Source organism: Oncorhynchus masou, chromosome 13 (assembly GCF_036934945.1).
Source record: "Oncorhynchus masou masou isolate Uvic2021 chromosome 13, UVic_Omas_1.1, whole genome shotgun sequence".
Lineage (NCBI taxonomy): Eukaryota > Metazoa > Chordata > Actinopteri > Salmoniformes > Salmonidae > Oncorhynchus > Oncorhynchus masou.
The window spans coordinates 89,068,154-89,212,332 of NC_088224.1; the positions used below are offsets into that span (position 1 = coordinate 89,068,154).

Consider the following 144,179-nt stretch of genomic DNA (forward strand, 5'->3'; position numbering starts at 1 on the left):
AGACAGGCTTAGCTATCAGCCGACAAGCCCCCTCTCCACCTCCATCCAGACCCCAGACACACCCAGGGACATGGAGACAGTAGAGCAGCCACAGCCAACCACACAGGCTCATCACCTGGAGAGAGACAAGGTTGAAGACTGGGTGAGTTCCGTCACCTGTTGGAGAGAGACCAAACCAAGACCTTGCGGACAGAACACTCTGTAGACAGAAAGACATGATCAAAAAGTGCTTTCAATGAAGAGATACATCATACAACACAGACACCTGTTGTTTCAAAGGAACCATACATCTGAAACACAACACCTTGTTCTACCTCTGCCCTACCTGGCAACAGAAAACCTTATCCTGGTGAGACAGACAAATAGACAGACAAACAGACAGACAGAAAGAGAGAGAGAGAGGGGGGGGATGAGTGTCTGTCAGTCTGGTATCTGCTGCAGAGAGTGTGCGAGTGAAAGAGGGAGAGGAAGAGGAGAGAAGGGGAGCTGCTGATATAGGGAGAAATGAGCCCCCGGCTAAAAAACAAGCACACGGCCACCAGGGGGTGCTTGTAGGGAGGACGGGGCAGGAGGGGGTTAATTGGGACTTGTTATTGGAGGATAACTTGGGGAGCAGGTAATTGGGGGTAATTGGAGTAAGCATTTGAGTGCTATGTTATTGAAGGTAATGTGTAGTACAGGAGATACAGTATCTGTTCTTCAACATCATCAGGTGGATCCATTCAGACAGATATTACATCATACTGTACAATAAATTATTTTATTAAGTAAAAAGTGAAATTCTGACTAAATGGATTAGAGATGCATGGAGAGAGAGAGAGAGATAGAGAGAGAGAGAGAGACCAGTTCTGTGAAAATTGGAACACACTAAACGAACAACAACACAGAGTTATCCATCCAAAATGGAGATGTAAGATTAAACCAGCTCAGGTGCATCCTGTTTCCATTGATCATCTTTGAGATGTTCCTACATTTTGATTGCAGTCCACTTGTGGTAAAATCAATTAATTTAATGTGAATTGGAAAAGCACACAACTATCTATATAAGGTCTGACAGTTGACAGTGTATGTCAGAGCAAAAACCAAACCATGAGGTCAAGGGAATTGTCTGTAGAGCTCCGAGACAGGATTGTGTCGAGGCACATATCTGGGAAAGGGAACCAAAACATTTCTGCAGCATTGAAGTTCCCCAGGAACACAGTGGCCTCCATCATCCATAAATGAAAGGAGTTTGGAACCGTCACGACTCTTGCTAGAGCTGGCCGCCTAGCCAAACTGAGAAATCGGGGGAGAAGGGCCTTGGTCAGGGAGGTGATCAAGAACCCAATGGTCACTCTGACAGAATTCTGGAGTTCCTCTGTGGAGATGGGAGAACCTTCAAAAAGGACAACCATCTCTGCAGCACCACCAAGCAGGCCTTTATGGTAGAGTGGCCAGATGGAAGCCACTCCTAAGTAAAAGGCTACACAACCGCACCGCATGGAGTTTGCCAAAAGGCATCTAAAGGACTCTCAGACCATGAGAAGCAAGATTATCTGGTCTGATGAAATCAAGATTGAACTATTTAGGGTGAATGCCAAGTGTCACGTCTGGAGGAAACCTGGCACCATCCGTAGGGTGAAGAATGGTGTTGGCAGCATCGTGCTGTGGAGTTGTTTTTCAGCGGCAGGGACTGGGAGACTAGTCAGAATCGAGTGAAAGATGAACGGCACAAAGTACAGAGAGATCCTTAATGAAAACTTGCTCCAGACCGCTCAGGACCTCAGACTGGGGCAAAGGTTCACCATCCAACAGGACAACAACCCTAAGAACACAGCCTATACCACGCAGGAGTGGTTTGGGCCCAAGTGTCTAACAACAACAACCCTTAGCACACGGCCAAGACAACGCAAGAGTTGCTTCAGGACAAGTCTCTGAATGTCCTTGAGTGTCCTAGCCAGACCCTGGACTTGAACATCTCTTGAGAGACCTGAAAAAAGCTGTGCAGCGACCTTCCCCATCCAGCCTTTCTGAGCTTGAGGGGATCTGCAGAGAAGAATGGGAGAAACTCCCCAAATACAGGTGTGACACGCTTGTTGCGTCATACCCAAGAAGACTCCTGGCTGTAATCGCTGACAAAGGTGCTTCAACAGAGTGATATTTCCAGGGATGTTTTAAAAATGAATTTGCAAAAATTTCGAAGAACCTGTTTTGCTTTGTCATTATGGGTATTTTGTGAAGACTGATTGGGGGGGGACTATTTTAGAATAAGGTTGTATTGTAACAAAATTCAAAGGGTCTGAATAATTTTCCTATGCACTGTATATCAACGAATTGGCAAGGGCACTAGAACAGTCTGCAGCATCTGGACTCACCCTACTAGAATCTGATGTCAAATGTTTACTGTTTGCTGATGATCTGGTGCTTCTGTCCCCAACCGAGAAGGGCCTACAGCTGCACCTAAATCTTCTGCAAATATTCTATGGGACCTGGGCCCTGACTGTAAATCTCAGTAAGACAAAAATAATGGTGTTCCAAAAAAGGTTAACTTTCCAGGACCACCAATACGAATTCCATCTAGACACCGTTGCCACAGAGCACACACAAAACTATACCTACCTTGGCCTAAACATCACTGTCACAGGTAACTTCCGCAAAGCTGTGAAGGCAAGAAGGGCCTTCTAAACCATTAAAAGGAACATCAAATTCAACATACTTAGGATCTGGCAAAATAGACATGAATCAGTAATAGAATCCGCTGCCCTTTATGCAGAGCAGACTTAGGGTGGCCACAGGAATATAGGCGGGAGAGGAGGTCTGTTCCCGGTCCCACTCGCTCATCCACGATTCCCACCTCGCCTCCGAGGAATACCGGAAGTTCCCAAAGTCTACATTGCCGGGAGGATCCAAAGTCACCTGAGTTCCCTCGGGAATCACAGAGGGCAGTCAACTCATCTCCTCTGGAGCCCATGCAACTTGGAAGGGCTAGATTGTCTCCTGTTGAACACTTGCGCAGACTGAGCACCAAGAGCTGTCTGTATTGTGGTACTACAGAACACTACATATCTATCTGTCTATTAAAAGACCAGGCTCATCAGTAGGTACGAGTACGCTGGTGAGCTGTACGGGAAGTATCCAATGTCCCCTTATTCGTACCCCTCTTCATGCCATCCTGGTGTTGGAGGACCGCTCCAAATCTCTCCGTGTGCTCATTGACTCTGGGGCCGACGATAGTTTTATGGACTCTACCCTGGTGTCAGAGCTGGGTATCTCCACACAACCCCTTTTCATTCCCATGGACATCACTGAAGCTGGATGGGTGCTCTATTGCCAGAGTTAACAGCAATATGGTTCCTATAAACCTGCGAGTGGCAGATAATTGGCAATGAGTCTTTGCACTTCCTGCTCATTGAAATTCCTTATGTACCTATGGTTTTGGGGTTTGTTTTCATGTCTCCAGAGGTACAATCTCCTGATCGGCCTGCCCCTGAAAATCTTTCTGCTGGCTATGGAAAAGCCTCGGGTCTTTCTGCCGGTCCCGCGGAATTCCAGGACCTCCAGGAGGTTTTCAACAATGCTCTCGCTACATCTCTTCCTCCGCATCAACCCTACGACTGCGCAATTGAGCTTTTCCCGGGCACAACACCACCTTGGGGGCAAATTTGTTCCCTGTCAGGTCCGTAGACCAAGGTTATGGAAAGGTACATTTGGGACTCTCTTGCGGCAAGGAGTTTTCATCCATCTGCCTCCCCCACCGGCTCAGTGTTCTTCTTTTTTATAGAAAAAGGACAAAACCCTGCTTCTGTGTATCAACTCTCGGGGCATTAATAACATCACGGTTAAAAATACGTTACCCGCTACCACCAATCTCCTCGGCTTTCGAGCATCTGCAGGGGACTACCGTTTTCTCGAAGTTGGAACTTCAGAAAGCCTACCATTTGGTTCGGGTACGGGACGGAGAGCGCACGGCGAGCGTGCGCTGCGAGTAACTGGTGATGTCATTCCGACTGACCAACGCTCTCACAGTGTTCCAGGCCCTGGTTAAGGATGTGCTTCATTACAAGTTGAACCGATTCGTGTTTGTCTACATCGACAACATCCTCATTTTTTCCTGGTCAGCACAAGAGCAAGTCCTCCACATCCGACAGGTCCTCCAGTGAATTACATCACTCCACCATCTCCTTCCTAGGATACATCATCACTGCAGGAACTATTCAGATGAATTCTAACAAGGTGAGAGCGGTGGTGGATTGGCCTCTACTCAAATTTAGTGCTGCTGCAACGTTTTCTGGGATTTGCTAATTTCTTCCGGGGCTTCGTCCGGGGTTACAGCACCCTGGCTTCCCCCCTCTCAGCACTCACCTCTCACAAGGTTCCTTTCACGTGGTCTCCAGCAGCTGTCTGGCGTTCTCTGACCTCAAGCATCGATTCTCTACAGCTCCCATCATAATACATTTGTACCCGTCCCATCAGTTTGTGTTGGAGGTCGATGCCTCAGACGTCGGAGTGGGGGAGATCCTGTCCCAGTGTTCTGCCCAAGACCAAAAACGGTATCCCCTCGCCTTCCTTTCCCATTGTCAAAACCCAGCTGAGAGGAAGTATGAGGTGGGAAATCAACAGCTACTTGTGGTTAAGATGTTGTTGGAGAAGTGGAGGCACTGGTTAGAGGAGGCGGAACATCCATTCTTAGTGTGGACTGACCATAAAAATCCTGCAATATCCCCGCACCGCCAAGCGCCTCTTCTTAACTTCTTCGATATAGGGGGTACTCTTTTAATTTTTAGATAAAAAACGTTCCCATTTTAAACAAGATATTTTGTCACGAAAAGATGCTTGACTATGCATATAATTGACAGCTTTGAAAGAAAACACTCTGACGTTTCCAAAACTGCAAAGATATTATCTGTGAGTGCCACAGAACTGATGCTACAGGCGAAACCAAGATGAAATTTCAAACAGGAAATGGCCCAGATTCTGAATGTGCTGTGTTCCAATGTCTCCTTATATGGCTGTGAATGCTCCAGGAACGAGCCTACACTTTCTGTCATTTCCCCAAGGTGTCTGCAGCATTGTGACGTATTTGTAGGCACATCATTGGAAGATTGACCATAAGAGACTACATTTACCAGGTGCCCGCTTGGTGTCCTCCGTCAAAATTATTGCGTAATGTCCAGCTGCGTGCATTTTTCCATTTTCTTCAGAGAAGAAACACAACTGCCAGGAATGATTTATCATCGAATAGATATGTGAAAACCACCTTGAGGATTGATTCTAAACAACGTTTGCCATGTTTCTGTCGATATTATGGAGTTAATTTGGAAAAAAGTTTGGCCTCTCCGCTTTCGCCGCCTCCGGCTCTTCTTTGGGGCGGCAATATTCTCCTGGCTGTGCACATGGTCTTTTTCCGTCCAAGATTTCCTCCCAAGTCCAGAAATCTTGATTTTGCTGCTCCTGCTGCCGCTGCCTGTCACCATGCCGCTTGGTCCTGTGGTGGGTGATTCTGTTACGATTTTCATATGGTGAAAGAGACCAAAACGCAGCGTGGTTATCTTTATACATCTTGAAAGAGGAAAATACAAACAATTTACAAAAAAAAACAATAAACGTAACGTGAAAACCGACAACATATAATTGTATATGTGTATATAGCCTAGTTATTGTTATTCATTATTTATTTATTACTTGTGTTATTACGTATTTCACTTTTCCATTATTTCTCTATTTTATTTCTCTGCATTGTTGGGAAGGGCCCATAAGTAAGCATTTCACCGTTAGACAAAAGTTTATGAGGCAGAGGTTTAATTCTAGACACGTGAACTGTGGGATGTATACGGTGGATTCGGGGCAATAGAAGATAAACAGCAGAGGGGCTAAGGACTTTAGGATTTTCGAGATGGGGAAAGGGCCGACAAAACGGGGGGAAAGTCTACGGGACTCCACCCGGAGGGGCAGAGGAGAGGAAAGCCATACCCTCTGCCCTAGATTATAGCGGGGAGCCGGGGTCCGTTGGCGCTTCTCCTTTTGCAAACATCTGGAGGTGCGCTTGAGAAGAGGGATCCGGGCTCCCTTTCAAGTACGGCGACAGCAGTGGACAAACATATGGGCAGAGGGTCTGCTGAATTCTTCCTCTTGCTCAGGAAGAGCGTGGTCTGATAGCCCATGGAACACTCAAAGGGCGAGAGACCAGTGAAGGGTGTTGCGGGCATATTCCACTAACACAAGTTTCTGGCTCCAGGTGGTAGGGTTGGCGGTGACGAGGCAATGAAGAGCCGTCTCCAGGTCCTGATTGGCTCAGGTCTGACTGGCCGTTAGACTGAGGATGAAAGTCAGAGGACAGGCTGGCCGACGACCCAATGAGCGTGCAGAACGCCTTCCAGAACCGGGACGAGAACTGAGGACCATGATCGGAGACCATATTGACCCCGGGAGACGTGCTGCACCATGAGCTGGGCCGTCTCCTTGGTTGGGGGTAACTTGGAAAGGGGAATGAAATGGTTGGCTTTTGGAAAACCTATCCACCATTGTTAGGATTGCTGTGTTGCCATCTGATGGAGGGAGACCATTTAAGTCCAAGGATATATGAGACCGGGTCAGTAAGGAACAGGAAGTGATTGAAGGAGGCCCGAGGGAGCTTGCCGCGGAGTATTATTCTGTGGACACAGTGCAGGCGGCGACAAACTCGGAGACATCAGGTACCATGGTGAGCCACCAAAAATAAATGTTGTCATCCAACGGGAGCCAGGATGGCAGGTGAGTCTTGAAGAATGTGCCCATTCCTGGAATGAGGAATGGGCAGAGTCCGGGACAACCACAGCAGGGATATACAGGCGTGAGAGCACATCAGGTTTGACATTCTTGGGGCGGTAAGATATAGTGAAAATAAAATAAGTGAATAACAGGGCCCATCAAGCCTTCCTTAACCTCTAGCGTCAAGCAATCCCGTATCCGGGAGCGTAATCATAGCCTCAAGCTCATTAGCATAACGCAACGTTAACTATTCATGAAAATCGCAAATGAAATGAAATAAATATATTGGCTCACAAGCTTAGCCTTTTGTTAACAACACTGTCATCTCAGATTTTCAAAATATGCTTTTCAACCATAGCTACACAAGCATTTGTGTAAGAGTATTGATAGCTAGCATAGCATTAAGCCTAGCATTCAGCAGGCAACATTTTCACAAAAACTGAAAATGAAAATGATTACTGTGTTATGGGCTACCTTCACCTGTGTGACTGTGTTAGTTTTGTGCGGATGTGATTGGATTGCATGTATGAAAGCTCATCATTTCCAGGACCAATCCTAAGCTCTGACCAGTGGAATACAAAATACATGGCTCCGGACCTAATAGAAGAATCAGGATCCTTTCACTTGCGAGGAGACCATATCTGATATTTCGGGAATTTAGATGTTTTCTTGTTTCAATGTTTAGACTTCTTCTTCATGAAGATTGTAACCAAAGATCCTGATAAGTAGAGTTAAGATTCTGATGTAGGTTAGAACAGTCATTGAAGTTGATTGCGTGTACAGTGCCTTGCGAAAGTATTCGGCCCCCTTGAACTTTGCGACCAATTTTTCAGTTTTTGATTTGTTAAAAACGTTTGAAATATCCAATAAATGTCGTTCCACTTCATGATTGTGTCCCACTTGTTGTTGATTCTTCACAAAAAAAATACAGTTTTATATCTTTATGTTTGAAGCCTGAAATGTGGCAAAAGGTCGCAAAGTTCAAGGGGGCCGAATACTTTTCGCAAGGCACTGTACATACATGTATTGGGTTGTCTTATTCTTAGTATATAATTGAAGTTTCCTTTTAGTGTTTAATGATGGTATGAATTGTTTAGTCATTTTTAGGGTGGATTGTTAGAATTATTATGAATAAATGAATAAACAATATCCCCATTTCAAATAGAACTGTAACTAAGTAAACTTATACTCTGTTTTATTATATCTGATTAACAATATGAGGTCATAAGAAGGGATTGTGTGACACGGACAAGGAGTAATTAAAGTTAATGAACACCATTCCAACTAGGAAGAAAGAAATGGTTTGTGGATTAAGTAAACAGATAAGGTAGTTAACCTATGGTTGAACCAACTAAACTGAGCTCTGGGGTGTTTTAGATAAGGAAGTGAGTGCATTCCTAGGTTTTCTGTTAATTAGAACTGTCAGCTAAGTGGTGATCGATAATGTTGAGGGGTCAAAAGTTAATTCAATTATGTTGTGTGACCTGGGAGTGTGTTAGTAAGTTAGAATTAACTTTTAACCTCATTTTGTCCCGGTCGAGAGGAGGGGATTCTGTAAAGCAATGAAATGACGTCATGTTATTGTATATAAACTGTTGCTCGTGGTAATGTGGTAGCGCGCTCCGAGAATAAATTCTGTTACCTATTATTGAAATGGCTGGTCTCCGTCTATTTTATGCAAACAGGAATCTTACAAATTCTCATAAAATAGATTAAGGGTTTTCAATTAATGAAAACACATTGGCATAATTAAATTACAGTAACAGATGAGGTCAATATCCTTCCAGGATACCTGGGCCAGGTCAATTAGAAAGGCCTGCTCGCAGAAGTGTTTCAGGGAGTGTTTGACAGTGATGAGGGGTGGTCATTTGACCGGGGACCCATAGCGGATGCAGGCAATGAGGCAGTGATCACTGAGATCCTGATTGAAAACAGCAGAGGTGTATTTGGAGGGCAAGTTGGTCAGGATAATATCTATGAGGGTGCCCATGTTTACAGATTTAAGGTTGTACCTGGTGGTTTCCTTGATAATTTGTGTGAGATTGAGGGCACCTAGCTTAGATTGTAGGATTGCTGGGGTGTTAAGCATATCCCTGTTTACGTCACCTAATAGAATGAACTCTGAAGATAGATGGGGAGCAATCAATTCACATATGGTGTCCAGGGCACAGCTGGGAGCTGGGAGCTGGGAGCTGGGGGGAGGGGGGGGGGGTCTATAACAGGCGGCAACGGTGAGAGACTTATTTCTGGAGAGATTAGTTTTTTTAATTAGACGCTCGAACTGTTTGGGCATAGACTTGGAAAGTATGACAGAACTTTGCAAGCTATCTCTGCAGTAGATTGCAACTCCTCCCCATTTGGCAGTTCTGTGTTGACGGAAAATGTTGTAGTTGGTTATGGAAATCTCTGAAATTTTGATGGCCTTCCTAAGCCAGGATTCAGACAAGGCAAGGACATCAGGGTGGCAGAGTGTGCTAAAGCAGTGAGTAAAACAAACTTAGGGAGGAGGCTTCTGATGTTAACATGCATGAAACCAAGGCTTTTTCAGTTATGGAAGTCAACAAATGAAAGTGCCTGGGGACACACAGGGCCTGGGTTAGCCTCCACATCACCCGAGGAACAGAGGAGGAGTAGGATGAGGGTATGGCTAAAGGCTAGCAAATCTGGTCTGTAAAAATAAAAGAGAGCCGCACACTCTTGGAGCTCAGATGCAAAAATTTAATACCAACGTTTCGACAGCCAAGCTGTCTTCATCAGGGTATAATCACAAACACTGCGGGATGACTCGTTTATATAGTGTCAAAGGACACAGGTGTCTGTAATCATGGCCAGGAGTGGCCTAATATCATTGGTTAATAATCAAATATTAAAATTTCATACAAAGAACAGCATATAAACAAATGGATAGCATACGATCATAGATTAATTTGACTATACAAGTTTACACACAATTACAATGGCAAAGTCACAATAATCACAAGAATGGCTTCAGATCAAAGTCTACGTTGAGACCGAAGGGCGCAAGGGTCTTTAAATTAAAGATCCAGGCAGCCTCTCGTTTTAACAATAAATTATCAAGGTCACCCCCTCTCCTAGGGAGGGTGACATGTTCGATGCCAATATAACGCAGAGACAAAATCGAGTGGCCTGCCTCCAAGAAGTGGGCCGCAACTGGATAAGTCAAGTTTTTACACCTAATGGTGCTACGGTGCTCTGAGATACGTACTTTTAATTCGCGCTTTGTTTTACCTACATAATTTTTACCACAAGGACAAGTTATAAGATAAATAACTGCCTTAGTGGAGCACGTAATAACACCTTTTATTGGGATCGATTTCCCTGTTTGTGGGTGTTTGAAGGATCTACATATATAAGTGCCATTGCATTGAGCACAGCCATTACATTTGTAATTTCCATCCAGTAGGGGCGCAAATAGACGTTGCTCAGGAATATCTTGGGGTGGTAAATCAGAGTTTACCAATTGGTCTCTGAGATTTCTGCCCCGCGAGAATATGACCAAGGGAAGGTCCGAAAACACATTACCAAGACTATCATCGGATTTTAGGATGTGCCAATGTTTGTGAACAATTCCCTTAATTTGTTCAGAGCACTTTGAATAACGGGTAGTTAGAATGCAAGAATGCGTCTTTTTGCGAGATTTACCTTGAAAAAGGTCATGTCTCGTTTTGTTTTGAATTTTCTCAATGGCAATATTAATCTGATCATTCTTGTAGCCCCTCTCCTTGAACTTTCTTTGCGTCTCAGCCATATTTCTGTCGAAATCGGACTGTTTTTGCAAATTCTTTTGATTCGACAGAATTGGCTGTAGGGCAAACTGTTTTTCAAGGGAAGTGGGTGACAACTATCAGCCCTCAGCAAACTATTACGATCAGTAGGTTTCCTGTAAAGATCAGTGTATAAAACATTATCTTCACACAAGATCAGAAGATCAAGAAAACTGATTTGACGTGTATCAGATTGCATAGTAAATCTCAGATGCTCAGAACAGGAGTTAAGAAAAGCATGGAACGCCTGGAGCTGTTTAGCATCACCCCTCCAAAGAACAAAAATATCATCAATATACCGTTTCCAAATAATGATGTGAGGCAAGAAAACATTTTTGAGAGGATTGAAAATAGACTGTTTCTCCATGTAACCCACATACAAATTAGCATAGTTAGGAGCCATGGGGGATCCCATAGCAGTCCCTTTAATCTGAATAAAGAAGTCATTTAGAAACATGAAATAGTTATGCGTGAGTACTATTTCAGCCAATGTTACAATGCAGGGACTGGAAGGTAGTTCATTAGGGTCACGTTGTAAAAGAAAATGTTCCATAGCTTCAATACCGCCCTCGTGTGGAATATTAGTGTATAATGACTCAACATCAAAAGTAACTAACAAGGTATTCTCAGGGAGAGGATCAAGAGATGCAATGATAGAGATCATACTGCTGGTGTCCTTTACAAAGGAGGGTAGCTGTTCTGCGAGTGGTCTAATAAAAAAGTCAACAAAAGTAGATAGAGGGGCCGTTACTGCATCAATGCCCTCTACAATAGGGCGCCCTGGAGGTTGTGTAACATTCTTGTGTAATTTCGGCAAAGTATAGAAAGTGGCAATTTTAGGGTGTTGAATAGCCAAAAATGCATGTTCTTTTTTGGTTATCTGACCAGAACTTAAATACCCGTCTAGGACAGACAAGATAGTATTCTGAAATTGGGAAGTGGGATCACTTCTGAGTTTCTTGTAAAAGGTGTTGTCAAGCAGCTGTCTATGACACTCATGTACATAAGCTGTCCTATCCATGAGTACAACCGACCCACCCTTATCAGCAGGACGAATAAGGACTGACGTATCAGATTGTAAATCAAGCAAAGCTTGTTTTTCATTCTTAGGTAAATTAGGGAAAGATTTGGATCCCTGTTTATTCTTAAGGAGAAGTCCAACATCATGTTCCACAAGTCTGCAATATGTCTCGATAGAGTGATTGCAATTGGTTGGAGGTATAAAATAACTCTTGCTTCTAAAAGGAGTCGGAGTATGTGCAGGAGAGCAACCTACTGGTTCAATAGAAGTGTCAGAATTAGGGGAGCTAAAGTATTCCCTTAAACGGATGTTTCTGAAAAACTTAAACATGTCTACCTTAACATCAAAATCGTTGCACTGAGTTGTAGGCACAAAAGATAACCCTTTATTAAGCAAAGAGACATGGGCAGGGCTCAATATCTTGCTTGATAAATTAAAGACACTCAATCCCGTGGGTTCTGGGACCGTGTGAACGGTCTCCTCTGCCTCTGATATTCGTTTCTTCTTACCCCGTCGGGTGCGACATCTCGTCGATGCGCGTGCCTGCGGCCTCCTCCGCCCTTCCGTCCGTCCAGTCTCTCGTTGGATAAAAAACTACCGCTGGAAGCCGAGGAGGCGCTGGTTGTTGAGCGTTGATCAGACAAGGGTGGATAGAAGTAAGCGGCATCCCTCCTGCGTCTGTCATGGAGAGGGGGAGCAGGACCTCTTGTCAGGGTTTCTCCAGAAGTAGACTTTACCATCGGCCTTGTCTTTTTTGTCTTGGTTGAATTTCTTGATTTTAAGTTCTTTTAGTTCTGTCGACAACTTGTCCTGGAGCGCTTGGTTAGTTTTCATCAGTTCATTGAATATGCCATCATCATTAACAGCTGTTTGTAGAGCTGTGCGTTTGTCTTTAATCGTGTTATCCATTTCAATAAAATCCTTTTTCAACTGGTCAACAATTAATGTCATTAAATCAATAGAGCATTTATTCAGGATGGCACACCAGCGTTCACAGTAATCATCTGTGCGCTGTCCCAATGATGGTTCTTTTTGCCACCTGAGTCCCCGTGGAATAATGCCTTGACGCACATAATCACTAAGAGTGACTATATGTAGATGCGTTCTCGTCTGGCGCTTAGATAAATGTAATTGTTCTTTCGAGAGGTCAGAATTACCTCCCGGCATGTCAAAAAGGGACTCCGAAATAATGATATTATCACGCTCCCTTTGGCTATATTCAAAGTAATCTTGTATGGGTCTATGACCAGTGTCAGGAAAGGAATTATCATTCGGCATCGTTTAAGAGCAAATCTGGTCATCTAGTGCATTGGGAACAGAGAATAAAAGGTGTGGTAGAATAGATTCAGGGCATAATGTACAGGGGTATGGTGGGGTGTGGGTACAGTGGAGGTAAGCCCAGGCACTGAGTGATGATAAGAGAGGTTGCATCTCTGGACACGCTGATTATACTGGGGAGGTCACCGCATGTGTGGGAGGTGGGCCAAAGGAGGTATCTAAGGCATGTACAGTGGGACTAGGGGCTCCGCGGTAAACTAAAACAATGATAATTATCCTAAACAACAGTGTTCAAGGCATATTGACATTTGAGAGAGACATAAAGCGAGGTATAAAGCAATCACAGGTGTTGATTGGGAGGGCTAGCTAAGTCAACAAGCCTTGATGACAGCTTTGCACACTCTTGGGATTCTCTCAAGTGGCTTCATGAGGTATTCACCTGGAACGCATTTCAATTAAAAGGTGTGCCTTGTTAAAAGTATTTTTTTTAATGTCTTTCCTTCTTAAAGCGCTTGAGCCAATCAGTTGTGTTGTGACAAGGGAGTGGTTTTCACACCCTGACCATAGTTTGCTTTGTATGTTTCTATGTTTTGTTTGGTCAGGGTGTGATATGAGTGGGCATTCTATGTTTCATGTCTAGTTTGTCTAGTTCTATGTTTGGCCTGATATGGTTCTCAATCAGAGGCAGGTGTGAGTCATTGTCTCTGATTGGGAACCATATTTAGGTAGCCTGTTTGGTGTTGGGTTTTGTGGGTGATTTTTCCTGTTCCTGTGTTAGTTTGCACCAGTTTAGGCTGTTTCGGTTTTCACGTTACGTTTATTGTTTTTGTATTGATTCGTGTTTCCTTTGTTTCATTAAACATGAATCTAAATAGCCACGCCGCATTTTGGTCCGACTCTCTTTCACATAAAGAAAGCCGTTACAAGGGTGGCATACAGAAGATAGCCCTATTTGGTAAAATAATAAGTCCATATAATGGCAAGAACAGCTCAAATAAGCAAAGAGAAACGACAGTCCATCACGCTACCATCCCATTTCGACAATTTTGGGTGAAATTGCAGAGCACCAAATTCAAATTAAATTACTTGTCATTTCATGACATCACAAGTGCAAGACATCAAAATAAAGCTTAACTTGTTGTTAATCCGCCGCCGTGTCAGATTTCAAAAAGTCTTTAAGGTGGAAGTAAACCATGTGATTATCTGAGGACAACGCCCTGCACACAAATGCATAACAAATCATTTTAAACCAGGGAGTTGCGACACGAAAGTCAGAAATAGCGATATAATATATGCCTTACCTTCTTCTGTTGGCACTCCAAAAGGTCCCAGTTACATTACAAATGGTCCTTGTTCAATAATGTCCTTCTTTATATCCATAAAAACTCAGTTTAGCTAGCGCGCTTCAGTCAATAATCATCGCAGTTTCCCTCCTTCAAAATGCATACAAAATGAATCCCAAATGTTACCAATAAACTTATCCAAACAAGTCAATCAACATTTATAATCAAAGAATAGGTACCCTAATATGTAAATAAATGCTAAAATTTAAGACGGAGAATCGTTATTGTCTTTACCGGAGAAAAATACCAAAGAACACGCTCTCATTCACGCGCTTGGAAACACTACAGCCAAAATGGGAGCCACCTAGAAAAACTTCAATTTCTGGAAAATTTGTTCAAAAACCAGCCTGAAACTCTTTCTAAAGACTGTTGACATCTAGTGGAAGCCCTAGGAACTGCAATCGGGCACGATTTCGCCCTATTATAAAAGTGCCAGCCATTGAAATCAGTGGTAGGATGAAAAAAACTTTTTGGGGTGGTTTGTCCTCGGGGTTTCGCTTGCCATTTCAGTTCTGTTATACTCACAGACATTATTTTAACAGTTTTAGGAACATTAGAGGGTTTTACATCCAAATCTTGCAATTATATGCATAGCCTAGCTTCTGGGCCTGAGTAGCAGGCAGTTTACGTTGGGCATGCTTTTCATCCGGACGTCAAAATACCGCCTCCCAAAGAATTTAAAACATGAAGGTCTTCAAGTGCAGTCGCAAAAACCATCAAGCACTATGATGAAACTGGATCTCATGAGAACTGCCACAGGACAGGAAGACTCAGAGCTACCTCTGTGGCAGATATAAGTTCATTAGAGTTACCAGCCTCAGAAATTGCAGCCCAATAAATGCTTCACAGAGTTTGTTACAGACGAATCTCAACATCAAGTGTTTAGAGGAGAATCAGGCAAATCACTGTCGAATTACGAAGAAACCACTACTAATGGACACCAATAATGAGAAGAGACTTGCTTAGGCAAAGGAACACAAGCAATGGACATTAGACCAGTGGAAATGTGTCCTTTTGTCTGATGAGACCAAATTTGAGATATTTGGTTCCAACCGCGGCGTCTTTGTGAGACGCAGCGTAGGTGAACGGATGATCTCCGCATGTGTGGTTCCCACGGTGAAGTATGGAGGAGGAGGTGGATGGTGTGGGGTGCTTTGCTGGTGACACTGTCTGTAATTTATTTACAATTCAAGGCACACTTAACCAGCATGGCTACCAGAGCAAATTAAATCAAATTTTATTTGTCACATACACATGGTTAGCAGATGTTAATGCCAGTGTAGCGAAATGCTTGTATTTGCAACAATATGACATCCTATCTGGTTTGCGCTTAGTGGGACTATCACTTGTTTTTCAACAGGACAATGACCCAACACACCTTCAGGCTGTGTAAGGGCTATTTAACCAAGAAGGAGAGTGATGGAATGCTGCATCAGATGACCTGGCCTCCACAATCACCTGACCCCAACCCAATTGAGCTGCTTTGGGATGAGTTGGACTGCAAAGTGAAGGAAAATCAGCCAACAAGTGCTCAGCATATGTGGGAACTCCTTCAAGACTGTTGGAAAGCATTCCAGGTGAAGCTGGTTGAGAGAATGTCAAGAGTGTGCAAAGGCAAAGGGTGGCTACTTTGAAGAATCTAAAATATAAAATGTTTTGATGTGTTTTACACGTTTTTGGTTACTGCATGATTCCGCATGTGTTATTTCATGGTTTTATTTATTCACTATTATTCTACAATGTAGAAAATAGTCAAAAAAATAAAATAACAACATCTTGATTTCTTGAATGAGTAGGTGTCCAAACGTTTTACTGTTAACTGTATACTGTATATTTAGTTAAATATTTAGCTTGCGTGTGTGTGTGTGTGTGTGTGTGTGTGTGTGTGTGTGTGTGTGTGTGTGTGTGTGTGTGTGTGTGTGTGTGTGTGTGTGTGTGTGTGTGTGTGTGTGTGTGTGTGTGTGTGTGTGTGTGTGTGTGTGTGTGTAAGTCTTGTACTGCAACAACAGGAATGGGGTCGTTGGAAAGGTGAATTGTGAAAGGCAGGAGTCATTCCCCCATGCCCTCCTCCTCTCATCCCCCTCCACACCCCATCTCCCCTATGTCCTCCTCTTCTCACCCCCTCTCCCCTATGTCCTCCTCTTCTCACCCCCTCTCCCCTATGTCCTCCTCTTCTCCTCTTCACACCCCCTCTCCCCTATGTCCTCCTCTTCTCCTCTTCTCACCCCCTCTCCCCTATACCCTCATCTTCTACAGACTGTGTGTGACTGGCTTTACTGCCTCTGTGCTCCCCCAGTCTGGCGAGTGGTAGACTGGAGGGATGGATAGAGAAATAAAGTGTGATGGTATTCAACCTAATATAACCTGTCAATAGTCACAAAGTTGTAAAGTCATTTGAGGGGCTTGTATTGCACATCTTGTAAAGTTCATTTCCATGATAGTTAATGATCTCCATGTTCCTCTTCACCTGCCTTACTGCTTGTCTGTGGCCTCACTGGGGCTAGGGTTGGAGCTCCACGCCTCTCTGGGGACAGAGAGGGGGAGTGCACCCCAGCTGGAGGTGCTGCTCCTGGGAGAGATCTGAAGAGGAGACCTGGGTCTTTCACAGCTGGGACCAGGCCCACAGAGAAATGGTTGTTATGGAAACAGCTATCCTCCCTTTAGATTTCCCAAAACGTGGGGTCTCTATGTTTTGATGTGACCCCTGATACACTCAGACACACACTCTAAGTTCTGGCTTTCTGCCATGCATTTTCTTGCCTTTTCACATGGTCTCCCACTGTAGGCCTTCATGTGTGTTGGTGTGTGATGTAATCGTTTGTGTGTTTTTCTGGAGATAGTATTCTCTAGAGGCGTAACGGCCTTTTGAGTTTAGAAAATGAGGCCAATGGGGACGTGTGTGTACTCTCCATGTGTCAATCTGTGTGTGTTTTCTGTCTGAGTGTGTGAATGAGTTTCATTTTAGAAGCTGTTTCCGGGGGGGACTGAGTGTGTGTTCACCCCCCTGTTCAGTCCATAGCTGCCTAGGCAGATGTAAACATCAAGTCACCACTGCTCTTATACAGTCAGATGCAATGTGACCAGAAGGTCAGTGAAGAGGAACCATGGAGCCAAGAGGTAAGAAACTTCTTCAATACTCTCTCTTCAAAACTGTGTAGTGAGTGAGTGAGCGAGTAAATGAGTGATTTCTTTGGCTCTGATAAATACTTGTATGCTTTACCAAGCATCTGTATGCAAGAGGCTCCCGAGTGGCGCAGCAGTCTAAGATGCTGCATCTCAGTGCTAGAGGCGTCACTACAGACACTGGTTCGTTTCCAGGCTGTATTATAATCAGCTGTGATTGGGAGTCCCATAGGGCAGCAGACAATTGTCCCAGCGTCGCCTGGGTTAGAGTTTGGCCAGGGTAGGTCATCATTGTAAATAAGATTTTGTTCTTGACTAGTTAACTAGCATAATAAAAATATATTTACTAATGGGTCTTTATGAGAAATATGATTATAGTTCGGCCATTCCAAACACTTCCACAAATCAGAAGAAGACATTCATCCATGTTTACCGAACGTCAAATTTCAAAGCTTTTTTAAAACGTCACATTTTTAAGAGTTTCAGTTTAAGTTTAGGCATTCACTCCAAAATCTAGAATGAACTCTGAATGGTTAAAGGTAAAAGGTTAAAGGTTTGGGATAGGCTTAAAACCATTCAAACAAAACAAATGCTTACACCCATCCACCATCCCCATCCACAACACTTTAGCTAATCTGAAAACGATTTGAAAGTCACAGCGCTCACTGTTGCCCCCTAGTGGCCGGTTTCCACCTCATCTCCCAACGTCCTCAGACATGGATGGACGTCGTTCACTGACTTGTATCACGGGTGACTTGGCTGCATATTCCACAGGCATTTAGCAACCGTGAGGATTTGTGGGATGTGTTTTAGCATGGTTTAACCCTCTAGGGTCGATCTAAGTAACATCATTTTTCTTTATCTGTCAGTTTAATATAGAGATCGGATTAATCTTAATCCACCGCATCTGGCGATGTAGAACTTCCACATCTGCGGTGAGAGGTTGCAGAGCTAGAGCAGTGAGACATGAGACATCTGCGGTGAAAGGTGGCAGAGCTAGAGTAGTGAGACATGAGACATCTGCGGTGAAACGTTGCAGAGCTAGAGCAGTGAGACATGAGATATCTGCGGTGAAAGGTGGCAGAGCTAGAGCAGTGAGACATGAGACATCTGCGGTGAGAGGTTGCAGAGCTAGAGCAGTGAGACATGAGACATCTGCGGTGAGAGGTTGCAGAGCTAGAGCAGTGAGACATGAGACATCTGCGGTGAGAGGTTGCAGAGCTAGAGCAGTGAGACATGAGACATCTGCGGTGAAAGGTGGCAGAGCTAGAGCAGTGAGACATGAGACATCTGCGGTGAAAGGTTGCAGAGCTAGAGCAGTCAGACATGAGACATCTGCGGTGAGAGGTTGCAGAGCTAGAGCAGTGAGACATGAGACATCTGCGGTGAAAGGTGGCAGAGCTAGAGCAGTGAGACATGAGACATCTGCGGTGAAAGGTTGCAGAGCTAGAGCAGTGAGACATGAGACATCTGTGGTGAAAGGTTGCAGAGCTAGAGCAGTGAGACATGAGACATCTGCGGTGAAAGGTTGCAGAGCTAGAGCAGTGAGACATGAGACATCTGCGGTGAAAGGTGGCAGAGCTAGAGCAGTGAGACATGAGACATCTGCGGTGAAAGGTTGCAGAGCTAGAGCAGTGAGACATGAGACATCTGCGGTGAAAGGTTGCAGAGCTAGAGCAGTGAGACATGAGACATCTGCGGTGAAAGGTGGCAGAGCTAGAGCAGTGAGACATGAGACATCTGTGGTGAAAGGTGGCAGAGCTAGAGCAGTGAGACATGAGACATCTGCGGTGAAAGGTTGCAGAGCTAGAGCAGTGAGACATGAGACATCTGCGGTGAAAGGTGGCAGAGCTAGAGCAGTGAGACATGAGACATCTGCGGTGAAAGGTGGCAGAGCTAGAGCAGTGAGACATGAGACATCTGCGGTGAAAGGTGGCAGAGCTAGAGCAGTGAGACATGAGACATCTGCGGTGAAAGGTGGCAGAGCTAGAGCAGTGAGACATGAGACATCTGCGGTGAAAGGTTGCAGAGCTAGAGCAGTGAGACATGAGACATCTGCGGTGAAAGGTGGCAGAGCTAGAGCAGTGAGACATGAGACATCTGCGGTGAAAGGTGGCAGAGCTAGAGCAGTGAGACATGAGACATCTGCGGTGAAAGGTGGCAGAGCTAGAGCAGTGAGACATGAGACATCTGCGGTGAAAGGTGGCAGAGCTAGAGCAGTGAGACATGAGACATCTGCGGTGAAAGGTAGCAGAGCTAGAGCAGTGAGACTTGAGACATCTGCGGTGAAAGGTGGCAGAGCTAGAGCAGTGAGACATCTGAGGTGAAAGTGGCAGAGCCAGAGCAGTGAGACATCTGCGGTAAAAGGTTGTTTTCTCCAATGTATTTATCCCTGTGTTTCCTGTCTCTCTGCACCAGTGTATTTATCTTGGTGTTTCCTGTCTCTCTGCACCAGTGTATTTATCTCGGTGTTTCATGTCTCTCTGGGCCAGTGTATTTATCCCTGCGTTTCCTGTCTCTCTGCACCAGTGTATTTATCCCTGTGTTTCCTGTCTCTCTGCACCAGTGTATTTATCCCTGTGTTTCCTGTCTCTCTGGGCCAGTGTATTTATCCCTGTGTTTCCTGTCTCTCTGCACCAGTGTATTTATCCCTGTGTTTCCTGTATCTCTGCACTAGTGTATTAATCCCTGTGTTTCCTGTCTCTCTGTACCAGTGTATTTATCCCTGTGTTTCCTGTCTCTCTGTACCAGTGTATGTATCCCTGTGTTTCCCGTCTCTCTGCACTAGTGTATTTATCCCTGTGTTTCCCGTCTCTCTGCACCACTGTATTTATCGCTGTGTTTCCTGTCTCTCTATACCAGTGTATTTATCCATGTGTTTCCTGTCTCTCTGTACCAGTGTATTTATCCCTGTGTTTCCTGTCTTTCTGTACCAGTGTATTTATCTCTGTTTCCTGTCTCTCTGTACCAGTGTATTTATCTCTGTTTCCTGTCTCTCTGTACCAGTGTATTTATCCCTGTGTTTCCTGTCTCTCTGTGCCAGTGTATTTATCACTGTGTTTCCTGTCTCTCTGTAACAGTGTATTTATCCCTGTGTTTCCTGTCTCTCTCTACCAGTGTATTTATCCCTGTGTTTCCTGTCTCTCTGTACCAGTGTATTTATCTATGTGTTTCCTGTCTCTCTGGGCCAGTGTATTTTCCCCTGTGTTTCCTGTCTCTCTGTACCAGTGTATGTATCTCTGTGTTTCCTGTCTCTCTCTACCAGTGTATTTTCCCCTGTGTTTCCTGTCTCTCTCTACCAGTGTATTTATCCCTGTGTTTCCTCTCTCTCTGTACCAGTGTATTTATCCCTGTGTTTCCCGTCTCTCTCTACCAGTGTATTTATCCCTGTGTTTCCTGTCTCTCTGTGCCAGTGTATTTATCCCTGTGTTTCCCGTCTCTCTCTACCAGTGTATTTATCCCTGTGTTTCCTGTCTCTCTGTGCCAGTGTATTTATCCCTGTGTTTCCTGTCTCTCTGTACCAGTGTATTTAACCTAGTGTTTCCTGTGTTTCCTGTCTCTCTGTACCAGTGTATTTATCCCTGTGTTTCCTGTCTCTCTGTACCAGTGTATTTATCTCTGTTTCCTCTCTCTCTGTGCCAGTGTATTTATCCCTGTGTTTCCTGTCTCTTTGTGCCAGTGTATTTATCCCTGTGTTTCCTGTCTCTCTGTACCAGTGTATTTACCCCTGTGTTTCCCGTCTCTCTGTAACAGTGTATTTATCCCTGTGTTTCCCGTCTCTCTGTACCAGTGTATTTATCCCTGTGTTTCCTGTCTCTCTGTACCAGTGTATTTATCCGTCTGTTTCCTGTCTCTCTGTACCAGTGTATTTATCTCTGTGTTTCCTGTCTCTCTGTACCAGTGTATTTATCCCTGTGTTTCCTGTCTCTCTGTACCAGTGTATTTATCCCTGTGTTTCCTGTCTCTCTGTACCAGTGTATTTATCCCTGTGTTTCCTGTCTCTCTGTACCAGTGTATTTATCCCTGTGTTTCCTGTCTCTCTGTACCAGTGTATTTATCCCTGTGTTTCCTGTCTCTCTGTGTCAGTGTATTTATCCCTGTGTTTCCTGTCTCTCTGTGTCAGTTCATCTTGTATGTTTCCATGTCAACCAGCGGTTCTCCCGTTCTCCTGCTTTTTGCATTCTCCCTTTTCTAGTCCTCCCAGTTTTGACCCTTGCCTGGTTCTGAACCTTATACCCGCCTGCCTGACCATTCTGTCTTCCTTGACCACTAGCCTGTCTGCCACTCTGTACCTCCTGGACTCTGATCTGGTTTTGACCTTTCTGCCTGTCCGCGACCATTCTCTTGTCTACCCCTTTGGATTAATAAACATTGCAAGACTCCAACCATCTGCCTCCTGTGTCTGCATCTGGGTCTTGCCTTGTGTCTTGATACTTAAATCTTCTAGATATAGAACAAACACTTCAAAACCTTGTTTGTAATATTTTTTTGCCATTTATGGATGTGTTATTCAATGCGATTCTCTGGACTATAGTGGTGAAGGCCAAAATAAATACTTTTTTATATACTTTTTTTTACACCGAAAGGGGTCCTCAAATTCCAAATCAAACAGCTAAATGATCCGCACTATGACTGTCTGAAAACGATTCAATATGTTAGCTTACAACCCCCTCACAAAGGCTAAGACATTTAACAATGAATTGTGTTAAGAGGGGACCATGACCCAGAGCTACTGTCTCCAGTTGTGTTGAGGTGTTCTGATGTGTTATACCAGGTCAGGTGGCGTCGTCCTGCAGGCTGTTTCCTGCTCTACTGATGGCGGCATGGATCGTCGGCTGCATGGTGGTAGTCTATTTTGTCTTCGCCTAGGTACGGTGTGTGTGTGTGTGTGAGAAAACACATTTTACAGTATGGATATAATGAAGTTGAGTATGAACACCTGCCCTCTCTCCCAACAGAAGAGACGTCTAATCCTTGTGCTTCCTGTTGGAACTCACCTCCTGACGACAGGAAGCTGAATAGAAGACAAAGCAAAGCACCAAGAAAACTGTGTTTTTCTGTCTTATGTACGTTGTGTATGTCTGTAAATAATAGGCAGAATCTACCCTGAGGCCTAGATTCAATCAGATCACGCGTTTCATCATGTTTTGTGCATTGGAGTTGTCAAATCGGTGAGCAGCTGCTCTTGTGATCATTGTCGTGAAGCCACAGCCGCCCCACTCACGGTAGAAGTTCAGAACAAGACTGTGTAGGTTATACAGAACTAATGAAGCTCAAATAGAAAACCATGATTTCTATCAGCATAATGGAGGTGTAGATTACATCACACATTCCAGTGTTCCAACTTGTTCATTTGGCTTATCAACGCAACTCCTTGCAGCCAATGGCATTGTCCCTCTTTAGGTACAATGATGGGAGTCGCTTGCGGATTTGACAGCTCTAACACAGTTCCACATCAGACACCGCCGGCTAGGGTGGATCTGATATAATCTAGTATTTATGTCAGTGTCAATGTGTGATCTTATACTGCTTTCCTATCTGTGACTCATACATGACATTTCATAAAGGATTTGTCTGTACTCAATCTGTACATAGAGATGGATGTTTATCTACTATAACAAACTGACCAAACCACAAAAAAAATGTGCATATACATGTTATTCAATCATTGCATCCACACTGCTCTCGCACGTCAACGAGCATCTGCGTAGCCAGGCACTAAAATGGAACTTGGTTCTATTTGTGATGCTTGGCGCGCTGCAAGTCCTGCCTCTCCCATCTCCTCATTGGTTTTTAGGAGCATATACAGTTGAAGTCAGAAGTTTACATACACTGAGGTTGGAGTCATTAAAACTCGTTTTTCAACCACTCCACAAATTTCTTGTTAACAAACTATAGTTTTGGCTAGTTGGTTAGGACATCTACTTTGTGCATTACACAAGTAATTTTTCCAACAATTGTTTACACACAGATTATTTAACTTATAATTCACTGTATCACAATTCCAGTGGGTCAGACATTTACACTAAGTTGACTGTGGCTTGGAAACAGCTTTGAAAATTCCAGAAAACGATGTCATGGCTTTAGAAGCTTCTGATAGGCTAATTGACATAATTTGAGTCAATTGGAGGTGTATCTGTGGATGTAGTTCAAGGCCCACCTTCAAACTCAGTGCTTCTTTGCTTGACATCAGAGGAAAATCAAAAGAAATCAGCCAAGACCTCAGAAAAAACATTGTAGACCTCCACAAGTCTGGTTCATCCTTGGGAACAATTTCCAAACATCTGAAGATACCACGTTCATCAGTACAAACAATAGTATGCAAGAATAAACACCATGGGAACACGCAGCCGTCCTACCGCTCAGGAAGGAGATGCATTCTGTCTCCTAGAGATGAACGTACTTTGGTGTGAAAAGTGCAAATCAATCCCAGAACAACAGCAAAGGACCTTGTGAAGATGCTGGAGGAAACCGATACAAAGTATCGATATCCACAGTAAAACAAGTCATATATCAACATAACCTGAAAGGCTGCTCAGCAAGGAAGAAGCCACTGCTCCAAAACTGCCATAAAAAAGCCAGACTACGGTTTGCAACTTCACATGGGGACAAATATCAACCTTTTTGGACAAATGTCCTCTGGTCTGATCAAACAAAAATATAACTATTTGGCCATAATGACCATCATTATGGTTGGAGGAAAAAGGACAATGACCCCAAGCATACTTCCACATTTGTGTCAAAATGGCTTAAGGACAACAAAATCAAGGTATTGGAGTGGCCATCACAAAGCCCTGACCTCAATCCCATAGAACATTTGTGGGCAGAACTGAAAAAGCATGTGCGAGCAAGGAGGCCTACAAACCTGATTCAGTTACACCAGCTCTGTCAGGAGGAATGGGCCAGAATTCACCCAACTTATTGTGGGAAGCTTGTGGAAGGCTACCCAAAATGTTTGACCCAAGTTAAACAATTTAAAGGCAATGCTGCCAAATACTAATTGAGTGTATGTAAACTTCTGACCCACTGGGGATGTGATGAAAGAAATAAAAGCTGAAATAAATAATTATCTCTACTATTATTCTGACATTTCACATTCTTAAAATAAAGTGGTGATCCTAATTGACCTAAAACAGGGAATTTTTACTAGGATTAAATGTCAGGAATTGTGAATCTGAGTTTAAATGTATTTGGATAAGGTACAGTGGGGGGAACAAGTATTTGATACACAAGTGCAGTTAATACAGGTAATGAGTGGAGAACAGGAGGGCTTCTTAGAAAAACTAACAGGTCTGTGAGAGCCGGAATTCTTACTGGTTGGTAGGTGATCAAATACTTATGTCATTCAATAAATTGCAAATTAATTACTTAAAAATCATACAGTGTGATTTTATGAATTTTTAGATTCCGTCTCTCACAGTTGAAGTGTACCTATGATAAAAATTACAGACCTCTACATGCTTTGTAAGTAGGAAAACCTGCAAAATCGGCAGTGTATCAAATACTTGTTCTCCCCACTGTATATGTACTGTAAACTTCGAACTTCAACTGTACCCACGTGGGTGATTGAAAGATTGACTGAGGTTCACACTCCAGTCCAGTTGATGGCAGTAATGCACCTTAAAGTTAGTTGCCAACTGACATATAAAGTCGAAAGAAGAAGATGCCTGAAGGAGGAGAGATTAATAGAAATGAACTCGGTTTACGCTTTTATCAGTGGATTCATTGTCGGATTAGAGGACCTTGTGCATTTAAGGTAAAATAACAACCCAATGTTTATATCCCAGGACAAATTAGCTAGCAACAGCAAGCTAACTAGCTTCATTGACATAAATGTTTCATGCTTTTTGACCTGTCCCCAATTTAGTATAGTTGGTTCCGAGTTTGTTTTGATATTTCAATTGCGTCTGGTGTGGGAGGACAAAATCAACATGCGAGCCATGACACACGGGGACGCATGAACACACCCGGTCTAGTCTGCATGTACGGCTGTGATGCCATACAGTAAAACAACTCTTCTGGACCAGATGCCTGTGACCCTAAATGACCCACTGTCTTGTGAATTTCTCAGTGTGAGCAGCTGTGGTGATGTAATGTTCTTGAGTGTTGATGAGCCCACCCTGGTTCAGCTGTGGTGATGTAATGTCCTTGAGTGTTGAAGAGCCCACCCTGGTTCAGCTGTGGTGATGTAATGTTCTTGAGTGTTGATGAGCCCACCCTGGTTCAGCTGTGGTGATGTAATGTCCTTGAGTGTTGATGAGCCCACCCTGGTTCAGCTGTGGTGATGTAATGTTCTTGAGTGTTGAAGAGCCCACCCTGGTTCAGCTGTGGTGATGTAATGTCCTTGAGTGTTGATGAGCCCACCCTGGTTCAGCTGTGGTGATGTAATGTCCTTGAGTGTTGAAGAGCCCACCCTGGTTCAGCTGTGGTGATGTAATGTCCTTGAGTGTTGATGAGCCCACCCTGGTTCAGCTGTGGTGATGTAATGTCCTTGAGTGGAGATGAGCCCACCCTGGTTCAGCTGTGGTGATGTAATGTCCTTGAGTGGAGATGAGCCCACCCTGGTTCAGCTGTGGTGATGTAATGTCCTTGAGTGTTGATGAGCCCACCCTGGTTCAGCTGTGGTGATGTAATGTCCTTGAGTGTTGATGAGCCCACCCTGGTTCAGCTGTGGTGATGTAATGTCCTTGAGTGTTGATGAGCCCACCCTGGTTCAGCTGTGGTGATGTAATGTCCTTGAGTGGAGATGAACCTTCAGCTATCCATTATCAGTTTCTCTTGTTACATGATGTGCTAAAAGTATCGGTTCTGTAACTGTGTGTGTGTGTGTGTGTGTGTTTGTGTGTGTCACACTTTTGGTAATACCTATCAAAAACATCAGATGTGATGATGTGGTTGCCGTGGTTACACCCCCCCCCCCCCCCGCCCGCCGCCATAAGTGAGAGTGTGAACACTTCTCGTGAAGGAGGTTGAGGAGGAAGAGGGAAGAGAAGAATGAACGTTAATGTCTGGCCTTTAAAAGCACCAGCAAAAAATATTTTAATCAGATTACAGATACTTTGGAAAAAACTAGATTACTTCTTGGATTACTTTTAAATTCAGAAAGGATGTTTGTGAGAAAAGACTAATGTGACACCTTTCTGTTATCCCATTAATTAATCATAACCAATGGGTCAGGTCAGGGCCCATGGACACGTGCCCTTCGTGCCTGGTCGGTAATTTGGCCATGATTACTACAAGTTTAGATAGCTGGCCATTAGACTATTTTACCAACAAACCAAAAAACGTTTGCTGACATGGGCTAATTGAGTGTCTGTGAGTGACTGACATAACAAGAGGACAAATACTGATGGACAACCAAATTGACAACCACCTGTGAAACTAAACCTTGTGAATTATGTTATTCTAACTCTCAACAGTAAGTTCCTAAATTTGAATACATTTGGCCGTGGTTCTGAGTGACCGCTTATGTCACTTATGCCTCGGGTCGGCCCTGAGTACACCAAATGTTATCGTGTAATAAAATGACTTCCAGTTGCAGGGCATTAGCGCAACACCCACATTGAATTGAATGTGTTTATTCATGTATTTTTACACACAGGAATACACACGTCGTTGGGAAAAATAGGTGTGTAAAATGCATTAGGCCAAAGCTGTTCCTTCCAAACACAATGTACAGTATGTGGTCATAAACACCATGTTGGTGTTAGGCACCTCAACCGAGGTTAAGTGTACTGTTCCTCCCTGTAACCAGGGTGGAAAGTACCCCGGAGTGCTGATCAAGAATCAGATGAGATCATCACTTAAAGTAATGTAAACTACACTGACTCAAGAACATAAACTGATGTCAGGTCTGCCGGGTGTTCTATGGTCTGTTTCCATAAAGAATCTTGGCTGGATCTTTAGTCCCCCATTAAAAGGTATTACCAACTCACTTCTCAAACAGTCGTGAGATAACACTGGGTTTGAATCATCATAGATTTTAAACCCCCGGGGGAAGTTAGGAAGTGGCAACAACCTTCAGATGTGTTAGAATAAGCGGGAGTATGAAATGTACGGTATTTGGTGAAGTGTTGCTTACAGTGATATTCTGCAAACACAATCTGCAGAGGCAAAATGAGGGATAAACAAGAAAAAAGCTTTAACAAGTTCATTCCTGATCCAATGGTTAGAAGGCATTGTGGATCTTGGATAGGATTACTAGTTGCACTAAAACTCAATTCTCTCACATACTGTTCATTTAAACTTAACTCTGCATGCAGTTCTTATAACTAGCCACATGGTGTCGCTGTTTTGCCTAGTTAGACCAAGAGGAAAGCTTTTTGTTCTGTGTTAGGCAACAGGCCAGGATTCAATCAAAGGCTCGTTATAGAGCAGGCTACTATGTCAGGCTTTTAAAATGAATTTATACTTTAGCTGGCGGTAGTGTTTACCGTGGATGCGATCTCTGCAAACATCAGAGAAAATGTCTTTTAAAGGCGCATTGTAGGCTGTCTAGTGCACTGCTCTACAATGTGTCTTGGACTGAATCCATGTCAGTCATTTAACATGAGGTTTGTAATAATTACCGGGGGGGGGGGGGTGTATGTCACCACGTGGAGTGTCTGTGACCTGCAGTATTCTACCGTCCGTTGTCATGGTTACCGTAGCGTCAACGACACAGATGTCCGTATTCAGTCACATACATTGTCAATGATCTGTGTCTACAGTAAGAAACATGACATCGTTTACGTGACGAATGACACAAATATTGCAGAGAGATTGTCCCCCGTTTCATTTCTTACTTTGATCAATGCTGGAAATCATATCATAACAGTCATACTGATGGCTCCTCCTGGCTACAATCCCTCCTCGTCTGTTCCTACAGCCTGTCTGTCAGTGTGATCACAGTGTTTACCTCACAGTAATGGTTGAGATCATGGCCCTCTCCACAGTCTCTCTCTCTCTTCTGACATCTGTTCCTACAGCCTGTCTGTCTGTCAGTGTGATCACAGTGTTTACCTCACAGTAATGGTTGAGATCATGGCCCTCTCCACAGTCTCTCTCTCTCTTCTGACATCTGTTCCTACAGCCTGTCTGTCTGTCAGTGTGATCACAGTGTTTACCTCACAGTAATGGTTGAGATCATGGCCCTCTCCACAGTCTCTCTCTCTCTTCTGACATCTGTTCCTACAGCCTGTCTGTCTGTCAGTGTGATCACAGTGTTTACCTCACAGTAATGGTTGAGATCATGGCCCTCTCCACAGTCTCTCTCTCTCTTCTGACATCTGTTCCTACAGCCTGTCTGTCTGTCAGTGTGATCACAGTGTTTACCTCACAGTAATGGTTGAGATCATGGCCCTCTCCACAGTCTCTCTCTCTCTTCTGACATCTGTTCCTACAGCCTGTCTGTCTGTGCTGCAAATGACACCTTTCTCTCATTAGTCATTTGAACCCTTCTGGTCCACTATAAATGAGAGGACGTTTCCCCCCACATCCCCAGCTGAAAGACAGACTGCCCAGTGAGAGGCCCAGTGTCCTGCTGCGAGACCTTAATTTAGACCAAGGTTACGCTAGGTGATTATGCTTGGCCTTACATAATACTTAGTGCACTTCAACGTAGGTATGCACACTTCAACGTAAGTAGGTTCTCCACAACAAGTGTAGAGTAAAGTGTCTCTTTCCAAGCAAATTGGTACTCCAAAATAAGTGTACACTTCACTGTGGGCTCTACTCCAAAGAGTAAATATTCCTGCTGAAGTTAACACGAACTTCACACCCAACAGTAAATGTTCACCACCTCCCACACAGTAAAAACATGTCAGTGTGTGGCTGGGCCAGTATGTTTGTGCTTGTGTGTGTGTACCAGTATGTGTGTGTGTCTGCGTCAGTTCCCTCTCACATCCCAGTGTGATGTCGAAAACACCAGGAGCTGTCACATGACGTCTGCCAGGGCATTCCAAACATTCTGTGAGCAAACACCAACACACAGACCACAGCACCCACTGAGGGCCATCTAGAGGCTACAGCGTCAACACAGACCACAGCACCCACTCTGAGGGCCATCTAGAGGCTACTGGACCAACACACAGACCACAGTACCCACTGAGGGCCACCTAGAAGCTACAGGACCAACACACAGACCACAGCACCCACTCTGAGGGCCATCTAGAGGCTACAGGACCAACACACAGACCACAGCACCCACTGAGGGCCATCTAGAGGCTACAGGACCAACACACAGACCACAGCACCCACTGAGGGCCATCTAGAGGCTACAGTGTCAACACACAGACCACAGCACCCACTGAGGGCCATCGAGAGGCTACAGCGTCAACACAGACCACAGCACCCACTCTGAGGGCCATCTAGAGGCTACTGGACCAACACACAGACCACAGTACCCACTGAGGGCCACCTAGAAGCTACAGGACCAACACACAGACCACAGCACCCACTCTGAGGGCCATCTAGAGGCTACAGGACCAACACACAGACCACAGCACCCACTGAGGGCCATCTAGAGGCTACAGGACCAACACACAGACCACAGCACCCACTGAGGGCCATCTAGAGGCTACAGTGTCAACACACAGACCACAGCACCCACTGAGGGCCATCGAGAGGCTACAGCGTCAACACACAGACCACAGCACCCACTGAGGGCCATCTAGAAGCTACAGGACCAACACACAGACCACAGCACCCACTGAGGGCCATCTAGAGGCTACAGCGTCAACACACAGACCACAGCACCCACTGAGGGCCATCTAGAGACTACAGGACCAACACACAGACCACAGCACCCACTCTGAGGGCCATCTAGAGGCTACAGGGGAAAGACATTAAAACAATCACCACTGGTGAGGAACACACATCGGCTGGAATGATGAAGAGAAGAGGGAGGGTATGGCCAAGGGGGCATAAACATGAGGTAGGTCACCTCCCAACTCTGCCCTTTAGAAGAATTTGGAAGAAGGTGGAGGCAGGGGAGATATGGACATTGTATCAGTGACTGGAAAGTTACCAACCGTCATGGTTGAACCTGCTGCTTGACCACCTGTCTTCCTCTCGTCCCCTAAACTGGACATTACATTGGTCATCTATTTCATTGACTGCAGTGCTGACCACAGGGCTGACCACAGGGCTGACTACAGTGCTGACCACAGGGCTGACTACAGTGCTGACCACAGGGCTGACCACAGTGCTGACCACAGGGCTGAACACAGGGCTGACAACAGGGCTGACCACAGGGCTGACCACAGTGCTGACCACAGGGCTGACTACAGTGCTGACCACAGTGCTGACCACAGGGCTGAACACAGGGCTGAACACAGGGCTGACCACAGGGCTGACTACAGTGCTGACCACAGGGCTGACTACAGTGCTGACCACAGGGCTGACCGCAGGGCTGACTGCAGTGCTGACCACAGGGCTGACTACAGTGCTGACCACAGGGCTGACCACAGGGCTGAACACAGGGCTGACTACAGTGCTGACCACAGGGCTGACTACAGTGCTGACCACAGGGCTGACTACAGGGCTGACTACAGTGCTGACCACAGGGCTGAACACAGGGCTGACTACAGTGCTGACCACAGGGCTGACTACAGTGCTGACCACAGTGCTGACCACAGGGCTGACCACAGGGCTGAACACAGGGCTGACTACAGTGCTGACCACAGGGCTGACAACAGGGCTGACTACAGTGCTGACTACAGTGCTGACCACAGGGCTGACCACAGGGCTGAACACAGGGCTGACCACAGGGCTGACCACAGGGCTGAACACAGGGCTGACCACAGGGCTGACTACAGTGCTGACCACAGGGCTGACTACAGTGCTGACCACAGGGCTGACCACAGTGCTGACCACAGGGCTGAACACAGTGCTGACCACAGGGCTGACTACAGGGCTGACCACAGGGCTGACTACAGGGCTGACCACAGGGCTGACTACAGGGCTGACCACAGGGCTGACCACAGGGCTGACCACAGGGCTGACCACAGTGCTGACCACAGGGCTGACCACAGGGCTGACTACAGTGCTGACCACAGGGCTGAACACAGGGCTGAACACAGTGCTGACCACAGGGCTGACTACAGTGCTGACCACAGGGCTGACTACAGTGCTGACCACAGGGCTGACTACAGTGCTGACCGCAGGGCTGACCGCAGGGCTGACCGCAGGGCTGACCGCAGTGCTGACCACAGGGCTGACTACAGTGCTGACCACAGGGCTGACCACAGGGCTGACCACAGGGCTGAACACAGGGCTGACTACAGTGCTGACCACAGGGCTGACTACAGTGCTGACCACAGGGCTGACTACAGGGCTGACTACAGGGCTGACCACAGGGCTGACCACAGGGCTGAACACAGGGCTGACTACAGTGCTGACCACAGGGCTGACTACAGTGCTGACCACAGTGCTGACCACAGGGCTGACCACAGGGCTGAACACAGGGCTGACTACAGTGCTGACCACAGGGCTGACAACAGGGCTGACTACAGTGCTGACCACAGGGCTGACTACAGTGCTGACCACAGGGCTGACCACAGGGCTGAACACAGGGCTGACTACAGTGCTGACCACAGTGCTGACCACAGGGCTGAACACAGGGCTGACCACAGGGCTGACTACAGTGCTGACCACAGGGCTGACTACAGTGCTGACCACAGGGCTGACCACAGTGCTGACCACAGGGCTGAACACAGTGCTGACCACAGGGCTGACTACAGGGCTGACCACAGGGCTGACTACAGGGCTGACCACAGGGCTGACTACAGGGCTGACCACAGGGCTGACTACAGGGCTGACCACAGGGCTGACCACAGTGCTGACCACAGTGCTGACCACAGTGCTGACCACAGGGCTGAACACAGGGCTGACTACAGTGCTGACTACAGTGCTGACCACAGGGCTGACTACAGTGCTGACCACAGTGCTGTCCACAAGGCTGACCACAGGGCTGACTACAGGGCTGACCACATGGCTGACCACAGGGCTGACCACAGGGCTGACCACAGGGCTGACCACAGGGCTGACCACAGGGCTGACTACAGGGCTGACCACAGGGCTGAGTACAGGGCTGAGTACAGTGCAGTAAATGTCACCTCTCACTCCCTCATCTTCCTCTGTTCAGTCCAGTGTAAAGTCCCTTGAATACAACCTCTGAATACTACCACTGAATGGGCCTATTATTATCAAGTTGTACAGGTCTTGGTGACTTGAAATTGTCAAACTCAACACTGAGTTGCAAACATGAAAAGGGACTGGGACTATGTCTACCAGCCCCCACCAAACTACTCTGACTTGGTCACAGTGACCCAGCAAGCCAAATGGCAGGCAGGTTGCCGGGAACATGCTGAGGTGTTGTAATGCTAGCTGTGACGCTAGGTAGCGTAGCCACTAATAGCACTGAAGGTGTGAGTGGGAATGGTGTGGAAACACTGCTGCTTCTACCATAGGGTGGTGGGTGGTGCTAACCTACAGCAAGCTGTCAAGCAGTGAGTGAGTGTGAGAGAGTGAGTGTGAGAGAGAGAGAGTGAGTGTGAGAGAGTGTGTGTGAGAGAGTGAGTGTGAGAGAGTGAGTGAGAGAGTGTGAGTGAGAGAGTGTGAGTGAGCTACACACACACACACACACACACACACACACACACACACACACACACAAAAAAGAGAGAGACAGAAATAAAGAGTGAGAGATACAGAAAGGGACATGGAGATCGCAGGCATAACAAGGCATTTATTGGCACAGTTTTGACAGCCAGCAGAAAGAGAATGAAATTTGAACCTCCAGCCTTCCTTCACAACCAGGTCAGCAATCAGTAAACTTCAGCATATCTCTACATGTCTCGACCTCAGTCCCTCCATCTCTCCTTCCCTCTCTTTACGCTACTATATTTTTCTCTTTGCATTTCTCCCTTTGTCTACCTCTTTTCATGCATCTCTCTCTCTCCCTCCTCTCGGTAAGCCTCTCTCTCCCTTCTTTCAGTAAGCCTCTCCCTCCCTCCCTCCCTCTCAGTAAGCCTCTCCCTCCCTCTCAGTAAGCCTCTCCCTCCCTCTCAGTAAGCCTCTCCCTCCCTCTCAGTAAGCCTCTCCCTCCCTCCCTCTCAGTAAGCCTCTCTCTCCCTCCCTCTCAGTAAGCCTCTCTCTCCCTCCCTCTCAGTAAGCCCCTCCCTCTCAGTAAGCCTCTCCCCCTCCCTCTCAGTAAGCCTCTCCCTCCCTCTCAGTATGCCTCTCCCTCCCTCTCAGTAAGCCTCTCCCTCCCTCTCAGTAAGCCCCTCCCTCCCTCTCAGTAAGCCCCTCCCTCCCTCTCAGTAAGCCTCTCCCTCCCTCTCAGTAAGCCTCTCCCTCCCTCTCAGTAAGCCTCTCCCTCCCTCTCAGTAAGCCTCTCCCTCCCTCTCAGTAAGCCTCTCCCTCCCTCTCAGTAAGCCTCTCCCTCCCTCTCAGTAAGCCTCTCTCTCCCTCCCTTCTTTCAGTAAGCCTCTCCCTCCCTCTCAGTAAGCCTCTCCCTCCCTCTCAGTAAGCCTCTCCCTCCCTCTCAGTAAGCCTCTCCCTCCCTCTAAGTAAGCCTCTCCCTCCCTCTCCTTAAGCCTCTCCCTCCCTCTCAGTAAGCCTCTCCCTCCCTCTCAGTAAGCCTCTCTCCCTCCCTCTCAGTAAGCCTCTCCCTCCCTCTCAGTAAGCCTCTCCCTCCATCTCAGTAAGCCTCTCCCTCCCTCTCAGTAAGCCTCTCCCTCCCTCTCAGTAAGCCCCTCCCTCCCTCTCAGTAAGCCCCTCCCTCCCTCTCAGTAAGCCTCTCCCTCCCTCTCAGTAAGCCTCTCCCTCCCTCTCAGTAAGCCCCTCCCCCCCTCTCAGTAAGCCCCTCTCTCCCTCCCTCTCAGTAAGCCTCTCCCTCCCTCCCTCTCAGTAAGCCTCTCCCTCCCTCTCAGTAAGCCTCTCCCTCCCTCTCAGTAAGCCTCTCCCTCCCTCTCAGTAAGCCTCTCCCTCCCTCTCAGTAAGCCTCTCCCTCTCAGTAAGCCTCTCCCTCCCTCCCTCTCAGTAAGCCTCTCCCTCCCTCCCTCTCAGTAAGCCTCTCCCTCCCTCCCTCTCAGTAAGCCTCTCCCTCCCTCTCAGTAAGCCTCTCCCTCCCTCTCAGTAAGCCTCTCTCCCTCCCTCTCAGTAAGCCTCTCTCCCTCCCTCTCAGTAAGCCTCTCCCTCCCTCCCTCTCAGTAAGCCTCTCCCTCCCTCCCTCTCAGTAAGCCTCTCCCTCCCTCTCAGTAAGCCTCTCCCTCCCTCTCAGTAAGCCTCTCTCCCTCCCTCTCAGTAAGCCTCTCCCTCCCTCCCTCTCAGTAAGCCTCTCCCTCCCTCCCTCCCTCTCAGTAAGCCTCTCCCTCCCTCTCAGTAAGCCTCTCCCTCCCTCTCAGTAAGCCCCTCCCTCCCTCTCAGTAAGCCTCTCCCTCCCTCCCTCTCAGTAAGCCTCTCCCTCCCTCCCTCTCAGTAAGCCTCTCCCTCCCTCTCAGTAAGACTCTCCCTCCCTCTCAGTAAGCCCCTCCCTCCCTCTCAGTAAGCCCCTCCCTCCCTCTCAGTAAGCCCCTCCCTCCCTCTCAGTAAGCCCCTCCCCCCCTCTCAGTAAGCCTCTCCCTCCCTCTCAGTAAGCCTCTCCCTCCCTCCCTCCCTCTCTCTCAGTAAGCCCTCCCTCCCTCCTCCCTCCCTCCCTCTCAGTAAGCCTCTCCCTCACTCCCTCCCTCTCAGTAAGCCTCTCCCTCCCTCCCTCCCTCTCAGTAAGCCTCTCCCTCCCTCCCTCTCAGTAAGCCCTCTCCCTCCCTCCCTCCCTCTCAGTAAGCCTCTCCCTCCCCCTCCTCCCTCCCTCCCTCTCAGTAAGCCCTCCCTCCCTCCCTCCCTCCCTCTCAGTAAGCCTCTCCCTCCCTCCCTCCCTCTCAGTAAGCCTCTCCCTCCCTCCCTCCCTCTCAGTAAGCCTCTCCCTCCCTCTCAGTAAGCCTCTCCCTCCCTCTCAGTAAGCCTCTCCCTCCCTCTCAGTAAGCCTCTCCCTCCCTCTCAGTAAGCCTCTCCCTCCCTCTCAGTAAGCCTCTCCCTCCCTCCCTCCCTCTCAGTAAGCCTCTCCCTCCCTCTCAGTAAGCCTCTCCCTCCCTCCCTCCTCTCAGTAAGCCTCTCCCTCCCTCCCTCCCTTCCTCTCAGTAAGCCTCTCCCTCCCTCCCTCCCTCCCTCTCAGTAAGCCTCCCTCCCTCTCAGTAAGCCTCTCCCTCCCTCCCTCTCAGTAAGCCTCTCCCTCCCTCCCTCCCTCTCAGTAAGCCTCTCTCCCCCTCTCAGTAAGCCTCTCCCTCCCTCCCTCCCTCTCAGTAAGCCTCCCTCTCAGTAAGCCTCTCTCTCCCCCTCTCAGTAAGCCTCTCTCTCCCCCTCTCAGTAAGCCTCTCTCTCCCCCTCTCAGTAAGCCCTCCCTCTCTCCCCCTCTCAGTAAGCCTCTCTCCCCCCTCTCAGTAAGCCTCTCCCTCTCTCCCCCTCTCAGTAAGCCTCTCTCTCCCCCTCTCAGTAAGCCTCTCCCTCTCTCCCCTCTCAGTAAGCCTCTCCCCCTCTCTCCCCTCTCAGTAAGCCTCTCCCTCCCTCCCTCCCTCTCAGTAAGCCTCTCTCTCCCCCTCTCAGTAAGCCTCTCTCTCCCCCTCTCAGTAAGCCTCTCTCTCCCCCTCTCAGTAAGCCTCTCTCTCCCCTCTCAGTAAGCCTCTCTCCCCCTCTCAGTAAGCCTCTCCCTCTCTCCCCCTCTCAGTAAGCCTCTCCCTCCCTCCCTCTCAGTAAGCCTCTCCCTCCCTCTCAGTAAGCCTCTCTCCCCCTCTCAGTAAGCCTCTCCCTCTCTCCCCCTCTCAGTAAGCCTCTCTCTCCCCCTCTCAGTAAGCCTCTCCCTCCCTCCCTCCCTCCCTCTCAGTAAGCCCTCCCTCCCTCCCTCCCTCCCTCCCCTCTCAGTAAGCCTCTCCCTCCCTCCCTCTCAGTAAGCCTCTCCCTCCCTCCCTCCCTCTCAGTAAGCCTCTCTCTCCTCTAGGTAAGCCTCTCTCTCTCCCTCATGTGTCAGGAGACAGCCTGCAGAGAGAGCTACTGAGTGCCAACAAATGTGCTTCTAATCAGGTGCAGGACAGTGTGGGGTATATTTAACATGTCCCTGGGGCGGCCATTAAGATACTGCAGATACTCTCTCCACCAACCAGGCTCAGGGGAGGGAGGGCGCGTTCCTCTACCCAGGTGTTGCAGACGCATGCCAGATCTTACCACGCCTGGATAGGTATTGTAACTGCAGCTAACCACATCAGAAAGTCACAGCAATCTGTCAGTCGATGACATGTCAAGCAACCATTGGTTGATGTGTGCCATGTCTGAGCAGGGGACATGACCCAGGTCCATCAACGCAGCCAAAACACCCTGAAAACACTCACCTAGTATCAATGGGGAACAACTTGAGTTGTGGAGAGACACCCTCCTGGAGTCATTACTCTCCCTGGGACTTAAATGATCAACTTATGTCACAATCAAGCCAAAACCAATGACTTAGGTCAAAGGTATATCACATCACTCTTATTGTGACTGTTGGCAAAATGGGATGGTATAACAGTTTGTGTTCAGTTGAGGAATGACTTCTTGACAGTCACAGTTCTGCTGGATTCTGTTTGTCCCTTCCTGACATGTTTGGTTTCTGAACTAATGTCACTGATTGGCTAAGGGCTCTGTACACACACCTGGTTTGCCGGCTCAAAACGAACCCGAAGAGGTGGAAGAGAGCCAGCCCGCCCCAGCGAAGGAAGAAGTAGCTCTGCTTTAAATCATATAGGACCTCCTCAACCAAACACATGAGGTAGTAGCACAATGACATGTTGAAAAGAGCAGTGTTGGATCTCACAGAGCTGGGTTGTCTCAGCAATTAGGAAAAAACTGTTGTCTGGCTGCACACATCCATCCACGGGTTGTCATCTCAGACCCTGGAGGCACAATGACACACCCTCTCCCTCCATATCTCTAGCATGTACTCGACCCACACAGAATATGTCTAAAACATACCACACTCTCTTTAAGGATGTATTATTTAAACCCCCCCCCCCCCCCAAAAACAAAGTGCTCATTATTGTCATTGATTTTTTTTATTTATTACAAAGTATGTAAATACAGGCAACTGAGGTATATCCGCCTGTCCTTCTACAGGTGAGATGGTTGTGTGTGTGTGTGTGTAGGAGGGAAAACAGAAAACATGGCAACATAAACAGGTGGAATTTGAGAAATGGTATGTTTTGAGTCCCATGACACATTGTGGACTGAACCTCATTCCCCCTTACATAGGAGGATCTAAAAGGATAGTGTGTTTCAAACCAGGACTTAAACACCTTAACAGGCGCAAATATTAAATCTGCTTCTCCCAGAAAGGAATAAAGAGACAAAAACTTAACACTTAGTTACTTCTGTACCTTAAAGACACTGTGATAATGCTGAAATTCAACAAGGACAACATGTTTTGTTTCCCGTGTCTGTGTGTGAAAACAATTATAAAGAGAGGGAGAAAGAAGAGGTTATTTGTGGCACATTTTTAAGTCAGGAAAATATTTCAGACTTAAAAATCTTTGGCGTAAACAGTGTGTGGGGGAGGGGGGTCCAGCTACAAACCTGACTTCCTCAGCCCCCCCACACACACATACAACAGCAGTAGCACCATGGTTCATGCAAGGCTTCATCAGTTTGTTGAAAAATGTAGTGGTTACATCCGGATAAAAAAAAACACACATCAAAAAGACAAAAACACACCCATACTGAACACCAGAGGAGGCTGGTGGAAGTACCTATAAGAGGACGGGCTCATTGTAACGGTTGGAATGGAATTAAAAGAAACTGAGTGAAACGCATTGGTTCCATTTGTTTGGTACCATTCCATTGGTTCCATTCCAGCCACTGTAATGAGACCGTCCTTCTATAGCTCCTCCCACCAGCCTCCTCTGCTGGACAGAGCAGTTTGAATCAAGGTCACATTGTTGCTGTAAAATAAAAATAGCAATATGTTTTTGATGTCAATTCCTGACCAGCGAAGTCACCCAACTGATTCCAAGGCAACAACGTAAGTGTTTGGTTCAATGCTTATAGACAAATAGTTGGCATCCATTTAGAAACATTTAACATAGACAGAAAAAACATTAATGAATTTCTTGTTATACTCATTGGTGTATATTCAGTAAAATAAAATGTGATTTTCTTAAATATACAATCAAATAGAATCCCCCCCAAGTGTGACTATTGATTACTGTCAATGTATATTCATCTATAATGTATTGATTATACACAGTATATTTTTGGTTTATATTGAGGCCCACCTCATAGTGTAAAACAAATAGCATTTTTGGACAAACAGAGCTGCAGTTTAGAATAAGTGGATATTTGTCTGTTCAAGATGCTCAAATTAGTCTCACATTTTGTATACAAAAAAAATAATTTGTCATGATTGAAATGCAGCGGGGGGGGGGGGGGGGGGAAAGAGGAGTAGAACACAAAAAAAAGATCGAATTGATGTGACTGTATCCCGTGGAAAGCAGTGACCCTGCTGATCTGGTGAAGAGTCTGGGAGCTGGCTATGAACAGCACAAACAGATTCAATGGACTACAGTCAGTGTAGCAGTCCTGGTCCACCCTGCAGGGAACATAGAGCACTAGTCTGGAACAGGGGTATGTTCTAACAGTCAGGGGGAAAGGTGAGGTGGTTAGGAAGGGAGAGGACACAAGCCCACCTCTCACCCCCTACCAGCCTCAGGGTAGGCTAGTGTCAAGACTACCGTATCACCAGACTCGGCAGATACTGTCAGGCACCATGTAGCTGTTCTTGGGACAGTTGAATGTCTTGGCAAACTCAGGGAAGTTCTGGAGGGACCCCAGGACCCTGAACATGAAACAGGAAATGGTAATCAGTGGCCAGAATGACAAGGCAGCCCCCACACCTGGTGTCCCAGGTCTAAATCACACTAAGGTAAACCAGAGACACAGAGGGCCACAAAGAGTAAATATGAGGAGAGATGGGGTTAGTGGAAGAGGAAGTGGCAGTGATACAGGAGAGGAATGAGAGTTCGTACCTGAACTTCCCTGGACTGTGTACATCTACTTTGATGGAGTTGACAGCATGTTGTGGCCGATGAGTTCCACACCACACCTGGAGGAAGAGACAGGAGTGTGATAGGGAGTGACATCCATTATTCCCCTTATACATCCATCCCCTTAACCATCCATCCATGCACTTATCCATCCATCCAGTCTGACCTGAGCGAAGTTGAGAAAGAAGAGTTGTTGATGGTTGAGGTTTATTCCAGGCAGGAGAGGCTCATTCCCATTCTTCTCCACATAGTTCAGGTAGGCCTGAAAGCATAACACCACCACTTACATCATTCCATCCTCTCTCTGGCCTGAAATCATTCCATCCTCTCTCTGGCCTGAAATCATTACAACCCCACTTCCATCTGTGTATATAACAGAGACTTGTTTTACACTCATCCTCTGAGCTGCCGCACTTACAGTATTACTGGGTACAATAGGCCTGAAATCAACAACGCCACTTTGCCTTCAGGAAAGACAGGTACTTTATTAGCCTTTAATACTTTACAAATACATTGCCTTCAGAAAGCATTCACACTCAACTTGTTCCAAAGTTTGTTGTGTTGCAAAGTGGGATTAAAATAGTATTTTTTTGTCAACGATCTACACAAAATACCCTGTGAAGTCAAAGTGGAAGACAAATTCTAACAAAAAAATTTATGAAAAATAAAACGAATATATCTGGATTAAATAAATGATTCAAACCAGTGTCAATTCTTGATAGAATCATCTTTGGCAGCGATTACAGCTGGGTGCCTTTCTGGGTAAATCTCAAAGCTTTGAACACCTGGATTGTACAATATTTGCACATTTATTCTTCAAGCTCTCAAGTTGGTTGTTGATCATTGCTAGACAGGCATTTTCAAGTCTTGCCATAGATTTAAGCTTATTTAATTCAAAACTAACTCAGGAATCTTGGTTAGCAACTCCAGTGTATATTTGGGCTTGTGTTTTAGGTAGGGTTGGGTGCTATGTAGATGTTAAAATCTTCACACCGTCCTGCTCTTATCCTGGGATTTACGGTATTGCCAGCGTAGTCCACAAGGGGACGTAAAAGAAACACACAAAAAAGTCCACTGGGCGTCTATTATCAGAATGTTAACAAAAATCAGCACAAGTAATAGCTAAATATGCTAACAAGTGCAAACAAAAATAAACAAATTGCCAAGACAGGCAATCCAGCTCATAAAGTTATACATGTATAGGTAGGAGCTACCGAATATCATTTTTGGTGAGTTAGGACATTTATAAGTGAATGTGAACGGTAGACATTCACTTATAAATGTTTTGCTTTTCTGAAGGAAGAACAGTACTGGCTCTGGAGCAGCATATGTACATGCTGTACCTGTGTGGAGTCTGGAGTCACTGGGACAACGGGTCTGCCTGCTCTGCTCAAAGAAGAGGGGGGAAGAGCAGTCCAGCCGAGAACAGATAGGAGAAATCAAAAGATAGCAGTGGCAACTGTACAGATAACTCATCCAAAGGGCTTTACCTTCTCAAACACGGCAGAAAGCCAACACAATATGATGTCCTGTCACCTTATTAATTCAGCCACTAGATAACTAGTAAGATAAACTTAGGGGTCACATTAAATGCAGAATTGTGCGTTTTTCACACAGGAGAAATATTTCTTATGCATTTTCAATTTCTTGCTACGTTTTATAAACGCAGATCAAAAATACTTATTGTAATTTCTGCTCAACATCAGACACATTTAGTTCTTCAGTTGCACTTCTCCACTTGGATGAGAATTCACAAATGGGCATTCTATCAGCAGACAGCACTGACTGACGTGGAGCTACTGGTCTCCATCATTCTATCAGCAGACAGCACTGACTGACGTGGAGCTACTGGTCTCCATCATTCTATCAGCAGACAGCACTGACTGACGTGGAGCTACTGGTCTCCATCATTCTATCAGCAGACAGCACTGACTGACGTGGAGCTACTGTTCTCCATCATTCTATCAGTAGACAGCACTCTGACGTGGAGCTACTGGTCTCCATCATTCTATCAGCAGACAGCACTGACTGACGTGGAGCTACTGGTCTCCATCATATCAGTAGACAGCATCGTGGAGCTACTGGATCAGCAGACAGTACTGACTGACGTGGAGCTACTGGTCTCCATCATTCTATCTGTAGACAGCACTGACTGACGTGGAGCTACTGTTCTCCATCATTCTATCAGCAGACAGTACTGACTGACGTGGAGCTACTGGTCTCCATCATTCTATCTGTAGACAGCACTGACTGACGTGGAGCTACTGTTCTCCATCATTCTATCAGCAGACAGCACTGACTGACGTGGAGCTACTGGTCTCCATCATTCTATCAGCAGACAGCACTCTGACTGATGTGGAGCTACTGTTTCTGTTTACTTTTCTCACTGTAGCCAGCCTACCTTTCTCCAGTAAAATGCAAGATTACCAATAAGCAAAACATTAGGAAATGAAGCTGGCTACATTCTTTCTATTAGAAATATGATGGCCATGCATCGCTGAATTTAAAATTGTTTTATTTAACTAGGCAAATCAGTTAAGAACAAATTCTTTGACGGCCTACCTCGGGCCAAACCCGGACAAAGCTGGGCCAATTGTGCGCCGCCCTATGTGATTCCCAAACACGGCTGGATACACTTGGTTACTCATTCATTCATTCATCGATCGATACACTTGGTTACTCATTCATTCATCGATACACTTGGTTACTCATTCATTCATCGATACACTTGGTTACTCATTCATTCATCGATACACTTGGTTACTCATTCATTCATCGATACACTTGGTTACTCATTCATTCATCGATACACTTGGTTATTCATTCATTCATTCATTCATCGATACACTTGGTTATTCATTCATTCATTCATTCATCGATACACTTGGTTACTCATTCATTCATTCATCGATACACTTGGTTACTCATTCATTCATTCATCGATACACTTGGTTACTCATTCATTCATCGATACACTTGGTTACTCATTCATTCATCGATACACTTGGTTATTCATTCATTCATTCATTCATCGATACACTTGGTTATTCATTCATTCATTCATTCATTCATCGATACACTTGGTTATTCATTCATTCATTCATTCATTCATCGATACACCTGGTTATTCATTCATCGATACACTTGGTTACTCATTCATTCATTCATCGATACACTTGGTTACTCATTCATCCATTCATTCATTCATTCATCGATACACTTGGTTACTCATTCATTCATTCATCGATACACTTGGTTACTCATTCATTCATTCATTCATCGATACACTTGGTTACTCATTCATTCATTCATTCATTCATACACTTGGTTACTCATTCATTCATTCATTCATACACTTGGTTACTCATTCATTCATTCATTCATTCATCGATACACTTGGTTACTCATTCATTCATTCATTGATACACTTGGTTACTCATTCATTCATTCATCGATACACTTGGTTACTCATTCATTCATTCATTCATTCATTCGATACACTTGGTTACTCATTCATTCATCGATACACTTGGTTACTCATTCATTCATTCATCGATACACTTGGTTACTCATTCATTCATTGATACACTTGGTTACTCATTCATTCATTCATTCATTCATACACTTGGTTATTCATTCATTCATTCATTCATACACTTGGTTATTCATTCATTCATTCATTCATTCATTCATTCATTCATACACTTGGTTACTCATTCATTCATTCATTCATTGATACACTTGGTTACTCATTCATTCATTCATCGATACACTTGGTTACTCATTCATTCATTCATCGATACACTTGGTTACTCATTCATTCATTCATTCATTCATCGATACACTTGGTTACTCATTCATTCATCGATACACTTGGTTACTCATTCATTCATTCATTCATTGATACACTTGGTTACTCATTCATTCATTGATACACTTGGTTACTCATTCATTCATTCATTCATCGATACACTTGGTTACTCATTCATTCATTCATTCATTCATTCATCGATACACTTGGTTACTCATTCATCGATACACTTGGTTACTCATTCATCGATACACTTGGTTACTCATTCATTCATTCATCGATACACTTGGTTACTCATTCATTCATTCATCGATACACTTGGTTACTCATTCATTCATTCATCGATACACTTGGTTACTCATTCATTCATTCATCGATACACTTGGTTACTCATTCATTCATTCATCGATACACTTGGTTACTCATTCATTCATTCATTCATTGATACACTTGGTTACTCATTCATTCATTCATTCATTGATACACTTGGTTACTCATTCATTCATTCATTCATCGATACACTTGGTTACTCATTCATTCATCGATACACTTGGTTACTCATTCATTCATTCATTCATTCATTCATTCATCGATACACTTGGTTACTCATTCATTCATCGATACACTTGGTTACTCATTCATTCATCGATACACTTGGTTACTCATTCATCGATACACTTGGTTACTCATTCATTCATTGCAGCTGCAGTGGAAGTAGGGAGAAGCACATTTGATGTTTTATAATAATGTTGAATAAAAACTGTTGACAGCGTCTATCTATCGTAAAGTAAAATCTAATGAACTATCTTAAAGTATTAAAGTCCAATAAAGTACCCGTCTATCTAATGTAAAGTATTAAAGGCTATTCAAGTACCCGTCTATCTAATGTAAAGTATTAAAGGCTATTCAAGTACCCGTCTATCTAATGTAAAGTATTAAAGGCTATTGAAGTACCCGTCTATCTAATGTAAAGTATTAAAGGCTATTGAAGTATTAAAGGCTATTGAAGTATTAAAGGCTATTGAAGTATTAAAGGCTATTGACGTACCTGTCTATCTAATGTAAAGTATTAAAGGCTATTGAAGTATTAAAGGCTATTGAAGTATTAAAGGCTATTGAAGTACCCGTCTATCTAATGTAAAGTATTAAAGGCTATTGAAGTACCCGTCTATCTAATGTAAAGTATTAAAGGCTATTGAAGTACCCGTGTATCTAATGTAAAGTATTAAAGGCTATTGAAGTATTAAAGGCTATTGAAGTATTAAAGGCTATCTAATGTAAAGTATTAAAGGCTATTCAAGTACCTATCTATGGTGCCTTCAGAAAGTATTTAAATTCCTTTATTTTTTCCCCACAGATTGTGTTTTTTCCCCTTCTGTAAAATCTTTGTCTTTCTGCATTCCTACCTGGTACGACTGGCGAATCCCGCCGTTGTCTGCAATATTCTCTCCCAGAGTGTTATTCCCATTGAGCTGCTTACAAAAAACATCAAGATCAATACAGTCTGAAACATTTGTTGTCGTTTTGGCTCTGTACTCCAGCACTTTGGATTTTAAATGATACAAAGACTAAATGCAGAGTGTCAACTTTAATTTGAGGCTATTTTCATCCATAATCGGCTAAACCGTTACAAAACGTGCTGTAATTTTTTACATAGTTCTCCCATTTTAGGGGAGCAGTACAAAAGTAGACACCCAAAACTCATACCTCAAAGACATGCATTTTTTTGGAGGGTATCAAATCAAACTTTGTCACATGCGCCGCATACAACAAGTGAAATGCTTTACTTACAAGCCCTTCACCAACAGTGAAGTTCAAGAGTTAAGAAAATATTTACCAAATAAACTAAAGTAAAAAAAAATAATACAATAAAATGAGGCTATATATATATATATATATACACACACACACACACACACACAGGGGGTAGCGGTACAGAGCCAATGTGGAGGCTATATATACAGGGGGTACCGGTACAGAGTCAATGTGGAGGATATATATATACAGGGGGTACCGGTACAGAGTCAATGTGGAGGATATATATATATACAGGGGGTACCGGTACAGAGTCAATGTGGAGGATATATATATACAGGGGGTACCGGTACAGAGTCAATGTGGAGGCTATATATACAGGGGGTACCGGTACAGAGTCAATGTGGAGGATATATATATACAGGGGGTACCGGTACTGAGTCAATGTGGAGGATATATATATACAGGGGGTACCGGTACAGAGTCAATGTGGAGGATATATATATACAGGGGGTACCGGTACTGAGTCAATGTGGAGGCTATATATACAGGGGGTACCGGTACTGAGTCAATGTGGAGGATATATATATACAGGGGGTACCGGTACTGAGTCAGTGTGCAGGGGTACAGGCTAGTTGAGGTCATTTGTACATGTAGGTAGGGGTGACGTGACTATGCATAGATAATGAACAAAAATTGGGGAGAGGGGGGGGGGGGGGTCAAATGACCACCCAGACTATGTACATTGACACACATGTGCCACCGCACATTGACTCAGTACCGGTACCCCCTGTATATATAGCCTCCACATTGACTCAGTACCGGTACCCCCTGTATATATAGCCTCACATTGACTCAGTACCGGTACCCCCTGTATATATAGCCTCACATTGTACCGGTACCCCCTGTATATATAGCCTCACATTGTACCGGTACCCCCTGTATATGTATATATAGCCTCCACATTGACTCAGTACCGGTACCCCCTGTATATATAGCCTCACATTGTACCGGTACCCATGATATATAGCCTCCGCATTGACTCTGTACCGGTACCCCCTGTGTATATATAGCCTCACATTATCTCTGTACCGGTACCCCCTGTATATGTATATATAGCCTCCACATTGACTCAGTACCGGTACCCCCTGTATATATATAGCCTCCACATTGACTCAGTACCGGTACCCCCTGTATATATATATCCTCCACATTGACTCAGTACCGGTACCCCCTGTATATATAGCCTCCACATTGACTCAGTACCGGTACCCCCTGTATATATAGCCTCACATTGTACCGGTACCCCCTGTATATATAGCCTCCGCATTGACTCTGTACCGGTACCCCCTGTGTATATATAGCCTCACATTATCTCTGTACCGGTACCCCCTGTATATGTATATATAGCCTCCGCATTGACTCAGTACCGGTACTCCCTGTATATATAGCCTCCGCATTGACTCAGTACCGGTACCCCCTGTATATATAGCCTCCGCATTGACTCTGTACCGGTACCCCCTGTATATATAGCCTCCGCATTGACTCTGTACCGGTACCCCCTGTGTATATATAGCCTCGCATCGACTCTGTACCGGTACCCCCTGTGTATATATAGCCACCTCATTATCTCTGTACCGGTACCCCCTGTATATATAGCCACCTCATTATCTCTGTACCGGTACCCCCTGTGTGTATATATATGTGTGTATATATATATATGTGTGTGTGTGTGTGTGTGTGTGTGTGTGTGTGTGTGTGTGTGTGTGTGTGTGTGTGTGTGTGTGTGTGTGTGTGTGTGTGTGTGTGTGTGTGTGTGTGTGTGTGTGTGTGTGTGTGTGTGTGTATATATATATATATATATATATCCTCCACATTGACTCGGTACCGGTACCCCCTGTGTATATAGCCGCCACATTATCTCTGTACCGGTACCCCCTATATGTGTATATATATATATCCTCCACATTGACTCGGTACCGGTACCCCCTGTGTATATAGCCGCCACATTGTCTCGGTACCGGTACCCTCTGTATATAACCTCCACACTGACTCTGTACCGGTACCCCCTGTATATAGCCTCCACATTGTCTCGGTACCGGTACCCTCTGTATATAACCTCCATACTGACTCTGTACCGGTACCCTCTGTATATAGCCTCGTTATTGTTATTTTATTGCGTGTAACTTTAACTTTAGATTATTTAGTAAAAATTGTCTTAACTCTACTTCATGAACTGCATTGTTGGTTAAGGGCTTGTAAGTAAACATTTCATGGTACGGTTGTATTCGGCGCATGTGGCAAATTTTCTGGAAAAGAGAGGAGAAAAGAAAAAACAGATGCAGAGAAAAGGGACAGGAGAGGACAACATACATTCAGTCCGTTGGCCAGGTCCCAGGAGAAGCTTCCATACTGGTCCACAATGCACTTGGACAGATTCACAAAGTTCTGGGTGGAGCTTGGCGTCCACCATTCCTTCAGGTCACCATCTTTATCGTAGTTACGACCTGGCAACCGGACAAACAAACTGTTACGGACAGCTGACCAGCTAGTCCACATGTCATGAAACGACACTTTCAAATAGGACTGTCAATTATTATGAAGCTAATTGTATGTGCACAGCCTCTTACCGTTGTCATCGAACCCGTGAGTGATCTCATGTCCGATCACCATGCCGATACCTCCAAAATTCAAAGACTTGGTCTGGCCTTTACCGAAGAACGGAGGCTGGAGGATGCCTGCTGGAAACACTGAGAGCATAGGAGGAGAGAGAGAGAAACTCGCATATTAGAAATGATGTGAGGAGACAGTAGAGGCGGCGGGAGGAGACAGTAGAGGCGACGGGAGGAGACAGTAGAGGCGGCGGGAGGAGACAGAGGCGGCAGTAGAGGCGACGGGAGGCGACAGTAGAGGCGACAGTAGAGGCGACGGGAGGCGACAGTAGAGAGGACTCTTACCTATTTGGTTTTTGCTTGAAGAGTAGAAAGCATTGACAATGGCTGCTCCCGTTACCCATCTGGTGATGAGACGGGAAGATGTTTCACATTAATTATGAACTCTTCCATGAATTTTCAAACAGAAGTTCATAACTACTCTAATCTTAGCGCCGTGGCTGCTGTTTTAGCCAGCGCTGACAATGAGTTTTGGAAAGGGAGGATCTTACTCTTCTTTGTTGACTTTGACCCGTAACTTCCTCAGACGTTTCTTCTGTACGTAGTTCAGGTTCTGGAGGATATTCTCAAAGTACTCCTCTGCACTGTAGCTCAACTAACACCAACACACAAACACATTGCTGTCAATGGCAAATATGATAGTTTGAACCCTGTGTCCACTATCACATCCACTGATGAAATGCATTATGATCTTTCAACACTCACATTTCTATACTCGTTATTCAGGTAGGTGTCATTCTTGATGTTGTTGGAGTAGCCAATCCGCTCTCGGATAGCTTGTGCCTATAGAGGTAGAACAGAGAGGCAGCCGGGTAATACAGAGCCAGGTAGAACAGAGAGGCAGCCGGGTAATACAGAGCCAGGTAGAACAGAGAGGCAGCCGGGTAATACAGAGCCAGGTAGAACAGAGAGGCAGCCGGGTAATACAGAGCCAGGTAGAACAGAGAGGCAGCCGGGTAATACAGAGCCAGGTAGAACAGAGAGGCAGCCGGGTAATACAGGTAAAACAGAGAGGCAGCCGGGTAATACAGAGAGAAAGCCGGGTAATACAGTGAGAAAGCCGGGTAATACAGAGACAGGTAGAAGAGAGAGGCAGCCGGGTAATACAGAGACAGGTAGAAGAGAGAGGCAGCCGGGTAATACAGAGACAGTTAGAAGAGAGAGGCAGCCGGGTAATACAGAGACAGGTAGAACAGAGAGGCAGCCGGGTAATACAGAGACAGGTAGAAGAGAGAGGCAGCCGGGTAATACAGAGACAGGTAGAACAGAGAGGCAGCCGGGTAATACAGAGCCAGGTAGAACAGAGAGGCAGCCGGGTAATACAGAGCCAGGTAGAACAGAGAGGCAGCCGGGTAATACAGAGCCAGGTAGAACAGAGAGGCAGCCGGGTAATACAGGTAAAACAGAGAGGCAGCCGGGTAATACAGAGAGAAAGCCGGGTAATACAGAGACAGGTAGAAGAGAGAGGCAGCCGGGTAATACAGAGACAGGTAGAACAGAGAGGCAGCCGGGTAATACAGAGACAGGTAGAACAGAGAGGCAGCCGGGTAATACAGAGCCAGGTAGAACAGAGAGGCAGCCGGGTAATACAGAGCCAGGTAGAAGAGAGAGGCAGCCGGGTAATACAGAGCCAGGTAGAAGAGAGAGGCAGCCGGGTAATACAGAGCCAGGTAGAAGAGAGAGGCAGCCGGGTAATACAGAGCCAGGTAGAAGAGAGAGGCAGCCGGGTAATACAGAGACAGGTAGAAGAGAGAGGCAGCCGGGTAATACAGAGACAGGTAGAAGAGAGAGGCAGCCGGGTAATACAGAGACAGGTAGAAGAGAGAGGCAGCCGGGTAATACAGAGACAGGTAGAAGAGAGAGGCAGCCGGGTAATACAGAGACAGGTAGAAGAGAGAGGCAGCCGGGTAATACAGAGACAGGTAGAAGAGAGAGGCAGCCGGGTAATACAGAGACAGGTAGAAGAGAGAGGCAGCCGGGTAATACAGAGACAGGTAGAAGAGAGAGGCAGCCGGGTAATACAGAGACAGGTAGAAGAGAGAGGCAGCCGGGTAATACAGAGACAGGTAGAAGAGAGAGGCAACCGGGTAATACAGAGACAGGTAGAAGAGAGAGGCAGCCGGGTAATACAGAGACAGGTAGAAGAGAGAGGCAGCCGGGTAATACAGAGACAGGTAGAAGAGAGAGGCAGCCGGGTAATACAGAGACAGGTAGAAGAGAGAGGCAGCCATAATACAGAGACAGGTAGAAGAGAGAGGCAGCCGGGTAATACAGAGACCGGTAGAAGAGAGAGGCAGCCGGGTAATACAGAGACAGGTAGAAGAGAGAGGCAGCCGGGTAATACAGAGACAGGTAGAACAGAGAGGCAGCCGGGTAATACAGAGACAGGTAGAAGAGAGAGGCAGCCGGGTAATACAGAGACAGGTAGAAGAGAGAGGCAGCCGGGTAATACAGAGACAGGTAGAACAGAGAGGCAGCCGGGTAATACAGAGACAGGTAGAACAGAGAGGCAGCCGGGTAATACAGAGACAGGTAGAACAGAGAGGCAGCCGGGTAATACAGAGACAGGTAGAACAGAGAGGCAGCCGGGTAATACAGAGACAGGTAAAACGATCAGCCCGTGTTCAACAGGTGGAAATCGGCAGGTGAGTCTCACCTTCTCCTCAGCAGCTTTCTTGGTCTCGACATCCATCCATCTTAGGTGGTCTAAGTTACTGATGAACACCTCGCGGATCACAGAGATCATCTCTTCCATCTAACACACACACACACACACACACAGATCAGCATGTACTGATCATTTCACCAGTGGATCTCAGACCAGGTTCCTCTGAAACAGAACGTGATAGATGTCTCCTTACAGAATGTTAAGGAAAGAAATGCTTTAAAGTGAGCATTGAAATGTTATCGTTGTCATCGTGAGTTTAAAATAGCTGGGTATGTATGAGGGGGCTGACTGAACGTTTGATTGCTAATATGCGTGTTTGGATTATGATTTGTGTAAGAGTAAACTCAATGGTATGAGACCTTATTGTGTCAGCCAACAGGTGATCAGAACAGGCTTATACATGTAAACACACACTGCGAATCATTCGGACAGTTCACACACAGGTGGTATTTAAAAAGGGCAGCCATGCAATCAGATACCTCTACACACACAGGTGGTATTTAAAACACACTCAGGTGACATGCTCCAGGTGTTACAGGGGCTCCAGGCGTTACAGTGGACAGCGGCTCCAGGCGTTACAGTGGACAGCGGCTCCAGGCGTTACAGTGGACAGCGGCTCCAGGCGTTACAGTGGACAGCGGCTCCAGGCGTTACAGTGGACAGCGGCTCCAGGCGTTACAGTGGACAGCGGCTCCAGGCGTTACAGTGGACAGCGGCTCCAGGCGTTACAGTGGACAGCGGCTCCAGGCGTTACAGTGGACAGCGGCTCCAGGCGTTACAGTGGACAGCGGCTCCAGGCGTTACAGTGGACAGCGGCTCCAGGTGTTAGAGTGGACAGCGGCTCCAGGTGTTACAGCGGCTCCAGGCGTTACAGTGGATCCAGGCGTTACAGTGGATCCAGGTGTTACAGTGGATCCAGGTATTAGTGGGCAGTGTGTGAGGAGCTCAGCACCAGAACAGACTAGTAATATCCACTGCTCAGCACACACAAAGATTCACTACCCCACTGCTGCTGTATCGTAAAACATACAAGGCTGGGGAACACACACACACTCCCCCCACCCCCTCGTTAACCTCACCAGTTCTTTGCTCTCCCCAGAGAAGGCCTCCTCTACGTACAACCTTCCAACAGCGTTGTCCATATTGTTGTTGACGTAGATGGCACACTGCCGCCACACCGCCGCCTCCGACGTGGTACCGTACAACGCCTGCAGGGGGACAACGCAGCATGGCTCACACTGATGACATCACACACAGAGAGATAGTGAGATGTAGGAAGAGAAGAAGGCGTAGAGAGAAAGGCGGGAGGGGAGAGTAAAAGGAGGAGATGGCGTGTCTGTACCTTGCGGAAGGCTTTCCTGGTGTCTCTGTACTGTCTGCTCAAACCCACCACCATGTTCATGACAAAACGCCACACCATGTAGTTCTGCAGGTCTCTGGAAACAACAACAGCAACAATGCACTAGACTAGAATGTTTGAATAACTGATGCTTATCATCAATTTACAATTCTGTGTACTTGGCCAGGACAAGGCTGAGTCAATGTGCTCACCTCTTGGTGTACTTGGCCAGGACAGGGTTGAGTCAATGTGCTCACCTCTTGGTGTACTTGGCCAGGACAGGGTTGAGTCAATGTGCTCACCTCTTGGTGTACTTGGCCAGGACAGGGTTGAGTCAATGTGCTCACCTCTTGGTGTACTTGGCCAGGACAGGGTTGAGTCAATGTGCTCACCTCTTGGTGTACTTGGCCAGGACAGGGTTGAGTCAATGTGCTCACCTCTTGGTGTACTTGGCCAGGACAGGGTTGAGTCAATGTGCTCACCTCTTGGTGTACTTGGCCAGGACAGGGTTGAGTCAATGTGCTCACCTCTTGGTGTACTTGGCCAGGACAGGGTTGAGTCAATGTGCTCACCTCTTGGTGTACTTGGCCAGGACAGGGTTGAGTCAATGTGCTCACCTCTTGGTGTACTTGGCCAGGACAGGGTTGAGTCAATGTGCTCACCTCTTGGTGTACTTGGCCAGGACAGGGTTGAGTCAATGTGCTCACCTCTTGGTGTACTTGGCCAGGACAGGGTTGAGTCAATGTGCTCACCTCTTGGTGTACTTGGCCAGGACAGGTTTGAGCCGTCTGAAGTAGTTAGGTGCGTAGTTGATGACCCTCTCCGTGTCAGGCACAGTGATGCCGACCGTCCCCATGATCTTCCTGGTGAAGTAACTCCAGTCAAACACCTGAGAGGAGGGATTCATCATCAGACAGAGTTAACAGAGCAGAAAACTCACGCACAGCACGCACACATCCACACACAGTCTCTTACATGTGTGTCGACCTCCAGGCTGAAGTTAGCATTGAGAACACCCAGCTCCATGTTGTTGTAGAGGAGAACTGGGTTGTTACGGTCCTCTGGAGTATCAGTGGCCTGTTGAAAAACCTTTGGTTAATCAAAAACAGGCACTGTTGGACAAATGAAGGCCTGTCTGTCAATAAACACACAGCATGGATAGAAGGAAAAAATATTTTTTAAAGATGTGTATGCGTGCGTGTGTGTGTGTGCGTGTGTGTGTGTGTGTGTGTGTGTACATGTATATATGTACAGTTGAAGTCAGACATTAACATACACCTTATCCAAATACATTTAAACTCAGTTTCACAATTTCTGACATTTAATCCTAGTAAACATTCCCTGTCTTAGGTCAGTTTGGATCACCACTTTATTTTAAGAATGTGATATGTCAGAAAAATAGTAGAGTATGATTTCAGGTTTTATTTATTTATTTAATCACATTCCCAGTGGGTCAGAAGTTTACATACACTCTGTTAGTATTTAGTAGCATTGTCTTTAAATTGTTTTACTTGGGTCAAATGTTTTGGGTGGCCTTCCACAAGCTTCCCACAATAACTTGGGTGAATTTTGGCCCAATCCTCCTGACAGAGCTGGTGAACCGAGTCAGGTTTGTAGGCCTCCTTGCTCGCACACGCTTTTTCAGTTCTGCCCACAAATTTTCTATAGGATTGAGGTCAGGGCTTTGTGATGGCCACTCCAATACCTTGACTTTGTTGTCCTTAAGCCATTTTGACACAACTTTGGAAGTATGCTTGGGGTCATGTCCATTTGGAAGACCCATTTGCGACCAACCTTTAACTTAACTGAGGTCTTGAGATGATGCTTCAATATATCCACATAATTTTCTTTCCTCAAGATGCCATCTATTTTGTGAAGTGCACCAGCCACTCCTGCAGCCCCTCCTCCACCCCGTGCTTCATGGTTGGAATGGTGTTCTGCGGCTTGCAAAGAATCCCCCTTTCTCCTCCAAACATAACGATGGTCATTATGGCCAAACAGTTCTATTTAATCAGACCAGAGGACATTTCTCCAAAAAGTACGATCTTTGTCCCCATGTGCAGTTGCAAACCGTAGTCTGGCTTTTTTATGGCGGTTTTTGAGCAGTGGCTTCTTCCTTGCAGAGCGGCCTTTCAGGTTATGTCAATATAGGACTCGTTTTACTGTGGATATAGATACTTTTGTACCTGTTTCCTCCAGCATCTTCACAAGGTCTGGTTGTTCTGGGATTGATTTGCACTTTTCGCACCAAAGTACGTTCATCTCTAGGAGACAGAACGCGTCTCCTTCCTGAGCGGTATGATGGCTGCGTGGTCCCATGGTGTTTATACTTGCGTACTATTGTTTTTACAGATGAATGGGGTACCTACAGGCATTTGGAAATTGCTCCCAAGGATGAACCAGACTTGGAGGTCAACATTTTTTTTCTGAGGTCTGGTCTGATTTCTTTTGATTTTCCCATGTCAGGCAAAGCGGCACTGAGCTTGAAGGTAGGCCTTGAAATATATCCACAGCTACACCTCCAATTGACTCAAATGATGTAAATTAGCCTATCAGAAGCTTCTAAAGCCATGACATCGTTTTCTGGAATTTTCCAAGCTGTTTAAAGGCACAGTCAACTTAGTGTATGTAAACTTCTGACCAACTGGAATTGTGATACAGTGAATTATAAGTGAAATAATCTGTGTAAACATTTTTTGTAAAAATGACTTGTGTCATGCAAGTAGATGTCCTAACCGATTTGCCAAAAATATAGTTTGTTAACAAGAAATGTGTGGAGTGGTAGAAAAACTAGTTTTAATGACTCCAACCTCAGTGTATGTAAACTTCCAACTTCAACTGTAGACGTGTATACCACAGGTCAAAAGTTTTAGAACACCTACTCAATCAATGTTTTTTCTTTATTTTTGCTATTTTCTATATTGTAGAATAATAGTGAAGACATCAAAACTATGAAAAAACACAGGTAAACATGTAGTAACCAAAAAAAAGTGTTATTTAAATCAGTTTTCAGCTGTGCTAACATGATTGCAAAAGCGTTTTCAAATGATCAATTAGCTCGTTGCTTATAATGGGCCTCTGTAGATAGTCTTTATTTTTTTTAATCAGCCGTTTCCAGCTATAATAGTCATTCACAACATTAACAATGTCTACACTGTATTTCTGATCAATTTGATGTTATTTTAATTGACAAAGTGCTTTTCTTTCAAAAACAAGGAAAAGTCTAAGTGACACCAGACTTCTGAACGGTAGTGTATATAATATAAATCATCTGTGTTTGCTAGGGAGCAAGGGATTCCAGAGGGACAGAGACTAACGTTCTTTGCTTCACGGAAACATGGCTCACTGGAGAGACGCTATCGGAGTCGGTGCAGCCAGCTGGTTTCTCCACGCATCGCGTCGACAGAAACAAACATCTTTCTGGTAAGAAGAGGGGTGGGGGCGTATGCCTTATGGCTAACAAGACGTGGTGTGATCAAAAAAACATACAGGAACTCAAATCCTTCTGTTCACCTGATTTAGAATTCCTCACAATCAAGTGTCGACCGCATTATCTACCAAGGGAATTCTCTTCGATTATAATCACAGCCGTATATATTCCCCCCCAAGCAGACACATCAATGGCTCTGAACAAACTTTATTTGACTCTTTGCAAACTGGAATCCATACATCCTGAGGCTGCATTCATTGTAGCTGGGGATTTTAACAAGGCTAATCTGAAAACAAGACTCCCTAAATTGTATCAGCATATCGATTGCGCAACCAGGGCTGGCAAAACCTTGGATCATTGCCATTCTAACTTCCGCGACGTATATAAGGCCCTGCCCCGCCCTCCTTTCGGAAAAGCTGACCACGACCCCATTTTGTTGATCCCTGCCTACAGACAGAAACTAAAACAAGAAGCTCCCACGCTGAGGTCTGTTCAACGCTGGTACGACCAATCTGATTCCACGCTGCAAGACTGCTTCCATCACGTGGACTGGGATATGTTTCGTATTGCGTGTTACGTTCCCCAGTTTCTGTGTTGTAGTTTGTGTATTTGCATGTGTTTATTTCAGGAAATGGCTTCCTGAAATCCCTCAAGCAGCTGATTGGTCGACTCCATGGCTAATTGGAGAGCTGACCCCGCCCCCTCGTCAAGACGCAGCTGTCTCCAATTACCCATTCATTCTGAAGTTATATAAATGCCAGTGTTCTGTTCAGGATAGAGATTTGCTGGGAGGTCATTGCAGAGATTTTGCTAGAGAGATTTTGCTGGGCTGAGAGTTGGTATGTTTTGTGAGTTTGTTGCGCAGATAGAGCTTATTTGATGTCCTTTGTTTCTTAGTTTGTTTGTGAAATTGTTTAATATTCTGTTTCATTTGTTCCCAGGGGGGAAGGGGAAGGCACCTAGGGAGTGCTTAGGCAAGAGGCCCGCGGGCATACATATACCCGTAGCATATTCGCTGTCTAGGCACACTAGGTAAGACCTGGGCGGACCACCCCCTTGTATTTTGGTTAGGGCACCAGGTGGTGCTAAATTAGGTAAGTAGTGGGTAGGCAGGTAAGATAGGAGAGGGGGGGCTTTGAGATTTACTTTCTTTGCTTTGGTTCCGTCCAGCCCCTTTTCCCCATATTACCGTGTGAAGGAATAAAGTCCTGGTAAACGGTACCACATTCTGCCTGTTGTCATTCTTTCTTGCACCTACAGTCCAAACCTTTTTCACTTCACGAAGAGTTTAGTTGTAGCAGGGTGTTGCGTTCCCTCTTCAGAGGCGTGCGTAACATTGCGTCAGACAACAACATTGACGATTACGCTGATTTGGTGAGCGAGTTCATTAGAACGTGCGTTGAAGATGTCGTTCCCATAGCAACGATTAAAACATTCCCAAACCAGAAACCGTGGATTGATGGCAGCATTCGCGTGAAATTGAAATCGCGAACCACTGCTTTTAATCAGGACAAGGTGACCGGAAACATGACCGAACACAAACAGTGCAGCTATTCCCTCCGCAAGGCAATCAAACAAGCTAAGCGTCAGTATAGAGACAAAGTAGAATCTCAATTCAACGTCTCAGACACAAGAGGTATGTGGCAGCGTCTACAGTCAATCACGGATTACAAAAAGAAAACCGTCCCCGTCACGGACCAGGATGTCTTGCTCCCAGGCAGACTAAATAACTTTTTTTGCCCGCTTTGAGGACAATACAGTGCCACTGACACGGCCTCCAACGTAAACATGCGGACTCTCCTTCACTGCAGCCGAGGTGAGTAAAACATTTAAACGCGTTAACCCTCGCAAGGCTGCAAGCCCAGATGGCATCCCCAGCCGCGCCCTCAGAGCATGCGCAGACCAGCTGGCTGGTGTGTTTACGGACATATTCAATCAATCCCTATACCAGTCTGCTGTTCCCACATGCTTCAAGAGGGTCACCATTGTTCCTATTCCCAAGAAAGCTAAGGTAACTGACCTAAATGACTACCGCCCCGTAGCACTCACTTCCGTCATCATGAAGTGCTTTGAGTCAAGGACCATATCACCTCCACCCTACCTGACACCCTAGACCCACTCCAATTTGCTTACCGCCCAAATAAGTTCACAGACGATGCAATCTGAACCACACTGCCCTAACCCATCTGGACAAGAGGAATACCTTTGTGAGAATGCTGTTCATCGACTACAGCTCGGCATTTAACACCATAGTACCCTCCAAGCTCGTCATCAAGCTCGAGACCCCGGGTCTCGACCCCGCCCTGTGCAACTGGGTACTGGACTTCCTGACAGGCCGCCCCCAGGTGGTGAGGGTAGGCAACAACATCTCCACCCCGCTGATCCTCAACACTGGGGCCCCACAAGGGTGCGTTCTGAGCACTCTCCTGTACTCCCTGTTCACCCAAGACTGCGTGGCCACACGCGCCTCCAACTCAATCATCAAGTTTGCGGACGACACTCAACGTCAACAAAACTAAGGAGATGATTGTGGACTTCAGGAAACAGCAGAGGGAACACCCCCCTATCCACATCGATGGAACAGTAGTGGAGAGGGTAGTAAGTTTTAAGTTCCTCGGCATACACATCACAGGCAAACTGAATTGGTCCACCCACACAGACAGCATCGTGAAGAAGGCGCAGCAGCGCCTCTTCAACCTCAGGAGGCTGAAGAAATTCGGCTTGTCACCAAAAGCACTCAAACTTCTACAGATGCACAATCGAGAGCATCCTGGCGGGCTGTATCACCACCTGGTACGGCAACTGCTCCGCCCACAACTGTAAGGCTCTCCAGAGGGTAGTGAGGTCTGCACAATGCATCACCGGGGGCAAACTACCTGCCCTCCAGGACACCTACACCACCCGATGTTACAGGAAGGCCATAAAGATCATCAAGGACAACAACCACCTGAGCCACTGCCTGTTCACCCCGCTATCATCCAGAAGGTGAGGTCAGTACAGGTGCATCAAAGCTGGGACCGAGAGACAAACAGCTTCTATCTCAAGTCCATCAGACTGTTAAACAGCCACCACTAACATGGAGTGGCTGCTGCCAACACACTGACTCAACTCCAGCCACTTTAATAATGGGAATTGATGGGAAATGTAAAATATATCACTAGCCACTTTAAACAGTGCTACCTAATATAATGTTTACATACCCTACATTATTCATCTCATATGTATACGTATATACTGTGCTCTATATCATCTACCGCATCTTTATGTAATACATGTATCACTAGCCACTTTAACTATGCCACTTTGTTTACATACTCATCTCATATGTATATACTGTACTCGATACCATCTACTGTATCTTGCCTATGCTGCTCTGTACCATCACTCATTCATATATCTTTATGTACATATTCTCTATCACCTTACACTTGTGTGTAAGACAGTAGTTTTGGAATTGTTAGTTAGATTACTTGTTGGTTATTACTGCATTGTCGGAACTAGAAGCACAAGCATTTCGCTACACTCGCATTAACATCTGCTAACCATGTGTATGTGACAAATAAAATTTGACTTGATTTGATTGATTTTTGGAGAGTAAAAGGTAGCAGACTTCTGAACGGTAGTGTATATAATATAAATCAGACGTATTTGCTAGGGATAGTAAAAGGTAGCAGACTTCTGAACGGTAGTGTATATAATATAAAATCAGACGTATTTGCTAGGGATAGAAAACGGTGACACCAAATCAGGCCCTCGAGGACTGGAGTTTCCCGCCCCCTGATCTAGAGGACCACCATTATCTCTCACTCATCTTCACAGTCGTTTGTTACAACACAAAAGCCGCTCATAAGTAAAGCAGGTGTTTCCTAGAGCAGCGGTGTGGAACTTACATTGGCGATGTCCTTCTCCAGCTCAATGACCCTGGTGACCTCCTCTCTGATCTGGGTCTCGTTGACCACCAGGCTGCGGTCGCTGCGGATAAGTTTGGCTAAGTCTATCATGAACTGTTGGTATGCTCTACATGGCTGGGAGGACGCACACAGAAACACGCCTTAAAAACACGTATTGTAGTATCAACAGAAAGGAAAAGCAGTCAGTCATAAGTAGTTGGGTAGCTAAGGAAGAATGAGCGATACTGTAGTCACATCACTGTAACTACAGCGATACTGTATTCTCACATCACTGTAACTACAGCGATACTGTATTCTCACATCACTGTAACTACAGCGATACTGTATTCACACATCACTGTAACTACAGCGATACTGTATTCACACATCACTGTAACTACAGCGATACTGTATTCACATCACTGTAACTACAGCGATACTGTATTCACATCACTGTAACTACAGCGATACTGTATTCACATCACTGTAACTACAGCGATACTGTATTCACATCACTGTAACTATCAGCGATACTGTATTCACATCACTGTAACTACAGCGATACTGTATTCACATCACTGTAACTATCAGCGATACTGTATTCACATCACTGTAACTACAGCGATACTGTATTCACATCACTGTAACTACAGCGATACTGTATTCACATCACTGTAACTACAGCGATACTGTATTCACATCACTGTAACTACAGCGATACTGTATTCACATCACTGTAACTACAGCGATACTGTATTCACATCACTAACTATAATGAGAGATACAGTATTCACATCACTGTAACTACAGCGATACAGTATTCACATCACTGTAACTACAGCGATACAGTATTCACATCACTGTAACTACAGCGATACAGTATTCACATCACTGTAACTACAGCGATACAATATTCACATCACTGTAACTACAGCGATACTATATTCACATCACTGTAACTACAGCGATACTATATTCACATCACTGTAACTACAGAGATACTATATTCACATCACTGTAACTATAATGAGAGATACTGTATTCACATCACTGTAACTACAGCGATACTGTATTCACATCACTGTAACTACAGAGATACTATATTCACATCACTGTAACTATAATGAGATACAGTGTGGTGAATATAGTAACTATAGAGATACTGTATTCACATCACTGTAACTACAGCGAGTTACTGTATTCACATCAGTGTAACTACAGAGATACTGTATTCACATCACTGTAACTACAGAGATACTATATTCACATCACTGTAACTATAATGAGAGATACTGTATTCACATCACTGTAACTACAATGAGAGATACTGTATTCACATCACATCACTGTAACTACAATGAGAGATACTGTATTCACATCACTGTAACTATAATGGGAGATACCGATCTTATCCTAAACTGATGCTGAGGGCTTGGAGTCTATGCTGATGTGGGTCGTTGTGTGTTCTGGGAGGATGGACCAGATCAGAACAACAGGAAACCCAGACATACCTGTGCAGAGAACTCATTTCCGCCACAACTCCAGACAGAGAAATAATATGTGTGTGTGTGTGTGTGTGTGTGTGTGTGTGTGTGTTTAGCGGGTACATGCCTACCTCTGCATAGGACCCAGTACAGCTATAGTGATCTCTGGATAAGAGGCCAAGGCTGGTTTGCTGGTCAAACTGGCAAGAGAGAGAGAGGGAAAGAGGGAGAAAATGTTTTTATCAGGACACAAGCAGCCAACAGCAGGAGAAAGCCAATACAGTCACTAAACACTAAACACCCGGACCATACAGCCTATCCATATAATAAGTGATATGATGTCAGAAGGTGAATTCACCAATTTGTAAGTCGCTCTGGATAAGAGCGTCTGCTAAATGACTTAAATGTAAATGTAAATGTACTCATTAGGTCAGAAACGGCATGGTTAATAGTTGGTATGACTGTTAAACTGAACAGGATACTTTAAGGAGAGCAGTGGCTCATTCGTAGACATGTAACAGGGCATTCCCATAGGGCGGCGCACAATTGGCCAAGCGTCGTCCTACTTAGGGTTTGGCCGGTGTAGGCAGTCATTGTAAAATAAGAATTTGTTCTTAAATCAACTTGCCTAGTTAAATCAAAATAACAATGCCTGGTAAATACATGCAGACGGATCTGTGTGCGTTTCTGTATAAACAGAGGTTGTGTGAACAATGAGAGCACATACTGCTAATGTAGGAGGTTGAGAGTTTAGTGTGTGAATACCTCACACTGTTAGATTTAAGGTATACAAAAGATTTCGTAGTTTGAGCAAATAGGTACACTAAATCCCTACCCAAGAGGGTTAAAGGGTGCACGTGACGGAGTACAGGCGCCTCTCTGTGCACGTGACGGAGTACAGGCGCCTCTCTGTGTACAGGCGCCTCTCTGTGCACGTGACGGAGTACAGGCGCCTCTCTGTGCACGTGACGGAGTACAGGCGCCTCTCTGTGCACGTGACGGAGTACAGGCGCCTCTCTGTGCACGTGACGGAGTACAGGCGCCTCTCTGTGCACGTGACGGAGTACAGGCGCCTCTCTGTGCACGTGACGGAGTACAGGCGTCTCTCTGTGCACGTGACGGCCACCTACATGAATGATGTGTGAATTGGAGTCTTTGTCATCAGTGCCGATAAAAAAATTAACCAAGACATGAGTTCCGTATTTTTCATTTAGTCTGGCAATGGCATCCTCCAACTTCCATGTGTCACCTAAGTAGGAGAGGAGAGAGGAGGAGAGGACAGAGGACGATTGAATTGGATTGGATTGTGGAAAGGTAAACAAAAATGGGTGTAGGAAACAGTGCTAGAAGAGCAGTGTAGTTTACCATAGACACTCTCCCAGTGGTCTGTTGCTATTGGCCACTCAAATACATTAGGGAGCATGTCTAGTAAAGGAGCTCCGCCCCTTTTCTCAATCTGACCTTCAGAGGTGGGAGAAAAGAAAAAAAACACAGGAAGTGATCAAGGTTAACTCACAGTGTAAAAAAGGTAGACAACTCATTTGACTGAAATATCTGAACTTAAAATGTCATTGACACCAACAAAACAGACCAGCAGACTCACTCTCATTGGTGCAGGATCTGTAGAGGGTCTTGGCTTTAGTGAGGGCACTGGCCTCCCCCTCCACGCTTTTCTCCAAAACATCTATAATGGGGGGGAGGGGGGGAGGGGGATCAGTTCAGTTGCGAGTGTTGTGAGAGACATGGAGCATAGAATCTGTGTTTCGGAGGACAATACAACCCCCCCCCCCCAGAGAGACCGCAACAGGACAGAACTCAGCCAAGAGCCGCTGCTTTTCACCACGTAACAAACATTGAGAAACATCACAGAACAAAGATGCTTTAAAATCAGAGGTCCTCACCACATGCACTAGCAGTGGTAATAGTAGGAAGAAACAGTTAGGACAAAGAATGTTCTTTTATTTCTCTACCTTTTTGTATCACCCACTGTGTTTCTACCTTTCATCTCCCCCTCCCTTCATTCTGACAGTAACAGCTCTCTGCCCCCCCTTCATTCTGACAGTAACAACTCTGCCCCCCCCCCCCCTCTTCATCCTTACAGTAACAGCTCTGCCCTCTCTTCATTTTTACAGTAAAAGCTGCCATCTCAATCTTCCTCTTTCCCTCTACCCGATTCCCGATTCCCTCTTCCCATCACCCCCTCTTCTGGTTAGGGCAGAACCCCTGCTGTCTCATTGCCTAGCATGCACACTATTTATCTGCTCATTTAATCTTAATGAAGCTCTGGGTTAGGAACCCTTCATAGGGAGCTTCCTGCCAAAGGGCACAGATCATGTGTGTATGATTGGATTAACAACTGACGTGTGTGTGTGTGTACACACACACACACACACACACACACACACATATATGGATTAAAGACCACATGATGCTCGTGAGGCACACACACTTAAATAATGTGACCTTCTGGCACCAACGTCAGGGCCCATCCTGTTAAAAAGGAACTAAACAGGAAGTGTTTAGTTTAGTGTCTCCGCAGAGCAAATCCTCCATCTATATGTTCTACAGACCCAGGGAAACAACTGCAGTATTGCTGACAGGCTAAACATGGAGCACTGATTTGTTGGACTTGACTTCTGACTTGGTGCCCTCTGACCCTCTGTACTGTCATAAGATGTCTGACTTACATTCTGTCTAACCAACATCCGGTAACGAGGTCAATCGAACTCAACCTAAACAATTGAAGTGCCATGGTAATGCGGGGGCAAAGATCCCAAATCTCTTAATTGCCCCGCAGCAACATTTGCCTATATATGTATGATTGTAAACAATGTGTATTTCATACTATATGGGAGGTTCAAATCTGAGTATAATGCTTGTATGAATGTCAAACCCGAATACATATTCATGTCATTGTCACCAATCTACTGCATTACAGTTAAAAACAACAGACTACCACCACTTGAAAAAAGGGACAACTTAATGTTATGGAGAGAAACTGCCATCTCTCTCCAAATGGGACTTTCGCAACCACATAGTGGGCCTGCAACCACATAGTGGGCCTGCAACCACATAGTGGGCCTGCAACCACATAGTGGGCCTGTAACCACATAGTGGGCCTGTAACAATACAAGCAATCATGACAGATTTTACAACTAGCCACTGGCCTTCTCGGCAGAGTCGCAAAGAAAAGGCCACATCTCAGACTGGCCAATAAAAAGAAAAGATTAAGATGTGGAAAAAGAACACAGACACTGGAACTCTGCCTTGAAGGCCAGCATCCCGGAGTCGCCTCTTCACTGTTGATGTTGAGACTGGTGTTTTGCGGGTACTATTTAATGAAGCTGCCAGTTGAGGACTTGTGAGGCGTCTGTTTCTCAAACTAGACACTAATGTACTTGTCCTCTTGCTTAGTTGTGCACCGTGGCCTCCCACTCCTCTTTCTATTCTGGTTAGAGACAGTTTGCATTGTTCTGTGAAGGGAGTAGTACACAGCGTTGAATGAGATCTTCAGTTTCTTGGCAATTTCTCACATGGAATAGCCTTAAGTTCTCAGAACAAGAATAGACTGACGAGTTTCAGAAGGTTTGTTTCTGGCCATTTTAAGCCTGTAATTGAACCGACAAATGCTGAGGCTCCAGATACTCAAGTTTAAAGGCGGCCAGTTTTATTGCTTCTTTAAATCAAAACAGTTTTCAGCTGTGCTAACATAACCCATTTGCAGTTTTCTAATGATCAATTAGCCTTTTAAAATGCTAAACGTGGATTAGCTAACACAACATGCCATTGGAACACAGGAGTGATGGTTGCTGATGACTGGGCCTATGTAGATATTCCATTAAAAAATATGTATTTTTTTTGTTGACGTTTCCAGCTACAATAGTCATTAACAATGTTTACACTGTATTTCTGATCAATTTGATGTTGTTATTTTAAAGTGGACAAAAATGTTCCTTTTCATTAAAAAAACAAGGACATTTCAAAGTGACGCCAAACTTTTGAACGGTAGTATATATCTCCACTGTATACATGAATCAAGGCAAAGCTGGTTCCTGTTTCAGTTATTTCTTTGGTCATGTTCGCATGGGTCAAAAAGTCTGGTTGACGATAGAGCCTCCCACAATGCAGGTGAGGTCGCAGGATGAAGTTGGTGAAGAGCAATTGCAGAAATTTGCAGTTGACTGCAGTCAAAAGTGAATGATTTTTTTTTATAAAGTTCATGCAATCGCCATATCGGCGCAAGTCAGACAATGTTTTTAAACATTGTGATGTCACTGACAGCTCATTGGGCCCTTCCCACAGAGATAACAACCATGTCACCTCCCATTTCCTCACTACCCTTTCTCTAAAGTTCACCCCCATATTTCTACATCTCTCTCTTTTGGACTTGAACCAGTCTCTCTCCCTCCCTCCTTCCTATTTCTCCCTCCCCCTCCGGCACAAACAAGGTACAATTAAAAAGCTCAGTCAATTGGGCAAATTATTGCAGAGTATGCTATACCTGAAACAAAGAGAGAGGTGTTAAAACTGTCCTACCCACACACAGCTGTGGTTAAGAGCCAAGAGCAGTGCCTCATTAAGCCCATCAAAACAGTTTGTGCATATATTAATGACAAGAGGTTGTTGTTTCAGTTCGTTTTGGTGTGGTTTTTGTTCCCCCGGCTGTACACAATGGTTAGAAAATGTAAGATTAAGGCCTCTACTTGTTTAAACAGAAATGTTCTTTCAGCTCAGATTTACTCAAGAGGCATACAACGCAGCGTAAGCTTAGCCTATAGGCCTAGTGATGGTCATTTTTTGATGTATTCATTTCGGGTTCACAATGCAGAACGAACCGATGTCCCCGTACTGAACGGGTCAGTAGTAGGAGTGGGAACTGTGGACGGGTTTGTCGTCATTAAATGAGAGAGGAGTCGTTTTCCCATATGCACATTCTTTATCTTGAGAAATACTGGAACAAACATTTTAGTCACAATGGAAAACTGCACAGCTAAGATCTCCTCAGCAGAAACGTCTCAATTAAAAGCAGATATTTTTATGTTTTTAATTTACCTTTAGATACATTTTCACTATTTTGAGGAAGTGTATACTGGCTGTTGCTGCAGCGTCCCAAGAGAGAAACCGTAATACTGACTCTTTTCTTTTTAAAGCTGAAGGTCTTTTAAGGGAGTGAGTGAGTGAGTGAGTGAGTGAGTGAGTGAGTGAGTGAGTGAGTGAGTGAGTGAGGTCACAGATGTTCGTGTCACCATTGCCGAGGAGACCAAACCTAGTATGTGGGCGGCTTCAGGGTTCCTTTATGACTTTCTATTGCAGTGGAGAACAATGTGAGGCCTTTATCACAGCTTAGGCCTACACAAAACATTCAGCACACACACAAACCCATTCAGCACACACACACTTAGGCCTACACAAAACATTCAGTACACACACACTTAGGCCTACACAAAACATTCAGTACACACACACACTACAGGTTATTTACTGCTGTTAACACCTGATGTTAACAGCTGTCCAGGCCAGAGCAGCGCCCCGCAGGCAGCTGTAAATAGATACAGGATATGCTGACCAGGCAGACCACTTGTCAGTCAGGCTCCATGGTCCTGAGGTTACTACAGGATGTGACAGGAATCTCCACAGACAGACATGGCAGCACACATACAGCATCCCACATCTCTGTCCCGTCAGGATTTCAAGTGCAACATTCTTCCATTGGGCACAAAGCGCATTTCATCACGTGTGGATTCAGTGTGCGACAGCAGAAGATTAGACCATCAGAAACAATGACAAAACAACCTTATTTTGCCCATCTTATCTTTTCATACAGTTTGTTCCTGTAAATTTTGTCTTAACCTTGACTGTTAGCAGACAATTGTCTACCCGTCTGGTACCAGGGTGAGCTTGGTACCAGGGTGAATACGGTATTGTTCTGGTGATAATGACATCTGATAGAGAAAGTGTGGAGACTGATTCCTGTGATTCCTGTAATTCAAATCAGAGACATAAACCTGAGAATCAAATAGACACGATTAGGATCCCCACAGATTAGGATCCCCACAGATTAGGATCCGCAAAACGACTACCTCTGATTTTTTTTTTTTTTGGAAAGGAGGAGAAGAGCATAACAGAGGGAGGCAGGGGGTAAATCAGGCTTTGGCAGTGGACAATCATGCCCATTCGTCTCAGACAGATTAGGATCCCCACAGATTAGGATCCCCACAGATTAGGATCCCCACAGATTAGGATCCCCACAGATTAGGATCCCCACAGATTAGGATCCCCACAGATTAGGATCCCCAAGACGACTCTACCTCTGATTTACAGTACGCTTTAAAAAGACAAGTTCATCACAGATACTTCAGACGTCAAAAGATGGAAAGGAGGAGAAGAGGAGAAGAGCATAACAGAGGGAGGCAGATGAGAAGAGCATAACAGAGGGAGGCAGAGGAGGAGAAGAGCATAACAGAGGGAGGCAGATGAGGAGAAGAGCATAACAGAGGGAGGCAGAGGAGGAGAAGAGCATAACAGAGGGAGGCAGATGGGAAGAGCATAACAGAGGGAGGCAGATGGGAAGAGCATAACAGAGGGAGGCAGATGGGAAGAGCATAACAGAGTGAGGCAGATGAGAAGAGGAGGGCAATAAAGTGGAACAGGAAGACAGTAAAATAAGCTAAAAGAGGGGTGAGAGTCTCATATTTCCACTCATCTGTATACACCTGTCTACCATTATTCCAGACTAATTTTGGATGAAGAAAATCAATTTCTACACTGTAGGGGGGGGGGGGGGGGTCATTAACAGAGGGTAACCCCCTCTGCCATTAACCCACTGTTCCCCGGTAGGCCGTCATTGTAAATAAGAATGTGCTTAACTGACTTAATGACTACCGACCCGTAGCACTCACGTCTGTAGCCATGAAGTGCATTGAAAGGCTGGTCATGGCTCACATCAACACCCCTATCCCAGAACACCTATACCCTCTCCAATCTGCATACTGTCCCAACAGATGATGCAATCTCTATTGCACTCCACACTGCCCTTGCACACCTGGACAAAAGGAACACCTACAGTTGAAGAAGTCGGAAGTGTACATACACCTTAGCCAAATACATTTAAACTCAGTTTTTCCACAATTCCTGACATTTAATCCTAGTAAAAATGCCCCGTCTTAGGTCAGTTAGGATCACCACTTTATTTTCAGAATGTGAAAGGTCAGAATAATAGCAGAGCTTTTATTTCCTTCATCACATACCCAGTGGGTCAGAAGTTTACATGCACTCAATTAGTATATGGTAGCATTGCCTTAAATTGCTCAACTTGGGTCAAACGTTTTGGGTAGCCTTCCACAAGCTTCCCACAATAAGCTGGGTAAATGTTGGCCCATTCCTCCTGACAGAGCTGGTGTAACTGAGTCAGGTTTGTAGGCCTCCTTGCTCACATGCGCTTTTCAGTTATGCCCACAAATTTTCTATAGGTTGAGGTCAGGGCTTTGTGATGGCCACTCCAACACCTTGACTTTTTGTCCATGTTGACAACTTTGGAAATATGCTTGGGGTCATTGTCCATTTGGAAGACCAATTTGTGACCAAGCTTTAACTTCCTGACTGATGTCTTGAGTTGTTGCTTCAATATATCTAATGTTCTTTCCTCATGATGCCTTCTATTCTGTGAAGTGCACCAATTCCTCCTGCAGCAAAGCACCCCCACAACATGATGCTGCCACCCACGTGCTTCACGGTTGGGATGGTGTTCTTCGGCTTGCAAGCCTCCCCCTTTTTCCTCCAAACATAACAATGGTCATTATGGCCAAACAGTTCTATTTTTGTTTCATCAGATCAGAGGACAAAAAGTATGATCTTTGTCCCCATGTGCAGTTGCAAACCGTTTTGGAGCAGTGGCTTGCTCCTTGCTGAGCAGTCTCATGTTATATCGATATAGGGCTCGTTTTACTGTGGATATAGATACTTTTATACCCGTTTCCTCCAGCATCTTCACAAGGTCCTTTGCTGTTGTTCTAGGATTGATTTGCACCAAAGTACGTTCATCTCTAGGAGACAGAACGCGTCTCCTTCCTGAGCGGTATGACGGCTGCGTGGGCCCATGGTGTTTATACTTGCGTACTATTGTTTGTACAGATGAACGTGGTACCTTCAGGCTTTTGGAAATTGCTCCGAATGAAGCAGACTCGTGGAGGTCTACAATTTATTTTCTGAGATCTGGGCTGATTTCTTTTGATTTTCCCACAATGTCAAGCAAAGAGGCACTGAGTTTGAAGGTAGGCCTTGAAATACATCCACAGGTACACCTCCAATTGACTCAAATGATGTAATTTAGACTATCAGAAGGTTCTAAAGCCATGACATCATTTTCTGGAATTTTCCAAGCTGTTTCCAAGCCAGTCAACTTAGTGTATGTAAACTTTTGACCCACTGGAATTGTGATACACTGAATTATAAGTGAAATAATCTGTCTATAAACAATTGTTGGAAAAATGACTTGTGTCATGCACAAAGTAGATGTCCTAAATGACTTGCCAAAACTATAGTTTGTTAACAAGACATTTGTGGAGTAGAAAAACGAGTTTTAATGACTCCAACCTAAGTGCATGTAAACTTCAACTGTATGTGAGAATGTTGTTCATTGAACGCTGAGCTGTAGTCAACACCATAGTGCCCTCAAAGCTTATCACTAAGCTAAGGACCCTGGGACTAAACACCTCCCTCTGCAACTGGATCCTGGACTTCCTGACGGGCCGCCCCCAAGTGGTAAGGATAGGCAACAACACATTCGCCATGCTGATCCTCAACACGGGGACCCCTCAGGGGTGTGTGCTCAATCCTCTCCTGTACTCCCTGTTCACTCATGACTGCATGGCCAGGCACAACACCAACACCATCATTAAGTTTGCCGATGACTCAGTGGAAGGCATGATCAGCGACAACGATGAGACCGCTTACAGGGAGGTCAGAGACCTGGCCGTGTGGTGCCAGGATAACAACCTCTCCCTCAACGTGATCAAGATAAAAAGGAGATGATTGTGGACTGCAGGAAGAGGACCAAGCATGCCCCCATTCTCATCGACAGAGCTGTAGTGGAACAGATTGAGAGCTTCAAGTTCCTTGGCGTCCACATCACCAACAAACTATCATGGTACAAACACACCAAGACAGTTGTGAAGAGGGCATGATAACGCCTATTCAGGAGATTAGGCATGGTTCCTCAGATCCTCAAAAAGGTCTACAGCTGCACCATCGAGAGCATCCTAACTGGTTGCGTCACTGGCTGGTATGGCAACTGCTCAGAAGCCAACCAAAAGGTGCTACAGAGGGTAGTGAAAAATTATCAAAGATTCCAGCCACCCTGGTCATAGACTGTTCACTCTGCTACCGCACGGCAAGCGGTACTTGAGCGCCAAGTCTAGGTACAAAAGGCTCCTTAACAGCTTCCATCGCCAAGCCATTAGACTGCTAAACAGTTAGAGGGGTTAGAGCATTGGACTAGTAACCGAAAGCTTGCAAGTTCAAATCCCCGAGCTGACAAGGTACAAAATCTGTTGTTCTGCCCCTGAACAGGCAGTTAACCCACTGTTCCTAGGCCGTCATTGAAAATAAGAATTTGTTCTTAACTGACTTGCCTAGTAAAATAAAGGTCAAATATTTAAAAAAAAAATTGAGTGGCTACCCAGACTATTTGTATCGACCCCCTTTTTTTTTAAACGCTGCTGCTACTTGCCATTTATTCCCTATGCAGTAATTTTAGCCCTACATTTACCTCGACTAACCTGTAACTCCACACGTTTACATTTAGTAGACAATCTTATCCAGAGAGACTTAAAGGAGCAATTGTGGTTAAGTGCCTTGCTCAAGGGCACATCAGATGTTTGGGCTTGGGATTCGAACCAGTGACCTTTAAGTTACCAACCCAACACTCTTAACCATTAGGCTACCGACCGCCTGTATATAGCTTCTTTATTATATTAATTGTGCTACTTATTCTTACTTTAGTTAATTATACTTGTTTTGCTAATATTGTCTTCAAAAAATAAAAATAAATATTAATTGTTGGTTAAGGGCTTGGAAGTAAGCATTTCACTGTGTTGTAGCCTGGGCAATTGTGACAAATCAACAAAAAAATAAATGTCCTCTCGCTGTCGACTAAGTTAATTTTTGTATAAACATGACAAGATTCAACAACTGAGACAAACGGAGCAAGTTCCACAGACGTCTGACTAGCAGAAATTGAATAACATGTCCTTGAACAGAGGGGGGGGGGGGGTCAAAATCAAAAGTAACAGTCAGTATCTGGTGTGGCCACCAGCTGCATTAAGTGCTGCAGTGCATCTCCTCCTCATGGACTGCAACAGATTTGCCAGTTCTTGCTGTGAGATGTTAACCCACTCTTCCACTAAGGCACGTGGACGTTCACGGACATTTCTGGGGGGGAAATTACCCTTAACCCTCACCCTCCGATCCAACAGGTCCCAGACGTGCTCAATGGGATTAATATCGCTGGCCTTGGCAGAACAATGAAATTTCTGTCTTGCAGGAAATCATGCACAGAATAAGCAGTACGGCTAGTGGCATTGTCATGCTGGAGGGTCATGTCAGGATGAGCCTGCAGGAAGGGTATCACAGTCTTCCCTGTAACACACAGTATTGAGATTGCCTGCAATGACAAGCTCAGTCCGATGATGCGGTGACACCACCCCAGACCATGATGGATCCTCCACCTCGATTCCGCTCCAGAGTACAGGCCTTGGTGTAACGCTCATTCCTTTGACGATAAACGCGAATCCGACCATCACCCTTGGTGAGACAAAACCGCGACTTGTCAGTGAAGAGCACTTTTTGCCAGTCCTGTCTGGTCCAGCGATGGTGGGTTTGTGCCCATAGACAACATTGTTGCCGGTGATGTCTGGTGAGGACCTGCCTTAACACAGGCCTGCAAGTCCTCAGTCCAGCCTCTCTCAGCCTATTGCGGACAGACTGAGCACTGATGGAGGGATTGTGCGTTCCTATTGTAACTAGGGCAGTTGTTGTTGCCATCCTGTACCTGTCCCACAGGTGTGATGTTCGGATGTACTGATCCTGTGCAGGTGTTGTTACACGTGGTCTGCCACTGCGAGGACGATCAGCTGTCCCTCTGTAGTGCTGTCTTAGGTGTCTCAAAGTACGGACATTGCAATTTATTGCCCTGGCCACATCTGCAGTCCTCATGCCTCCTTCCAGCATGCCTAAGGCACGTTCACGGAGATGAGCAGGGACCCTGGGAATCTTTTTGTTTTTCAGAGTCCGTAGAAAGGCCTCTTTAGTGTCCTAAGTTTTCACAACTGTGACCTTAATTGCCTACCGTCTGTAAGCTGTTAGTGTCTTAAAACCTCTTGATACTCCCCATCCCGGATCCGGGATCGTGAATAAAGCCTCAGGCTCATTAGCATAACGCAACGTTAACGATTTCTGAAAATCGCAAATAAAATGAAAATAATGCGCCTGCTCTCAAGCTTAGCCTTTTCTTAACACTGTCATCTCAGATTTTCAAAATATGCTTTTGAACCATAGTAAATCAATCATTTGTGTAAGAGTATTGCAAGCTAGCTTAGCATTTTGCGTAGCATTTAGCACGCAACATTTTCACAAAAACCAGATAACCAAATAAATAAAATCATTTACCTTTGAAGAGCTTCGGATGTTTTCAATGAGGAGACTCTGTTACATAGCAAATGTTCAGTTTTTCCTGAAAGAATCTTTGTGTAGGAGAAATTGCTCCGTTTTGTACATCACATTTGGCTACCGAAACGAACCGAAAATTCAGTCACCTACAACGTCAAACCTTTTCCGAATTAACTACATAATATCGACCAAAACATGGCAAACGTTGTTTAGAATCAATCCTCAAGGATTGTGGAAGCCTGCTTTCCCCTCAGAATCGCATGGAAAAATACCAGCAGCTGAAAATGACGCACCAATTTCGGCGCAGGACACCGGGCGGACACCTGGAAAATGTAGTCTCTTATGGTCAATCTTCCAATGATATGCCTACAAATACGTCACAATGCTGTAGACACCTTGGGGAAACGACAGAAAGGGCAGGCTCATTCCTCTCGCATTCACAGCCATATAAGGAGACAATGGAAAACGGAGCCTCAAATCCTGCTGATTTCCTGGTTGCCGTTTCATCTTGGTTTTGCCTGTAGCTCCCGTTCTAGGGTACCCACAGACAATATCTTTGTAGTTCTGGAAAATTCAGAGTGTTTTCTTTCCAAAGCTATCAATTATATGCATAGTCGAGCATCTTTTTGTGACAAAATATCTTGTTTAAAACGGGAACGTTTTTCATCCAAAAATGAAATTGCGCCCCCAGAGTTTCAAGAGGTTAACGACCGTTCCAGAGGTGCATGTTTATGGTTCATTGAACAAGCATGGGAAACTGTTTAAACCCTTTACAATGAAGACACGTGAAGTTATTTTGATTTTTACGACTTATCTTTGAAAAACAGGGTCCTGAAAAAGGGACGTTTCATTTCTTGCCGAGTTTACAATTTGACTTGGCACACGTGCAGGGACATACATTTGTCCAATGTAATCAGACAGACCGCCGAGCCCCCACCACCCAATCCTTCAAGTGTAAGGGAAGCCTTCCTGTCAATCTACTGTCAAGATGGCGCTAACCAGATGGTGTTAACGCCTCCAACTATTCTAAGGTCGAATTTCATCAGATGACACTTCGTCCTCTATGCAGTTAAATTATATGTTCCTGCGTTGGCAGTAAATGCTGCAGATAGATGACACCATTAACCACAGTGACTATTCCTAGAGCCCCTGTTTTTCCCTGAAGGACAAGCTGCTGTAACCCCAGCAAATCCTCCAACCACAAACCCCAGCCACCACCACTACCTCCCTGACCAACAGATCCACACCCAGCCCCCTCCCACTACTACCTCCCTGGCCAACAGAGCCACACCCAGTCCTCACACCTCCCTGGAAAACTCACTGAATCCAAACTGCGCCATGCTACAAGACTTTCAAACCTTTGAGGACCACCTCCAGTTCGTCTTGTAGGATGTCGAAGGTGCTGTATCGGGAGCTGGTCTCTGGGATGACGTTCTTCTTCAACCAGCCTCCACAGGCGTACTGGTAGAAGTTGTCACATGGGTCCACATTGGCATCCATGTTCTCTAACAGACGAGACGCTGCACACAGACAAACACAGCTCATATTCTGTGCATGGGTGTGTGCGTGTGTGTATGCGTGGGTGTGTGTGTGTGTGTATGCGTGTGTGTATGCGTGTGTGTATGCGTGTGCGTGTGTGCGTGCATGTGTGTGTATGCGTGTGAGTGTGTGTGTATGCGTGTGAGTGCGTGTGTGTGTATGCGTGTGTGTATGCGCGTGTGTGTATGCGCGTGTGTGTGCGCGTGCGTGTGCATGCGCGTGTGCGTGTGCATGCGTGTGTGCGTGTGTATGTGTGTGCGTGTGTATGTGTGTGTGCGTGTGTATGTGTGTGTATGCGTGTGTGTGTGTATGCGTGTGTGTGTGTGTGTGTGTGTGTGTGTGTGTGTATGCGTGTGAGCGTGTGTATGCGTGTGAGCGTGTGAGTGTGTGTGTGTGTGTGTGTGCGTGTGTGTGTGTGCGTGCGCATATTTACCTGCCTGAGTGCAGTCCGCCGTGGTGCAGACACCATCTAAAAAGGGAGAAAAATATATATAAACCAAAACAAGTTTATTCATTACTGCCAACTTAAAATAATTGTTTGTTTTTTTACAACCAAATCTCTATTTTTGATGTAATGGCATGTTATAGAAGCATCCAAACACCTTTGTGGTTTCACTTGGTTTTCAAGAGACTCGAGCGATACCTCTGTCCATTCTAGCGGCAGGCTACACGGAGAACGGAACTGCAGACTCGAGCGATACCTCTGTCCATTCTAGCGGCAGGCTACACGGAGAACGGAACTGCAGACTCGAGCGATACCTCTGTCCATTCTAGCGGCAGGCTACACGGAGAACGGAACTGCAGACTCGAGCGATACCTCTGTCCATTCTAGCGGCAGGCTACACGGAGAACGGAACTGCAGACTCGAGCGATACCTCTGTCCATTCTAGCGGCAGGCTACACGGAGAACGGAACTGCAGACTCGAGCGATACCTCTGTCCATTCTAGCGGCAGGCTACACGGAGAACGGAACTGCAGACTCGAGCGATACCTGTCCATTCTAGCGGCAGGCTACACGGAGAACGGAACTGCAGACTCGAGCGATACCTCTGTCCATTCTAGCGGCAGGCTACACGGAGAACGGAACTGCAGACTCGAGCGATACCTCTGTCCATTCTAGCGGCAGGCTACACGGAGAACGGAACTGCAGACTCGAGCGATACCTCTGTCCATTCTAGCGGCAGGCTACACGGAGAACGGAACTGCAGACTCGAGCGATACCTCTGTCCATTCTAGCGGCAGGCTACACGGAGAACGGAACTGCAGACTCGAGCGATACCTCTGTCCATTCTAGCGGCAGGCTACACGGAGAACGGAACTGCAGACTCGAGCGATACCTCTGTCCATTCTAGCGGCAGGCTACACGGAGAACGGAACTGCAGACTCGAGCGATACCTCTGTCCATTCTAGCGGCAGGCTACACGGAGAACGGAACTGCAGACTCGAGCGATACCTCTGTCCATTCTAGCGGCAGGCTACACGGAGAACGGAACTGCAGACTCGAGCGATACCTCTGTCCATTCTAGCGGCAGGCTACACGGAGAACGGAACTGCAGACTCGAGCGATACCTCTGTCCATTCTAGCGGCAGGCTACACGGAGAATGGAACTGCTGGATAGCGGAAAGCTTGAGTCGCACAAAAAGGAATATCATGCTGTGGATAAAGTTCAGAATGTTCATGTGTATAACGTCTTAAGGTCTGCATCACTATACTGAGAGCGTTTTCGTTTCTAAAAGGACAGGGTGTTTATGTTCTCAGAGCCCCGTACTGCACGGAAATGGGAAAACATTAAGTGTCCGGACACTTCTATAACATGACACTTACATCAATAGAGATTTGGTTGTTTAAAAAAATATATATACACATCACATTTAAAAAAAAGTATACTTTAAGCATTCTAAATGTATATTACATCTAGATAAATTGTAGATGGATCACACTGTCACAAACCTCACGGTACTACAGGAAGTAGATGCACATCAAAGTGAACGGAATTGAATGAAAAATGTTTGATTTGGTTAAATGTCTGAATGAACATTTGGCTCCTGAGAGTGCCTCATGGTTTATTTGTAATTAATGTTTGGCATAATCTACGTATAATCGTCGTTGATCCCCCTTCTAGGAAATAACCAGGAGGGAAATCATGAACAGTGCTTTGGTTTCCTGTGCTGTAATGAAGGAATTACAATAGAACAGGGTTCTTGGTGAACGTTTTGGTTTTTGCCCTACCACTACACAGCTGATTCAAATAACCAACTCATTATCAAGCTTTGGTCATTTGAGTCAGCGGTGTAGTGCCAGGGGGAAAACAACATTGTTCCTTTTCTCTGCTAATACGCTAATGTTGATAGTGATGTTCAATTTTAAAAAGGTAACAGTTAAGTAGATGTTTTAAACATGAATGCAATGGTGTGTGGGCTCCAAATCAGACTTGGGAATATAATTACTCTTTCAGGCTGTTCTGTCAAACTCATTAGCTGCGTTTACACAGGCAGCCCAATATAGATGTTTTCTCACTAATTGCTCTTTGACCAACCTGATCAGCTCTGATGTGGAAAAATCTGCAATGATTGATCAAAAGACCAATAAGTGTGAAAAAAAAAAATCTGAGTTGGGCTGCCTGTGTGTTAGCGCTATCAACTCCTAGGGACGTCCCTAACCTTAACCCAATGCAAACGCTGCATTTTTGGGTCAGCCTTCTGTGGCTAATTTCAGTTTTGATTATCACAAAATGATCACCCCACACACACACACACTGTACTGTCCTCCTCGGGCTGTGTTCAACCGTAATTAGACAGACAGCTAAACTCCATTCAAAAACCATGTCAAAAGTCAGGATTAGGCTTTCAAACCTCCAGTTAATGAAATGGTGTGAAACTTCAAAGAATACAGAATAATACAATGAACATATAGTTCAGACATTACCCATGGTGCAACATAAGCATTCTACTATACGTTAGGTAAAAGCTGTATCCAATAAGCATATTGAAATTAACAATGTTCTAAATTCAAACACTGCCCAAATAGACCTGTATGCTTGCCTAAGGCATGAAGAGATCACATACACCTGTATGCTTGCCTAAGGCATGAAGAGATCACATACACCTGTATGCTTGCCTAAGGCATGAAGAGATCACATTTAGCAAGTGATTCTATCTGCCACATTGCATCGCCACAGCGGGACAAAGTTACTGCACAATTACAGCGTTTTTTTTCTAATGTCCCTTGTCTGTTATGAAGGTTCGAACTCATTCTGCCGATTGTTTGTGGGGTTTGTCCTTCAGTGGGTTGAAATTTCAGTGGGTTGAAATTTGAGACAAAATATCCACAGGAAAGCATAATTAAACCGACTTCAAAACTCAGGTCTCTGTGTGTGGCAATAAAGATTTGTTTGCTCGTGCAATGATACACGCAGGCGATGCATACCACCCCCAGTATTGCAGGCGATGCATACCACCCCCAGTATTGCAGGCGATGCATACCACCCCCAGTATTGCAGGCGATGCATACCACCCCCAGTATTGCAGGCGTTTTACATGGTTTTGAGCACATGTCAGGTCATAGAAATGTCAACTCCAGTTCCTCACTCTAAGTTTGGTAAATAATACTTTCCTGTGGACATTTCGTTTCAAATTTTAACCAACTGAAGGACCAACTGCACAGACAACTGGTAGAGTTTGAAATGTAATTATATTCAACATTCTGTATTGAAAAAGGAAACTTTCCAGTTTTGCAGTGCTTTGTTGTTTCAGACTTAATCCCAAGAATTGGTATCACAGTCTGATTGATTAGGCAAGCTGCTACTCAGCAAAACTACTGACATAAAACCCAAACATCCTCTGTAGAAAATAACTTCTGATATAGCAAGATGAACATACAGACAACGTGTTAGACTTACAGACAATGCTTTGGCAGGCAGACACAACAAGGATGGCTAGAGATACCCCGGAGTACATGTTCCTGAGATAGAATGTGGTCACCTGATCCCAATGGAGCACAGAAGTACCATAGAAAACATGCAGTTAACGAGGTGTAGTAGAACAAACATTCAGCAGGTGGCGCTAGAAATCGCACCATAATGGAGGCAGAACACACACACACAGTGACGCACACAGAGCAGCGCGGCGACTCTCGTGGTAAACTAGCTCCCTGTTTGCATCCTGCCTGCTGTGACTGTTTACAAAATGGATCCACTATAGTTGGCTGGGCAAGATTTCTGGACTATTATCAAAACCAATAAACCCGAAGCACGTTTTGGGGCTCGTTCAGTGGCTTTTTACCATGTTTTTTGCTTAACCTCTCTGGGATATGTGGGATGCTAGCGTCCCACCTGGCCAAAAGCCAGGGAAAATGCAGAGTGCCAAATTCAAATAAATTACTATGAAAATCTAACTTTCATGAAGTCACACATGTAAGATACCAAATTAAAGCTACACGTGTTGTGAATCCAGCCAATGTGTCAGATTTCAAAAAGGCTTTTCGGCGAAAGCAAACGATGCATTATCTGAGGGTAGCACCATAGTAAACAAAGAGAGAAAACATTTCAAACCCTGCGGTTCCAACTTACGCAACAACAAAATATCTAAAAATGTACCTGTAAACTTTGCCAAAACATTTCAAACAACTTTTGTAATACAGCTTTTTTAAAGTATATAATTGATAAAATTGAAGACAGGATGATCTGTGTTCAATACAGGAAGAAAACAAATTAACGCTACCTTTCTGGTCACGCGCCTCTAACAGTACACTTGAAGTGACCCTCGTTTTGAACAGGGCTACTTCATTCCACAAAGGAAAAACCTCAACCATTTTCTAAAGACTCGTGACATGCAAGAAGGCCCCTTAGAAATCTGGATTCCCAATGAAAACCCATTGAAAAGTGTGACCTAAAAAAAACAAAATCTGAATGTTTTGTCCTCGGGGTTTCACCTGCTACATAAGTTGTGTTACACTCATAGACATGATTCAAACAGTTTTAGAAACGTCAGGGTGTTTTCTATCCAAATCGACTCATAATATGCATATCCTATCTTCTGGGGATGAGTAGCAGGCAGTTGAATTTGGGCATGCATTTCATCCAGACGTAAAAATACTGCCCCGTCACCAAGAAGTTTAAAAAGGGCAACACCAATGTCTACCATGGGTGGCTGGTGGCACATTAATTGGGTAGGATGGGCACCTAGTAATAATATATGCCAGTTAGCAGATGCTTTTATCCAAAGCGCCTTATGGATTATAGAAGTGACTGCATCCATTTTAAGTATGGTTAGTCCCAGGAATTGAACCCACTATCCTGACGTTGCAAAACCCGTGCTCTACCATCACCACACTTGACTGTTGGTATGAGGTTCTTACTGTGGAAGGCAGTGTTTGGTTTTCACCAGACATAAATGGGACCCATGTCCTCCAAAAAGTTGACTCAAGTTTGCCAAAAAGCACCTTGAAGCTCCGGGATGGTCGTCAAGACTCTTGGAAGAATGTTCTATGGACAGATCAGTCAAAGTATAACTTTTTGGACAAAATGAGTCCCATTATGCCTGGCCAAAACCAAACACTGCATTCCACAGTAAGAACCTTATACCAACGGTCCAGCATGGTGGTAGTGTGATGGTTTGGGGTCCAGCATGGTGGTGGTAGTGTGATGGTTTGGGGTCCAGCATGGTGGTGGTAGTGTGATGGTTTGGGGTCCAGCATGGTGGTGGTAGTGTGATGGTTTGGGGTCCAGCATGGTGGTGGTAGTGTGATGGTTTGGGGTCCAGCATGGTGGTGGTAGTGTGATGGTTTGGGGTCCAGCATGGTGGTGGTAGTGTGATGGTTTGGGGTCCAGCATGGTGGTGGTAGTGTGATGGTTTGGGGTCCAGCATGGTGGTGGTAGTGTGATGGTTTGGGGTCCAGCATGGTGGTGGTAGTGTGATGGTTTGGGGTCCAGCATGGTGGTGGTAGTGTGATGGTTTGGGGTCCAGCATGGTGGTGGTAGTGTGGTAGTTTGGGGTCAGCATGGTGGTGGTAGTGTGATGGTTTTGGGATGCTTTTCTGCTTCAGGACCTGGACAAATTGCCTTAATAAAAGGAACCATGAATTCTGGTCTGCAACAGAGAATTCTATAGGAGAATATCAGGCCATCTGTCTGTGAGGTGAAGCGCAGCAAGACAATAATCCAAAACATGCAATCAAGTCTACATGAAAATGACTAAAAAGCAACACATTTGATGTTTTGGAATGGCCTAGTCAAAGTCCAGACCTAATCCCAATTGAGATGTTGTGGCAGGACTTGAAACGAGCAGTTCATGCTTGAAAAAAAAAAAAACTAAAAAGTTCTGCATGGAAAAGTGGGCAAAAGTTCCTCCACAGCGACATGAGAGACTGATCAGCAGCTACAGGAAGTGTTTGGTTGGAGTCATTTCAGCTAAAGGTGGCACAACCAGTAATTGAGCGTAAGGGAGAGAAAAGAAGAAAAAATCACAGGGGCATTGGGTGTTGCATGACTTTGTTTATGAAACATGTATATATTTTTTTTTAATTTTACCTTTATTTAACCAGGCAAGTCAGTTAAGAACACATTCTTATTTTCAATGACTGCCTGGGAACAGTGGGTTAACTGCCTGTTCAGGGGCAGAATGACAGATTTGTACCTTGTCAGCTCGGGGGTTTGACTTCGCAACCTTCCAGTTACTAGTCCAACGCTCTAACCACTAGGCTACCCTGCCGCCCGAAATGTCATTGTGATATTTGTTCACTCAGGTTCTCTTTATCGAATATAGTTGTGTTGAAGATCTGATAACATTCAGTATCAAAAATAAGCAAAAGTAGAAAAAATTAGAAAGTGGGCAAATGCTGTACAATGCTGTGAAAAAGTATTGTACAGCATCGACCTCTGTGCCAAGTGTGGTTTACTGTGGAGTCCATACTTTCAACTCGGCCCCACGCCACTACTATACAGAGAGAATCTTTCATTCCTCCACACTAACAGACATGGTAAATAGTGTTTTGTTTGTGGTAACTAGTTCATGAAAAGTCCTGCAATTTCAGAAGGATAAAATAAAAGGGTTTCAAAATGACGACATTTTGACCCATTGGCACTTTCATGGTTAACTAGAACCCTGTTGAAATCGTTTATTTTCATAAAACACAACTCAAATTTATAGCCCAGTGTCAAAACACCAAATTCATAATCAATATACTGAAATAGGTTGTTATAATTTGAAAACGTGACATAAAAATGGACTACATATACAGTTGTCTCACTTGTATTCAGATGACGACCTGTCAGATACTGAAATAGGCTGCTACTCTTTTAAAAACAGACAAACCACAAAGAGCTTGGGTATACTAAATATATACACACACACACACTACACCACCTGTACTGGTCGTCTCCTTCTGGGACAATTTTTACAGCATATGGTCAATACGAAAAAAGAAACGCAACACTTTTGAGATGGGAAAATGTCAACAAATCCTCTCCACTGGTAGTTCTAAATAGGGACAGGTGTTGGCTCTCATTTGACTGACAGCTTGACTGTCAAATCCGACTATTTGTTTGTGGCCAACTACTTTTATAATGAGCTGATGTTCCCTTTTGCCATTTGGGTTTGAAAATGACAACAGCGCTGCCATGGAGAGTCGCGTATGAAAAAAAATCAACGGTACTTAACCAAAGATATGAATTTGATTAAAGAAAACAATTTAGGGTCATCGTGGGGACGATAACGGTTTACATTAATATCACCACTCTGAAGTTAAAAAAAATAATTAAAAAAGGATGTGTAATAACTCAGTTTTGTGGTGAAAATGAGAGCTTGCAAAATATATCCTGAACAAAAATAAACATGTAAAGTGTTGGTCCCATGTTTCATGAGCTGAAATAAACAAATCCCCAAAATGTTCCATACGCACAAAAAGCTTATTTCTCAGATTTTGTTTACATCCCAGTTAGTCAGCATTTCTCCTTTGCCAAGATATGTCACACCTGTCGGGTGGATGGATTATCAAAAAGCTGATTAAACAGCATAATAATTACACAGGTGCACCTTGTGCTGAGGATAATAAAATGTGCAGTTGTCACACAACGCATTGGCACAGATGCCTCAAGTTGAGGGAGTGTGCAATTGACATGCTGACTGCAGGAATGTCCACCAGAGCTGTTGCCAGAAAATGTCATGTTAATTTCTCTACCATAAACTGCCTCCAACGTCGTTTTAGAGAATTTGGCAGTACGTCCAAATCGGCCTCACAAACGCAGACCATGTGTAAACACGCCAGCTCAGGACCTCCATATCAGTACTGGGGATTATTTCGCTCTTCAATAAAGCCCTTTTGCAGGGAAAAACAAATTCTGATTGCTCCCTAGTAGGTGGACCTATGCCCTCCTCTGTGCACCCCTGCCCAGTCATGTGAAATCCGTAGATGAGGGCCTAAAATTAAGTTCAATTGACTGATTTTCTTGTGAACTGTAACACAGTAAAATCTTTGAAATTGTTGCGTTTATATTTTTGTTCAGTATAATAAATAGAAAAAAAATGTCCACATTAGAAAAATTAGCGCAATATAATAATTTTATATAGCAATGAATAACAATAACAAAAAAAGTTCATGGACAGCTACAATTTTCTTCCAGAGATGTTTAGGACAACTAAGATGGTAGCCTATGAAACTAAGATGGTAGCCTATGACACTAAGATGGTAAACTATGATTAAAAAGTAAGCTATTTCATCTAACATATCCAGGAATTGCTGATTTATATTAATGTGCAATCTCTCAAAATAGGATCTAGAATTATCCAAATTTGTTTTTTTGCTCTTCAGAGACTTTGCCGCCATCTTTGTGCATATTGGCCTGTAGGCTATATTATACACTACCTGAGGAAGTGGGAACTCAAAACAATTAGCTAGATTGCTAACTCTAAATATGATATAGTTGCTATATAGCCACGATGGCTAATTGATTAATCTACATCAGTAAAATATAGGCTTATGTCCACAAAGACTTTCCAACAATAGTCCTAGGTTAGCTACTCACTGCAAAATGGCATGCTCTGGCCCACTCTGCGGATGCATCAAAACCACACTAGGCTACAGCCTACTCCGGTTGTGAAGTGGCACTCACAGAAAGCTCTCTGTAACTACAACAACAGTTGCTTTGAAAACTGTATTTTTCCCCAGAATTGCATTTGAGCAAAGGTCATACGCTTGTTTCTTCTCATAATGCATCTCTCCCTCCTCTGTGAGCACAATGGGGAGAGGGAGTGAGAGTGGCTCACTCACACAGCAGCTGACAGTTCAACAGTGACGAGGCTGATACTTTTTTTTTTTTTTTACCTTTATTTAACCAGGCAAGTCAGTTAAGAATAAATTCTTATTTTCAATGACTGCCTGGGAATGACGGCCTGAGAACAGTGGGTTAACTGCCTGTTCAGGGGCAGAACGACAGATTTGTACCTTGTCAGCTCGGGGGTTTGAACTCGCAACCTTCCGGTTACTAGTCCAGCGCTCTAACCACTAGGCTACCCTGCCGCCCCTTTCATAGCAGGTATCATTAACGCTCCACATGCTTTTACTGGTGTTGATCAAATCATGGTTTTAAATCTACTGGAACGTTATGAAGCAAAATAACAGAAAATTCCCGACATACTTCAGTAAGAAGGTAACGTCTGTAATTTTTGGTTAATCTGAGACTTGTCAGAACCCGGCTATGGGATGCAGGGGGGAAAGTGAGAGGTCGGAGCGAGACAAATTCAAAGACAGCCTATTTCTCTGTCCTCAAGGGGAGAGAGAGACAAATAACTCGACTGTTGTTTACTACTAAACTCCACACTAGTGTTGTTTTACATTTCATAAAGCAGTTTGTGTTTCTTAAATCAGGCAAAGCTAAAAGAGCAGGCTGGTGACTGGTGGTTTCAGACGAGCCTGCCTGTCAACACTCATTGCTTGCTCACCAGCTGATGTATGCTGCATGTGCCAGGTGTGGAGCGTCTTTTCCACTGCTAGAGAACAGAACCCATCGCTGCTGCGCACACAGTGCTAATATTCTGCTTATCATTGTAGCCTATCCAGTCCAAGTGCAAATAGTCACGAGGAGGTCTGAGTCGCCAATGGTCAAGAAGGATGACCTGGCCTCAATTGGGTTGAGGTCAGGTGATTGTTCGGTAGGAGTGAGACCGCAGAGTGAAGAAAAGCAGCCAACACGTGCTTAGTATATGTGGGAACTCCTTCAAGACTGTTGGAAAATAATTCCAGGCGAAGCTGGTTGAGAGAATGCCAAGAGTGTGCAAAGCTGTCATCAAGGCAAAAGGTGGCTACTTTGAAGAATCTAAAAATAGATTTTGATTTGTTGAACACTTTCTTGGTTACTACATGATTCCATGTGTTATTTCATAGTTTTGATGTCTTCACTGTTATTAAACAATATAGAATAGTAAAAAAATAAAAACCCTTGAATAAATAGGTGTCCAAACTTTTGACTGGTACTGTATGTATGGTATGGTATGGTATGGTATGGTATGGTATGGTATGGTATGTATGTATGCATGCATGTATGCATGCATGTAATAAACAATAGACTTGTCTGTAAAAAACAGTAACCTGCACTACTATGTCGATGATACTCTTGCTATTGCCCCCACTATTGACTAGGCTCTATCTGAACTATAGTCTGCCTTCATTGTATTACAGAAAACCTTGACCTGAAATTAGCATTGAATGCAGGTAAAACTAAGTATATGTTGTTCTCTAGAGCTTTGATGATTTAAACATATGTCCTTAAGGTGTTGATCGTGTCAGTGCTTACAAATATCTGGATAGATGGAGACGCTGTCTCTTAAAAAGCATATTGACCACTGTCCGGCACCTCTACGTTTTGGACTGTTTCGCTCCGGTGTTGTGCCTGAATATAGCGCACCCTGACTTATTACAGGCTACATTTTGAGTATTCATCCCTGCGTTCTCTACTAGAAAGCTGGTTGGCCCTCTTTGATGTCACGTAGGTTGATACAGTGCTATGTTTTCATTCATAAAGCCCTTTTACATAAAGTCCCACTGTTCGTAATGTCTTTACTAAACTTGAGACATACGACTCACCACCCATGGTCTCAGGGATGGTTACCTCTGGAAATTAGTTTTGGTCTCTACCAAGTTAGGCAAATCAGCTTTTAGGTTCTCTTGCACCTTATTTGTGGAATAATCTTCAACATGTTCTTAAAATGTGATGTTCTGGTGCCTCTAGGGTCAATTCAGACAGCTGATTGAGGACCTTATTACTGATGAGTGTGATGTTTTGGTGCCTCTAGGGTCAATTCGGACAGCTGATTGAGGACCTTATTACTGATGAGTGTGATGTTTTGGTGCCTCTAGGGTCAATTCAGACAGCTGATTGAGGACCTTATTACTGAAGTTTAGGACTGTGTTTTTCTTTCTGCTTTCATTTGGTATTTATATTAATGTGTGTATGTTCTGTCATTTCTGTAGTTCAGAGCTCATCTGTAAAAGAGACCTTAGTCTCAGTATGTCTCCCTGATAAAATAAAAGGCTAAATAAATAGTAGTCAGTAGTTGAACTCTACTGAAGGAAACAGTACTGCTGGTCAGACAGTAGAACTCTACTGAAGGAAACAGTACTGCTGGTCAGACAGTAGTTGTCAGAAGTAGAACACTATGACTGCTGGGATATCTTAATCCCTCTATCTGAAAACAAGAAAGTGGTGCCTTTCAGAACCAATCATCTCTCACTATCAATCATTACTCACCAACATCACCTGTTGCACACGGTCACATTTGGAATTAGCTCAGACAGTCACGTACTGCCCATGTTAAGTTATCCATTGTCATGGATCAGTAAACACGACATCTCTGTGTCTGTAACTAAACCAGTGTGAACATTGACTTAGTTCTATTTTATTCCCAAAGCCCCATTCATAGCTCCTATCACACAGTGTTAATTGGCCTGTAAAGGACTAGGAAGGCTCCATCTCCAATGGCCATAAGCTCAACAAGCTTCACATTTAATTGAACCTTTAACTAGGCAAGTCAGTTAAGATCAAATTCTTATTTACAATGACGGTCTACCCCGGCCAAACCCTAACGACGCTGGGCCAATTGGGCGCTGCCCTATGGGACCCCCAATCACGGTCGGTTGTGATACATTGTGGAATCTAACCAGCTTCTGTACTGACGTCTCTAGCACTGGGTTTCAGTATTCAGACCATCCCTAACAACCTGTTGAAAACCCTGCACCTTAGTGGGTTTCAGTATTCAGACCACCCCTAACAACCTGTTGAAAACCCTGCACCTTAGTGGGTTTCAGTATTCAGGCCACCCCTAGCAACCTGTTGAAAACCCTGCACCTTAGTGGGTTTCAGTATTCAGGCCACTACAGGCCATCCCTATCAACCTGTTGAGAACCCTGCACCTTAGTGGGTTTCAGTATTCAGGCCACTACAGGCCATCCCTAGCAACCTGTTGAAAACCCTGCACCTTAGTGGGTTTCAGTATTCAGACCATCCCTAGCAACCTGTTAAAAACCCTGCACCTTAGTGGGTTTCAGTATTCAGGCCATCCCTAGCAACCTGTTGAAAACCCTGCACCTTAGTGGGTTTCAGTATTCAGGCCACTACAGGCCATCCCTAGCAACCTGTTGAAAACCCTGCACCTTAGTGGGTTTCAGTATTCAGGTCATCCCTAGCAACTTGTTGAAAACCCTGCACCTTAGTGGGTTTCAGTATTCAGGCCACTATAGGCTTTAATGCTCCCCTTGAGCTGACAAACTTTAAAAAGGGGGTAATCTGCAGTTTGAACAATAACAAAGCCGACTACCTGCTACAGTGTTTCGGTAAAAAGCTGTGGGACCACGTTCAAATTCATTGACAGATCTATGGATGCAAGGCCTGACCATCCATGATATCAAAGTTATAGTTTTAACCATGTTTTAAGGGAAAGGCAGATACATTTCATATGAATGCATTCAGTTGTGTCTTCTGCTTTTAACCCAACCCCTCTGAATCAGAGAGCCATAATCATCATCAACGTCATCGTTGCCTGGGGAACAGTGAGTTAACAACAGATTTTTACCTTGTCAGCTCGGGGATTTGACCCAGCAACCTTTTGGTTACAGGGCCAACGCTCTAACCAATAGGCTACCTGCCGCCCGGCTATCCAATGTTTGTTTACAACTTAAATGTTTACAAACATAGGCGCAAAACAATCTTATATTTTCTGTTCTAAATGGGGTACAACAGTTGACCTCGGCTAACAAATGTTATATTCTTCAAGAATCAAAATGAGTAACGTTAGATATCATTAATATGAAAGTTAAAATTGCAACGCATATTGCCCCTCCGAAGTCTAAAAGATTGCAACCATATGAATACTAAACAGATTTCTCTTCAATAGCACATGTGTTGAGATGGCTAAATGCTCTTTACATAATGTTTTAACTACATTTGATTTGACTGTAACTGATTAATAGATTCATTGCTTGCTTGATTGACAGTGATTGTTCTATGAGTTTCTCCACTCACCACTGTCAGTCCTCTGTGTGGCGAAGAGGACGATGAGGGCCAATATGACGATGAAGAGGAGGGAGACGATGGTGAGCAGGCCGATCTCCAGAGAGGTCCAGCGGGGCTTCTTAGCCGACTTAGGGGGGACGGTCTCCACCATGCTCAACACTCCTTCAGCTGCTGGCTGTAACGACTCACCTGAGGGGAGACAAGAAAGGTTTTAACTCTCAAATAAATCTCCTTGAAGAATATAAACCAAGTAAACATGATATCTCATAGAAAGATGTGGCAACAACTCAGCTGTAAAAGGTCAACAGCACCCCCCCCCCCCAACACCACGATAAAGGTCAACAGCCCCCCCCCCCCACGATAAAGGTCAACACCCCCCCCCCCAACACCACGATAAAGATCAACAGCCCCCCCCCCCCAACACCACGATAAAGATCAACAGCCCCCCCCCAACACCACGATAAAGGTCAACAGCCCCCCAACACCACGATAAAGGTCAACGCCCCCAGCACCACGATAAAGGTCAGCAGCCCCCAGCACCACGATAAAGGTCAGCAGCCCCCCAACACCACGATAAAGGTCAACGCCCCGAGCACCACGATAAAGGTCAGCAGCCCCCCCAACACCACGATAAAGGTCAACAGCCCTCCCCCCAACACCACGATAAAGGTCAACAGCCCCCTCCCCCACCAACACCACGATAAAGGTCAACAGCCCCCCCCCAACACCACGATAAAGGTCAACAGCCCCCCAACACCACGATAAAGGTCAACGCCCCCCCCCAGCACCACGATAAAGGTCAGCAGCCCCCCCCCCCAACACCACGATAAAGGTCAACAGCCCCCCCACACCACGATAAAGGTCAACAGCCCTCCCCCCAACACCACGATAAAGGTCAACAGCCCCCCCCCCACCAACACCACGATAAAGGTCAACAGCCCCCCAAACACCACGATAAAGGTCAACAGCCCCCCCCCCAACACCACGATAAAGGTCAACAGCTCCCCCCAACACCACGATAAAGGTCAACAGCCCCCCAACACCACGATAAAGGTCAACAGCCCCCCCCCAACACCATGATAAAGGTCAACAGCTCCCCCCAACACCACGATAAAGGTCAACAGCCCCCCAACACCACGATAAAGGTCAACAGCCCCCCCCCCCCAACACCACGATAAAGGTCAACGCCCCCAGCACCACGATAAAGGTCAACAGCCCCCCCCCAAGATGAAGATCAACCGTCCCGTCCCCACCCCAACACCCTGATTTTTATTTTAACTTGGCAAGTCAGTTGAGAACAAAATCTTATTTACAATGACGGCCTACTTATTTACAATGACGGCCTACTTATTTACAATGACGGCCTACTTATTTACAATGACGGCCTACTTATTTACAATGACGGCCTACTTATTTACAATGACGGCCTACCAAAAGGTCTCCTGGGGGGACGGGGCCTGGGATTAACAATATAAATATAGGACAAAACACACATCACAACGAGACACACAACACCACGATAAAGAGAGAATAATGGACAACCCCACCCCCCAACACCACGATAAAGAGAGAATAATGGACAACCCCACCCCCCAACACCACGATAAAGAGAGAATAATGGACAACCCCACCCCCCAACACCACGATAAAGAGAGAATAATGGACAACCCCACCCCCCAACACCACGATAAAGAGAGAATAATGGACAACCCCACCCCCAACACCACGATAAAGAGAGAATAATGGACAACCCCACCCCCCAACACCACGATAAAGAGAGAATAATGGACAACCCCACCCCCCAACACCACGATAAAGAGAGAATAATGGACAACCCCCCACCCCCAACACCACGATAAAGAGAGAATAATGGACAACCCCCCCCCCAACACCACGATAAAGAGAGAATAATGGACAACCCCACCCCCCAACACCACGATAAAAGAGAATAATGGACAACCCCACCCCCCAACACCACGATAAAGAGAGAATAATGGACAACCCCACCCCCCAACACCACGATAAAGAGAGAATAATGGACAACCCCACCCCCCAACACCACGATAAAGAGAGAATAATGGACAACCCCACCCCCAACACCACGATAAAGAGAGAATAATGGACAACCCCACCCCCAACACCACGATAAAGAGAGAATAATGGACAACCCTACCCCCCAACACCACGATAAAGAGAGAATAATGGACAACCCCACCCCCCAACACCACGATAAAGAGAGAATAATGGACAACCCCACCCCCAACACCACGATAAAGAGAGAATAATGGACAACCCCACCCCCCAACACCACGATAAAGAGAGAATAATGGACAACCCCACCCCCCAACACCACGATAAAGAGAGAATAATGGACAACCCTCCCCAACACCACGATAAAGAGAGAATAATGGACAACCCTCCCCAACACCACGATAAAGAGAGAATAATGGACAACCCTCCCCAACACCACGATTAGAGAATAATGGACAACCCTCCCCAACACCACGATAAAGAGAGAATAATGAACAACCCTCCCCAACACCACGATAAAGAGAGAATAATGAACAACCCTCCCCAACACCACGATAAAGAGAGAATAATGAACAACCCTCCCCAACACCACGATAAAGAGAGAGAAGTGGAAGGGAAAAGATGAAGAGAAAGAGATGAATAGAGGGAGAACGAGAGAGAAAAAAGAGAGATAAGTAGCTAAATTCTAAGAGAAAGACGGTAAGGGAGAGGGGGGGGGGGTCATACAGTAAGGTACAAACCTTACAAAAGCCCACAAAATGGTCCAGATGAATATACTGTATATACTACACTACCTTGTAATGTGCAGCAGAAAGAATACAAGACTCCAGAACCAGTAAAGACCAGCTCTGCCTCTCACCAGGTTATAGTTCAACTCCTCAGCAAAGACCAGCTCTGCCTCTCACCAGGTTATAGTTCAACTCCTCAGCAAAGTGCATGTAGTAAACTCTTCCTTAACAGGCAATTAATCATCGATCCCCGCTTGTCTCACACACACACACACAGGTTCAGTGACCTGAGTCTGCAGAAGGGAGGCTCCTGCTGTTAGCTGGCTGAGATGAGAGCACCCATCCAGGGGACAAAGTCTCTCTGCCTCCCTTTCAACCACATCAACACCACACACAGGTGCCTGATGTCTACTTGGAGTGCGGCTTTAGAGCGGCTGAATCCATTACTGTTCCACAACTGTAACCTGGGTCTATTAGACACCGACGCATTAGGAGGACAGAACTGGCCCTTTACAACAAGGGAGCCAAGAAGCCCAGGCACTCTGCTTGAGCTGTAACTAATTCAGACACTAACTGTGCCATCTCCTCGGGCATCATGTGAACACTTCTGCATTCATTCCTATTCCATCCTCCCAGAGGGTTCTAGTTCAATGTGAACACTTCTGCATTCATTCCTATTCCATCCTCCCAGAGGGCTCCAGTTCAATGTGAACACTTCTGCATTCATTCCTATTCCATCCTCCCAGAGGGCTCCAGTTCAATGTGAACACTTCTGCATTCATTCCTATTCCATCCTCCCAGAGGGCTCTAGTTCAATGTGAACACTTCTGCATTCATTCCTATTCCATCCTCTCAGGTTGGTTCTAGTTCAATGTGAACACTTCTGCATTCATTCCTATTCCATCCTCCCAGAGGGCTCTAGTTCAATGTGAACACTTCTGCATTCATTCCTATTCCATCCTCCCAGAGGGCTCCAGTTCAATGTGAACACTTCTGCATTCATTCCTATTCCATCCTCCCAGAGGGCTCCAGTTCAATGTGAACACTTCTGCATTCATTCCTATTCCATCCTCTCAGAGGGCTCTAGTTCAATGCGAACACTTCTGCATTCATTCCTATTCCATCCCAGTTGGCTCCAGTTCAATGTGAACACTTCTGCATTCATTCCTATTCCATCCCAGTTGGCTCCAGTTCAATGTGAACACTTCTGCATTCATTCCTATTCCATCCTCCCAGAGGGCTCCAGTTCAATGTGAACACTTCTGCATTCATTCCTATTCCATCCCAGTTGGCTCCAGTTCAATGTGAACACTTCTGCATTCATTCCTATTCCATCCTCCCAGAGGGCTCCAGTTCAATGTGAACACTTCTGCATTCATTCCTATTCCATCCCAGTTGGCTCCAGTTCAATGTGAACACTTCTGCATTCATTCCTATTCCATCCCAGTTGGCTCTAGTTCAATGTGAACACTTCTGCATTCATTCCTATTCCATCCTCTCAGGTTGGTTCTAGTTCAATGTGAACACTTCTGCATTCATTCCTATTCCATCCTCCCAGAGGGCTCCAGTTCAATGATTGACTGCCAGGAGTGGCATGTCAATGCAGTTATATATTACCTGGAAGAAATGCATTCCATAGGCTGAGAATACACAGACCAGACAGACAAATCGACAGACACTGACAGAGAAATATGGAGGGATGAGGGTCACTGGGTATTCTGAAAACAGAAGTGGTAGAGAGAGAGCGGCAAGAGGAAGCAGGGGCAGAGAGAGAGAGGCAAGAGGAAGCAGGGGCAGAGAGAGAGAGGCAAGAGGAAGCAGGGGCAGAGAGAGAGCGGCAAGAGGAAGCAGGGGCAGAGAGAGAGCGGCAAGAGGAAGCAGGGGCAGAGAGAGAGCGGCAAGAGGAAGCAGGGGCAGAGAAGAGCGGCAAGAGGAAGCAGGGGCATTCCAGAGAGAGAGGCAAGAGGAAGCAGGGGCAGAGAGAGAGCGGCAAGAGGAAGCAGGGGCAGTTCAATGTGAACACTTCTGCAGAGAGAGCGGCAAGAGGAAGCAGGGGCAGAGAGAGAGCGGCAAGAGGAAGCAGGGGCAGAGAGAGAGCGGCAAGAGGAAGCAGGGGCAGAGAGAGAGAGGCAAGAGGAAGCAGGGGCAGAGAGAGAGAGGCAAGAGGAAGCAGGGGCAGAGAGAGAGAGGCAAGAGGAAGCAGGGGCAGAGAGAGAGGCAAGAGGAAGCAGGGGCAGAGAGAGAGAGGCAAGAGGAAGCAGGGGCAGAGAGAGAGAGGCAAGAGGAAGCAGGGGCAGAGAGAGAGCGGCAAGAGGAAGCAGGGGCAGAGAGAACAGCGGCAAGAGGAAGCAGGGGCAGAGAGAGAGAGGCAAGAGGAAGCAGGGGCAGAGAGAGAGAGGCAAGAGGAAGCAGGGGCAGAGAGAGAGGCAAGAGGAAGCAGGGGCAGAGAGAGAGCGGCAAGAGGAAGCAGGGGCAGAGAGAGAGCGGCAAGAGGAAGCAGGGGCAGAGAGAGAGCGGCAAGAGGAAGCAGGGGCAGAGAGAGAGCGGCAAGAGGAAGCAGGGGCAGAGAGAGAGCGGCAAGAGGAAGCAGGGGCAGAGAGAGAGAGGCAAGAGGAAGCAGGGGCAGAGAGAGAGCGGCAAGAGGAAGCAGGGGCAGAGAGAGAGCGGCAAGAGGAAGCAGGGGCAGAGAGAGAGCGGCAAGAGGAAGCAGGGGCAGAGAGAGAGAGGCAGAGAGAGAGAGGCAGAGAAAGTAAGGAAGATCAGCGTTATGTTTGACCTACTAATCAGAGCTTACTGTTACTCTAGCCTGCATACTGCACAGCACATAAAACTGTTTCAACACACACACACACACACACACACAGAAAGGGATTACATTTGGTGACGACAGCAGCCACGTGTGCTTTCACAATGTCACACCACGAGGTGTATGTTGAGGGGGGGGGGGGGTCTCGATATGGGGGGTGCTCCATGAGTGTGTGTGTGTGAGCCATAATCCTGCCAGGCACATCAAGTCTAAGCACTAGGATAGAATGACTTCTGACATATGCAAGAGAGGTGGGAGGAAAGAGGGAGAGATGTTAGAAGAGAGGTGGCATTTAGCATGTAGGAGTGACACAGTGGGGCCTCCTGCTGGAGGAGTGACACAGTGGGGCCTCCTGCTGGAGGAGTGACACAGTGGGGCCTCCTGCTGGAGGAGTGACACAGTGGGGCCTCCTGCTGGAGGAGTGACACAGTGGGGCCTCCTGCTGGAGGAGTGACACAGTGGGGCCTCCTGCTGGAGGAGTGACACAGTGGGGCCTCCTGCTGGAGGAGTGACACAGTGGGGCCTCCTGCTGGAGGAGTGACTTGTCGGCAGTACTTTCAATAAGACTATGTCTTACACACAGAAGCATGCACGCACCACACACTGTTTCGCACACACCTCTGTGTGTGACGCGTGGGGGCTCACAGGCTGTATTTATGATTGTTGTCTGTTACTCTGATGAATTTGAAACATTGCAAAGAGACCTCACAAACCCTTTCAAAATGAAAGTCATGTTTCACTGTAACCACAAAACACACAGTAGCTTAAGCATATTCCCTGAAGTTAAGATTCCAGGAAGACATTATTTACCATCAAAATGTCCAGATGGTGAAAAGTTTCAATTACTAAAATGAATAGTTTGAATAATGGCTAAACACTATAAAACCCATGTAGTCTGAACCCAACCCCTACAGGGAATCATTTGAATAATGGCTAAACACTATAAAACCCATGTAGTCTGAACCCAACCCCTACAGGGAATCATTTGAATAATGGCTAAACACTATAAACCCATGTAGTCTGAACCCAAAACCCCCACAGGGAATCATTTGAATAATGGCTAAACACTATAAAACCCATGTAGTCTGAACCCAACCCCTACAGGGAATCATTTGAATAATGGCTAAACACTATAAAACCCATGTAGTCTGAACCCAACCCCTACAGGGAATCATTTGAATAATGGCTAAACACTATAAAACCCATGTAGTCTGAACCCAACCCCTACAGGGAATCATTTGAATAATGGCTAAACACTATAAAACCCATGTAGTCTGAACCCAACCCCTACAGGGAATCATTTGAATAATGGCTAAACACTATAAAACCCATGTAGTCTGAACCCAACCCCTACAGGGAATCATTTCAATGGAGACGAACACATGTCCATGACTTTCCTCAATACAACAATTCAAACGGTATTTTATACATAGAAATGACAGAGCTGGAATGAAAATGTTCACAAGTTATTTTTCAAGATCCATCACAAACACATTCTAGTCTGTGCGAAGCATGTCCGAAGGGGAAACGAGTCCTATTAAAACCTCTATTTGGTGAGCAAAAAAAATATGTCTACAATTACGACATCAATAAACACATGATCGTATCTGGCGAGAGACACTGAATGACCAAGAAGGGAAAGGAGCGGAATGCGCTTAGGCGACTGAGTTCATTTCCTAACTGTTGCACATCAAACAATAGTAAAGAAAACTCAGTGGGAAGACATGATCAACCGATGAATGTCACTTGTCCCACACACAAACCAAGCATCAAACACAATATTAAGAATAGATTTGGCACGTGTAACCAACTTACCAGGTATCTCTGAAAATTTTCGATCGATGATGTATATGGGCATTACATCAACCAATCAAACGTCAATCAAAGTCAAACAGATGCGCGGAGGGAATACGACCTGGATATTGATGTTGGTGAGAATGTAGGCTACCTGTTTAGATTAGTTTATTAGGATCCCCATTAGCTACTGCACGTGCAGCATCTCCTCTTCCTTTCACGCTGCCTGTCTGTAGATTTCAAGAACAATCCGTCTCGCTCTTCCCTTGCAGGCAAAGAACGTGAACACAAGCTTATCTCTTCTACCTGTTAACTCCACGAGCCTACAACACACCCAAGCCAGAGTCCAATACAGTTGTATTCATATCTATTGAACGGACGCTTCCGCGAGAAATGTAGGATAAATCAACGGAAAGTCAAATGACCGGCGAGTAAACGTGTGACCTGTCAGTGAAGTATCCCGGTGAAGTTCCCACTTAGCGGTCACCAATACGTTACCTCTCTTTACGGCAGCGTTTAGCAGTGAGCCTGTCAACGAAGCTCGTGCTGCGAGTAGATGAGGAGCGCGCCACAAGTCGCTCCTAAATAGCTGGGGCGAGCGGATTGCGCCATGAGTGAATAGGCTGCCTGAACCGCAGGTCGGTCAATCACTGATATGATGATGGTTACTCCTTCCATTATTCGTTGATCAAACTCCCCTTTCTCAAAACTTGCAAGTTGCAACGAACCTTGGTTCGGGTGTGGGAGGGCGGGCTAAAATTGTGTTATGCAATGACCTTCATTGACTCGAATTTAGTCTATATCTACAACCAAGTTTCCTATCCACAGTTTTTATGTGAATAAAGTCATAAGGTATACAAATTACAGCTGTGATGGAAACATGTAGTTTCGGTACAATTTCATAAATGGCAACAGATCATTTGTTCGTTCGACACATGGGATCTTTTTGGTTTGGTCAAATTAATTGTGCGAGAAATGGTGGTGGAAACGCCTTTAGGTACAAGTATTGATACAATAACCATCAGATTGCTTAGGGCCCTGCAAATTACGTAATGGGCCCGCATCCCCCTCGTGTCAAAGCGGGTGTCAATGTTTACAACTTCGATGAGAGGACTAAGCAGAAATATGCTTCTGGTCAAGAAAGGAGAAAAAAAACACCGTGAGAGTGAATAGTGAATTGCGGGAACAGCAATCAAGTAAACGTATGTGCTCTACTGAATGAGCTGCTTCCTGTGCTTGGCCCTCCTATGTTAAACATAATAAATTGCTCTCTATCCACAGGATGTGTACCAAACTTACTGAAAGTCACAGTAATAAAGCCTCACTTGAAAAAGCCAAACCTTAACCCAGAAAATATTTTAAAACTATTGACCTATATCGGATCTCCCATTCCTCTCAAAAAATGTAGAAAAAGTTGTTGCGCAGCATCTCACAGCCTTCCTGAAGACAAACAATGTATACGAAATGCTACAGCCTGGTTTAGACCCCATCATAGCACTGAGACACTTGTGAAGGTGGTAAATTACCTTTTAATGTCATCAGACCGAGGCTCTGCATCTGTCCTCGTGCTCCTAGACCTTAGTGCTGCTTTTGATACCATCGATCACCACATTCTTTTGGAGAGTTTGGAAACCCAAATTGCTCTACACGGACAAGTTCTGGCCTGGTTTAGATCTTATCTGTCGTAAAAATATCAGTTTGTCTCTGTGGATGGTTTGTCCTCTGACAAATCAACTGTACATTTTGGTGTTCCTCAAGGTTCCGTTTTGGGACCACTATTGTTTTCACTATATATTTTACCTCTTGGTAATGTCATTCGGAAACATATTGATAACTTTCACTGCTATGCGGACGACACAGGGCTGTACATTTCGATGAAACATGGTGAAGCCCCAAAATTGCCCTCACTGGAAGCCTGTGTTTCAGACATAAGGAAGTGGATGGCTAAAAATGTTCTACTTTTAAACACCAAAAAAACAGAGATGCTTGTTCTAGGTCCCAAGAAACAAATAGATCTTCTGTTAAATATGACAATTAATCTTGATGGTTGTACATCAAATAAAACTGTGAAGGACCTCAGCATTACTTTGGACCCTGATCTCTCTTTTGACGAACACATCAAGACTGTTTCAAGGACAGCTTTATTCCATCTACGTAACATTGCAAAAATCCTAAATTTTCTGTCCAAAAACGATGCAGAAAAATGTATCCATGCTTTTGTCACTTCTAGGTTAGACTTCTGCAATGACCTACTTTCCGGCTACCCGGATAAAGCACTAAATAAACTTTAGTTAGTGCTAAACACGGCTAGAACCAAAAAGTTGATCATATTACTCCAATGCTAGCCTCCCTACACTGGCTTCCTCTGAAGGCAAGGGCTGATTTCAAGGTTCTACTGCTAACCTACAAAGCATTACATGGGCTTGTTCCTACCTATCTTTCCAATTTGGTCCTGCCATACATATATGTACGCTACGTATGCAGGCCTCCTTAATGACCCTAGAATTTCTAAGCAAACAGCTGGAGGCTGTTTGAACTCCATTTAAAAAAAAACATTATTTATTTACCTCTTTTTCTCCCCAATTTTCTTGGTATCCAATTGTTTTAGTAGCTACTATCTTGACTCATCGCTACAACTCCCGTACGGGCTCGGGAGAGACAAAGGTTGAAAGTCATGCATCCTCCGATACACAACCCAAACAAGCCGCACTGCTTCTTAACACAGCACCATCCAACCAGGGAAGCCAGCCACACCAATGTGTCAGAGGAAACACCGCGCACCGGGCAACCTTGGTTAGCGCGCACTGCACCCGGCCCGCCACAGGAGTTGCTGGTGCACGATTAGAAAAGGCTTTACCTACCGGCCAAACCCTCCCTAACCCGGACGATGCTAGGCCAATTTTTCGTCACCCCATGGACCTCCCGGTTGCAACCGGTTACGACAGAGCCTGGGCGCAAACCCAGAGTCTCTGGTGGCGCAGCTAGCGCTGCAGTACAGCGTCCTTAACCACTGTGCCACCCGGGAGGCCACAGAGCTCCATTTTTATTGAATGGTCTGCCAACCCATGTGAGAGACGCAGACTCGGTGTCAACCTTTAAGTCTTTACTGAAGACTCATCTCTTCAGTGGGTCATATGATTGAGTGTAGTCTGGCCAAGGAATGTGAAGGTGAACTGAAAGGCACTGGAGCAACGAATCGCCCTTGCTGTCTCTGCCTGTCCGGTTCCCCTCTCTCCACTGGGATTCTCTGCCTCTAACCCTGTTACAGGGGCTGAGTCACTGGCTTACTGGTGCTCTTCAATGTCGTCCCTAGGAGGGATGCGTCACTTGAGTGGGTTGAGTCACTGACGTGGTCTTCCTGTCTGGGTTGGCGCCCCGCCCCCACCCCCCCTTGGGTTGTGTCGTGGCGGAGCTCTTTGTGGGCTATATGTAACGGATGTGAAATGGCTAGCTAGTTAGCGGTGTTCGCGCTAAATAGCGTTTCAATCGGTGACGTCACTTGCTCTGAGACCTTGAGGTAGTAGTTCCCCTTGCTCTGCAAGGGCTGCGGCTTTTGTGGAGCGATGGGTAACGATGCTTCGTGGGTGTCAGTTGTTGATGTGTGCAGAGGGTCCCTGGTTCGCGCCCGGGTTTGGGTGAGGGGACGGTCTAAAGTTATACTGTTACATATACTCGGCCTTGTCTCAGGATGGTAAGTTGGTGGTTGAAGATATCCCTCTAGTGGTGTGGGGGCTGTGCTTTGGCAAAGTGGGTGGGGTTATATCCTGTCTCTTTAGCCCTGTCTGGGGGTATCGTCGGATATGGCTACAGTGTCTCCTGACCCCTCCTGTCTCAGCCTCCAGTATTTATGCTGCAGTAGTTTATGTGTCGGGGGGCTAGGGTCAGTCTGTTATATCTGGAGTATTTCTCCTGTCTTATCCGGTGTCCTGTGTGAATTTAAGTATGCTCTCTCCCTCTCTCTCTCTCCTCTCTCTCTTTCTCTCTCTCTCCCTCTCTAGTCTGTCTCTCTCTCTCTCTCTCTCTCTCTCTCTCTCTCTCTCTCTCTCTCTCTCTCTAGTCTGTCTGTCTTGCTAACCTAGCTGGCCAGTGCATATCTTGGTCTGTCTGTGTCTTGCTTGCCAGCCACTTCCAGGGCTGTTCTGTGGCTTTGTTCTGACAAAGGTGAGAGTGAAATAAAACTATTTATTACGTTTGATAGACGCCAACGGGCAACGGTGTTTATAAACTGTAGCTCGGAAAAGATAACCGTGTCGCTCGTGAACATGCGTTCAGATGCATGCGCACGAAATGAAACTGCCACTTTCCAGCAGCAACCACTGTGGGGACCAGTCCAGACAATATATAGGCGTGATGGCACTCCTCATAGGAGCACATCATTTTAAAACAAGACAATGATTATCTAGTCAATTAAATTCAAGGGACTTTATTGACATGGGAAACATATGTTTACATTGCCAAAGCAAATAGATAATAAGATAAAGTGAAATAAACAGTAAACATTACACTCACAGAAGTACCAAAGGAAGAAAAACATTACAAATGTCATTGTGTCTATATACAGCGTTGTAACAATGTGCAAATGGTTAAAGTACAAAGGGGAAAATAAATAGACATAAATATGGGTTGTATTTACAATGGTGTTTGTTCCTCACGAGTTGCCCTTTTCTTATGGCAACAGGTCACAAATCTTGCTGCTGTGATGGCACACTGTGGTATTTCACCCAGTAGATATGGGAGTTTATCAAAACCGGGTTTGTTTTCAAATTCTTTGTGGATCTGTGTAATCTGAGGGAAATATGTGTCTCTAATATCGTCATTTGGCAGGAGGTCAGGAAGTGCAGCTCAGTTTGCACCTCATTTTGTGGGCAGTGTTCATATAGCCTGTCTCCTCTTGAGAACCAGGTCTGCCCACGGCAGCCTTTCTCAATGGCAAGGCCATGATCACTGACACTGAGACTGTACACATTCAAAGCTTTCCTTAAGTTTGGGTCAGTCACAGTGGTCAGGTATTCTGCCACGGTGTACTCTCTGTTTAGGGCCAAATAACATTCTAGTTTGCTCAGTTTTCTTGTTAATTCTTTCTAATGTGTCAAGTAATTATCATTTTGTTTTCTGATGATTTGGTTGGGTCGAATTGTATTGCTGTCCTGGGGCTCTGTGCGGTCTGTTTGTGTTTGTGAACAGAGCCCCAGGACCAGCTTGTTTAGGGGACTCTTCTCCAGGTACATCTCTCTGTAGGTAATGGCTTTGTTGGTAAAGGTTTGGGAATCGCTCCCTTTTAGGTGGTTGTGGAATTTGACGTCTCTTTTCTGGATTTGGATAATTAGAGGGTATCGGCCTAATTCTGCTCCGCATGCATTATTTATTGTTTTACACAGAGGATATTTTTGCAGAATTATGCATGTAGAGTCTCAATTTGGTGTTTGTCTCATTTTGTGAATTCTTGGTTGGTGAGCGCACCCCAGACCTCACAACCGTAAAGGATAATGGGCTCAAGTATTTTTAGCCAGATCCTAACTTGAATGTCGAATTTTATGTTCCTTTTGATGGCATAGAATGCCCTTCTTGAATTTAAATGTTGATTAGCTGGACATGCTGGGTAATATGGATGTACATCTCTCAGTAAATAATAACCATCAAGTATTCAGTCAAGCCATAGTATAAATAGTGTTTTATATTTGAAAATGTATTAAAAGGAAATCTGGGGGAGCTAGTTTGAATGGGCCTGATGCAGAGGATCAAATGAATGATAGTATCGTTATATATAATTTACATGTGCTATGCTTAAGTTTGTCAGTAGAGGAGATGCTGGATCATCAGCCAGTACAAGCACAGACTCAGTTGATCCACGAGCCTCAGCAGGTACTAACACAGACCCAGTACTGGCAGCTTCAGCAGGTACTAACACAGACCCAATACAGCTGGCTTCAGCAGGTACTAACACAGACCCAATACAGCTGGCTTCAGCAGGTACTAACACAGACCCAATACAGCTGGCTTCAGCAAATACTAACACATACCCAATACAGCTGGCTTCAGCAGGTACTAACACAGACCCAATACAGCTGGCTTCAGCAAATACTAACACATTCCCAATACAGCTGGCTTCTGCAAATACTAACACATACCCAATACAGCTGGCTTCAGCAAATACTAACACAGACCCAATACAGCTGGCTTCAGCAAATACTAACACAGACCCAATACAGCTGGCTTCAGCAAATACTAACACATACCCAATACAGCTGGCTTCAGCAAATACTAACACATACCCAATACATGCTGGCTTCAGCAAATACTAACACAGACCCAATACAGCTGGCTTCAGCAAATACTAACACAGACCCAATACAGCTGTCTTTAGCAGGTACTAACACAGACCCAATACAGCTGGGTTCAGCAAATACTAACACAGACCCAATACAGCTGGCTTCAGCAAATACTAACACATACCCAATACAGCTGGCTTCAGCAAATACTAACACAGACCCAATACAGCTGTCTTTAGCAGGTACTAACACAGACCCAATACAGCTGGGTTCAGCAAATACTAACACATACCCAATACAGCTGTCTTTAGCAGGTACTAACACAGACCCAATACAGCTGGCTTCAGCAAATACTAACACATACCCAGTACAGCTGTCTTCAGCAGGTACTAACACAGACCCAGTACAGCGGTCTTCAGCAGGTACTAACACATACCCAGTACAGCGGTCTTCAACAGGTACTAACACATACCCAGTACCCAAGTATTTTTAGCCAGATCCTAACTTGAATGTCGAATTTTATGTTCCTTTTGATGGCATAGAATGCCCTTCTTGAATTTAAATGTTGATTAGCTGGACATGCTGGGTAATATGGATGTACATCTCTCAGTAAATAATAACCATCAAGTATTCAGTCAAGCCATAGTATAAATAGTGTTTTATATTTGAAAATGTATTAAAAGGAAATCTGGGGGAGCTAGTTTGAATGGGCCTGATGCAGAGGATCAAATGAATGATAGTATCGTTATATATAATTTACATGTGCTATGCTTAAGTTTGTCAGTAGAGGAGATGCTGGATCATCAGCCAGTACAAGCACAGACTCAGTTGATCCACGAGCCTCAGCAGGTACTAACACAGACCCAGTACTGGCAGCTTCAGCAGGTACTAACACAGACCCAATACAGCTGGCTTCAGCAGGTACTAACACAGACCCAATACAGCTGGCTTCAGCAGGTACTAACACAGACCCAATACAGCTGGCTTCAGCAAATACTAACACATACCCAATACAGCTGGCTTCAGCAGGTACTAACACAGACCCAATACAGCTGGCTTCAGCAAATACTAACACATTCCCAATACAGCTGGCTTCTGCAAATACTAACACATACCCAATACAGCTGGCTTCAGCAAATACTAACACAGACCCAATACAGCTGGCTTCAGCAAATACTAACACAGACCCAATACAGCTGGCTTCAGCAAATACTAACACATACCCAATACAGCTGGCTTCAGCAAATACTAACACATACCCAATACATGCTGGCTTCAGCAAATACTAACACAGACCCAATACAGCTGGCTTCAGCAAATACTAACACAGACCCAATACAGCTGTCTTTAGCAGGTACTAACACAGACCCAATACAGCTGGGTTCAGCAAATACTAACACAGACCCAATACAGCTGGCTTCAGCAAATACTAACACATACCCAATACAGCTGGCTTCAGCAAATACTAACACAGACCCAATACAGCTGTCTTTAGCAGGTACTAACACAGACCCAATACAGCTGGGTTCAGCAAATACTAACACATACCCAATACAGCTGTCTTTAGCAGGTACTAACACAGACCCAATACAGCTGGCTTCAGCAAATACTAACACATACCCAGTACAGCTGTCTTCAGCAGGTACTAACACAGACCCAGTACAGCGGTCTTCAGCAGGTACTAACACATACCCAGTACAGCGGTCTTCAACAGGTACTAACACATACCCAGTACAGCGGTCTTCAGCAGGTACTAACACATACCCAGTACAGCGGTCTTCAGCAGGTACTAACACATACCCAGTACAGCGGTCTTCAGCAGGTACTAACACAGACCCAGATGAAGTACAGACAGCCTCAGCCAGTACTAGCACAACCAGAGATGCACAGCCAACATCAGATACAAGCAGCTCAGACCCTAATAGAACAGTTGCTGCTCCACCAAATGACCCAGCTGATTGGTCTCCAGTCTTAACAGACTTTATGAGGACTGAGTTAGTGGGCAGAGGTTCAATCAAACCAGGACTGGATTTTTCTTACCCTAAAAACAAGTCTAGAAGAGGTTTCCATTCAGGCTTATTACAGAGACAGCTGTCAAATGGGGAAAAGATTACCAGGAGCTGGCTTTCATACTCAATCTAAAACAACGCTGTGTATTGTTTTTGCTGTAAGCTCTGTTCTACAAAAGACTACAACATAATAAAGGAAGGTGTGAATGACTGGCCAAATATCAACGCCATTCTGAAACACCACGAGGGTAGTCCTGAACACCATGAGGGTCGTCCTGTGCACCATGAGGGTAGTCCTGAGCACCATGAGGGTAGTCCTGAACACCATGGGGGTCGTCCTGAACACCATGAGGGTAGTCCTGAACACCATGAGGGTAGTCCTGAGCACCATGAGGGTAGTCCTGAGCACCATGAGGGTAGTCCTGAACACCATGAGGGTCGTCCTGTGCACCATGAGGGTAGTCCTGAGCACCATGAGGGTAGTCCTGAACACCATGAGGGTAGTCCTGAGCACCATGAGGATAGTCCTGAGCACCATGAGGGTAGTGCTGAACACCATGAGGATAGTCCTGAACACCATGAGGGTCGTCCTGTGCACCATGAGGGTAGTCCTGAACACCATGAGGGTAGTCCTGAGCACCATGAGGATAGTCCTGAGCACCATGAGGGTAGTGCTGAGCACCATGAGGGTAGTGCTGAACACCATGAGGATAGTCCTGAGCACCATGAGGGTAGTGCTGAACACCATGAGGATAGTCCTGAGCACCACGAGGGTAGTCCTGAACACCATGAGGGTAGTCCTGAACACCATGAGGGTAGTCCTGAACACACAGACAATATGATTAAGCAGAGAGAACTTGGTCTGCGCCTAAGTTGGGGACAGACTCTTGACCAGATGCAAATGACAATTTGGAGGCTGAAAGAAAGAGATGGTGGGATGTCCTTACACGTTTAATGAGTATCACTGAGTCTCTGGCTGACAGAAGAGATGGTGGGATGTCCTTACACGTTTAATGAGTATCACTGAGTCTCTGGCTGACAGAAAAGATGGTGGGATGTCCTTACATGTTTAATGAGTATCACTGAGTCTCTGGCTGAAAGAAACCTAGCATTCAGGGGTCCATCAGGCAAACTCTTCCAACCAGATGATGGAAACTGCCTAAAAGAGGTTGAATTACTGGAAAAATTTGACCCTGTTATGGAAAGTCATCTCAGCAAAAGTAAAGATGGAGAGACACACGCTCATTACTTGGGAAGCGCACACAAAATGAGCGGGTACAGATTGTGAGTGAAGATATGCTGGACGCAATAGTGACTCAAGTAAGAGACTCAAAGTACTTCTCCATTATCTTGGGCTGTACACCTGACATTAGTCACCAGGAGCAAATGTCCATTATTCTGAGAAGTGTAGCTTTAAAGGGAAAGCCAGAGATCAAGGAGCACTACCTCTGCTTTGTGAATGTTGAGGTTACAACAGGCTTGAATCTGTCCACTGTCATCTTAGATAAGCTGAACAAGCTGAAGATTCCATTTGAAGATTGCAGAGGGCAAGCTTATGATAATGGGACCAACATGAAGGGCAAGCACCAAGGAGTAAAGCCAGACTACTGATAAAACATCCCAGAGCTGTGTTCGCCTCATGTGGAGCACATACTTTAAACCTTGTCATTGCAGATGCTGCCAAATCTTCAAAAGATGCAGTTGTTTTTTTGGGGGGGCATGTGAAAAAGCTCTTCACCTTCTTTTCAGCTGACACACAATGAAGGAGTGTTTTGAAGAAACACGTGAAAATAACCGTGAAGTCATGGAGTGACACTGGGAGAGTAGGCTTCAAAGTGTTCATGCAATCAGGTATCGGGCTTCTGAGGTTCGGGAGGCAAAAGCACTTGCAGAGGAAGTTGGGTCCAACCGCTTCTTGATTTGCTGTGTCGTATGGTGTGAGATACTGACAATGACCAACAAGGTTAACAAGCTCCTCCAATCCGCCTCAGTGCAGTTGGATATTGCAGTGAATTTGATCTCAAATACAAAGGCCTCCCTCACTACATACTGGGAAACTGGATTCTCTGCCTCCCTCACTACATACTGGGAAACTGGACTCTCTGTCTCCCTCACTACATACTGGGAAACTGGATTCTCTGCCTCCCTCACTACATACTGGGAAACTGGATTCTCTGTCTCCCTCACTACATACTGGGAAACTGGATTCTCTGCCTCCCTCACTACATACTGGGAAACTGGACTCTCTGCCTCCCTCACTACATACTGGGAAACTGGATTCCCTGCCTCCCTCACTACATACTGGGAAACTGGATTCTCTGCCTCCCTCACTACATACTGGGAAACTGGACTCTCTGCCTCCCTCACTACATACTGGGAAACTGGACTCTCTGCCTCCCTCACTACAAACTGGGAAACTGGACTCTCTGCGTCCCTCACTACATACTGGGAAACTGGATTCTCTGCCTCCCTCACTACATACTGGGAAACTGGACTCTCTGCCTCCCTCACTACATACTGGGAAACTGGACTCTCTGCCTCCCTCACTACATACTGGGAAACTGGATTCCCTGCCTCCCTCACTACATACTGGGAAACTGGATTCCCTGCCTCCCTCACTACATACTGGGAAACTGGACTCTCTGTCTCCCTCACTACATACTGGGAAACTGGATTCTCTGCCTCCCTCACTACATACTGGGAAACTGGATTCTCTGTCTCCCTCACTACATACTGGGAAACTGGACTCTCTGCCTCCCTCACTACATACTGGGAAACTGGATTCTCTGTCTCCCTCACTACATACTGGGAAACTGGACTCTCTGCCTCCCTCACTACATACTGGGAAACTGGACTCTCTGCCTCCCTCACTACATACTGGGAAACTGGACTCTCTGCGTCCCTCACTACATACTGGGAAACTGGACTCTCTGCCTCCCTCACTACATACTGGGAAACTGGACTCTCTGCCTCCCTCACTACATACTGGGAAACTGGATTCTCTGCCTCCCTCACTACATACTGGGAAACTGGATTCTCTGCCTCCCTCACTACATACTGGGAAACTGGATTCTCTGCCTCCTCACTACATACTGGGAAACTGGACTCTCTGCCTCCCTCACTACATACTGGGAAACTGGACTCTCTGCCTCCCTCACTACATACTGGGAAACTGGACTCTCTGCCTCCCTCACTACATACTGGGAAACTGGATTCTCTGCCTCCCTCACTACATACTGGGAAACTGGACTCTCTGCCTCCCTCACTACATACTGGGAAACTGGATTCTCTGCCTCCCTCACTACATACTGGGAAACTGGATTCTCTGCCTCCCTCACTACATACTGGGAAACTGGATTCTCTGCCTCCCTCACTACATACTGGGAAACTGGACTCTCTGCCTCCCTCACTACATACTGGGAAACTGGACTCTCTGCCTCCCTCACTACATACTGGGAAACTGGATTCTCTGTCTCCCTCACTACATACTGGGAAACTGGATTCCCTGCCTCCCTCACTACATACTGGGAAACTGGATTCTCTGCCTCCCTCACTACATACTGGGAAACTGGACTCTCTGCCTCCCTCACTACATACTGGGAAACTGGATTCTCTGCCTCCCTCACTACATACTGGGAAACTGGATTCTCTGCCTCCCTCACTACATACTGGGAAACTGGACTCTCTGCCTCCCTCACTACATACTGGGAAACTGGACTCTCTGCGTCCCTCACTACATACTGGGAAACTGGACTCTCTGCGTCCCTCACTACATACTGGGAAACTGGACTCTCTGCCTCCCTCACTACATACTGGGAAACTGGATTCTCTGCGTCCCTCACTACATACTGGGAAACTGGACTCTCTGCCTCCCTCACTACATACTGGGAAACTGGATTCCCTGCCTCCCTCACTACATACTGGGAAACTGGACTCTCTGCGTCCCTCACTACATACTGGGAAACTGGATTCTCTGCCTCCCTCACTACATACTGGGAAACTGGATTCTCTGCCTCCCTCACTACATACTGGGAAACTGGACTCTCTGCCTCCCTCACTACATACTGGGAAACTGGATTCTCTGCCTCCCTCACTACATACTGGGAAACTGGACTCTCTGCCTCCCTCACTACATACTGGGAAACTGGATTCTCTGCCTCCCTCACTACATACTGGGAAACTGGATTCCCTGCGGCCCAGACAACAGCCAAAAGCATTTGTGAAGAAATGAACATGGAGGCTGTTCTGAAAGAGAAGAGGCTGAGAAACAGCAAGAGGCATTTCAACTGAGGCTCCTGACGAACCACTGACTGATGCACTGAAAAACCTTTAACATTGTGGTCAACTCTGCTTTGACATCCAGGGATGAGAGATTTGAAACCCTCAACCAGGTGAAAACCAAATATAGAATGCCGCTGACCATCAACACTGCCTCTCAGATGTCCAGTGAATATTTTTAAAGGCTCACTGCATGGAAGTTGAAAACACTCTTCGCCTTCATAGATGACTGTGACATCAGTGGAATGGATCTGGCCCAGGAGATTCTGAATGAACTTGATCTGCTATCAGATAAGATGACTGCCTTTGAGCTGCTTTCCTTTCTCTGTTAGAAAAAAAAACCCCGGAGGAACTCTATCCAACCTTTTGGACAGCCCTAAGAATCGCAGTCACCACACCAGTAACAGTAGCATCGTCAGAGAGGAGCTTTTCAAAATGAAAGCACATCAAAAGCTACCTTGAGGTCTTCCTTGTCACAGGAACGTTTGAGTGGTCTGGCCATCATGAGCATAAATCATGAAGTAGGGAAACACATGTCCTGCGATGACATCATTGTGATGATTTTTCCTCAAGAAAGTGCAGTAGAGGAGTATTTTGATGGTAAGATTTTAATTCAAACATTCAAATGTTTACACACTTAAGATTGGTATGGCAGAAGTGAATTTGTGTAAATGACTGCTTAACTAACTATGTGACATATTTTTTCAATTTCCTCCAGACAGTCCAGATCGACTGGTGCTGGTGCTGGTGCTGGTGCTGGTGCTGGTGCTGGTGCTGGTGCTGGTGCTGATGCTGATGCTGAAATGCCCAGGCTGTAGAGGGAACCAAAGTTAATCACACAGCTGTGTCGGTTTTATTTTACTAGTTTAAAGACATATAGCTGCAGCCATAGCCAATAGGCTGACAGTATGTTTACATTGTATAGACAAAGCTAATTGTATAATATTGTGAGGACTGGACTAATTACCTGGCAGCAGAGCCAACGCTCAGTGTTATATTTTATTATTGTCTACATTTGATATTTTCTCCAATTTCTTATTAATGTTCATGTTAATATTCACTTATCTTAAGCTCAGACCTCATTCTGTTCTGTATTGGTCCACTTGTTCTTAGACAGACAGATGGTAGGAGCACTGGGGTGGCAGGTGTGACTGTGTGACAATGGTAAATGGTTTACATGGCTTACAGGTCAGGTAGGAGGGCCCCTTAGCAGAATTTTTCTTAGGGCCCCAGGGAGGTCAGGACCGGCTCTGATAACCATCATTATCAAAGTAAACTTGGAGTCACTTGATGACATGGTGTGTGGTCCACAATGCAGTACATTAGGCTACAGATGAAATAAGTTATGATGAAGTTCACAGGGTGGTGAAAGTGCACGGTATGAGCTTGATGCTCCTTTCCAATAAATGTTGAAGGTCTTCTTCTGGTGACATGATGATCGATGCTTGACTGCCGTTTAACAAATAAAAATTTTCATTTCTATAATAATCTCGCCATGTAGACCACCCTACCCACACAGCCTACCAGCACTCTATCTGGCATGTAGACCACCCTGCCCACACAGCCTACCAGCACTCTATCTGGCATATAGACCACCCTGCCCACACAGCCTACCAGCACTGTATCTGGCATGTAGACCACCCTGCCCACACAGCCTACCAGCACTGTATCTGGCATGTAGACCACCCTACCCACACAGCCTACCAGCACTCTATCTGGCATGTAGACCACCCTGCCCACACAGCCTACCAGCACTGTATCTGGCATGTAGACCACCCTGCCCACACAGCCTACCAGCACTGTATCTGGCATGTAGACCACCCTGCCCACACAGCCTACCAGCACCCTATCTGGCATGTAGACCACCCTACCCACACAGCCTACCAGCACTGTATCTGGCATGTAGACCACCCTACCCACACAGCCTACCAGCACTCTATCTGGCATGTAGACCACCCTGCCCACACAGCCTACCAGCACTGTATCTGGCATGTAGACCACCCTACCCACACAGCCTACCAGCACTGTATCTGGCATGTAGACCACCCTGCCCACACAGCCTACCAGCACTGTATCTGGCATGTAGACCACCCTACCCACACAGTCTACCAGCACTGTATTTGGCATGTAGACCACCCTACCCACACAGCCTACCAGCACTGTATCTGGCATGTAGACCACCCTGCCCACACAACCTACCAGCACTGTATCTGGCATGTAGACCACCCTACCCACACAGCCTACCAGCACTGTATCTGGCATGTAGACCACCCTACCCACACAGCCTACCAGCACTGTATCTGGCATGTAGACCACCCTACCCACACAGCCTACCAGCACTGTATCTGGCATGTAGACCACCCTACCCACACAGCCTACCAGCACTGTATCTGGGAGCCGTTAGCTAGGGTTCACGTACCAAGACCAGAGTGCTGCAATGCTATTTAGCTCAACAGTTTTGGACAAAACTATAAGTAGAAACACATTGAACATTACATTTTTATTCGGTACATGAAAATTCAATGAAAAAGGGCACGTTGTGTGCTCTGACTTTTATCGGTAACAACTTCTGGGGGAAAAGTACCACTGGTGGAAAAATGGGTCTTATTTTCTTTTTGCAGATGTTTGAATATACGCATGAAGATCTGTCGCCAATTGGATGGAAACCTAGTTTATGAAGGTGATATGTGGTTGTCTCACCTAGATGTCTGTAAGTTCTGGATAAGAGAGTCTACTACTGTAAATAACTAACATGGAGATCTGTCCATTGGATGGAAACCTAGTTTATGAAGGTGATATGTGGTTGTCTCACCTAGATGTCTGTAAGCTCTGGATAAGAGAGTCTACTACTGTAAATAACTAACATGGAGATCTGTCTTTATAATGAAGGAATAGCTTACAAATGCAGACAATCATTTCAATTGAGGAATCACAAAGTGGTCACACTGGACACATAGCCCACTTTTAAAACCACATTGCTGCACAATCTGCAAAGTGCTAGAATACTATATATATTTTTTATATTAGTTGATGTAGGCTATTTTGCATTGTTCTTTGTGTTAGTGTTATTCTAGTTAGTTCTTATTTTGTTATTTAGCAGTCGCTCTTATCTAGAGCTATTTACAGATAACTAGGTGAGACAACCACATATTACCATAATAAGCTAGGTTTCTATCCAACAGATATCTAGGTGAGACAACCACATATTACCATCATAAACTAGGTTTCTATCCAACAGATATCTAGGTGAGACAACCCCATATTACCATCATAAACTAGGTTTCTATCCAACAGATATCTAGGTGAGACAACCACATATTACCATCATAAGCTAGGTTTCTATCCAACAGATATCTAGGTGAGACAACCCCATATTACCATCATAAACTAGGTTTCTATCCAATTGGCGACAGATTTTCATGCAAATATTCTACAATCTGCATAAAAACAATGTGAGCATTTTCCCACCAGAGATTGTGTTTCCATCACATTGACTTGTTTTCAGATAAAATGGCTGTGTGTGCTGACGTAGTGGTGAAAACATGACCTTTTCAAGTTCAATTCCAATGTACCGGAACAAGAAGTTAAATTGGTAAGTTGTTGCATTATATACATAGGCACAAAGTACCGGTGCTGCAGTTACCACAGCAACCCCTGATAAATCACAATTCAAACATAATTCATACATTTTTTTAACCTTTATTAGTCCTGTATGGTCAGCAGAGTGGAAGTCCGTCATATCTTATTTAATCTGTAGCCTAATTTCAAATCAAATCAAAATGTATTTATAAAGCCGATGTCACAAAGTGCTATAAACTGCATGCTTTCCCAACGAGTTGTAGTGGGAGGACCACACATCATGACATCCCGTGACTCCAAGTTTACTTCAATGTTATGGTTATTATATGAATATTTGCACATAAGCGTTTTTCGCACAGAGATTTCTCGCTAATTCATTTTACACAAAGATCCCGCATTTGTTTTAGTTTATTTTGTTTTGTCGACATTTGGAATATTCTTGTCACTTGTGCTTCCTCTCCAGTCTCGAGGTCACCAGACTGCTCATTATGGCGCACACCTGTCACCATCGTTATGCGCACCATGTATGTCTCTCCCTTGGTTCCTTCCCCAGGCATTATTGTTTCTGTTCCAGTGTTTGTGCGTTGTTCATGTTTCTTGTTTTATGTTGTTTATTTATTAAAACACTCACTCCCTGAACTTGCTTCCTGACTCTCAGCGCACATCATTACAGAATAACGACTCACCTAAGGGAAGCATCAGGGAGTGTTTTTTGTGTGTGTTTGTCAGGTGGAATGACTTCGGGTCCGGGAGCCGCTACAGGCTTTCATGCCTTCACCAGATCACCAGGCTCCCCTGCCTCAGCCGTCTCTTCGGGCTTTCATGCCTTCACCAGATCACCAGGCTCCCCTGCCTCAGCCGTCTCTTCGGGCTTTCATGCCTTCACCAGATCACCAGGCTCCCCTGCCTCAGCCGTCTCTTCGGGCTTTCATGCCTTCACCAGATCACCAGGCTCCCCTGCCTCAGCCGTCTCTTCGGGCTTTCATGCCTTCACCAGATCACCAGGCTCCCCTGCCTCAGCCGTCTGTTCTCTCCTCTCTGCACAGACCATACAAACGCTCCACACCGCGTGGCCGCGGCCACCCTAATCTGGTGGTCCCAGCGCGCACGACCCACGTGGAGTTCCTGGTCTCCGGTAGCCTCTGGAACTGCCGATCTGCGGCCAACAAGGCAGAGTTCATCTCAGCCTATGCCTCCCTCCAGTCCCTCGACTTCCTGGCACTGACGGAAACATGGATCACCACAGATAACACTGCTACTCCTACTGCTCTCTCTTCGTCCGCCCACGTGTTCTCGCACACCCCGAGAGCTTCTGGTCAGCGGGGTGGTGGCACCGGGATCCTCATCTCTCCCAAGTGGTCATTCTCTCTCTCTCCCCTTACCCATCTATCTATCGCCTCCTTTGAATTCCATGCTGTCACAGTTACCAGCCCTTTCAAGCTTAACATTCTTATCATTTATCGCCCTCCAGGTTCCCTCGGAGAGTTCATCAATGAGCTTGATGCCTTGATAAGCTCCTTTCCTGAGGACGGCTCACCTCTCACAGTCCTGGGCGACTTTAACCTCCCCACGTCTACCTTCGACTCATTCCTCTCTGCCTCCTTCTTTCCACTCCTCTCCTCTTTTGACCTCACCCTCTCACCTTCCCCCTACTCACAAGGCAGGCAATACGCTCGACCTCATCTTTACTAGATGCTGTTCTTCCACTAACCTCACTGCAACTCCCCTCCAAGTCTCCGACCACTACCTTGTATCCTTTTCCCTCTCGCTCTCATCCAACACTTCCCACACTGCCCCTACTCGGATGGTATCGCGCCGTCCCAACCTTCGCTCTCTCTCCCCCGCTACTCTTTCCTCTTCCATCCTTTCATCTCTTCCCTCTGCTCATACCTTCTCCAACCTTTCTCCTGACTCTGCCTCCTCAACCCTCCTCTCTTCCCTTTCTGCATCCTTTGACTCTCTATGTCCCCTATCCTCCAGGCCGGCTCGGTCCTCCCCTCCCGCTCCGTGGCTCGATGACTCATTGCGAGCTCACAGAACAGAGCTCCGGGCAGCCGAGCGGAAATGGAGGAAAACTCGCCTCCCTGCGGACCTGGCATCCTTTCACTCCCTCCTCTCTACATTTTCCTCCTCTGTCTCTGCTGCTAAAGCCACTTTCTACCACTCTAAATTCCAAGCATCTGCCTCTAACCCTAGGAAGCTCTATGCCACCTTCTCCTCCCTCCTGAATCCTCCTCCCCCTCCCCCCCCTCCTCCCTCTCTGCAGATGACTTCGTCAACCATTTTGAAAAGAAGGTCGACGACATCCGATCCTCGTTTGCTAAGTCAAACGACACCGCTGGTTCTGCTCACACTGCCCTACCCTGTGCTCTGACCTCTTTCTCCCCTCTCTCTCCAGATGAAATCTCGCTTCTTGTGACGGCCGGCCGCCCAACAACCTGCCCGCTCGACCCTATCCCCTCCTCTCTCCTCCAGACCATTTCCGGGGACCTTCTCCCTTACCTCACCTCGCTCATCAACTCATCCCTGACCGCTGGCTACGTCCCTTCCGTCTTCAAGAGAGCGAGAGTTGCACCCCTTCTGAAGAAACCTACACTCGATCCCTCCGATGTCAACAACTACAGACCAGTATCCCTTCTTTCTTTTCTCTCCAAAACTCTTGAACGTGCCGTCCTTGGCCAGCTCTCCCGCTATCTCTCTCAGAATGACCTTCTTGATCCAAATCAGTCAGGTTTCAAGACTAGCCATTCAACTGAGACTGCTCTTCTCTGCATCACGGAGGCGCTCCGCACTGCTAAAGCTAACTCTCTCTCCTCTGCTCTCATCCTTCTAGACCTATCGGCTGCCTTCGATACTGTGAACCATCAGATCCTGCTCTCCACCCTCTCCGAGTTGGGCATCTCCGGCGCGGCCCACGCTTGGATTGCGTCCTACCTGACAGGTCGCTCCTACCAGGTGGCGTGGCGAGAATCTGTCTCCTCGCCACGCGCTCTCACCACTGGTGTCCCCCAGGGCTCTGTTCTAGGCCCTCTCCTATTCTCGCTATACACCAAGTCACTTGGCTCTGTCATAACCTCACATGGTCTCTCCTATCATTGCTATGCAGACGACACACAATTAATCTTCTCCTTTCCCCCTTCTGATGACCAGGTGGCGAATCGCATCTCTGCATGTCTGGCAGACATATCAGTGTGGATGACGGATCACCACCTCAAGCTGAACCTCGGCAAGACGGAGCTGCTCTTCCTCCCGGGGAAGGACTGCCCGTTCCATGATCTCGCCATCACGGTTGACAACTCCATTGTGTCCTCCTCCCAGAGCGCTAAGAACCTTGGCGTGATCCTGGACAACACCCTGTCGTTCTCAACCAACATCATGGCGGTGGCCCGTTCCTGTAGGTTCATGCTCTACAACATCCGCAGAGTACGACCCTGCCTCACACAGGAAGCGGCGCAGGTCCTAATCCAGGCACTTGTCATCTCCCGTCTGGATTACTGCAACTCGCTGCTGGCTGGGCTCCCTGCCTGTGCCATTAAACCCCTACAACTCATCCAGAACGCCGCAGCCCGTCTGGTGTTCAACCTTCCCAAGTTCTCTCACGTCACCCCGCTCCTCCGCTCTCTCCACTGGCTTCCAGTTGAAGCTCGCATCCGCTACAAGACCATGGTGCTTGCCTACGGAGCTGTGAGGGGAACGGCACCGCAGTACCTCCAGGCTCTGATCAGGCCCTACACCCAAGCAAGGGCACTGCGTTCATCCACCTCTGGCCTGCTCGCCTCCCTACCATTGAGGAAGTACAGTTCCCGCTCAGCCCAGTCAAAACTGTTCGCTGCTCTGGCCCCCCAATGGTGGAACAAACTCCCTCACGACGCCAGGACAGCGGAGTCAATCACCACCTTCCGGAGACACCTGAAACCCCACCTCTTCAAGGAATACCTAGGATAGGATAAGTAATCCTTCTCACCCCCCCCCTTAATGATTTAGATGCACTATTGTAAAGTGGCTGTTCCACTGGATGTCAGAAGGTGAATTCACCAATTTGTAAGTCGCTCTGGATAAGAGCGTCTGCTAAATGACTTAAATGTAAATGTTTCATGCCTTCACCAGATCACCAGGCTCCCCTGCCTCAGCAGGCTCTTCGGGCTTTCATGCCTTCACCAGATCACCAGGCTCCCCTGCCTCAGCCGTCTCTTCGGGCTTTCATGCCTTCACCAGATCACCAGGCTCCCCTGCCTCAGCCGTCTCTTCGGGCTTTCATGCCTTCACCAGATCACCAGGCTCCCCTGCCTCAGCCGTCTCTTCGGGCTTTCATGCCTTCACCAGATCACCAGGCTCCCCTGCCTCAGCGGGCTCTTCGGGCTTTCATGCCTTCACCAGATCACCAGGCTCCCCTGCCTCAGCCGTCTCTTCGGGCTTTCATGCCTTCACCAGATCACCAGGCTCCCCTGCCTCAGCCGTCTCTTCGGGCTTTCATGCCTTCACCATATCACCAGGCTCCCCTGCCTCAGCGGGCTCTTCGGGCTTTCATGCCTTCACCAGATCACCAGGCTCCCCTGCCTCAGCGGGCTCTTCGGGCTTTCATGCCTTCACCAGATCACCAGGCTCCCCTGCCTCAGCCGTCTCTTCGGGCTTTCATGCCTTCACCAGATCACCAGGCTCCCCTGCCTCAGCCGTCTCTTCGGGCTTTCATGCCTTCACCAGATCACCAGGCTCCCCTGCCTCAGCGGGCTCTTCGGGCTTTCATGCCTTCACCAGATCACCAGGCTCCCCTGCCTCAGCCGTCTCTTCGGGCTTTCATGCCTTCACCAGATCACCAGGCTCCCCTGCTTCCACTGGCTCGTCAGAGGATCACTTGCCTCAGCCTTCTGTCAGGTTCCCTTGTCCCAGTCGGCAACAGGTTCCCTTGTCCCAGTCGGCAACAGGTTCCCTTGTCCCAGTCGGCAACAGGTTCCCTTGTCCCAGTCGGCAACAGGTTCCCACGCATCAACAGAGGTGTCTGCTCCTGATCCCCGGGATCGTCTTTTGGTCAGTGTCCTGCGGCTGGAGCCGCACGTCGGGGAGGGGGTACTGTCACCTGTGTTCCCTCTCCGTTCTCTAGGTCACCAGGCTGCTCATTATGGCACGCACCTGTCACCATCGTTACGCTCACCTGTCACCATCGTTACGCGCACCTGTCACCATCGTTACGCGCACCTGTCACGAGCGTTACGCGCACCTGTCACCATCGTTACACACACCTGTCACCATCGTTATGCGCACCTGTCACCATCGTTACGAGCACCTGTCACCATCGTTATGCGCACCTGTCACCATCGTTAAGCGCACCTGTCACCATCGTTATGCGCACCTGTCACCATCGTTACGAGCACCTGTCACCATCTTTACGCACACCTGTCACCATCGTTACGCGCACCTGTCACCATTGTTACACGCACCTGTCACCATCGTTACGCGCACCTGTCACCATCGTTACGCGCACCTGTCACCATCGTTACGCGCACCTGCGCGTCATCAGACTCCCCTGGACTTCTTCAATTCCCTGATTACCTTCCCTTTATCTGTCACTCTGGTTCTTCCCCAGGTGTTATTGTTTCTGTTCCAGTGTTTAGTCTGTGCGTTGTTCGTGTCTCTTGTTTTATGTTACGTTTATTTATTAAAACACTCCATCAGGCCTGTCATAATATTTTTTATCCAACGTACTTTACAAGCATTAAAAGGTTGGATGGAAACTTGATTATAGGAATACATTTTTCCTCAATAAAGGAAAGTGATCACCCATCATTCTCTCCTGCATAGCAAAACATGTAATCACAAGCGTGGAATGACCCCATCAGTCTCTCCTGTATACCAACGCATATGGAATGACCCTGTGTTCCTCAGCTGTTCCTCTGTGGCCAGGTCCTCATTCATAGACTCTTTCTCATAAAGGAGGTGACCCTCATACTATGACCCTCTGATGTATACAGACTAACCCAAACCCATACAGGAGGTGACCCTCATATTAGACCCTCTGATGTATACAGACTAACCCAAATCCATACAGGAGGTGACCCTCATATTAGACCCTCTGATGTATACAGACTAACCCAAACCCATACAGGAGGTGACCCTCATATTAGACCCTCTGATGTATACAGACTAACCCAAACCCATACAGGAGGTGACCCTCATATTAGACCCTCTGATGTATACAGACTAACCCAAACCCATACAGGAGATGACCCTCATATTAGACCCTCTGATGTATACAGACTAACCCAAACCCATACAGGAGGTGACCCTCATATTAGACCCTCTGATGTATACAGACTAACCCAAACCCATACAGGAGGTGACCCTCATATTAGACCCTCTGATGTATACAGACTAACCCAGACCCATACAGGAGGTGACCCTCATATTAGACCCTCTGATGTATACAGACTAACCCAAAGCCATACAGGAGATGACCCTCATATTAGACCCTCTGATGCATACAGACCTTATCAGTCTGATGATGTCATCCCACGTTCCTTTCAGTTTGACAGGGACAGGTTATACTGTAGAAGACATGTTTGAGCCATACCAATGCCTGTAACATTCCCTGCTGTGTGTACTTGAAAACATGTTCACTTCTTGATAACACTGATCAGCTCTGTTCTGTTTTAGTGAAACGATTAGATATGGAAACACATTGTGAGTAGACAACATGACAGAGAGACAGTAAGCATTGTTGATTTTGTAGCAACAGCTCATGTTTGTACAACCCACTAACTAATACCCAGTTCAAAATCCGATGCAGAACATAATAACATAACAAACATAACATAACAAAGAATCTGCCAGTTTAAGCTAGAGATATCTTTGCATATATATATATCTAAAATTCTAAATCAAATGGCTAAATGATCCATGGTATGAACATTTTAATAGAGTTCTGTAAGTTACTTTCTTACTTTAGAGAGTTATAGTATATAGAGATTAAAGGCCTGATGAACCATATAGTATATGACCATCCCCAGAGTTAACTAAAGGGTCATGCCATACCAATTAACTTAGTAAACAAGTGAGGTCTCAGGGTGATATGGGTGATCTAGGTGAGGGTCTAGACGTGAGTCTGAGAAGAAGGAAGATTATTCTCAGTCACCTGGGTGAGGGTCTAGACGTGAGTCTGAGAATAAGGAAGAGTATTCTCAGTCACCTGGGTGAGGGTCTAGACGTGAGTCTGATAAAAAGGAAGAGTATTCTCAGTCACCTGGGTGAGGGTCTAGACGTGAGTCTGAGAGGAAGGAAGAGTATTCTCAGTCACCTGGGTGAGGGTCTAGATTCTCAGTCACCTGGGTGAGGGGGTAGACGAGTCTGAGAGGAAGGAAGAGTATTCTCAGTCACCTGGGTGAGGGTCTAGACGTGAGTCTGAGAGGAAGGAAGAGTATTCTCAGTCACCTGGGTGAGGGTCTAGACGTGAGTCTGAGAGGAAGGAAGAGTATTCTCAGTCACCTGGGTGAGGGTCTAGACGTGAGTCTGAGAAAAAGGAAGAGTATTCTCAGTCACCTGGGTGAGGGTCTAGACGTGAGTCTGAGAGGAAGGAAGAGTATTCTCAGTCACCTGGGTGAGGGTCTAGACGTGAGTCTGAGAAAAAGGAAGAGTATTCTCAGTCACCTGGGTGAGGGTCTAGACGTGAGTCTGAGAGGAAGGAAGAGTATTCTCAGTCACCTGGGTGAGGGTCTAGACGTGAGTCTGAGAGGAAGGAAGAGTATTCTCAGTCACCTGGGTGAGGGTCTAGACGTGAGTCTGAGAAAAAGGAAGAGTATTCTCAGTCACCTGGGTGAGGGTCTAGACGTGAGTCTGAGAGGAAGGAAGAGTATTCTCAGTCACCTGGGTGAGGGTCTAGACGTGAGTCTGAGAAAAAGGAAGAGTATTCTCAGTCACCTGGGTGAGGGTCTAGACGTGAGTCTGAGAAAAAGGAAGAGTATTCTCAGTCACCTGGGTGAGGGTCTAGACGTGAGTCTGAGAAGCAGGAAGAGTATTCTCAGTCACCTGGGTGAGGGTCTAGACGTGAGTCTGAGAGGAAGACAGATTATTCTCAGTCACCTGGGTGAGGGTCTAGACGTGAGTCTGAGAAAAAGGAAGAGTATTCTCAGTCACCTGGGTGAGGGTCTAGACGTGAGTCTGAGAGGAAGGAAGAGTATTCTCAGTCACCTGGGTGAGGGTCTAGACGTGAGTCTGAGAGGAAGAAAGATTATTCTCAGTCACCTGGGTGAGGGTCTAGACGTGAGTCTGAGAGGAAGGAAGAGTATTCTCAGTCACCTGGGTGAGGGTCTAGACGTGAGTCTGAGAGGAAGGAAGAGTATTCTCAGTCACCTGGGTGAGGGTCTAGACGTGAGTCTGAGAGGAAGGAAGAGTATTCTCAGTCACCTGGGTGAGGGTCTAGACGTGAGTCTGAGAGGAAGGAAGAGTATTCTCAGTCACCTGGGTGAGGGTCTAGACGTGAGTCTGAGAATAAGGAAGAGTATTCTCAGTCACCTGGGTGAGGGTCTAGACGTGAGTCTGAGAAAAAGGAAGAGTATTCTCAGTCACCTGGGTGAGGGTCTAGAAGTGAGTCTGAGAGGAAGGAAGATTATTCTCAGAGCCACCTGGGTGAGGGTCTAGACGTGAGTCTGAGAGGAAGAAAGATTATTCTCAGTCACCTGGGTGAGGGTGTTGACGTGAGACGAAGAAAGAGAATTTGGAAACATATGGAGTGAATTGACAGAGGAAATGAGCACTCTACTGTTGGTATTTTAGGGCATTAGGGAGAATTAGGACTCTTATGTTTGAAATGTAACTTTATTTTATTTGACTTTGGGTGATGTTTTATGATTCACATGACATAGGCCCCAGACACTGGTCTAAGGTCAACCTTGTTTTTCACTAACTAATGATTAAGGTTATGATATGGGGTGTATAATCTTATCCCAGGTCTGTGCTGATGTCAGTCCAAAAACTCCAAACACAGCTCACTCTGGGCCAAGTCGTAACTTGAGATCTGCAGAATAACTCAAAACATGTTGTTCAAATATCCCAATATGATTTAATGAAAATGCGAATTGTCCATCTCAAGTTAGTAATTTGATCATCAGAGCCAGTCTTATAACGTACCGTCCATAAGATGTAGACTGTATTCTCTTCTCCCCAGGCTTTCTGTCTCTCTCACACTCTCATTCTGTTATTTTCTAACTATTTCTGCCAGAGAGACTCTCTCTCTCTCCAGTGGTAGACGTTTGTCCAAGACGTCAGGAGGTGCCGTCAATACCATTCACTAGGGTCTCCAAGGATTGTGGGTTCAAACCCAGTGCGTGACACTCATTTAGATGTGTTTCTGTTGTAACCCTACACCTTACTTTAACCACTATAAATGAATGCCTAAACTTAACCGTGGCGTGTTGGCTCAGTCAATCCCTCTCCTCTTCCCTGCAGCTCTAAACCAGACCATTTGTTTTAATGAGATGACTATGTTCTCAGGCTGTTTAGCCTGAAATACAAAACCTGTGTACCCAACCACTGTAGCAACTCTATGGAGGTGAGTCTCTTCAAAAGAAGCAGGACTTTTCAAGGTCACCATGTCCTTTTAGTTCTCTCCCAACATCCCTTTATCCTTTTCTGAATCTTTCAGGAATTATTCTGCTATCAGACATGACGAGCGATGATGAGAAACATTCTCACACACACACACACACACACGCACACACACACACACACACACACACACACACACACACACACACACACACACACACGCACACGCACACGCACACGCACACACACACACACACACACACACGCACACACACACACACACACACCAGAAAATCAGAGGAGAGGCTCAGCTGTCACTCAGAGTGAGGGGTTTAAACACTAAGCTCCTCCTGTCATGGAGCAGAGGAGAAAGCAAAGACATGGGGTTTCTGGGCCAAAGCAGAGAGGAGAACTTGGAGACAAGACGTTTCTGGGCCAAAGCAGAGAGGAGAACTTGGAGACAAGACGTTTCTGGGCCAAAGCAGAGAGGAGAAAACAACATGGGTTTTCTGGGCCAAAGCAGAGAGGAAACAAACAGAGGGAAATATATGAAGAGTAATTGACATAGAGAATAGGAAAGAGAGGGAGTGTTCCTCTGGGGTAATAGAGATTGTAATAACCTAGGAAATTATGGTTTTCATGATATGTTGTCAGTTTTCTGTATTGTGAAGGAATAAGGGTGACATTGCTGTTTCTTGCTCAATCTTGTCATCATTAAGGGTGAAGCCAATATAAGTGACATAAGGTGCAATATAACGTGTGATAAAGCACGAGGTAAGTGCACACATGGGGAGACAGACACACGGTCAGAAACAGAATACGACTTTATGTCTGGATGATTTTGAGACGGGAAGCCGAGAATAAGCAGAATAATTGATTGAGGATGTTATCCATTGGTCACAATTCCACAATGTTTTTTGTAGTTATTGTTCTTTATTATCAATTTTACAATGGGTGGATCTAATCCTGAATTCTAATTGGTTAAAACTGCATTTAAGCAAGTGGATATTCCACAAGTTACCACCGGCTAAATCTATGACGTCAAAATGCCTATTTATTCGTTTCCGGGAAGCAGAGAATAAGCAGAACAATTTATTGGGGATGTTTTCAACAATCAATTGGTCACAAGTACTCCTAGTGTGCTAAAGAAAGAATCGTCTTTTTTTTTTTTCAAATAGCCTACTGACATCATATGCCTGTGTGAGTGAAAACATTCCAGTGTTGCATTTGTAGCGGTCAGTGTGGTTCCGGCTGGCCATTAACTGACGTGTGAAGTAACACAAGCGTAGACCAACATGGCAATCCAGGGAATTTTATTTTACTAGGCAAGTCGGTTAAGAACAAATTCTTATTTTCAATGACGGCCTAGGAACAGTGGGTTAAATGCCTGTTCAGGGGCAGAATGACAGATTTGTACCTTGTCAGCTCAGGGATTCAAACTTGTAACCTTTTGATTACTAATCCAATGCTCTAACCACTAGGCTACCCTGCCGCCTCAGGGTGAAACAACTCAGAATAAAAGAGACAACAGAATGTGCCACAGCGCTGGGTAACAATTACCCCAAAACCTAGCTGTCTTTGAGCCTTTCTACAGCGGTCCTCCGGTCCCTCTGCCACCTGACAACTAAGCTGTTCACCGGCGTATCTGGGGGAAAAAAAGAAAACTAAAATCCAACAGGCTTGTCCTTACTGGTTCCTGTCCAGTTGGGTTCAATATCCCTCCCAGTGTTGGAGGGCCCTGCATGTCAGCTCTTGCTGCTCCAGACCCAAAACACTAATCCAGCCAAAGCCAGGTTAAAACAGCAACAGCCCAACCTCCAAGTTAATTATTTACAGGTGTGTGTGTATTAGGCCCTTACCCATTCTGGGCCATCCTCTCTCCTGGCCAGTAGATGTCGCAAACGAGCAGGAATATACCGGTCTTCCCACACCCACCCTCTCACTCCAGTGCACATGATAAAACATTGAGTTCTAATATTTCAATCCATGGATTGCATAGATTAAATGTTCCATTATTTCATCATAACAATTTATTGCATTTTAGATGAAATGTATTACACAATAAGAGCATACATATGAATCCACATCGTGTGGGCTTTTGAAATAGTTTGGAGTCATTGCGAGGGATCTGTGGTCACGCTTTGCATTGTCATTACACAAGGGAAACTATTGAGCTGAAAAACCCAGCAGCGTTGCAGTTTTTGACACAAACCGGTGCGCTTGGAACCTACTACCATACCCTCTTCAAAGGCACTTAAATATTTTGTCTTGCCCATTCACCCTCATACACAATCCATGTATCAATTGTCAATCCTTCTCCTCCTCCTTCATCCACACTGATTGACGTGGATATAACATGTGACATCAATAAGGGATCATAGCTTTCGCCTTGACTCACCGGGTCAGTGTATGTCATGGAAAGTGCAGGTGTTTTCTAATGTTTTGTGCACTCTGTGTATGTGACTGAATTCAGGAAGGTGAGTTTATGTCAAATTTTCTAGATTGCCTTTTTTTTATATACATTGTCACAGCAAAATAATCCTGCAGCAAAATCATTTGAAAGTTTAGTCCATAATGTGGTTAGGCTGTTAGTTGGCCAAATGTAAGGCTACATGAAAAGTGCAATAACATTAATATAACAGTATGTTAGTGTGGGTTTTCAGTGAATTTATGTAAATCACCAAGCTCATCTACATTTCCAGTGGTTGGGGAAATTTCACGGCAAAAAAAGATAAAGGATAAAGGGTTGTCTTTTGTAGTGCTTTTAAATAAGGTCACTGCGTCCTTTTAAGAAGTTCACTCCCAACATCCTTTTATCATTTTCTGTAACTTTCTGTGAAGAGGCGTGGACAAGCAGTGATGAGAAACATTCACACTCACACACACACACTCACACACACACACTCACACACACAAACACACACACACACACACACACGCACACACGCACACGCACACACGCACACACACACACTCACACGCGCACACGCACGCACACGCACACACGCACACGCACACACACGCACACGCACACACCACACACACACTCACACACACTCGCACGCACGCACACGCACACACACACACTCGCACTCGCACACGCACACGCACACACTCACACTCACGCACGCACGCACGCTCACACTCACACTCACACGCACACGCACACGCACACACTCACACTCACACACACGCACTCACGCACACACTCACACACACACACGCACGCACGCACACACTCACACGCACACGCACACACTCACACTCACACTCACACTCACACACACGCACTCACGCACACACGCACACACTCACACGCACACGCACACGCACACACTCACACTCACACTCACACACACGCACTCATGCACACACGCACACGCACATGCACGCACACACACACACACACACACACTCACACTCACACACACACACACACACACACACACACACACACACACACACACACACACACACACACACACACACACACACACACACACACTTGAGCATCAGAGGAGAGGCTCAGCTGTCACTCAGAGTGAGGGATTTAATAAACACTAAGCTCCTCCTGTCATGGAGTGGAGGAGAAAGCAAAGACATGGGGTTTCTAGGCCAAAGAAGAGAGCAGAAAACAGTGGGAAATAGAAGACGAGGCATTGCGTCAGGGCAGGGGTCTCCAACCAGTGGTGTGTATTCATGGATGCCAAGGAAAGCCAGGCTTCCCCCAAAAATTGACCGACATATATTGTTTATAAACATACATTTCTCCCAAAAAATCTATAATATAGGCCAACCACTGTTGAGCTAAACTGGGTGAGCTCAACTGTCAATGGTCCTGATGCACCAAAAAAAGGTGTTAAGGTAAGTCAGTTTGGATTTGGCTTCAGACCAATTGCATCAGAAGCCAAACAACATTTACCCCCCAAAAATTGTTGCATCTCGTTGTTTCGTTGTCCTCCGGTGGCTATTCATACATTGTGCCCCTGGCCTGAGAGGATGGAAGTTCAACATGAAGCTAGACGTAATATGCTAATGTTAACTAGCTGGTCTGGCGCATCATTTACCATGAAAGGTAGTTCGGCTAGCGAGCAAGCATTTCAGCCAGGTAGCCGAGGACAACAAAAACTAAAAGTGTGTACTATAGGACAGAGTCATAGACCATTTAGCAGAGGTGATTTGATGATGTTTGAAATGTTTTAATTGAAATGGTGCTGGAATAGTGGAGGCAGCTCCTGTTTTCTTTGCGACTTGTGGTAACTCTCCGTGGTTCTACATCAATAATTGTTAAGTAGTCCAACCATGTTGGAAACATGACCTTGTTTGACCCTGCTGTAGGTCATGTAACTGTTTGTTTTTGTGGACTTCACCTGACAGTTTTTGCTCTCCGGTTTTGATGAAACAAAGGTGTGGTTGAATTTATTCTGCCACTGTGTCTTCTTATTGACTCGGCCTTGGGCCTATATATCACAGTGTCGAGGCATATGAATTAACAGATTATAAAGAAAACAACACTATTATCACAACACATAGGTTGCAATATGTCTTTCTTTTTGGGGGGGGGGACTTCGATAATGCTCTCCAACCTAGTTCCTGCAGAGCTACCATCCCAGAGCTACTATCCTGGTTGGTAGCTCTGCAGGAACAGTGTTGGAGTTAAAACCTACAGGATGGTAGCTCTGCAGGAACAGTGTTGGAGTTAAAACCTACAGGTGGTAGCTCTGCAGGAACAGTGTTGGAGTTAAAACCTACACTGCAGGAATGTTGGTTGGTAGCTCTGCAGGAACAGTGTTGGAGTTAAAACCTACAGGATGGTAGCTCTGCAGGAACAGTGTTGGAGTTAAAACCTACAGGATGGTAGCTCTGCAGGAACAGTGTTGGAGTTAAAACCTACAGGATGGTAGCTCTGCAGGAACAGTGTTGGAGTTAAAACCTACAGGTTGGTAGCTCTGCAGGAACAGTGTTGGAGTTAAAACCTACAGGATGGTAGCTCTGCAGGAACAGTGTTGGAGTTAAAACCTACAGGATGGTAGCTCTGCAGGAACAGTGCTGGAGAGCCCTGACATAGACAATAGGAAGAGCGGTCGTGTTCTTCTGGGGTAATAGAGAATGTAATAACCTAGAAAATGATGGTTTTCATGACTTGTTGTCTGTTTTATTTACTGTATAGTGTAGGAATAATGCTGATATTGCTGTTTCTTGCTCACTATTGTCATCATTGAGGATGAAGACAATATAAGTGACATAAGGTGCAATAAAACGTGTGATCATGCATTAGGTAAGTGCACACATGGGGAGATATTGGACAGGCAAACACACACGCACGCACGCACGCACGCACGCACGCACGCACGCACGCACGCACGCACACACACACACACACACACACACACACACACACACACACACACAGAAACAGAATATGAATGAGTGTCTGGATGATTTTGAGACAGGAAGCAGAGAATTAACAGAAATATTGATTGAGGATGTTATCAACAATCACTTGGTCACAATTCCACATAATGTTTTTTTGTAATAACTAATAATAATAATAACATCCAAGCTATGAGGTCAAAGGAATTGTCCTTAGGAGTCCATGACAGGATTGTGTCATTTCTGGCATTGAAGGTCCCCAAAAACACAGTGGCCTCCATCATTCTTATATGGAAGAAGTTTGTAACCACCAGGACTCATTCTAGATTTGGCCGTCCGGCCAAAATGAGCAATCGGGAGAGAAGGGCCTTGGTCAGGCAGGTGACCAAGAACCCAATGGTCACTCTTACAGAGCTCTAGAGTTTCTCTGTGGAGATGGGAGAAACTTCCAGAAGGACAACCATCTATGCAGCACTCCACCAATCAGGCCTTTATGTTAGAGTGGCCAGATGGAAGCCCCTCCTCAGTAAAAGGCACATGAAAGCCAGCTTGGAGTTTGCCAAAAGGCACCTAAAGACTCTCAGATCATGAGAAAAAAGATTATTTGGTCTGATGAAAATAAGATTGAACGCTATGGCCTGAAAAATGGAAACCTGGCACCATCTCTATGATGAAGCATGGTGGTGGCAGCATCATGCTAGGTTGAATTAGCGTCTGTGCAAAGTGGTTCAGTAGAATTTTACAGTAGATTGCGTAGATAACAATTTGATGGATTTCACATTAAATATATTACATAATAATAGCATGCATATGAATCCACATCCTGTAGTCTTTTAAAATAGTTGGAGTCATTGTGAGCATATTGCATTACTTATTGTGGTTAGTCCTCCTCGACTGTTTGCTTGTTTCGTTTGATTTCCTCCGGGAACATGTGTGATCGAATTCAGGAAGGTTTGTTTATAACACATTTTCCAGAATGACTGCAGTTGGGGAAAACATGGGAAAGTTTGTGCTTCTTTGAAATTTGATCAACTTGTTATCCCACTTTGTAGACAAGTGGGAGGAAATGCCCTTGAATTATTTTTTAACTTTCTGGAGTCTCTCTGGCGTCTCTAGCTCTTCTTTGTTTATGCACATTCAACATCATTCACACCCTTTTAACCCTTAACCCCTCCCATCTCTTTCACATGTAAAAGCGGGGCATTGTCCTCCGGAACGTGTAGCCTCTCTATTTTCCCTCTCCATTATCTCAGCCAATCACAGATCTAAATGGCTCAGTGCTTTCTCCTTACCCACTGGGCACAGACATCAATTCAATGTCTGTTCCACATTGGTTCAATTTCATTGAAAGGACCTGGAAACAATGTTGATTCAACCAGTGTTGAGTGGCCCATTGGGTCAGTTTATGATACATGTTTTTATTCATATTTACAAATCCCATATAAGTTTGCAATTAAGGCATAGAAAGTTTACATGTACAAGAAGGAATTTCTTTGGCCTCCCAAGTGGGGCAGCGGTCTAAGGCACTGCATCCTAGTGCTTGAAGCATCACTACAGACCCAGGTTCGATCCCGGGCTGTGTCACAGCTGTCCGCAACGGGGAGACCCATGAGGCAGTGCACAAGTGACCCAGCGTCGTCCCGGTTAGGGGAGGGTTTGGCTGGCAGGGATGTTCTTGTCCCATCGTGAGCTAGCGAGTCCTGTGGCGGGCAGGGTTCTAAGCCACACCCTTTGCTGACAGGTCTATAAAATCAAGCACACAGCCATGCAATCTCTGTAGACAAACATTATAACTGCCTTACTGAAGAGCTCAGTGACTTTCAACATGGCGCCATCATAGGATGCCACCTTTCCAACAAGTCAGTTTGTCAAATTGTTACCCTGCTCGAGCTGGTTTGTCAAATTGTTACCCTGCTCGAGCTGCCCCGGTCAACCATAAGTGCTGTTATTGTTGAAGTAGAAACATCTACGACCAACAAAGGCTCAGCCACAAGCTCACAGAACAGGACTGTAGAGTGCTGAAGCGTGTAGGGCATAAAAAGCATCTGTCTTCAGTTGCAACACTCACCACAGACTTCCAAACTGCCTATGGAAGCAACTTCAACACAAAAACTGTTAGTCGGAGCTTTAAGAAATGGGTTTCCATGGCTCAGCAGCCACACATGCCTAAGATCAACATGTCTTTGGGATGAATTGGAAGGCTGACTGTGAGCCGTGCCTAATCCCCCAATATCACTGCCCGACCTCAATAATGCTCCTGTGGCTGGATGGAAGCAAGTCCAAGCAGCAATGTTCCATCATCTAGTGGAAAGCCTTCCCAGAAGAGTGGAGGCTGTTACATCATCTAGTGGAAAGCCTTCCCAGAAGAGTGGAGGCTGTTACATCATCTAGTGGAAAGCCTTCCCAGAAGAGTGGAGGCTGTTATAGCAGCAATGTTCCATCATCTAGTGGAAAGCCTTCCCAGAAGAGTGGAGGCTGTTATAGCAGCAATGTTCCATCATCTAGTGGAAAGCCTTCCAAGAAGAGTGGAGGCTGTTATAGCAGCAATGTTCCATCATCTAGTGGAAAGCCTTCCCAGAAGAGTGGAGGCTGTTACATCATCTAGTGGAAAGCCTTCCCAGAAGAGTGGAGGCTGTTATAGCAGCAATGTTCCATCATCTAGTGGAAAGCCTTCCCAGAAGAGTGGAGGCTGTTATAGCAGCAATGTTCCATCATCTAGTGGAAAGCCTTCCCAGAAGAGTGGAGGCTGTTATAGCAGCAATGTTCCATCATCTAGTGGAAAGCCTTCCCAGAAGAGTGGAGGCTGTTATAGCAGCAATGTTCCATCATCTAGTGGAAAGCCTTCCCAGAAGAGTGGAGGCTGTTATAGCAGCAATGTTCCATCATCTAGTGGAAAGCCTTCCCAGAAGAGTGGAGGCTGTTATAGCAGCAATGTTCCATCATCTAGTGGAAAGCCTTCCAAGAGGAGTGGAGGCTGTTATAGCAGCAATGTTCCATCATCTAGTGGAAAGCCTTCCCAGAAGAGTGGAGGCTGTTACATCATCTAGTGGAAAGCCTTCCCAGAAGAGTGGAGGCTGTTATAGCAGCAATGTTCCATCATCTAGTGGAAAGCCTTCCCAGAGGAGTGGAGGCTGTTATAGCAGCAATGTTCCATCATCTAGTGGAAAGCCTTCCCAGAAGAGTGGAGGCTGTTATAGCAGCAATGTTCCATCATCTAGTGGAAAGCCTTCCCAGAAGAGTGGAGGCTGTTATAGCAGCAATGTTCCATCATCTAGTGGAAAGCCTTCCCAGAAGAGTGGAGGCTGTTATAGCAGCAATGTTCCATCATCTAGTGGAAAGCCTTCCCAGAAGAGTGGAGGCTGTTATAGCAGCAATGTTCCATCATCTAGTGGAAAGCTTTCCCAGAAGAGTGGAGGCTGTTATAGCAGCAATGTTCCATCATCTAGTGGAAAGCCTTCCCAGAAGAGTGGAGGCTGTTATAGCAGCAATGTTCCATCAATGTTCCATCATCTAGTGGAAAGCCTTCCCAGAGGAGTGGAGGCTGTTATAGCAGCAATGTTCCATCATCTAGTGGAAAGTCTTCCCAGAAGAGTGGAGGCTGTTATAGCAGCAATGTTCCATCATCTAGTGGAAAGCCTTCCCAGAAGAGTGGAGGCTGTTATAGCAGCAATGTTCCATCATCTAGTGGAAAGCCTTCCCAGAAGAGTGGAGGCTGTTATAGCAGCAATGTTCCATCATCTAGTGGAAAGCCTTCCCAGAAGAGTGGAGGCTGTTATAGCAGCAATGTTCCATCATCTAGTGGAAAGCCTTCCCAGAAGAGTGGAGGCTGTTATAGCAGCAATGTTCCATCATCTAGTGGAAAGCCTTCCCAGAAGAGTGGAGGCTGTTATAGCAGCAATGTTCCATCATCTAGTGGAAAGCCTTCCCAGAAGAGTGGAGGCTGTTATAGCAGCAATGTTCCATCATCTAGTGGAAAGCCTTCCCAGAAGAGTGGAGGCTGTTATAGCAGCAATGTTCCATCATCTAGTGGAAAGCCTTCCCAGAAGAGTGGAGGCTGTTATAGCAGCAATGTTCCATCATCTAGTGGAAAGCCTTCCCAGAAGAGTGGAGGCTGTTATAGCAGCAATGTTCCATCATCTAGTGGAAAGCCTTCCCAGAAGAGTGGAGGCTGTTATAGCAGCAATGTTCCATCATCTAGTGGAAAGCCTTCCCAGAAGAGTGGAGGCTGTTATAGCAGCAATGTTCCATCATCTAGTGGAAAGCCTTCCCAGAAGAGTGGAGGCTGTTATAGTGGAGGCTGTTATAGCAGCAATGTCCCATCATCTAGTGGAAAGCCTTCCCAGAGGAGTGGAGGCTGTTATAGCAGCAATGTTCCATCATCTAGTGGAAAGCCTTCCCAGAAGAGTGGAGGCTGTTATAGCAGCAATGTTCCATCATCTAGTGGAAAGCCTTCCCAGAAGAGTGGAGGCTGTTATAGCAGCAATGTTCCATCATCTAGTGGAAAGCCTTCCCAGAAGAGTGGAGGCTGTTATAGCAGCAATGTTCCATCATCTAGTGGAAAGCCTTCCCAGAGGAGTGGAGGCTGTTATAGCAGCAATGTTCCATCATCTAGTGGAAAGCCTTCCCAGAAGAGTGGAGGCTGTTATAGCAGCAATGTTCCATCATCTAGTGGAAAGCCTTCCCAGAAGAGTGGAGGCTGTTATAGCAGCAATGTTCCATCATCTAGTGGAAAGCCTTCCCAGAAGAGTGGAGGGTGTTATAGCAGCAATGTTCCATCATCTAGTGGAAAGCCTTCCCAGAAGAGTGGAGGCTGTTATAGCAGCAATGTTCCATCATCTAGTGGAAAGCCTTCCCAAAGAGTGGAGGCTGTTATAGCAGCAATGTTCCATCATCTAGTGGAAAGCCTTCCCAGAAGAGTGGAGGCTGTTATAGCAGCAATGTTCCATCATCTAGTGGAAAGCCTTCCCAGAAGAGTGGAGGGTGTTATAGCAGCAATGTTCCATCATCTAGTGGAAAGCCTTCCCAGAAGAGTGGAGGCTGTTATAGCAGCAATGTTCCATCATCTAGTGGAAAGCCTTCCCAGAAGAGTGGAGGCTGTTATAGCAGCAATGTTCCATCATCTAGTGGAAAGCCTTCCCAGAAGAGTGGAGGCTGTTATAGCATCAATGTTCCATCATCTAGTGGAAAGCCTTCCCAGAAGAGTGGAGGCTGTTATAGCAGCAATGTTCCATCATCTAGTGGAAAGCCTTCCCAGAAGAGTGGAGGCTGTTATAGCAGCAATGTTCCATCATCTAGTGGAAAGCCTTCCCAGAAGAGTGGAGGCTGTTATAGCAGCAATGTTCCATCATCTAGTGGAAAGCCTTCCCAGAAGAGTGGAGGCTGTTATAGCAGCAATGTTCCATCATCTAGTGGAAAGCCTTCCCAGAAGAGTGGAGGCTGTTATAGCAGCAATGTTCCATCATCTAGTGGAAAGCCTTCCCAGAAGAGTGGAGGCTGTTATAGCAGCAAAAAGGGGGAACAACTCCATATTCATGTCCATGATTTTGGAATGAGATGTTTGACAATGCAGGTGTCACATACTTTAAATCCATCCCAAAGAAGCTGTATGCTAGATGCTGTCATACTGTCACACACAAACACACATACTAATACACACACGCAAACACACACATTTCTCTCCCATGTTGGCAGTGCCATGTTCCCTCTGTACCCTCCTCAGCTGGCACAGTCCTATCATGACCCATCATCGGATGGGGCTACAGTGTCTCCTGACCCCTCCTTTCTCAGCCTCCAGTATTTATGCTGCAGTAGTTTATGTGTCGGGGGCTAGGGTCAGTTTGTTATATCTGGAGTACTTCTCCTGTCTTATCCGTTGTCCTGTGTGAATTTAAGTATGCTCTCTCTAATTCTCTCTTTCTCTCTTTCTCTCTGAGGACCTGAGCCTAGGACCATGCCACAGGACCTGGCATGATGACTCCTTGCTGTCCCCAGTCCACCTGGCCGTGCTGCTGCTCCAGTTTCAACTGTTCTGCCTGCGGCTATGGAACCCTGACCTGTTCACCGGACGTTCTACCTGTCCCAGACCTGCTGTTTTCAACTCTCTAGAGACAGCAGGAGTGGTAGAGATACTCTTAATGATTGGCTATAAAAGCCAACTGACATTTACTCTTGAGGTGCTGACTTGCTCCTCGACAACTACTGTGATTATTATTATTTGACCATGCTGGTCATTTATGAACATTTGAACATCTTGGCCATGTGCTGTTATAATCACCCGGCACAGCCAGAAGAGGACTGGCCACCCCTCATAGCCTGGTTCCTCTCCAGGTTTCTTCTGAGGTTTTGGCCTTTCTGGGGGGTTTTTCCTAGCCACCGTGCTTCTACACCTGCATTGCTTGGGTACCTTCTCTCTCTCTCTCTCTCTCTCTCTCTCTCTCTATCTCTCTCTCACTCTCTCACTCTCTCACTCTCTCACTCACTCTCTCACTCTCTCACTCACCCACTCTCTCACTCACTCTCTCACTCACTCACTCACTCATGTATATATATTCCCATCCTTCTCACACGAAGGTACCCTAATAACTGGAGGTTGTTGAGGTCAAGCTGATTTACCAAACAGCTGGAGGTTGTTGAGGTCAAGCCGATTTACCAAACAACTGGAGGTTGTTGAGGTCAAGCTGATTTACCTAACAGCTGGAGGTTGTTGAGGTCAAGCTGATTTACCTAACAGCTGGAGGTTGTTGAGGTCAAGCTGATTTACCAAACAGCTGGAGGTTGTTGAGGTCAAGCTGATTTACCAAACAGCTGGAGGTTGTTGAGGTCAAGCTGATTTACCTAACAGCTGGAGGTTGAATCCATTTATCTATGGAGAAATTCCATGTTCCAATCTATTAAACTGACAATAATTAAAATTGGACAACATTGGTTTGTGTATAAGTGTTAGACTTTTTATTGTGAAACTGAACCGACTATCTCGTTCTAATTGTTCCCACATGACATATGTTGTTTTGTAGCAGTATTTGGCTCAGTTTGAATCACTTCCAATGGTATTTTTGTATTTTTGTGTCATGGATTCCCCTGTACTGCTGCTCATTCCATGCGGTTCTACTTCACCAACCTTCTAGGCTTGACTGGAACTGTCTAATTAAGCACTCCTGGTTCCCATTTCCCCTGATTAGTAATTGTATATATGTGCCCTCCATTGTCTTGGTCGGTTTAATTGTTCCAATGTCCGTTGGTCCTGTGAGTACATGTGTTGTTGTTTTGACTTTCGAGCTGCATGTTTTGTGCATTGTTATTACGGGTCTCTTGGAGGCTGTTATAGCAGCATTGTTATTACTGGTCTCTTCCCGTGCATTGTTATTACGGGTCTCTTCCATCATTGTTATTACTGTTCTCTTCCCGTGCATTGTTATTACTGGTCTCTTCCGATAGAGTTCTGATTGCATTGTTATTACGGGTCTCTTCCCGTGCATTGTTATTACATATGGGTCTCATGCATTGTTATTACGGGTCTCTTCCGTGCATTGTTATTACGGGTCTCAGAATGCATTGTTATTACGGGTCTCTTCCGTGCATTGTTATTACGGGTCTCTTCCCGTGCATTGTTAATTAGGCGGGTCTCTTCCGTGCATTGTTATTACGGGTCTCTTCCCATGCATTGTTATTACGGGTCTCTTCCCGTGCATTGTTATTAGGGTCTCTTCCATGCATTGTTAGTTACGGGTCTCTTCCCCATTGTTATTACGGGTCTCTTCCCGTGCATTGTTATTACTGGTCTCTTCCCGTGCATTGTTATTACGGGTCTCTTCCTCTTCCTCTTGCATTGTTATTACGGGTCTCTTCCCGTGCATTGTTATTACGGGTCTCTTCCCGTGCATTGTTATTACTGGTCTCTTCCCGTGCATTGTTATTCCGGGTCTCTTCCCGTGCATTGTTATTACGGGTCTCTTCCAGAAGAGTGCATTGTTATTACATTGGGTCTCTTCCCGTGCATTGTTATTACGGGTCTCTTCCCATTGTGCATTGTTATTACGGGTCTCGCCCGTGCATTGTTATTACGGGTCTCTTCCCGTGCATTGTTATTACTGGTCTCTTCCCGTGCATTGTTATTACGGGTCTCTTCCGTGCATTGTTATTACGGGTCTCTTCCCAGTGCATTGTTATTACGGGTCTCTTCCCGTGCATTGTTATACGGGTCTCTTCCGTGCATCATCTAGTACGGGTCTCTTCCCGTGCATTGTTATTACTGGTCTCTTCCCAGTGCATTGTTATTACTGGTCTCTTCCCGTGCATTGTTCTTACGTGGGGTCTCTTCCCGTGCATTGTTATCGGGTCTCTTCCCGTGCATTGTTATTACGGGTCTCTTGTGAAACGGGTCTCTTCCCGTGCATTGTTATTAGGGTCTGGTGCATTGTTATTACGGGTCTCTTCCCGTGCATTGTTATAGCGGGTCTCTTCCGTGCATTGTTATTACGGGTCTCTTCCCGTGCATTGTTATTACGGGTCTCTTCCCGTGCATTGTTATTACGGGTCTCTTCCCGTGCATTGTTATTAGCGGGTCTCTTCCGTGCATTGTGGAAACGGGTCTCTTCCCGTGCATTGTTAGTGGTCTCTTCCGTGCATTGTTATTACGGGTCTCTTCCCCGTGCATTGTTATTACGGGTCTCTTCCCGTGCATTGTTATTACGGGTCTCTTCCCGTGCATTGTTATTACTGCATTGTTATTACGGGTCTCTTCCCGTGTGCATTGTTATTACGGGTCTCTTCCCGTGCATTGTTATTACGGGTCTCTTCCGTGCATTGTTATTACGGGTCTCTTCCCGTGCATTGTTATTACGGGTCTCTTCCCGTGCATTGTTATTACGGGTCTCTTCCCATCATTGTTATTACGGGTCTCTTCCCGTGCATTGTTATTACGGGTCTCTTCCCGTGCATTGTTATAGCGGGTCTCTTCCATGCATTGTATTACGGGTCTCTTCCCGTGCATTGTTATTACGGGTCTCTTCCCGTGCATTGTAATTACGGGTCTCTTCCCGTGCATTGTTATTACGGGTCTCTTCCCGTGCATTGTTATTAGAGGGTCTCTTCCCGTGCATTGTTATTACGGGTCTCTTCCCGTGCATTGTTATTACGGGTCTCTTCCCGTGCATTGTTATTACGGGTCTCTTCCCGTGCATTGTTATTACTGGTCTCTTCACGTGCATTGTTATTACGGGTCTCTTCCGTGCATTAGTCTCTTTATTGTTTACGGGTCTCTTCCCGTGCGGGTCTTCCCGAGCATTGTTATTACGGGTCTCTTCCGTGCATTGTTATTATGGTCTCTTCCCGTGCATTGTTATTACGGGTCTCTTCCCGTGCATTGTTATTACGGGTCTCTTCCCGTGCATTGTTATTACGGGTCTCTTCCCCATTGTTATTACTGGTCTCTTCCCGTGCATTGTTATTACGGGTCTCTGTGCATTGTTATTACGGGTCTCTTCCCGTGCATTGTTATTACGGTCTCTTCCCGTGCATTGTTATTACGGGTCTCTTCCCGTGCATTGAGTGGGAGGTCTCTTCCCGTGCATTGTTATTACGGGTCTCTTCCATGCATTGTTATTACTGGTCTCTTCCCGTGCATTACGGTCTCTTTGCATTGTTACTGGTCTCTTCCCGTGCATTGTTATTACGGGAGTGCATTGTTATTACGGGTCTCTTCCCGTGCATTGTTCCATTACGGGTCTCTTCCCGTGCATTGAAACGGGTCTCTTCCGTGGGCGGGTCTCTTCCCGTGCATTGTTATTACGGGTCTCTTCCGTGCATTGTTATTACGGGTCTCTTCCCGTGCATTGTTATTACGGGTCTCTTCCCGTGCATTGTTATTACGGGTCTCTTCCCGTGCATTGTTATTACGGGTCTCTTCCGTGCATTGTTATTACGGGTCTCTTCCCGTGCATTGTTATTACTGGTCTCTTCCCGTGCATTGTTATTACTGGTCTCTTCCCGTGCATTGTTATTACGGGTCTCTTCCCGTGCATTGTTATTACGGGTCTCTTCCCGTGCATTGTTATTACGGGTCTCTTCCCGTGCATTGTTATTACGGGTCTCTTCCCGTGCATTGTTATTACGGGTCTCTTCCCGTGCATTGTTATTACGGGTCTCTTCCCGTGCATTGTTATTACGGGTCTCTTCCCGTGCATTGTTAAACTGGTCTCTTCCCGTGCATTGTTATTGGAGGTCTCTTCCCGTGCATTGTTATTACGGGTCTCTTCCCGTGCATACGGGTCTCTTCCCGTGCATTGTTATTACGGGTCTCTTCCCGTGCATTGTTATTACGGGTCTCTTCCCGTGCATTGTTATTACGGGTCTCTTCCCAATGCATTGTTATTACGGTCTCTTCCCTGCATTGTTATTGGTCTCTTCCCTGCATTGTTATTACGGGTCTCTTCCGTGCATTGTTATTACTGGTCTCTTATTGTGCATTGTTATTACGGGTCTCTTCCCGTGCATTGTTATTACGGGTCTCTTCCCGTGCATTGTTATTACGGGTCTCTTCCGTGCATTGTTATTACGGGTCTCTTCCCGTGCATTGTTATTACGGGTCTCTTCCCGTGCATTGTTATTACGGGTCTCTTCCCGTGCATTGTTATTGGTCTCTTCCGTGCATTGTTATTACGGGTCTCTTCCCGTGCATTGTTATTACGTTGGTCTCTTCCCGTGCATTGTTATACGGGTCTCTTCCGTGCATTGTTATTACGGGTCTCTTCCCGTGCATTGTTATTACGGGTCTCTTCCGTGCATTGTTATTACGGGTCTCTTGTGCATAGCAGCATTGTTATTCGGGTCTCTTCCCGTGCATTGTTATTACGGGTCTCTTCCCATTGTTATTACGGGTCTCTTCCCGTGCATTGTTATTACGGGTCTCTTCCCGTGCATTGTTATTACTGGTCTCTTCCCGTGCATTGTTATTACGGGTCTCTTCCGTGCATTGTTATTCGGGTCTCTTCCCGTGCATTGTTAAACTGGGTCTCTTCCCGTGCATTGTTATTAGTGGAGGCATTGTTATTACGGGTCTCTTCCCGTGCATTGTTATTACGGTCTCTTCCCGTGCATTGTTATTACGGGTCTCTTCCGTGCATTGTTATTACGGGTCTCTTCCCGTGCATTGTTATTACGGGTCTCTTCCGTGCATTGTTATTACGGGTCTCTTCCCATGCATTGTTATTACGGGTCTCTTCCCGTGCATTGTTATTACGGGTCTCTTCCCGTGCATTGTTATTACGGGTCTCTTAGCATTGTTATTACGGGTCTCTTCCCATCTGCATTGTTAAACGGGTCTCTTCCCGTGCATTGTTATTACGGGTCTCTTCCGTGCATTGTTATTACGGGTCTCTTCCCGTGCATTGTTATTGTTCTCTTCCCGTGCATTGTTATTACGGGTCTCTTCCGTGCATTGTTATTACGGGTCTCTTCCCGTGCATTGTTATTACGGGTCTCTTCCCGTGCATTGTTATTACGGGTCTCTTCGTCATTGTTATTTCTCATGCATTGTTATTACGGGTCTCTTCCGTGCATTGCCGGGTCTCTTCCCGTGCATTGAGTGCACGGGTCTCTTCCCGTGCATTGTTATTACGGGTCTCTTCCCGTGCATTGTTATTACGGGTCTCTTCCCGTGCATTGTTATTACGGGTCTCTTCCCGTGCATTGTTATTACGGGTCTCTTCCCGTGCATTGTTATTACGGGTCTCTTCCCAGTGCATTGTTATTACGGGTCTCTTCCCGTGCATTGTTATACGGGTCTCTTCCCGTGCATTGTTCGGGTCTCTTCCCGTGCATTGTTATTACGGGTCTCTTCCCGTGCATTGTTATTACGGGTCTCTTCCCGTGCATTGTTGTTACGGGTCTCTTCCCGTGCATTGTTATTACGGGTCTCTTCCCGTGCATTGTTATTACGGGTCTCTTCCCGTGCATTGTTATTACGGGTCTCTTCCGTGCATTGTTATTACGGGTCTCTTCCCGTGCATTGTTATTACGGGTCTCTTCCGTGCATTGTTATTACGGGTCTCTTCCCGTGCATTGTTATTACGGGTCTCTTCCGTGCATTGTTATTACGGGTCTCTTCCCGTGCATTGTTATTACGGGTCTCTTCTCTTCCTTGCATTGTTATTACGGGTCTCTTCCATGCATTGTTATTACTGGTCTCTTCCCGTGCATTGTTATTACGGGTCTCTTCCCCGTGCATTGTTATTACGGGTCTCTTCCCGTGCATTGTTATTGGGTCTCTTCCGTGCATTGTTATTACGGGTCTCTTCCGTGCATTGTTATTACTGGTCTCTTCCCGTGCATTGTTATTACGGGTCTCTTCCGTGCATTGTTATTACGGGTCTCTTCCCGTGCATTGTTATTACGGGTCTCTTCCCGTGCATTGTTATTACTGGTCTCTTCCCGTGCATTGTTATTACGGGTCTCTTCCTGCATTGTGCATTGTTATTACGGGTCTCTTCCCGTGCATTGTTATTACGGTCTCTTCCCGTGCATTGTTATTACGGGTCTCTTCCCGTGCATTGTTATTACGGGTCTCTTGGGGTGCATTGTTATTACGGGTCTCTTCCCGTGCATTGTTATTACGGGTCTCTTCCCGTGCATTGTTATTGTTATTACGGGTCTCTTCCGTGCATTGTTATTACGGGTCTCTTCCCGATGCATTGTTATTACGGGTCTCTTCCGTGCATTGTTATTACGGGCTGCATTGTTATTACGGGTCTCTTCCGTGCATTGTTATTACTGGTCTCTTCCCGTGCATTGTTATTACTGGTCTCTTCCCGTGCAGTGCATTGGTTGCATTTACGGGTCTCTTCCGTGCATTGTTATTACGGGTCTCTTCCCGTGCATTGTTATTACGGGTCTCTTCCCGCATTGTTATTACGGGTCTCTTCCCGTGCATTGTTATTACGGGTCTCTTCCCGTGCATTGTTATCGGGTCTCTTCCCGTGCATTGTTATTACGGGTCTCTTCCTGCATTGTTATTACGGGTCTCTTCCCGTGCATTGTTATTACGGGTCTCTTCCCTGCATTGTTATTACGGGTCTCTTCCCTGCATTGTTATTACGGGTCTCTTCCCGTGCATTGTTTGAGGTCTCTTCCCGTGCACTGGGTCTCTTCCCGTGCATTGTTATTACGGGTCTCTTCCCGTGCATTGTTATTACGGGTCTCTTCCGTGCATTGTTATTACGGGTCTCTTCCCGTGCATTGTTATTACTGGTCTCTTCCCGTGCATTGTTATTACTGGTCTCTTCCGTGCATTGTTATTACGGGTCTCTTCCCGTGCATTGTTATTACGGGTCTCTTCCGTGCATTGTTATTACGGGTCTCTTCCCGTGCATTGTTATTACGGGTCTCTTCCCGTGCATTGTTATTACGGGTCTCTTCCCGTGCATTGTTATTACGGTCTCTTCCCGTGCATTGTTATTACGGGTCTCTTCCCTGGTCTCTTCCCGTGCATTGTTATTACGGGTCTCTTCCCGTGCATTGTTATTACGGTCTCTTCCCGTGCATTGTTATTACGTGGTCTCTTCCCGTGCATTGTTATTACGGGTCTCTTCCCGTGCATTGTTATTACGGGTCTCTTGCCCGGTCTCTTCCGTGCATTGTTATTACGGGTCTCTTCGTGCATTGTTATTACGGGTCTCTTCCCGTGCATTGTATATTACGGGTCTCTTCCAGTGCATTGTTATTACTGGTCTCTTCCGTGCATTGTTATTACGGGTCTCTTCCCGTGCATTGTTATTACGGGTCTCTTCCGTGCATTGTTATTACGGGTCTCTTCCCGTGCATTGTTATTACGGGTCTCTTCCCGTGCATTGTTATTACTGGTCTCTTCCCGTGCATTGTTATTACTGGGTCTCTTCCGTGCATTGTTATTACGGGTCTCTTCCCGTGCATTGTTATTACTGGTCTCTTCCCGTGCATTGTTATTACGGGTCTCTTCCCTGCATTGTTATTACGGGTCTCTTCCGTGCATTGACGGGTCTCTTCCCCGTGCATTGTTATTACGGGTCTCTTCCCGTGCATTGTTATTACGGGTCTCTTCCCGTGCATTGTTATTACGGGTCTCTTCCCGTGCATTGTTATTACGGGTCTCTTCCCTGCATTGTTCAAACGGGTCTCTTCCCGTGCATTGTTATTACGGGTCTCTTCCGTGCATTGTTATTACGGGTCTCTTCCCGTGCATTGTTATTACGGGTCTCTTCCCGTGCATTGGTCGGGTCTCTTTGCATTGTTATTACGGGTCTCTTCCCGTGCATTGTTATTACTGGGTCTCTTCCCGTGCATTGTTATTACGGGTCTCTTCCCGTGCATTGTTAATACGGGTCTCTTCCGTGCATTGTTATTACGGGTCTCTTCCCGTGCATTGTTATTACGGGTCTCTTCCCGTGCATTGTTATTACGGGTCTCTTCCCGTGCATTGTTATTACGGGTCTCTTCCCGTGCATTGTTATTGGGTCTCTTCCCGTGCATTGTTATTACGGGTCTCTTCCCGTGCATTGTTATTACGGGTCTCTTCCCGTGCATTGTTATTACTGGTCTCTTCCCGTGCATTGTTATTACTGGTCTCTTCCCGTGCATTGTTATTAGGTCTCTTCCCGTGCATTGTTATTACGGGTCTCTTCCCGTGCATTGTTATTACGGGTCTCTTGGTCTTGCATTTATTACGGGTCTCTTCCGTGCATTGTTATTACGGGTCTCTTCCGTGCATTGTTATTACGGGTCTCTTCCCGTGCATTGTTATTACGGGTCTCTTCCCTGCATTGTTATTACGGGTCTCTTCCCGTGCATTGTTATTACTGGTCTCTTCCCGTGCATTGTTATTACGGGTCTCTTCCCGTGCATTGTTATTACTGGTCTCTTCCGTGCATTGTTATTACGGGTCTCTTCCCGTGCATTGTTATTACTGGTCTCTTCCGTGCATTGTTATTACGGGTCTCTTCCGTGCATTGTTATTACGGGTCTCTTCCCGTGCATTGTTATTACGGGTCTCTTCCCGTGCATTGTTATTACGGGTCTCTTCCCGTGCATTGTTATTACTGGTCTCTTCCCGTGCATTGTTATTACTGCATTGTTATTACGGGTCTCTTCCCGTGCATTGTTATTACTGGTCTCTTCCCGTGCATTGTTATTACGGGTCTCTTCCCGTGCATTGTTATTACGGGTCTCTTCCCGTGCATTGTTATTACGGGTCTCTTCCCGTGCATTGTTATTACGGGTCTCTTCCCGTGCATTGTTATTACGGGTCTCTTCCCGTGCATTGTTATTACGGGTCTCTTCCCCGTGCATTGTTATTACGGGTCTCTTCCGTGCATTGTTATTACGGGTCTCTTCCCGTGCATTGTTATTACGGGTCTCTTCCCGTGCATTGTTATTACGGGTCTCTTCCCGTGCATTGTTATTACGGGTCTCTTCCCGTGCATTGTTATTACGGGTCTCTTCCCGTGCATTGTTATTACGGGTCTCTTCCCGTGCATTGTTATTACGGGTCTCTTCCCGTGCATTGTTATTACGGGTCTCTTCCCGTGCATTGTTATTACGGGTCTCTTCCCATTGTTGCATTGTTATTACGGGTCTCTTCCCGTGCATTGTTATTACGGGTCTCTTCCCGTGCATTGTTATTACGGGTCTCTTCCCGTCCCGTGCATTGTTATTACGGGTCTCTTCCCGTGCATTGTTATTACGGGTCTCTTCCGTGCATTGTTATTACGGGTCTCTTCCGTGCATTGTTATTACGGGTCTCTTCCGTGCATTGTTATTACGGGTCTCTTCCGTGCATTGTTATTACGGGTCTCTTTCCCGTGCATTGTTATTACGGGTCTCTTCCTGCATTGTTATTACGGGTCTCTTCCGTGCGTGCGTGCATTGTTATTACGGGTCTCTTCCCGTGCATTGTTATTACGGGTCTCTTCCCGTGCATTGTTATTACGGGTCTCTTCCCGTGCATTGTTATTACGGGTCTCTTCCCGTGTGCATTGTTATTACGGGTCTCTTCCCGTGCATTGTTATTACGGGTCTCTTCCCGTGCATTGTTATTACGGGTCTCTTCCCGTGCATTGTTATTACGGGTCTCTTCCCGTGCATTGTTATTACGGGTCTCTTCCGTGCATTGTTATTACGGGTCTCTTCCGTGCATTGTTATTACGGGTCTCTTCCCGTGCATTGTTATTACGGGTCTCTTCCCCGCATTGTGCATTGTTATTACGGGTCTCTTCCCGTGCATTGTTATTACGGGTCTCTTCCCGTGCATTGTTATTACGGGTCTCTTCCCGTGCATTGTTATTACGGGTCTCTTCCCGTGCATTGTTATTACGGGTCTCTTCCCGTGCATTGTTATTACGGGTCTCTTCCCGTGCATTGTTATTACTGGTCTCTTCCGTGCATTGTTATTACGGGTCTCTTCCGTGCATTGTTATTACGGGTCTCTTCCCGTGCATTGTTATTACGGGTCTCTTCCGTGCATTGTTATTACGGGTCTCTTCCCGTGCATTGTTATTACGGGTCTCTTCCCGTGCATTGTTATTACTGGTCTCTTCCCGTGCATTGTTATTACGGGTCTCTTCCCGTGCATTGTTATTACGGGTCTCTTCCCCATTGTTATTACGGGTCATTGTTATTACGGGTCTCTTCCCGTGCATTGTTATTACGGGTCTCTTCCGTGCATTGTTATTACTGGTCTCTTCCCGTGCATTGTTATTACGGGTCTCTTCCCGTGCATTGTTATTACGGGTCTCTTCCCGTGCATTGTTATTACGGGTCTCTTCCCGTGCATTGTTATTACGGGTCTCTTCCCGTGCATTGTTATTACGGGTCTCTTCCCGTGCATTGTTATTACTGGTCTCTTCCCGTGCATTGTTATTACGGGTCTCTTCCCGTGCATTGTTATTACGGGGCATTGTTCTTACGGGTCTCTTCCCGTGCATTGTTATTACGGGTCTCTTCCCGTGCATTGTTATTACGGGTCTCTTCCCGTGCATTGTTATTACGGGTCTCTTCCCGTGCATTGTTATTACGGGTCTCTTCCGTGCATTGTTATTACGGGTCTCTTCCCGTGCATTGTTATTACGGGTCTCTTCCCGTGCATTGTTATTACGGGTCTCTTCCCGTGCATTGTTATTACTGGTCTCTTCCGTGCATTGTTATTACTGGTCTCTTCCCGTGCATTGTTATTACGGGTCTCTTCCCGTGCATTGTTATTACGGGTCTCTTCCGTGCATTGTTATTACGGGTCTCTTCCCGTGCATTGTTATTACGGGTCTCTTCCGTGCATTGTTATTACGGGTCTCTTCCCCGTGCATTGTTATTACGGGTCTCTTCCGTGCATTGTTATTACGGGTCTCTTCCCGTGCATTGTTATTACGGGTCTCTTCCTGTGCATTGTTATTACGGGTCTCTTCCCGTGCATTGTTATTACGGGTCTCTTCCCGTGCATTGTTATTACGGGTCTCTTCCCGTGCATTGTTATTACGGGTCTCTTCCCGTGCATTGTTATTACGGGTCTCTTCCGTGCATTGTTATTACGGGTCTCTTCCCGTGCATTGTTATTACGGGTCTCTTCCCGTGCATTGTTATTACGGGTCTCTTCCCGTGCATTGTTATTACGGGTCTCTTCCCGTGCATTGTTATTACGGGTCTCTTCCCGTGCATTGTTATTACGGGTCTCTTCCCGTGCATTGTTATTACGGGTCTCTTCCGTGCATTGTTATTACGGGTCTCTTCCCGTGCATTGTTATTACGGGTCTCTTCCCGTGCATTGTTATTACGGGTCTCTTCCCGTGCATTGTTATTACGGGTCTCTTCCCGTGCATTGTTATTACGGGTCTCTTCCCGTGCATTGTTATTACGGGTCTCTTCCCGTGCATTGTTATTACTGGTCTCTTCCCGTGCATTGTTATTACGGGTCTCTTCCCGTGCATTGTTATTACGGGTCTCTTCCCGTGCATTGTTATTACGGGTCTCTTCCGTGCATTGTTATTACTGGTCTCTTCCCGTGCATTGTTATTACGGGTCTCTTCCTCATTGTTATTACGGGTCTCTTCCCGTGCATTGTTATTACGGGTCTCTTCCCGTGCATTGTTATTACTGGTCTCTTCCCGTGCATTGTTATTACGGGTCTCTTCCGTGCATTGTTATTTACGGGTCTCTTCCCGTGCATTGTTATTACGGGTCTCTTCCCATTGTTATTACGGGTCTCTTCCTTGCATTGTTATTACGGGTCTCTTCCCGTGCATTGTTATTACGGGTCTCTTCCCGTGCATTGTTATTACGGGTCTCTTCCCGTGCATTGTTATTACGGGTCTCTTCCCGTGCATTGTTATTACGGGTCTCTTCCCGTGCATTGTTATTACGGGTCTCTTCCGTGCATTGTTATTACGGGTCTCTTCCGTGCATTGTTATTACGGGTCTCTTCCCGTGCATTGTTATTACGGGTCTCTTCCCGTGCATTGTTATTACGGGTCTCTTCCCGTGCATTGTTATTACGGGTCTCTTCCCGTGCATTGTTATTACGGGTCTCTTCCCGTGCATTGTTATTACGGGTCTCTTCCCGTGCATTGTTATTACGGGTCTCTTCCGTGCATTGTTATTACGGGTCTCTTCCCGTGCATTGTTATTACGGGTCTCTTCCCGTGCATTGTTATT

General features: G+C 45.8%; 2 protein-coding genes across 3 annotated transcripts in view; both read right to left on the bottom strand.

Moving 5' to 3' along the window:
- LOC135551576 (extracellular calcium-sensing receptor-like) overlaps nt 1-112 on the bottom strand; it is a 4,138-nt gene extending 4,026 nt beyond the window's left edge. Inside the window, exon 1 of the mRNA XM_064982782.1 lies at nt 1-112. This exon is cut by the window's left edge and continues 118 nt beyond it. Coding sequence (XP_064838854.1) covers nt 1-112 — 112 coding nt within the window.
- Nucleotides 113-37,867: 37,755 nt separating this feature from the next.
- LOC135553189 (neprilysin-like) lies at nt 37,868-95,151 on the bottom strand. 2 transcript variants are annotated; one of them, XM_064985358.1, is made up of 23 exons: nt 94,970-95,151; nt 87,122-87,301; nt 74,044-74,079; nt 73,430-73,591; nt 62,011-62,091; nt 61,773-61,868; nt 61,538-61,656; nt 60,539-60,607; nt 58,924-59,058; nt 52,579-52,680; nt 52,356-52,492; nt 51,607-51,700; nt 51,344-51,472; nt 50,253-50,351; nt 48,302-48,379; nt 48,088-48,191; nt 47,882-47,940; nt 47,555-47,674; nt 47,298-47,431; nt 44,576-44,641; nt 39,525-39,620; nt 39,341-39,417; nt 37,868-39,150 (listed from the first exon to the last, which is right to left on the bottom strand). In XM_064985358.1, exons 2-23 carry the CDS (start codon nt 87,261-87,263, stop codon nt 39,051-39,053), a joined length of 2,235 nt encoding a protein of 744 aa, XP_064841430.1. In that variant the 5' UTR covers nt 87,264-87,301; nt 94,970-95,151; the 3' UTR covers nt 37,868-39,050. The 2 variants fall into 2 exon arrangements, with proteins under 2 accessions (XP_064841430.1, XP_064841429.1); XM_064985357.1 differs by having other exon boundaries at nt 94,493-95,151.
- Nucleotides 95,152-144,179: the final 49,028 nt, after the last annotated feature.

What these genes read in the sequence shown, in the direction of transcription:
- LOC135553189 (XM_064985357.1), bottom strand. Translation starts at nt 94,535, where the DNA reads ATGCCCATATACATCATCGATCGAAAATTTTCAGAGATACCTG. An exon ending in AGAAAGCTGCTGAGGAGAAG is followed by an intron (nt 48,380 to 50,252) that starts GTGAGACTCACC and finishes CTACCTCTATAG; the next exon opens with GCACAAGCTATCCGAGAGCG. An exon ending in CACAGTCCAGGGAAGTTCAG is followed by an intron (nt 39,151 to 39,340) that starts GTACGAACTCTC and finishes TTTCATGTTCAG; the next exon opens with GGTCCTGGGGTCCCTCCAGA.